The 143,061-nt window shown below is 45.2% G+C and overlaps 3 protein-coding genes, 1 long non-coding RNA gene and 1 pseudogene across 19 annotated transcripts in view; 2 read left to right on the top strand and 3 right to left on the bottom strand.

Annotated features, from left to right (window-relative positions):
* The window catches only part of LOC101391063 (choline/ethanolamine transporter FLVCR2-like), a 51,036-nt gene extending 7,887 nt beyond the window's left edge, over positions 1-43,149 (top strand). Inside the window, exons 2-10 of one of the 2 annotated variants that reach the window (XM_014784245.2) lie at positions 25,599-25,740; positions 28,146-28,280; positions 34,475-34,542; positions 35,791-35,894; positions 38,922-39,032; positions 40,203-40,308; positions 40,456-40,567; positions 41,166-41,221; positions 42,511-43,149. In XM_014784245.2, coding sequence (XP_014639731.2) covers positions 25,599-25,740; positions 28,146-28,280; positions 34,475-34,542; positions 35,791-35,894; positions 38,922-39,032; positions 40,203-40,308; positions 40,456-40,567; positions 41,166-41,221; positions 42,511-42,588 — 912 coding nt within the window. In that variant the 3' untranslated portion in view covers positions 42,589-43,149. Of the gene's footprint in view, positions 1-25,598; positions 25,741-28,145; positions 28,281-34,474; positions 34,543-35,790; positions 35,895-38,921; positions 39,033-40,202; positions 40,309-40,455; positions 40,568-41,165; positions 41,222-42,510 lie in introns of those variants that run through there. The other variant, XM_087448174.1, reaches the window with a different exon arrangement.
* Positions 43,150-45,870: 2,721 nt separating this feature from the next.
* On the bottom strand, positions 45,871-52,136 carry LOC101389007 (ergosterol biosynthetic protein 28 homolog). Its single transcript, XM_004426376.3, has 4 exons — positions 51,968-52,136; positions 49,220-49,310; positions 46,178-46,296; positions 45,871-46,048 (listed from the first exon to the last, which is right to left on the bottom strand). The coding sequence occupies exons 1-4, from the start codon at positions 52,098-52,100 to the stop codon at positions 45,969-45,971; spliced, it is 423 nt and encodes a 140-aa protein (XP_004426433.1). The 5' UTR covers positions 52,101-52,136; the 3' UTR covers positions 45,871-45,968.
* A 3,904-nt stretch (positions 52,137-56,040) lies between these two features.
* On the bottom strand, positions 56,041-56,911 carry LOC101391313 (tRNA-splicing ligase complex subunit RTRAF pseudogene; annotated as a pseudogene).
* A 6,127-nt stretch (positions 56,912-63,038) lies between these two features.
* On the top strand, positions 63,039-142,144 carry LOC106801216 (uncharacterized). Of its 13 annotated transcripts, XR_015556136.1 has the most exons (7): positions 63,039-63,426; positions 64,734-64,902; positions 77,566-77,672; positions 79,716-79,825; positions 94,526-94,644; positions 94,774-96,375; positions 97,330-98,526. It is a non-coding gene; the product is annotated as an uncharacterized LOC106801216 (long non-coding RNA). The 13 variants fall into 13 exon arrangements; XR_015556139.1 differs by lacking the exons at positions 94,526-94,644; positions 97,330-98,526 and having other exon boundaries at positions 63,054-63,426; positions 94,774-95,777; XR_015556140.1 differs by lacking the exons at positions 94,526-94,644; positions 94,774-96,375; positions 97,330-98,526 and adding an exon at positions 80,162-86,779 and having other exon boundaries at positions 63,054-63,426.
* On the bottom strand, positions 98,503-140,527 carry LOC101389270 (choline/ethanolamine transporter FLVCR2-like). 3 transcript variants are annotated; one of them, XM_004426377.3, is made up of 10 exons: positions 139,515-140,527; positions 121,773-121,914; positions 119,227-119,361; positions 111,736-111,803; positions 110,376-110,479; positions 107,230-107,340; positions 105,527-105,632; positions 105,268-105,379; positions 104,402-104,457; positions 98,503-100,185 (listed from the first exon to the last, which is right to left on the bottom strand). In XM_004426377.3, the coding sequence occupies exons 1-10, from the start codon at positions 140,163-140,165 to the stop codon at positions 100,105-100,107; spliced, it is 1,566 nt and encodes a 521-aa protein (XP_004426434.2). In that variant the 5' UTR covers positions 140,166-140,527; the 3' UTR covers positions 98,503-100,104. The 3 variants fall into 3 exon arrangements, with proteins under 3 accessions (XP_004426434.2, XP_087304280.1, XP_087304281.1); XM_087448154.1 differs by lacking the exon at positions 98,503-100,185 and having other exon boundaries at positions 104,096-104,457; XM_087448155.1 differs by lacking the exons at positions 98,503-100,185; positions 105,527-105,632.
* Positions 142,145-143,061: the final 917 nt, after the last annotated feature.

Genomic DNA, 143,061 nt, shown 5'->3' with positions numbered 1-143,061 from the left:
CCCCTCCCTCCAGCCCCTAGTAACCTCTATTCTACTTTCTGTCTTTATGAATTTGCCTATTCTATAAACCTCATATACATGGAGTCATATAATATTTGTCTTTCTGTGTCTGGCTTATGAAATCTGTTTTTTAAATGTTGATAACTAATTCAAAAGTTTTATTATTGTTATTATTAGATTCTATGTTTTGAAACTGTGGGTCAGATAAAACTGCCCGTTTGAGACTTCTGGGGAGGGTAACCCAAAACCAAATTGCAGTTCTGCTTTCTCCTTCCTCGGGAGGCCCTCACCAAAGATGCAGGCAGGTGGAAATGAGCTCAGAGGCCAGCAACTCTGGGGAGGAGACTAGACCAGTGCTCCCCCACCATGGTGATCATTTGCCTCTCCCATGGGGCTAGGTAAAGAGACAGATGCCTGGGCCCCCACGTGGACTTCCTTAACTGGACTCTCTCGGGAAGGGGCCCAGGCCCCTGTATTTCACCTGGGCTCCCAGGGGAGGCTAGTGGTCAGCGCTTTTTGAAGCCGTGTGGAGAAGGGACCAGCACCCCATGGGAAGGCATCCTCCTGCTTGGAGCCACGTTCTTGTCGGAGCTGATTTATTATGTGTTTGCTGTATGCTGGGTCCTCTGTCCAGGTGGAAGCAGTTGGGAGCTCAGCCACTCGCTCTTCAGATTGAGGGGAGAAGCACGACTGGGGGTGGGGTTCATAATTCTGATTCACTTAAGGTTCTGAAAATATACTCAACGCCCTGGGGTGGGGGGTGGGTAGGGGAGAGGGGATGCTCCTCATCCTTTGTTGCTGTGACGTTCAACTCTGTGCACTGGAGGAGGCTTGGGTTGGCCTGGCCTGACTTCTGTCTTGGCTTTGTTGCCTTGCCAGACATTGTTGCAGGTGCCCGCCAAGTCCATGGCATCCAGTCAGAGTCTCCAGTTTGGTAGTCCCTACTCCCTCCCCATTCCTATGCAGCCTATCCCTTGTTCCCTCCCAGCCTCATCTCTCTGCCCTGACCAGTCTGGCTCCTTAATTATCTCCTTGAAGAGATACTGCTTGGGGAATAATTCTTAGGCCGTGGAGAGTGACATCAGCAAGATGGTGGACTAGGAAGCTCCAGACCCTCACTCCCCACAGAAACATTAAATAAACTAGAAACTGGCTACAGTAACTTCTTTATAGGAGCTATGGAAATCAGTCAGAGATCTAGAGCAGCCAAGCAGATGCCCAATCAGGAAAAATCCACATTCAAAATGGTAGGGAATTTTATGGCCTTCTTACTCAGCCTTGCCTTCCGCCTTCCCCGTGCTGGGCCTCCCAATGTCCTGTTCCCTTCAGCAAACTGGGGAGAGTAGAGCAGACCCAATTTGCATCATTTTAACCCAGTTGTATTTCTATACACTAACAGTGAATAATCCAAAGAGGAAATTAAGAAAACATTTCCATTTATGATAGTGTCGAAAAAGAAAATACTTAGGAATAAATTTAACCAAGGAGGTAAAGACTAGTACAGTGAAAACTACAAAATGTTGCTGAAAGAAATTAAAGAAGTCGTAAATGGATGGAAAAACATCCTGCGTTCATGGATTGGAAGACTTATATTGTTAAGATGTCAACACTACATAAAGCAGTGTGCAGATTCAGTGTAATCCCTATCAAAATCCCAATGATGTTTTTTGCAGAAACAGAAAATTGCATCCTAGAATTCGTATGGAAGTTCAAGGGACACTAAATAGCCAAAACAATCCTGGAAAAAAACAACAAAGTTGGAGGTCTCATACCTCTTGATTTCAAATCTACTAACAAGGCTGCAGTAATCCTGATGCTATAGTATTGGCATAAAGACAAACATGTAGACCAATGGAATGGAGAGTCCAGAAATAAACCCTCACCTATATGGTCAAAATGTTTTTCAACAAGAGTGCCAAGACCATTCAATAGGAAAAGGACAACTTAAAAAAAAAAAAAAGACTTTATTTTTTAAAGCAGGTTTAGGTTCACAGCCAAGTTAAATGGAAGGTACAAAGATTTTCCATATATTGCCTGCTCCAATGCAAGCCTCCCCCATTATCAACAGCCACCACCAGAGTGATGCATTTGTTACAATCAATGAACCTACATTGACACATCATTATCACCAGTCTTTTCAACAAATGGTGCTGGGACAACTATAACTCTTAGAAGAAAACAGGGAAGAAGCTTGATGACATTGGATTTGGCAATGATGGCAATGCTTTCTTGAATATGATACTAAAAGCATGGGCAAAAAAAGAAAAAGATAAATTAGATTACATCAAATTTTAAAACTTTTGTGCATCAGAGAACACTATCAATAGAGTGAAAATACAATCCACGGAATGGGAGAAAATATTTGTAAATCATATATCTGATGAGGGGTTAATATCCAGAATATATAAAGAGTTCCTAGAGCTCAACAACAAAAAAACAAACAACCCAATTTAAAAATGAGCAAAAGGGGCCAGGCCGGTGGCGCAAGTGGTTAAGTGCGCGCGCTCTGCTGCGGCAGCCTGGGGTTCGCCAGTTCGGATCTTGGTCACGGACGGACCCACTGCTTCGCAAGCCATGCTGTGACAGCATCCCATATAAAGTAGAGGAAGATGGGCGTGGATGTTAGCCCAGGGCCAGTCTTCCTCAGCAAAACGAGGAAGATTGGCGACAGACATTAGCTCAGGGCTAATCTTCCTCACACACACACACACACACACAAAGATGCCATTTGCAAATCCTAGGGGCCACCCATACTTCTGACTCACTGACTATAAATTGGGGGTTTCCACAACCCCTGCTCAGGTTCTATAATTTCTAGAATGGCTCACAGAATCCAGGTAAGCATTTTACTCAGGTTTCCTGGTTTGTTATAAAGGATACAACTCGGGAACAGCCAGGTGGAAGAGATGCTGGGCCAAGTTGTAGGGGAGGGGCACAGAGCTTCCATGTCCTCGCTGGGGGCGCCATCCTCCCCGCCTTTGATGTGATGTGTTCACCAACCCGGAAGCTCACTGAATTTGTTTGTTCAAGAGTTTTTACAGAGCTCAGTTTCCAGCTCCCCTCTCCTCCTCAGAGGTGGGGGCAAGGTGGGATTGGAAGTTCCCCAACTCTGATCACTAGGTCTTCTGGTGACCAGCTCCATCCTGGGGCCATCTAAGGCGCTAGTCACCCTAGGTCACCTGATTAGCGTAAACTGGAAAGGAGCCCCTTTTGAATAACAAAAGACACTACTATCACTCAGGAAATTCTAAAGGTATTTAGAGCTCTGGCCAGGAAGTGGGACAAAGACCAAATATATTTTTATTATACCACAGGTGCCTAGAGTAGTCAAATTCGTGGAGACAGAAAGTCGAATGGTGGCTGCCAGGGGCTGGGGGAGGAGGGAATGAGGAGTTGTTGTTCAAGGGGTACTGAGTTTCAGTTGAGGAAGATGAAAAAAGTTCTGGAGATGGATGGAGGTGATGGTTGCACAATAATGTCAGTGTCCTTAGTGCCACTGAACTGTACTGTTAACAATGGTAATGGTTAATGGTTAAAATGGGAAATGTTAGGCTCCGTATATTTTACCACTACCACCAAATAAAGGATACATCACTTTTGAGGAGTTCTCTTCTGGCTGGGTACCTGCTCACCTCCTGCCCTGCTGTCATCAGCCTGTGCTGGAGGAACGCATTCCCTGCCTTCTCCGTGCTTGCTGAGTTTACTGGAATACTGGCCTTTGTTTTCTGGTGGTTTGTGTTTCCCTTTCTTCCTTTTCTCTTGTTCTCTTCCCCTCCTCCTCCACCTCCTCTTATGACTAAATGGGAAACTTGTCTGAAGACTGGAACCTTGACTAATACATCTCTCCAGGGCTCAGGGCTCTGGGCAGTAACAGGTGCTTAGAAATGAATGGACGAGTTAATAAACAAGTTTCCATTTCCTGAAAGGAGTTAAGGCGACCAGTCAGTTACCTGAGAGCTCAGGTGGTTGGAGGAAGGGATTATCAGGCCTTGATTCTTCCCGATGTGACTCAGTCTTGTTCACTCAATGGAAAGAGCTGAAGTCCTTGCTGTGTGCCTTGGACTGTGCCAGACCCAGGGTGGTTCTCTTTCGCTCTGCTGGGTACCCTTGGACAAGTCCTGTAACTTCCCTAAGTCTCGGCTTCTTCTTTTGTGAGATGGAGATAGTATTGGCTACTGCAGAAGGTGGAGGCGAGGATTAAATGAGACAGTAAGCGGAGGGCGCTAGCCAGCGGAGTTTATCAGATAAGAAGTGCAAAATGAAGAACAGATGCTGTCAGTACTATCATCAATAAAGGTGGTTGGCTTCTGTCTTCAGGGGGCTCCTGATCTAGAAGGTGAGGCCAACACTTCAACGCTCATGATACCCCACGTGACAGGCTTAAGGGTCTATGTGCACAGGGCATTAAGGGGTCACAGCATGTGGGAGGACATTACCCCAGTGTGAGTGCAGTGGGGAGCAGGCAGGACAGCTTCCCTGAGGAGGTGATGGTAATAGCCAATTCTTGATGAGTGAGGCGACCAGGAGTTGGGTGAAGAGAAGAGGGTGGGCCATTCCAGCTAGTTCCCAGGCAGTATCCTGATGGGACCTTGTCCCTCTTGAGAGCTCCTCACACTGAAAACAGTGCCGGTGCTGGGAGATGGTGTTAATGTCCCAGTGTGTGGTGATGAGACCTGATGTCTGTGATGAAAACTTTGGTGTCTCTGTGAGATACTGGGCCAGCATCCACCCCCGCACATCAGACTATAGTCTCACAAACCTAAGACTCTGCTGAAGGAAACGGGGCGCCCCGCTTATCAGGTGGACACAGCTGTTTTCCACCGTCTGGTTCTTGATGTTTTTCTAGCAATGCTGTTAACAGGATGTCCTTCCCTTGACTTCGGCTCCCTCCGGCCCTCAGCATCAAACATCCCCGAGTGGATTGCAGGATGAGGGTTGGAGCCCCATCAGGGATGGTAAAGAACCACAGGGTTATGGTGAAAGCTGGTGTTGCCTCTTCTTTCATTCTTCTCTGTCTCCTGACTTCTCTCCAAGACCATTCCCAAACTTAACTGGTGGAGCATCTCCCTTGTCTTGTTTCTGCAGGACTAAGGGCCTTTTTCTTTGCTGGGTCCTTCAGAGGTGGCAGGGCACCCTGCAGACTCGGGCGGCCCACCCAGACTCTCCTGCTTTCTGACCTCATTACAGCATCTTTCCATTTTTATGCTGTGCAAAAACACTAGCTCAGCCTCTCACCCCCCACAGCTCAAGATGAGGCCTTGCCCCAGCATGGGAGCAGGTAGCAGCGGCACCTGTGGTGTTTGCAGAAGGCGGGGGTGGGAGGCAGGGCTGGCTTCCACTTGCTTACCCGCTTCTTGGGATTAGACAGTGTGTCTCGGAACCTCATGGTGGAGCAGGGTTTGCTTTGGCTCCCATCCGATTCCTTTCTAGTGAGGAGGTGAACACAAGCCCCTTTCAGTTCCAGGAGACCACTTTTGGGGGACAGCTCCAGAAAGGAGGGACATAGAAACTGGAGCAAAGTTGGGGGTTATTTTTTCTCCTTTTTGCTGTTCTCCTCTCCCCTGGAAATTCCTGATCTCTGCCCAGAATTACTGTGTTAGCATGTTTGGGTCTCCTTTGGTGGCTCTGGAGGCAGCTATCTGTGCACAAAGCTATTGCTGTGTCCATCTCCTCTGAGAACTGTAGGAAGTGAGCAGCCCTGAGTCATCATGTTAAAGCAGGACCCATTCCAATGGGCTGTTGTTTGGGGTGGTGGCTGCCAGGTGAGCAATCCACGCCTCCTCAGACCTTCGTCCTGGGCTTCCTGTTTGGTGCTGGACATGTTGGTGGGGCCCTCAGTGAGCTCACTCAGAGGAGCATTTCTTGTCTGCCGAGGAGCTGGATAGGAGCTCGCACGACTCATCCATCATCCCTGCCTAGGATGCCTAGGGAAGCCAGCAGCTGAGAATTATCTCTTGATTTCTTTCCTTGGGGCAGTGGAGATCAGTTGTTTTTGTTTTTCTTTTGGTGAGGAAGATTGGCCCTGAGCTAACATCTATTGCCGATCTTCCTCTTTTTGCTGAGAAAGGTTGGCTCTGAGTTGACATCTGTGCCCATCTTCCTCCATTTTGTATGTGGGATGCCACCATAGCATGGCTTGATGAGTGGTGTGTCAATCCACGCCCGGGATTTGAACCTGTGACTCCCGGGCTGCCAAAGCAGAGCGTGCGAACTTAACCACTACACCACTGGGCTGGCCCTGAGATCAATTGTTTTTAGTTGGGGTCCATGAACTCCAGAACAACTTGGAGTGTTTGTTAAAAATGCAGATTCAGGGCCGGCCCTGTGGCTTAGCTGTTAAGTGCGCGTGCTGCGCTACTGGAGGCCCGGGTTCGGATCCCGGGCATGCACCGACACACCGCTTCTCCGGCCACGCTGAGGCGGCGTCCCACATACAGCAACTAGAAGGATGTGCAGCTGTGACATACAACTATCTACTGGGGCTTTGGGGGAGAAAAGAAATAAATAAAATCTTTAAAAAAAAAAAAAAAAAATGCAGATTCAGGGACACCAAGGCAGACCCAAGGAATTAGCCTCCCTGGGGTAGGGCACTGGATCTGTGTTTTTGATTGTGTGCCAGGGATTCTGATTCCCACTGAAGTGTGAGAACTCCTGGTTGGGAGCCATGGAACCGCAATTCCGCTCTGCTGGTGGCTGTTTGGGGCCTCCAGCAGGACACCTGCCCTCTTTGGGCATCAGCTTCATTATCTGTAACAAGGAAGCCTGCCTAACAGGGTTGCCCCCAAAGTGAAATGAGGGAGTGTGTGTGTGAAAGTTCCTGGATCCAGATAACCCCCCGTAAATATACTGAATCCATATCTATCTTCTTCCTCCCCACCAAACTCAGGTTCTGCAGCAGTGTTTCTGGTATCTCTAGATTGCAGCTCCTTTCTTTCTTCTTAGCTGCCCTCCCTAGAATTTTTGCAGACAGATGCTCCTCCCTGATGTGTCACTCGTTGGGAACTTAAGCAGACCCACCTGTCAGCTGTCTTTGCTGATAAGTTAGGTTGAGACCAGCGTCATGACTCTTCTAGACAGAAGTCAGCCCCTGCAAGGCCTTGCTCATAGTACACAGGCAGGAAGAGGACATGCCTGACACACAGTAGGGATTGAGACCATTTGGATGGAAAGATGTATGACAGGTGTTCTGGTTTTACACTTTATATTTGGGGTGTTATCTTCTCATTTCAGAAGGAAGATTCCAGAGCATTTTCTGTGATTGCTGTTTAATAACATGTCAGCCATGGCCTCAGTAGGATGGGGGTGTGGTGGGGGAAGAATGTGCCTACAATGGCTCCTCTCTTCAATGTAGGAAAGTGGCGGTGGTGGTACAGCACAGAACAGATTTAATCCCCGCCACCAGGAGACAGGGCCCGGGTGTGACAAGTTGTCACCTAAAGGCCTGGAGGTCCTGGCCTTACCACATTTTCTCCCAGGCCCCTTACAGTTAGCAAGTGGCCGTGCTCAATGGTAACAAATGGGGACTGGTGGGGTCAGACAGTCCTTGTGAAGATGTTGCATTTTCTCTCTCTAGAGTTCTTCTGTTTCTCCTTAGGGAAGAGGGTACCCTATTATCTGCCCCAGCAATGGCTAGCCCTGTATTCTCATGCTACTCCACAGAAATCCATGACCTTTCCTAGGGTGTCCCCGCCCTGGGCTAGATCTCTGTCCCTTGCAGATAACCCACACAGGCCCTGGGCCATCCAGTGTTTGCCTCTCTTTGAATTATTTGTCCTGGATTGCATCCTCCAGCCAGCCTCCCTGTGTCTCCTCCATTGACAGCAGGTAATGTGAGTAACCCCAGAGGTCTGAGTTTCAACTCTGAAAATGGGAATGAGAGGGCTGTCACCAAGAGAGCCCAACCAGATTTAGAAGAAAACTTGGGAGGATTAGAAACATTTATTGTCACATGAAGAACTTTTAGGAATGACATTGTGTGACATTGCAGACAAAGGAGACAGTTCCGCTTTGGGCTGTTGTACACCATCTGTCAAAAGGCAGGGAGTGGTGCAGTTGAGCACAGTAACAGCACACAGGACGGTAAAGTCCATCTGTTGGCTGCTGCGTGCCGGCGTCTGGGACAGAATTGGTGGGAAATTCCAAAGCATTCCAGTGGAGCTTTACACTTGCCTACTTCAAATGTGAAAACCTTGGAGAAAGGGAGCTCTGCATTCTGCCACCTTGGCCGGCCTGCTGGTTCAAGAGATTCCCCCTCGCTTTTTCTCTTTCCCATCTGAGTCATTGGGGAAGTTCTATGAGCCTGTGGTCACTGGCCGACAACACTGTCAGACAGAGGGACCTTTGAGTGGTGAAGCCGGCAGTGACGCGGGCTCTTCGTGAAAAGGGAGGCAGAGGAGGCTTCACGTCTGCTCTCATGTAGACCTAGACTGACCCTTTGCAGATGTCACCACAGGGACAATTTCAAGAGGAACTGCAGATGTCACCACAGGGACAATTTCAAGAGGAACACCAACCCTTAAAAGGAGGAGTGTGTGTACCCCAGGGGTACAGCCTCCTGAGTTGGTGACTGAAAGCCGGCAGAAGTATGAGGCTCAGCTGAAAAAATAAAGTCTTTTGTCAGCATCCTTTTTTTTTTAATCAAAAAAATTTCCCTGTAGAACTCAGACCCCTCCCCTAAACTTAGCATCTTCTCTATTTACAGCCTAGGGTTCCCTTGCTCTTCAGCTACCTTGCATCCCCAAAGATGAGGAGGAAACCCAGCACCAAGGCTGTAGGTCAAGATCAAGGTATATTAGAGAGTTTATAAACCTGGTGATCTGAGCTCTTTGTCTTACACCTGTTGTCTCCTCCCCCTCCTTTTAGTATGGTGCTTAGTATCAGTAGGTGTTCAATCAATATTGAGTGCAGATTTGAGAGTGGGAAGCTGATCAGCCTATATTCCAATGGCCTCCATGTCTGATCTTGGGGATCCTCAAATTTGAGGTCTTCTCTGTGTCATTCCACCTTGCACCTGCTTCCTTTTGGTGGTAAACTCTTGGAAGACAGCAAACTGCTACTGTACCCAACTTGTTTGCTATAGAAGAGACTGGAAATACTAGAATTAGGTTTGAGCTGCACAATTCTCAAAGTCCTTTCTTAATTCAGGAGATACTTACCGAGCGCCGTCTCTGTTCTTGGCATTGTGCTGGGTGCGGTGTGGGGAGGGGTCACACAGGAAATGTTAGTCAGTGTCCCTGTCCTCAAGGTGCTAACTATCTAGTTGGGGAGACAACGCTCTACATGGAAAAACCTGAAACTCAGCATTACATAAGAACAAGAAATCCTGTAGGGTGTAACCACGTGGTAAACAAAACAGACTGTGGCTGGAGACACTTCTCACATTGCTCCATCCAAGAGCTAGACAGACGGGGAGGTGCTTGAATTACAGAGTCGAGCGTATGAGGCTGGAGGAAGTGTCAGGTCTTTGAGGGCGGTCACTTCTGTGGCTTTCACCCTGTTCATCAAGGGATTTGGAGTCAGGTAGACATGGGTTTGAATCTCAGTTCTGCCTTTAGAAGCTGGGTGACCTTGGGCAAAGTACTGATGTTTTCTCATCTGTAAAAACCAAACCAGAGATAATAATACCGACTTAGGGGGTTGTTGTGAGGGATTAAGTGAAATAACATGAGAAAAATCATTTTGCACGCTGCCTAACGTATAGTAGGTGTTCATTATGTGTTAGTTTCCTTCTTTCCAGTTTGGATAGTAGCCGTGACCTGAGCGTTCAGCCTGATGGTTAAGAGTGCAGACTCTAGTACCGATGGCCTGAGCTTGAAGTCCAGCCTTATCACTCGCTATTGTAGGACCTTGGGTAAGCTACTTAAAAGCCACTTTCCTCAAATTATAATGGGGATTAAAAGAGTGCGTATATATTTATGTATAGCGCTTAGGCTGGTGCCAGCCACATGGTGAACACAACGTATCAGCTGTTATTACTACTCTTCTCTCCCCTAGGAATCATGATTGCAGGCTACCCTAATTTTGGTAGCTGCTGCTTCCTACAATTCCCTAACCTCTTTTCCCCTAAAGGTTGAGGAAATCCAAGAGTGTCGAGGTAGTATAAGCCACAGCATACTCACAGATTTGAGGACAAACCCTGTGAGTGGGGAGGGAGCTCTAAGGAAGTCTAGAGTTGACCAGCAGTGACCATGCTTCGCAAGTTCTTAGAGACCTAAGCTTAGCATTTTAAATCCATAAACCACTTTCATGAGTGATTTTCCCCCAAATCAATTGGATTGTTTTTTGTTCCTGAAGGTCTGCTACCTCCTTAATCCTGAGTTGGCCTTTTCAAAAGAAGCCAAGGGCTTGGATTTGGGGATTTCAAAAATATAGTTAAATGAGCAGGTTTTGCATGCACGTTATTGCTTACCATGGCATTTTCCTGGGAACTGCCTGGCGTTCCTAGGTGGGGAGGGCTCGATCTCATGGTTAAACTGTTCAGCCTCAGTGTATCAGTGCCCTAGCAGCCACCTTGTTGTCCTTGCTGCTTTCTGGAGCGTCCACAGACTCAGTCCCAGGCGCCCCCTCGGAGCCTTCTCCACTAGTCCAAAGGTGGCTTTCCTGCAGAGTGCCTTCACTCTAACCTAGTCCATTACGTTTGGGACCATGGGGCCCCTGTTTGTGTATTATTCTGCCCAGGTTAGTCATTCACTTGCAGGTGTAAACAACGTCTAAGTGAGTCACCAAGGAGAGAGGGAGGTATTTATAGGACCAGAATTGTGTATTGGAGTGTGCAGACGTGCTTCACTAGCACCATCATCGTGGTGTTGAAATGCCCACTCCAGTGCACATGGGGGTCGGGCAATGAGTGTTGAAGACACTTCCGAGTGTTGCACATAATTCCTCATGTGGGCCTGGTCCTGGGAGACGAAGCTTTAGAGGTGTCCTCCCTGCTGGTGGCCATACTGTCCACGCCTGAGATGCCAGTGTCAAGCTACACAGCCCCAGGAATGTGTGGGCATGCTTTTGTGTAGAATGGAAATTAGGCATAGTGCATTACTAGCGTATTTTAGTGCTCATAAATTCTGTATGGACTTAAATGATGCTCAATAGAGTAATATTTTCTTAGATTTGTCTATGTAGCTTAAGTTTTCCTCAATTGTGGTGCTCTGTGAACCGTAGCTTCCAATTTTTCTTTAGATTGTAAGACCATTGCCAGTGTACACAGAGATGTGTAGATACACACATGTACCTAGTCATCCATCATATAAGAGCACCCTTTTGGGGGGTGGCCTCATGCTGGGTGCTTTAAGATTGCTCATAAGGGTTGATAGGCTTTAAGTGTTAAGTATTTAAGTGGGCTTTAAAGGACCCTCCATCATGTTTGTTAAATAGCAGACTTTCTCTGGGAACCTTGTCTAGGTTTAAATTTCCAACCACGACTTTCCCCAGGTCTGGGCTCACAGCTAATCTGGAAGGGAAGTGAGGTTTTCCTGACATGCCAGTTGACTGCAGCCCGTTCATTCGACAGTCTATTGAGTAGGCCCTCTTCTGTTTACCAGGCACCAGACTAGTGTCAGAAAAATGGCTGAAAACCAAAGGATTAGAGGAGTTTGGGGCAAGAAGATGACGCCTAGCTACAATAACCAAGGAAGACTCAGTGAAGGAACTGACGTTGAGATGGGCTCAGCAAGAGTAAAGGGGGAGGGCCGGCCCGGTGGCTTAGCAGTTAACTGTGCACGCTCTGCTACTGGCGGCCCGGGTTCGGAACCCCTGGCGCGCACCGACGCACTGCTTCTCCGGCCATGCTGAGGCCGCATCCCACATACAGCAACTAGAAGGAGGTGCAACTATGACATACAACTATCTACTGGGGCTTTGGGAAAGAAAAAAAGGAGGAGGATTGGCAATAGATGTTAGCTCAGAGCCGGTCCTCCTCAGCAAAAAGAGGAGGATTAGCACGGATGTTAGCTCATGGCTGATCTTCCTCACACACACAAAAATAATAAAGGGGAAGACCTTTCCAGGCAAGGAAACTGCTTGGATCAAGGTGGAGACTAGACGATGAAAAGGTTGGCATCGTGAATCGTCCGGTCTGGCTGGAGTACCAGTGACATGGACGGAAGTAGGTGGAGGTGCACTGGAAAGGTAGTTTGAAAGTAGGTGAAGAAAGCCGGGAACAGCAGGCTGAGGGGTTTGGACTTCCGTCCTCCCTCTGAGAGGGCTGACTCCTCGAAGGTCCTTGAGCGGGGACTTTGTGGGCAGTGCAGCTCTGAGGAACGTGCACCTGAATACGTTGTGCGGGCTGGTGGAGAGAGATCATGGTGCCTGAAGGCGAGGGGGCGGATTCAAAGTGGGCTTCTAAGGAGGGCTTGGGAGGGTCTGGGACAGAGTGGACGTGAGAGGGCAGAGTCAAGGGTGACTGAGAGAACTGAGGAAGAGCAGAGGGAAGGAGAAGCAGCTGGGGAAGGAGGAGGAGGAGAACCGGGGGCAGGTGGTTGCATGACTGCCATACATAAACCAAGCCTGTCTGGTGAGTCCCAGTAGCCCCTCCTCTCCTGCCGGTTGCCATCGCTGTGTGCGAGTGTGCAGGGTGCAGAGCCAGGCTTGCAGGTGGGGAGTGAGAGCCTCGGAGCTGTAGAGCATTCTGCTGAATGGTCCATTCCCATGAGCTCATTTAGTCCTCAGAACAACCCTGTGAGCTAGATACTGTAACGAGGTGACATTATCTTTTTTTGGTGGAGTTGGAAACAGGCACAAAGAGATAAATTAACTTGCCAAGGTCAGACAGCTAGTAACTGGTAGAGCTGAGATTTGAACTCAGGTCTCTCTGACCCCAGAGCCTGAGCCCTTAACCCCTGTATTCGGGTGATGATGTCTCTAAGGAACGTTGAATTGGAAAGCAGGAAAGGTGAGAGGTTCATTTTAAAGTGAACAACATGCATGTGAGCTCCTCAAGGAGCAAGGTGAGCCTCCAGTGAGGTCACAAGGAGACCAAGTTTGGACTCAGCCTTCAAGCCCAGGGACTCTGCTGTAGAGAAAGCTGCCACCCAATAAGTGGACACTTTTGACCCTCAGTGCCAGGGAGCCAGCTCCTGGGGGCCCTGAAATCCTAGAGAACTGTGGTTCTGTGGGTCTCAGAGCCGATATAACTGTTGTGTGTTGGGTTGTGTGATGGGTTAGGGGTGGGCGTTTTATCCCCGAGGCAGCCCAATGGTTACCTGGTTTTATTCTTGCTCTGCCAAATGCATGAGCCAGAATGATGAGCAATGCATTACACAAAGCATGGCTTCTCCCTGTCACCCACAGGCCTCAGGCTGCACAGGTGTGTTTTTAATTGTGACACTTGCTCTGGCAGTGCCCGTGACCGCTAGATTGCATCAGTGTTTAGGTATCACCCTGGAGTTTGTGGGAAGACCAGAAATAAAATGGAAAATGAAATTGAGTGTCCCAGGCTGCCTCCATCCTTTCATTCACCACGTTTTTGTTGAACACCTTCCTTTGGGGTGAAGTGAACTGTAGTGACTGGGCGCATAGGTGTTGGATGCAGAACTGCTGTGTGTTCAGACTCCCTCTCTGCCACCTGTAGTTTGTCACCTTGGGGAGGTCACTTCACCTTTCAGTTTCATCATCTGTGAAATTGGGGCATGACTGGACTCTCTTTTTGGGGTTGCTGTGAGCATTGAGATACTCTGTGAAAAGCGCCATACATTTTACTGATTCATGTTATTCTGTGATAGGCTCCAGAGGTAAATATGGGCCCTGCCCTCATGGAGCTTATAGTCTGGATGGGAGACAGATGTTAATTGAATAATCATACAGACATAAAACTGCCTGTGTGAGGGTCCTGACCTCAGATGAGGGACCGGAGAAAGCTTCCCTGAGGAAGTGGGACTTGAGCTTAGGCCTGAAGGATGTCTGTGTTTACGGGGTGACACAGAGCAGGGAGGGCTTTCGAGTCTGGGCAGAGGAGCTGGTGCAGAGTCCCTGTGGTCTTCTGGCACTTTGGACATTTGAAAGATAGAAGGGAGGCCAGTGTGGCAGGGTCTCAGGGAGCAAATAGTTAACCAGGGGCAGGTGACCCCATGTGCAGAACTTTGTGGGTGTGTCTAGGATTTTTACCCCTAATTTGAAAGCAAAGGGAGGTCACTACAGAGATTTCAGCACATAGGACATACTCCAATCACATTTTCCCGATATCCCTGGCTGCAGAGTGGAAAATGGCAGGGAGTAGAGCCCCATGGAAGCCGTTAGGGGGCCAGTGTCTCCCCCACTCCCTGGATGCGTGGTAAGGATTGCCTGCAGATGAAAATGCAGGTACTCAGGACCCACCCCAGACCTGAGGGATCACTGTGGGGTTGGGGCTGGGGCTGGTGACCTTTGTCATCAGGCGCGGTTGGGAAATACTGCTATGGACTATGTAAAAATGAAGAGAGCCTAACTCTACTTTAAAAGCAATTTTTAAAAAGTAAGTTTCTGAAGGCCAGCCCTGGTGGTCTAGTGGTTAAGATTTGGTGCTCTCACTGCTGTGATCCAGGTTCGTTTCCTGGTCAAGGAACCAGACCATCAGTCAGTCAGTTGTCATACTGTGGCGGCTGCATGTCTCTGTGATGCTGAAAGCTATGTCACCAGTATTTCAAATACCAGCAGGGTCATCCATGGTGGGCAGGTTTCAGTGCATCTTCCAGACTAAGACAGACTAGAAAGAAGGACCCCCCAGTCACCCACTTCTGAAAAAATTGGCCATGAAAACCCTATGAATAGCAGCGGAGCATTGTCTGATACAGCTCCTGGAAGGTGAGAGGATGGCATAAAAAGACGGGGCAGGCTTCCACTGTGCTGTCCTCGGGGCCGCTAGGAATCAAAATTGACTCGATGGCACTAACAACAACAACAAATTCCTGACAAGCTAAGACTGACTTGGTTTGACTGTGTATTGTGTATTTTGCCTATACTTTGACTTTGTTGACGATGATAAAACTAGAACATATGCTGGGACATAAGCCAAGTCAAAACCAGTTAGCGGTGATTTTTAATCATTTACGTTCATGGCCTGTGTCTCTGTTTTTTGTGAGCACAGGAAAGGTGCCACCGCCACCCTCCCAGAACTGCATTCTCCCATCTATTGGAATTAAACTTTTTTTTTACATAAACATGTAGGTTGTGAAACTTTTATCATGTTGACACATATATAAATGTAAATAACTATTTGTAATTATTGTTCTTGTTTTTTTAAAAATTATTTATTGAAGTCATAATGGTTTATAACATTGTGTAATTTCAGGTGTACATTATTATTTGTCAGTTTCTGTATAGACTGCATTGTGCTCACCACCAATAGTCTAAATTTTTATCCGTCACTGTATATATGTGCCCCTTTACCCCTTTTGCCCACCCACGTACCCCCTTCCCCTCTGGTAACCTCTAATCTGTTCTCTCTATCCATGTATTTGTTTATATTCCTCATATGAGTGAAATTGTGGGGTGTTTTCTTTCTCGGTCTGGCTTATTTCGCTTGACATAATACCCTCAGGGTCCATCTATGTTGTTGCAAATGGAACGATTTTGTCTTTTTTTATGGCTGAGTGCTGTATATATTTCCCACATCTTCTTCATCCGCTCATCAGTTGATGGGCACTTGGGTTGCTTCCATGTCTTGGCTGTTGTGAAACACTACAGTGAACATAGGGGTGCATAAATCTGTTTGGATTGTTGATTTCAAGTTCTTTGGATAAATACCCAGTAGTGGGATAGCTGGATCATAGGGTATCTGTATTTTTAATATTTTGAGAAATCTCCATACTGTTTTCCACAGTGGCTGCACCAGTTTGCATTCCCACTAGCAGTGTATGAGTGTTCCCTTTTCTCCACATCCTCACGAACATTTGGTATTTTTTGTCTTGGTAATTATAGCCATTCTGATAGGTGTAAGGTGATATCTCATTGTAATTTTGATTTGCATTTCCCTAATAGTTAGTGATGTTGAACATCTATTCATGTGCCTGTTGGCCATCTGTATATCTTCTTTGGAAAAATGTCTGTTCCTATCCTATGCCCATTTTTTGATCAGGTTGTTTGTTTTTTGTTGTTGAGTTGTATGAGTTCTTCATATACTTTGGAAATTAACCACTTGTCGGATATATGATTTGCCAATATTTTCTTGCAGTTGGTGGGTTGTCTTTTCATTTTGTTCATGGTTTCCTTTGCCTTGCAGAAGCTTTTTAGTCTGATGTAATCCCATTTGTTTATTTTTTCTTTTGTTTCCCTTGCCTGTGTAGACATTGTATTCGAAAAGATGTTGCTAAGACTGATGTCAAAGAGTGTACTGCGTATATTTTCTTCTAGGAGTTTTATGGTTTCAGCTCTTACATTCAAGTCTTTAGTCCATTTTGAGTTAATTTTTGTTTATGGCAAAAGATAATGGTCTACTTTCATTCTTTTGCATGTGGCTGTCTGGTTTTCCAAACACCGTATATTGAAGAGACTTTCCTTTCTCCATTGTATGTTCTTGGCTCCTTTGTCAAAGATTAGCTGTCCGTAGATGTGTGGTTGTATTTCTGGGCTTTGGATTCTGTTCCATTGATCTGTATGTCTGTTTTTGTGCTAGTACCATGCTGTTTTGATTACTGTAGTTTTGTAGTATATTTTGAAGTCAGGATTGTGATGCCTCCAGCTTTGTTCTTGTTTCTCAGGGTTGCTTTAGCTATTTGCAGTCTTTTGTTGATCCATATATTTTTAGAATTCTTTGTTCTATTTCTGTGCAAGGTGTCGTGGGATTCTGATTGGGATTGCATTGAATCTGTAGATGGCTATAGGTTGTATGGACATTTTAACTACATTTATTCTTCCAATCCACGTGTGTTGAATATCTTTCCATTTCTTTATGTCATCATCGATTTCTTTCTATAATGTCTTATTGTTTTCAGTGCATAGGTCTTTCACCTCCTTGGTTAAATTTGTTCCTGGATATTTTATTCTTTTTGTGGCAATCATAAGTGGGATTGTATTCTTGAGTTCTGTTTCTGCTAGTTTGTTATTAGTGTATAGAAATGCAACAGATTTTTTAAGTTGATTTTATACATTGCAACTTTGCTGTAGTTGTTGATTATTTCTAATAGCTTTCTGGTGAATTCTTTAGGGTTTTCTGTGTATAAAATCATGTCATCTGCAAACAGTGAGAGTTTCACTTCTTCCTTTCCAATTTTGATATCTTTTATTTTTTTTTTCTTTCCTAATTGCTCTGGCCAAATCCTCTAGTATTATGTTGATTAGGAGTGGTGAGAGTGGGCACCCTTGTCTCGTTCCTGTTTTCAGAGGGATGGCTTTCAGTTTTCAGCATTAAGTATGATGTTGGCTGTGGGTTTGTCATATATGACCTTTATTATCTTGAGGTAATTTCCTTCTATACCCATTTATTGAGAGTTTTTATCATAAATGGATATTGGATCTTATCAAATACTTTCTCTGCATCTATTGAGATGATCATGTAGTTTTGTTCCTCATTTTGTTCATGTGGTGTATCACATTGATTGATTGGCAGGTGTTGAACCATCCCTGCATCTCTAGTATAAATCCCACTTGATCATGGTGCATGATCCTTTTCATGTATTATTGTATTCGGTTTGCCAATATTTTGTTGAGGATTTTTGCCTCTGTTCATCAGCAATGTTGGCTTGTGATTTTCCTTCTTTTGCTGTCCTTGCCTGGTTTTGGTATCAGGGTAATGTTGGCCTCATAGAATGAGTTAGGAAGTGTCCTATCTTCTTCTTCTTCTTCTTCTTCTTCTTTTTTTGTGAGGAAGATTAGCCCTAAGCTAACATCTTTGCCAATCCTCCTCGTTTTGCTGAGGAAGACTGGCCCTGGGCTAACATCTATGGCCATCTTCCTCCACTTTTTTATATGGGATGCCACCACAGCATAGCCTGACAAGTGGTGCGTTGGTGTGCACCTGGATCCGAACCTGGGCCACCAGCAGTGGAGTGCGCGCACTTAACTGCTACGCCACGGGGCCGGCCCTGGAAGTGTCCCATCTTCTTCAATTTTTTTGGATAGTTTGAGAAGGATAGGTGTTAAATCTTCTTTGAATGTTTGGTAGAATTCTGCACAGAAGCCATCTGGTCTTGGACTTTCATTTTTGAGGAAGTTTTTGATTACTGTTTCAATGTCTTTACTTTTGATTGGTCTGTTCAGATTCTCTATTTCTTCTTGATTCAGTTTTGGGAGGTTGTATGAGTCTAAGAATTTATCCATTTCTTCTAGGTTATCCAATTTGTGGGCATATAGTTTTTCATATTATTCTCTTATAATCCTTTGTATTTCTGTGGTATCCATTGTAATTTCTCCTCTTTCATTTCTAATTTCATTTGTTTGAGTCTTCTCTCTTTTTTTCTTAGTGAGTCTGGGTAAGGGTGTGTCAATTTTGTTTGTTTTCTCAAAGAACCAGCTTTTAGTTTCATTGATCATTTCTATTGTTTTTTGGTCTGTATTTCATTTATTTCTGCTCTAATTTTTATTATTTCCTTCCTTCTGCTGACTTTGGCTTTGTTTGTTCTTCTTTTTCTAGTTCTATTATGTGTAGTTTAAGATGACTTATTTGAGATTTTTCTTGTTTGTTGAGGTGGGCCTGTATTGCTATGAATTTCTCTCTTAGAACCACTTTTGCTACTTCCCTTAAGGGTTGGTATGATTTATTTTCATTTTCATTTGTCTCCAGGTATTTTTTTATTTCTCCTTTGATTTCTTCATTGATCCAGTGGTTGTTCAGTAGCATGTTGTTTAGTCTCCACATATTTGTGACTTTCTCAGCTTTTTTCTTGTAGTTGATTTCAATCTTTATGGCATTGTGGACAGAAAAGATGCTTGATATGATTTCAATCATCTTAAATTTATTGAGGCTTACCTTGTTTCCCAACATATGGTCTATCTTTGAGAATGTTCCATGTGCACTTGAGAAGAATGTGTATTGTGCTGTTTTGGGATGGAATGTTCTATATATATCTATTAAGTCCTTCTAGTCTAGTATTTCAGTTAAGGCCACTGTTGCCTTTTTGACTTTCTGTCTGGATGATCTATCCATTGATGTAAGTGGGGTGTTGAGGTCCCCTACTATTATTGTCTTACTGTCAGTTTCTCCCTTCAGATCTGTTAATAGTTGCATTATATACTTTGGTGCTCCTGTGTTAAATGCATATATATTCATAAGTGTTATGTCCTCTTTGTGGAATGTCCCTTTTATCATTATATTCTGCCCTTCTTCATCGCTCATTGCTTTTTTATCTTGAAGTCTGCTTTTTCTGATGTAAGTATGACATCATCTGCTTTCTTTTTCTTGCCAGTTGCTTGGAGTATTGTCTTCCATCCCTTCACTGTGAGCTCTGAGCCTATGTTTTTCTTTAGAGCTGAGATGTGTTTCCTGGAGGCAGCATATTGTTGGGTCTTGTATTTTAATCCATCCAGCCACTCTTTGTCTTTTTATTGGAGAATTCAGTCCATTTACATTTAGCTTGATTGCTAATATAGGAGGGCTTAATACTGCCACTTTGTCTCTTGTTTTCCAGTTGTTCTATATTTCCCTTTTCCTCTTCCTATGTATTTCTGACTGCCATTTCAGTTTGGTGGTTTTCTGTGATGGTTTTCTCAGTTTTCTCTTTATTTATGTATTATGTCTCTGCTCTGATTTTTTGTTTAGTGGTTACCATGAGGTTTGTATAAAACATCTCACAGATGAGATAGTCCATTTTCTGATAGCCTCTTATCTCCATTAGCCTAAGCATGTTCCATCCTTTTCCTCTTCCCCTTCTAAGTTATTGTTGTCAGAAGTTATTCTGTTTTGTGTTGTTATTTTGTGATTAAAATGAAGTGTTTATACTTATTTTTGATACTTGCCTTCCCTTTGTCTGTTACGTTATAATTAAGTGTTTGCTAACCTGTTCTGATAGAGAGCTGCAATTTTTCTGATTTTTGTCTATTTATCTGCTTGCTCAAGTCTTTGCAAACCTTTGCCTTTTTGTTTCAGGTATGGGGACATCATTGATCATTTCTTATTAGGGAGGTCTAGTGGCAATGAACTCCCTCAGCTTTTGTTTATCTGGGAAAGCTTTCATTTCTCCATCATATCTGAATCATAGCTTCACTGGATGTAGTATTCTTGGCTGAAAGTTTTTATCTTTCAGTATTTTGAATATATCATTTCAATCTCTCCTAGCCTGTAAGGTTTCTGCTGAGAAATCCACTGAAAGCCTAATCGGGGTTCCTTTGTAGGTTATTCTCTTCTGCCTTACTGCCCCTAATATTTTGTCTTTGTCATTGACTTTTTTTTGTGTGTGTGTGTGAGGAAGATCAGCCCTGAGCTAACATCCATGCCAATCCTTCTCTTTTTGCTGAGGAAGACCAGCCCTGAGCTAACAGCTATTGCCAATCTTCCTCCTTTTTTTCCCTTTTTCTCCCCAAATCCCCAGTAGATAGTTGCATGTCATAGTTGCACATCCTTCTACTTGCTGTATGTGGGACGCCGCCTCAGCGTGGCCGGACAAACAGTGCGTCTGTGTGCGCCCAGGATCCGAACCCGGACTGCCAGTAGCAGAGCATGCACACTTAACTGCTAAGCCATGGGGCCGGCCCCTGTTATTGACTTTTGCCAGTTTTACTGTTATATGCTTTGGAGAAGGTCTTTTTGCATTGATGTAATTAAGAGTTCTATTGGCTTCATATACTCGTAAGTCCACTTCTTTCCCCAGGTTTGGGAAGCTCTCAGATATTATTTCTTTGAACAAGCTCTCTGCTCCTTTCTCCCTCTCCTCTCCCTCTGGAATACCTATAATCCTTATGTTGCATTTCCTAATTGAGTTGGATATTTCTTGAAGAATTTCTTCATTTTTTTTAAGTCTTAGTTTTCTCTCCTCCTCCACCTGAAGCATTTCTATATTTCTGTGCTCTAAATTACTAATTCTGTACTCCATAATATCAACTCTGTTTTTTAAGATTTCTAGATTGTTTTTATCTCATTTTTTGTGTTCTTCATCTCCAGAATTTCTGTTTGCTTTTTTTTTTAGAGTTTCAGTCTCATTGGTGAAGAATTCCTTGTGCTCATTAATTTTATTCCTGAGTTCATTGAACTGTATTCCTGAGTTTTCTTGTAACTCACTGAGTTTCTTTATGACTATTATTTTGAATTCTGTGTCATTTAGATTATAAATTACTGTGAGTTCAGGATGGGTTTTGGAGACTTGTCATTTTCCTTCTTGTTCTGGGATGTTAATGTACTTCTTCATGGTGTTTGATGAAATGATCCTTTACCAGTGCATAGTGATAGTATCAGCTCACAGATTCTACCTACTACCTCTATGGGAAGGGGCAGGAGCTGTGTTTTCTGAACACTCTGCACATCTGCTAGAAGTTGTGCCAGAAGGGTTCATCTGTGTTTGCCCACTGGCCACAGCCACTTGGCAGGTCACACATGTGTGCACAGGCACTCTGGTAAGGAACTGCTGCCTTGGCCAGGGATCGGCAGAGCTGGCGCACTAGGTCGGAGGGGAGGGGGTGTTCTTTCATGCACGCGGGCCCACTCTGTGCTCACAGGTGGCATGCCTGGGCTGCTGCTCTTGGTGGGGGTGCCCACACAGTGGCTGAGTGGTGCCACTTCGTGTGGAGCGTTCCCACGGGCTGAACTGCAACTCTGAAAGTGAAAGCATTCATGCACATGCCTGCCTGCTCCCCTGCCTCTCTTACCCTTCTGCACCAGCTGCTGCATGAGGACACGTGACCTGGATCATTTCCATTGGGGAGGGGGACTGGATCCGCTTACCTTCTTCCACTGCTTCCCAGGGATCTAGTACCCCCACTTTCATATGTATGGCTGTGTGGATCTCTCAGACGTCCTATTGTTCTTTGTAGGGAATCCTTTGTTGGTCAATGAATGCCTGTTTGGTTGTATCTTAGGGGGAAGAGACTAAGGTAACAGCTCACTCCGCCATAATGCTGACATTACCCTCTTGGAATTAATCTTGTACTGACTTGTGCTGCAGATCTCTGATTTTTACCAAAGTGATGTCCTATTGAGTGCTTGACAGAACTCAAATGGGTGAAAATATAGGCTTATGTGTTGACTAGTATCACACCAATATTTCATGGGAAGCAGGAGTTGAGCTCAGGTTCTGGAGTCAGACAGAACTGGTTTAGGGGCTCAGCTCTTCTGCTAGCTGCCTCTGTAACCTTGGGCAGGGTGCTGATCATCAGTTTTTCTCAGTTTTGTCTTTGTTGTAAAGTTTCTTGGGTTAAATGAAGAAGATAAATTATATTAGATACTCGGTGCATAGTAGATGCTCAGGAAATGGTTGCCCATCCTACCCTCACCCAACTCTCGCCTGTACACATTTTTTTCCTTATCACTTCACAGTGGTTTCTACAGTGTGGTTTGTAGACATAACATGTACCCTAATGGGCAGACCTGTGTGATATTGCCAGCTTTGTGTAGACAAGATTTTCCACCAATGTACGTCCATCCATCTGTCCAGCCGGCCAACATGACTAAGTACCTACTAAGGGGCAGACTTAGGAAACAGGAGCTGGAATACAGCTGTACACTCTCACTGAACACAGCTCTCAAGAAGCAGGAAAAAATATGTCTTGGAAAAAGAAAGAGGCAGCAGTTTCCAGTCTAATCTCTGTGTTTTGTTTTCCACACTGGACATGAAAGTACCTCCAGGGCGAATTTCCTCCTGGAGAAAGGTCACTGTGAGACAGTGTCGCTCTCTGACCAGGGTTAGCACAAGTCCCTGTGGCTGGCTGCTCCATCCTGCTGGCTGGAGAAGGCTTCAGTGCTCGAGTTGAGGTGGAATGGCACTCACTCAGCATTAGTGTGTAGGCGGAGAATGGAGTATGGCATCTGAGGGGTAGGGCATGTAGTGTACAACCGGCTGGGAGGACTTATTCTCACGGCAGAAGACTCCTGGGGATTAGGTTATCCTATGTCAGGGTCCTTTGGGAATGAAAGAATGACAGAGCCTTGGGTGATGTCCCATATCTTCCGTCATTCTTGCCAAAGGGACCCTGGGGATTCTATTCAACTTCTAGATCTCCAACTCTGAAGTGCTTAGGCTAAGGCCAGCTAAGACCTACAGTGGGCCCATGTTCCCAGCTATGAAAGTTATGTTTGCCCCTCTGTCTATGGCTGGTTTTTACCCTCAGGGTCTTGGATATCAGCATTTAAGAAGCCGGACTTGACTCTGACAAATCACTGTCACTGAGGAAAGGATAAAGCTCTGAGGACATGAAGTATCTTCTCTTCTGGAGAAGCATGCTCACTTGGGCCTTTCTCAAGGCTCTTGGTCCTGGAGGAACCAGGCCAGGCCCAGTGGAGGAGGCACTGGCCTGAGAAGCCAGGTTATCTGTTTTCTCACCTCAACTGTGCTAGAACTCCATGTGACCTGAACAAGTCACTTCATCTCTAGATCTTAACCTCATGTAGCCTCTGTTTGTCCCTCAAATAATCGGGTTGTAGTAGAGGATGACAAAGGAACTCTGAAACTATAACATTCTATATTTGCAACCCACAAGTATCCCCGTTTGTGTTATCGTTTGTATCTTTGTTTTAAATGCTCCCTGCCCCCACTAGATTATAAAGCTCCTTGAAGGCAGGAACCCTGCCATATACATCTTGGTACCTCCTAAAACATCTAGCAGAATACTTTTCATGTAGTAGATGCTTTAAAGATCTGTTAGCTTTATTGATTATATACTGGCGTACATTGGAAGAACCCTGTACTGAGCCTGTCGATGATGACTTTTGTGTTGTGAATATTTCAGAGCTGAGAACCACCAGTGACCATGCTGAGTGTGTATAATTGACAGGCTGGAAAACCAATCAACACAGTCAGCAGATTGGCAGCTGATGCATGGTATTATACGTGTCTGCTTTTTTCCCCATAAGCATCTTTGCTGTAGACGTCTTTGCCACAAACATTTTCACTGCGTAACTAATTGGCCATAAGACAGTTTTGCTGTAAAAATGCAAATCACAAAAAATAAAAGAGGAACATTAAAAAGGGCAGTAATGAAACATGAAAAATGAATGACATAATTAGAAATACTTTTTTTGAAATACAAAATATTTGAATACATTTAAAATGTGTGTAGATTCACGGCAATACTGTGCAAATAATTGATTTTATTTTGTGGGATGTATCTAAGCACTCGTCTTCAAAGTCTTTCATTCATAGTATTACTTTTTTTTTTGTTTTGCTTGTTGATTCATCTCTTTGTTTAGCATCCATCACACTTCTTTTTCACTAAAATTTCTTCCTTCGTTGAGAGGTGTCAGTTTCCAAATGCTAGGATGCATATTTGTATCTGAGCTTTGAATTGCGTTGTGAAAAGCCTTCTACGCTGTTGTTTGTTCTTGGCGTGTTGTCACATGTTCATTGATAGATGTTCCAAAGTTCTATGGGAAATGTGGAGCTAAGGTTTATATAAGATAAAAATGGGAGAACTGTGTCAATGGAGAGATGAAACCAAAGTGTCAAGCGGTTGAAACCAAACTGTCAACCAGTTATGTTATCTTTTATACCAAAATCGCCTTACGACCAATTAGACATGTGGCAAAAATGTTTGCAGCGAAAATGCTCGCGGCAAAGATGCTTATGGAAGAAGAACCTAGAACCCGCATTACACTGTGCCATGAAAGCAGATTTTTTCTCCACCTGCAGGTCCTTTGAAATACAATAAAGGAAAAGTGGGACCTTAAGACAAAAGATTTACTCATCTTCCTTCACTCTTAGGATTTGAGGCTTGCCTGAGTTCTCAGGCTATTTCCCAATTTCTGCCTTGGTATTACATGTGGCAGAAGGGCTTCCGGGTTGTATCACAACTAGTCACTACTGAAGCAAGGCATTTCTGACCTAGGAAACATGCAAGTCAGGTTATCTGTTAGGTCACTGGAGTTTGAACTTCCATGCAGACATGAGATGTTTTAATTTGTTGGTGTCTGTGCATGTGTGTGTGTGTGTGTGTGTTTATAGCCAGTTTGCATGTGCCCATGTCCTGCACAAATTTATACAATTGTGTGTGACTTCATACTACAGATGCTTTGTAAATTATGAAGTTATTTACGCAATGAACTTAAGCTGTCATGTTTGTAAATGTGGTAACAACTTCAGGCTTCTATCTCTTACTGAATGCAAGTTCTTAGGGTTGTAGGGTGTAGATCTTTTCCGTCAGCTGGTCTCTCAGCTCCAGGGTAATGCATTCAGTGAAATCAAGAATTTAAGTGGCATGAAAAAGGAAAAAATCAACATTGTTTTACTTTACCATAGACATGGGAGTATAGGAACCATTGTTCATTAGTTTGCAGCTACAGAAGAGTCAGTCTGCATTGAGAACCTCAACTATAATATTTTTCAATAGGTATTGATAATGAGGGTGGTTGGGGTGTGTGAGTTGAGTTGTCAATCAAAAGAGAGATCTCTCTGGTGTTTTGAGGTGGGGTTTAAGGTGGGGGGGCCCTGTTTGGGTCTTAAAAAGGACTGGAAGTTGGGGATTATGTTTCTTATTAGGAGTCTCTTTAAATTTGTGCTGTGATCTCTTGGCCATTGTTAACTGTGATTGATTGTCTCTGTCTTCTATAGCTTGGAATTGGGCTTGGATTCTTGGTCCCTGCTGTTTTGGTACCCAACATTGATGACCAGGAGAAGCTTGCCTACCACATCAGCATCATGTTCTACATAATAGGAGGTGTAGCCACTCTGCTTTTCATCCTTGTCATCATTGGTAAGGTCACTAGTAGACTGATGGGAGGCTGGGAGGCAAGGAGGTTCTGCTGACTTGGGTGGGGACCTTGTGGACACAGCCCTAGAATACCATGGACACTTATAGAAACTGGAGGCCAGGCTTCTGATGGTCTTCAAGTGTTTTAGCCTGAGCAGTTGCCACCAAAACAGGTCAGTAAAGGTTTAATTGTAATTAACCAGTTCCCCAATACGACCTCACCAGAATTCATGTGCAGACTGCTGATTCCTTGATGAAAGCCCAGTGAGCACTTATGGTATCATAGGCACCGCTGAGCATGCCTGATCTCACCTAATCCTTGACAACTCTATGAGTGAAGGTACCGTTTTCACTCCCATTTAACAAAGAGGAAAAGGAGACTTAAGGCAAGTTACTAAATTATTCAAGGTTAGAGAGCTAGTAAGTGGCAGAGATTGGATTCAAGCCTAAGCTTGTCTAACTCCATAGTCTAAATTTCTGGAACAAAACAAAGCAGAATTGAACCACAAACAGTAATACTCTCATAGATTCACCTGAGAATACCTGGGGCCACATTTTTTAAATGCTATTTAAATTATAAGAGTAATATATGCTCATTATGGAAAAATCTAGAAAATACAAAAAAGAATAAAGAAAAGAATGATCATTAATTTAGCCTTGTACCAGTTAATCCCAACCACCAATGTCAGATAACTACTATTAATTTTATGTGCATGTACATTTAATCATTGAGGTATCTGGTTGATTTTATATCTTCCTTTATCATCTGAGTGATATGACGGGCTGTGATAAATCCAGAAACAGTGTATTAGAGGTTTTCATTGTCAATTAGTCACCCATCTTTAAAAGTTAACCAGCTTTCCTCCTAATGTCTGAAAGTTCCACCTCGTGTGGTAAATGTTTCCTTCCTTCCTGCCGGCCTCACCTCCAGAGTCAGTTTTATAATCTGTACCTCACCACTGTCTCACTGTGTCCTTTCCTCCCCGGAATCCAAGCAGCGGAAGGGCTGCCTGATGGCTTCAGAAGCTGGCAGGATATCTTGGAAGGGGACTTGGTGTTCCTGGAAGGCTGAGAAGCTGTGGAGCTGGGGATGAGAGCAGGAAAGAACGATCCAGCCCGAGACCCTCTTAATCAGCTAGACTTAACATTTAAAATTATAATGTTTCCAGCTTGAAATTCTTATATTTGTAGCAGATGAGGGCTTGATTCTTTGCAGTTGAAATCCTAGAGATACGACGTTCCTACATTTTGGCATTTTATTATCAAGCACAGATAGTAGCTCATTGAGTAAAGAACTGAGAAATCTTATCTGGATTCTGGTTTGTGGTTGCCAAGTCCTTGAGCAAACACCTGCTGTTGCAGAGATAAATAACCTCTTGCATTGCTCTTTCCCCCTGAAGGGGAGGTGGACAGGTAAGATAGTGGACAAGAGGTTCCCAGTGGTGGGAAGTCATCCAGGACTACTTCCGGAGAAGGAGGAAGCCGGGCTCTGAAGTCAGGGCTGGAGGGTTTTCTGGGTGGGGGCCCCTTTGATATTTAAGAGAGTAAACCTCATTTCCAGAGCTTCCTCTAACTGGAGATAGCCTATTGACCTTTCAGGAGTGTTCTCATGGCATGTGGGGGAGGCCACGTGGTGCTTGCTTGGACCCAGTTGGATGACCAGTTTAGTCAAACAACTGGTTAAAGTGATCTGCCCCCCAGAGAACTGAATAGCAATCTGTGCAGTCAAATTGACTGTACCAGTTGTATTGAAAAAAGAATGTACAATGAATGGTTTTCCATTGTCTGTCCCCAGTCCTTCATATCAGAGTGGCTACTCCTGCAGGATCCTCTTGTCTCTTCGTGAGGCAGATGTCTGCTTCAGACTTTGAGAAACTAGGAATGAACTTGAAGTTTTTCCAATAGAAGAAGATCCTTTCACTTATTCAGGGAATGTTTCTTGGCTGCTGTGTGCCAGGCTCTGTGCTAATCGTGGGCAACACAGTCCCTTCCCCCTCGGGAGGAGCTCTGGGGCTGAGCCATTAACTGGGCTCACTAATACCAAAGCCTCAGCCCTCACTTCCTTTCTATCCATACGTTACTATTGCCTGTTTTCAGTGCTCTGTGGTATGTTACCTTCTGGGTATTATGGGACTCCTTGATCCTTGAACGTTGCCTGGGAGGCCCAGTGATTGCAGCCATCCAGAAGCTATTAAGAAAAAGTAATCAAAGGAACACTCACTCATCCACAGACAATGAGAAGCAGCTTCAAGAGAGGAGGCTGTAAAGGAGTTAATTGAAGAATTAATACTTCCTTTTGGAGCCTTAGCTCCTCCTCAGATGAGGGAGCCAGCTCTTGTCCGTGTGTCCCCTCTGCAGGGGTGGGACCACAGGGATTGTCAGTCACTTCTCTGTTTCTTTCCTTTCAGTATTCAAGGAGAAGCCTAAACATCCCCCCAGCAGGGCCCAATCCCTGAGCTATGCCATGGCATCCCCTGATGCTTCATCCTCCATCATCCGGCTCTTCAAAAACCTCAACTTTATGCTGCTTGTCATCACCTATGGTAAGGTGCGGTGTGCCCAGGAGAGTGCTTTAACGAGGAATGTGAGACAAGAGGCCTGATGTGTCTGTGGGTCTTACTCTTTCCAAATCCAAATTGTGTATGTAAAGTCATTGTTTAGGGTCGACCAGAAGAGCCAGCGGTGCCTCAGGGCCTTTACATGTTCTGTAAAGTTGACCTCGAAAACCATTCCTTCCCATGTCATGTTGTCTGAAAATGCCCACTGATCCTTCAAGTCTCATCTCAGTGTCACTGCTGTAAAGCAGTATTAAGTGACCTTCCACTTTTATTGTCTTGTTTCTGGTACGTCTTAATACTTACCATGTTTTTTTAATTAATTAATTTTTTTTTGGTGAGGAAGATTAGCCCTGAGCTAACATCCATTGCCAATCCTTCTCTTTTTGCTGAGGAAGATTGGCCCTTAGCTAACACCCATGGCCATCTTCCTCTACTTTATATGTGAGACGCCTGCCACAGCATGGCTTGATAGGCGGTGCATACGTCTGCACCCAGGATCCAAACCTGTGAACCCCAGGCCACCAAAGCAGAGCTTGCAAACTTAACCACTATGCCACAGGGGCGGCCCCAACACTTATCATTTTTAAAAAACTGTTTCCAGATCTGTCTTCCAACTAGAATGAACTCCCCAAGAGTGGGGATTTATGTCTTTTCCTCTTTATAGTTCCTCAGCAGTGGCCAGCCTGGTGTGGATTCTCCAACAGGTATTGAATGAGTGAAGAAATGAATGAATGAATGAATGCATACATGAATCTTGCCACACGAAGCACTCCTCAACCAATCCTCCTTCATCTGATAACATTGATTCCGTTTTTACCTGAATACAAAATCACATTCCTCTTTCGTTTCATTTTCTTGGCTTTTGGTAAGATAAATTTGAATACCTAACAAACAGCAGCAACAACAACAAATCCTGGGGAGGGAAGAGAATCTCATTTCCAGAGTTGACGTGGTAGTCCACTTCAGAATCTCTCTTTTTTCTCCCACTGTCTTTGCTCTAAATTAAAACAACAACAACAACTACAACCCTCTATAAATTAAGCTAGAGGCTTTGAAGCCCCCAGAGATCCCCCAGCATCCCCACCTTTCCTGTAGTTTCAGATTGGGCTTTGAAGAGGGAAACGGTTCATACTTTTTATATTGTACATTTGATGTTCATATTTTCCTCTGAATTATATGCACTTAAGAGCATGTAGCTGGGAATCAAGCAGATGATAGCATTTCACGGGCACCTTTGCTGGCCGTGGTGGACATCTTGGGGTAAGAGCCTTGACTGCTGGACTGGTGAGTTTAGAGTTGGCACATAAGGAATGGGAGGTCTGAGTTTTGGTGTCAGCTCTGCCAATCCCTGAGTGTACCACCTTCACTCGTCCTGTGCCCATCCTTTGTCTCTCTAATTACCCGCCTCAGAAAATAGTAGTAACATTTGCTTCTCATTGGAGTGCTCTGAAGGGAAATGAATGCTTTTAAAGCAGTTTCGAATAAAGACACGGCATGCATCCACCTTGCTGTTGCATTGGTAAACTTGCTGATTTCCTACATTCTCTCGTTGGTCTGAACTAGATTTCACCGAGTAAGGAGTCGCTCTCGTGCAGCTGGTGGGACATCCAGTATTGTATTTGTAGTGGTTTCTCCAAGCTGCAGAGTCAGCTGCCCAGACGTGAGGTGCAGTGATACAGTGAAGGCTTTGGAGGAATTCCAGCTTCTGCCTGTGGCTGGCTGTTCCCTATAGGGTTTTGGCTGCACCCTTAGAGGTAGATTTGAGAGATAAAATAAAGGCCATCTGGCTAAATTTGAATTTCAGATAAACAACAAATTCTTTTTAGTATAAACACGTCCCATGCAATATTGGACATATTTATGCTAAAAAATTATTCATTTATCTGAAATTCAAATTTATCTGGATGTGCTGTTTGTTTTTGTTTTTTCCTAAATCTGGCAGCCCAACATAGAGAGGAGGAGGTGCAGAGGTTGGGTTTATGCTTGATGTTGCTGAAATATCACAGGAATAAGAAACTGCCTCCTCCTCTAGTAAAATACCCTCCCTCCTCCAAGTTTGGCAATGCAGGAAGATGCAGGGCGGGAGCCAGATTCTCCTCAGGTCTACCAGAGTCTGTGTAGGGCAGGGCTGGTGATGTGTATGAGCAGTGGGGTGGGGTGAAGGAAAGAACCTTTCTTTGGCTACCTTCTCCTTGTGTCTCTAGGACTTGCTTTCACATGGCCTCCTCGTATGTCTTTTCATCAATGGTGTACCAACTGCCGTGTAAAAAGAATTGTTGAAAAGGCTCCTCTTCTAGAGAATGTCCTCAAAGGGAATACTTTTCCATGTTATCCCCCAGCCTTGCCTCCAGCTATGCTTCTGAATAATCTGCCAGTGTGGGCATCTGAAGTCTGAGCCTCAAGTGTGTCCTGAGGATACCTTCCCTGGGGCTCTCAAGGGCTTTACCACTGCCCCACCCACATGGGCCTGGGAAGGGACTTTGCGCCCTGTCTAAGATCCTGTCTTCAGAGTGGGTATAAAATCCTCCGGATTCCCTGGAACTTTGCTGAGGTCAGGCTGGCCTCAGGGTTTACTACAGGTTCAGGAAGGACTGAAGGGAAATGAACACAGAGTAGCCAGAACCCAGGGATAGGATCTGGGATCAGTGTTTCCCGAGCTCCCTGAGGACAGAATGCCCTGGGGTGCTTGGTTGAATGTGTGCATAGGTTTCCCTGCCTCTCTTCTGCAAATTCAAATTCAGAAAGTCTGGGTTAGGGCCTGGGAATCTGCTTTTAACAAGCATTCCAGGCGATTCTGGTGGGTGGCAGGGTTGAGAACTTCTAAAGTAGGTGTGTTATGGGTCATTCTCATGGTCTTGAAGCCCCTTCCCATCCCAGCTACCTCCGTGTTAACCCCAGCTCCTGGAGGCCTGGTTCCAGATTCCCAAGGCCATTTATTCCCAAACTCCAGGAAGTTTAAGAAATGCCCAGGGTTTTTTGTTGTTGTTGTTTTTAAAATGCAGATTCCCAGCCCCCTTCCAGGAGAATCAGATTTAGTAGGTCCATGGTGGAGCCAGGAATCTGCATTTTTAAACTCTAAGGACTTCTAATGCCAGTGGTCTCTGGACCACAGTTTGAAAAAACTGGTCCTGACGAGGGAGAGAAACTCAGAGTGATGACACATCCTTTCTGCCTTCCTAAAGCCGGTCTCCTCAGTGACCAGCACATCTCCCAAGTGACTGATACCAGGATGACCAGGCCTTTCAGGGAGATCACATTTTCTGACAGGAGTACGGCCCTGACCCGGCAGGCTTACCTTGCTGGGGACAGTCATACCCAAGTATAATACAGTAACCTGTCTTCCTGTGAGAGGGACTCACACACCGGGCAGAGCACGCATTCATCCCTGTTCTCGAGTGCGGACACCGACCCCTTGATTTGGGCAGTGGAGTGGTTTGTGCTGTTGAACCATGTCTGGTGGCCTGGGATGGCTATTGGTAAATCACACTAATCTAGCTGAGCCAGTGGGTCTCAAACTTGAGCAAGAGCAGAATTACCTGGAGGGCTTGTCTCAGCGGGGATTGCCAGCCCCACTGCCAGAGTTTCTGCAGCAGAAGGTCTGGGGCGGGGTTAAGAATGTCTGCATCTCTCACAAGCTCCCGGGTGTGCTGAGGTGGGGCTGATTTCCCTAAACCCTCCAGCCCCTGTGAAGCTGCTCCCTCAGTAGTGCAGGTCAGCCAGCTCAGGACTGCTTCCCTCTGCCTTTTTCAGCCTCAGGAAAGTGCTGGTGTAGGGGGTGGGGTTGCTCCAGTTCTCCCTCCCTTCCTGAGGATTCTGCCCTCCTTGTTCATCCCAGCCGGGCCCCCAGCTGAGAGCAGTCATGCCCCGAAGCTGAGCTTGACTTGGAGCCTCCTCTTGCCCCTTGTAGTGTGAGGCCCAGAGGCTGAGGGAGGTGTGAGGAGCAGGAAGAGGGCTGATTCCATCCTTCTCCCTGCCCCCGCTCCTCCGCATCTCCTTGTGGGACCTGTTGACTCAGGCATGGAATTTCCAAGTGGCTGGGTGTGTGGTATGAAGGTTAGTCAGGTATGTTTGTTGTGTCAGAAGTTGCTGAGAGCCTCCGAGTCCTCATGAGCATCAGCTTGTAGCGACATTTGGTGACATTTCTGGGTTTGCCAACCCACTGTGGCCCTGTGCCAGTCAGGAGGTGGCTTTGAGCCCAACCTTGTTGCATCCCTGAGGCGACCTGCCAGAAGAGGCTGAGACGCGAAATTGTCATCCCCTGAGCTGGGGAAATCCGGAGAATCAGTTTTGTGAGGATGTAAAGTAGAGTCATTAAGATCGAGGACTCTGGAGCCATGCGGTCTGGGGTTCAAATCCAGCCCTGCCTCTTACTACCTGTGGGATTGTGGGAATGGCAAACAAAACTTCCTCTCCCATTTTTCTGAGAATCTGGCCTTCACTGAACTTTGTATCTCGTTCCTCTGGAAACCTGATAAGGGGGTAAGTCAACTGCATTTAGGCAACGTTGCTTATGATAAAAATGACCTCTTGGGATAAGATGACTGCAGCTGGACTGGGAGGCCTTTTCCTATCTGGTAGGAACCCATTCTTGGTGCTTCTCTGAGTACGGTGTCTCTTTCCAGTGGCCTGTCCTTTATGGGGACCCTGGAAGCTATGGCTATGGGGTCGTTACAAGCAATAGTAGCTCCTGTGAGGTGTTAAACCAGGGTTGCCATGTCTCCCTTTCCCTCCACCTGAGCCATCACGTTGAGGGCCAAAGAGAACAGCTTCTGGATGGCTCCATGGACTGGGGTTCTATGGACTGGTTCCATTGAAGAGCAACTCCTGGGGCTGCCCTGCCCGCGAGCTGTCTCATACCCTTCTAATGTGAAGGGTGCCAGTGGTAGTTGTGAGCCTCAAAATGAGTTAAAGTTAAAAAGACCCCTGCTGGGCATTACTTAGTGGCCTGTGTATTTGTTTTTAGACCCTGTGTGCATTTTTCTCATCTACAAAGTGGGGACGATAATATTACCTACCGTCTAGGGTGGTTGTGAGGATTTAAGGTGCTTAGAACAGTGTCTAGTACATAAGTCTGTGCAGCTGATGCCATCGTCGTCATCATCATCATCATCATCGTCATCATCATCATCATCATCATCGTTACTGTTATTATGAAGGGAGGGCAGGAGGCACTGTCTCCTTTGGGTCAGTTCCAGTCTAATCTTAGTTACTAGCTCACTGTATGGCTTTAGACAAATGGCCTCATTCTCTAAGGACACAGATTCTTACAGTATATTCTAGGTGCTCCATTTGTTACTGAGCCCTAAGGGACCGGTGACCCTCTGGTGAGTCCTTTTGCCCCGATCTGCTCGCGCCGGTAGGAGTCCAGGTTAGGAATAGCAGAGCGGAAACATTCTTCATTGATCAGTGAATGGAGGAGGCAGAGTTCGTGCTCTCAAACATCTTCTTGAAGGGAACGTGAGCTGGGTTCTTAATGGGATATGAAGGGAGAGGGGTCTCTGCATTATCGCTCAGGGCTGGGGCATTTGGGGCATGCCTAGATCTTCCCTTCTTGCACACAGCCCCTGCTACACACGTTTCCTTTTGCGCACGGCACCCCATCGCCATCTTGGACATTTCTGATTTGGACCAGTTCTGCAGTTTCGCCACCTGGCGTTGTTCTGCCTTGGTTGTTATAAGCAAGCACAACTTAAAAACAAAGCAGTGGACTTGGAAAGTTTTAGGGACTTCTCTGGGTGACACATTTATTTGTTGAATGAGTCGATGAATTAGGTGAGTCAACTAAATGCTCTTTAGGGTCCTTTCTGGTTTCAAATGGTGTCCAGTGGTTCTACTGACCCAATAGGTCTAGCCAACACTTAAGAGGAATGTGGATGGTTCTGACCTAGGAGTAATACTTTCTAGAGCCTGTGTTTCCAGGGCAGAGTTAAAGGGATCAGAGGGCAATGGTATGTGGCCAAGAAAAGGTTCAAATGGTTACTTTTGGTTGTTTTGGAGTATTTCTTCGAGAAACACTGCAGAATAGCCTCCTATGCCCTGGATTTTTCTTCTCTGAGGACACCACTCCCTATGGCAACGAGGATGAGGATTTCTAACCTCCCTAACTACGAGGGGAGAACTTAGCTCTGGCCCCAGTGGAAGGCTGACCCTAATGCTGTGTTTCTCCCTCCCTCCTTCAGGTCTGAATGCTGGTGCTTTTTATGCCTTGTCCACTCTGCTGAATCGCATGGTGATCTTGCACTACCCGGTAAGGGACTTCCCCAAGCATGAGAGAGATTGAGATTTCTGAGTCTCGGCGGGAGCTAGGGTGGCAGTTACTCCTTGGTTTCCCCTAGGTCTTGGCAGTGTAGTATGGTGGTATGCTTATGGGATTTGGAGGGAGATGGCCCTGGGTCTCAACCCCAGCTCTGGTGGTACTGACCTGTGTGAGAAGCTAGTTAGCTTCTCTGAGCTCTCATTCTCTTTTCTGCAAAAGGAGCATCATTACCTACTGAAAGATTATTTGTAGGATTAGAAAGTAAATAATATCGTGTGTGTATATGTACATTCATATCTATTATATGTATGTAAAGCGCAGGGCCTGGTGCCTGGCAACACAGTAGGTAAGCATATATACGTATAGAATCACATGTGAAATATTTAATTTGCAAAATATGCGCAAGGTGTAATTTTGAATCTTAGTTGCTCCACTGAAGCATTTTTTAAATGTTTCCAGAATCAGTGAGGGCTGGATACTGGGAGTGGGATTCTGAGTGTCCTGGAGTCAGGAATCCCATGTCCAGTCCTCTTTTGAAAGGACGAGGGTCCTTTGAGAGGTTGTGGGTCACTGTGGCTGAGTGTTCCAGTTCTGGAGTTTTGACAGGTCTGAGTTCACATCCTAGCTCTGCACTTAATAAATGCGTCATGACCTTGGGTAGGTAGGTTAATTTCACTGTTCCTCAGTTTCTTCATCTGTAAAATGGGGAATATTGATTCCTAACCTTATGGTGGGGAATTATGAGAATTAAATGAGATGATGATGTAAAGTTCTTGGCATAGTATCTGGCTCATAATAATCACTGAAAAATAGGTAACTATTATCTCCCTATTCCTTTGGCACTGATAGCTCAAAAAACCTAAGTATGGAATGTTTGGATATACTTATTTCAGTTTCCCTCTCTGTGAAATGAGAAAAATGAAAAATAAAGGGGTTATTGTAAGGACTGAATTTTTTAAAAAAATTTACCTAAAAGTGGTTCGAAGGACAGAATTTGGTTCCCCCCAGCATCCAGTGTCATGCTCACACTCCAGGGTTATATTATGTTGGGAGGAGCAACTGTTCTAGGATTCTCTCCACACTGGTAGCTTCCTACAGGCCATCTTCCCTGGTACTTTCTGAGAATTGTCTCTAATGGAGCCTGAATTACTTGCCTTTGCCCCTTTGCCTTGTGGTGACTGTGCCCTGCCTGGTGTCTCGTCCCCTTGCTGAGTGACCGTCAGGGCTGTGGTTTCCCAGGGGGAAGAAGTGAATGCTGGAGGAATTGGCTTGACCATCATCATTGCAGGAATGCTCGGGGCTGTGGTCCCAGTCCTCTGGCTCGATAGGACCAAAGCCTACAAGTAAGTGACTTCCTCCTGGACTGAGAATTGGGGACCAGTGTTTTGAAATGACACATTCATTAGCAATACGGCTCTAAAGGTTTGGGTGCGGCAGCTGGGGGTCTGAGTGGTCAACTAGGCAGTTGAAATTTATCTTCTCTGAGCCTCAGTTTCCCCATTTATAAAATGAGGTAAGCAATACCCGCCCCATGGGGATCTTCGGAGGACTAGAGATGGAGGACATGATGCCTAGTGCAGCACCTTCCCCAGTCTCACCCCCAAGTAGCAGTGGAAGGTTGGGATGAGGGAGAAATGAAAATGAAGGTGGAAAAATGTCAGCAGTTGGGAAGTTTGTGGAAGGTCCAAAGAGCGGACATGAAGAGGTGATTCCACTGCCCCGTTCCCATGACTCCCTCTTGGACCCCAGGGGTTAACCAAGGTACTCTGTGCTTCCTCTGGGCTGCAGTATTGTCTTGCAATTGCTTACACCTCATTGGTAAATATTGGGATGTGCTTTGGGCCTGAATGTCCAGTGAGTTTCTAAGAGCCGCTAAGATTTTGGCATATGCCAGGCTAATCCAGGATGCTTGTTCTAAACACAGATTCCTGGGCCCCACCCTCAGGATGCCAGTTCAGTAGGAGAATCTGCATTTGTAAAAGGCAACCCAGATGGCTCAATTCTGTAGTGAGCCTTTGAGAAAAGGCTCTGGGGAACAGAGGCCCAACTTCCTTCCCTTTTTATTGCATCTTTCCAGTGCTCTGCATGCAGTGCTACTCAATTAATGGTGGCCCACAGGGCAGCTGCCAGGGTTGTCCTGCGCTGGGGCATGGCGGTACTCTGGGCCACATTGTCAAGGCCTCCAAAGTTCCCAGGGTCTGGAGGCGACAGACAGTAGCAGAGCTGTTCTCTCCACACAAACCCGCTTCTGTGAGGCTCTGGTCAGACCAGGTCTCACTCTGGCCGCCCTAGTCCAAGGTCAGTTGAGGCCATCCCTGGGGTTGTGGCCGCCTGGCTGAGCACGACGAGGAGCCTGGCTCGGCTTAATTACTGCTGGTGGAGCTTGGCTGCCGTCTCGTCTCTGCCACCTGTCAATTGCTTGCTTCAGCCAGACACAAGAGCAGTGAGGACTGGCCACCCCCAAACCAGTGGACCGCAGTGTCCCTTTTTCCAGGGCTTGCCCTGTGGCAGGAGAAGGAAGGAATTGGACTGTCGGCTGGGCTGGGACGTGGGCAGCCAGATGATTCAGATGAACTAGAAAATAGAAGGAAAGGGCTGGGGAGGACACTTCAGAACCTGTCATCACCAGTTCCTGGTGTCACCTGATGTCTCAGTCCTGCAGTCAACAGGAGACGTTCTTCTGTCTGCACTGCTACCCAGGCAGAGAAAGGAGGAGAGGGCTCTGTGATCTGGTCATTTCGGTGGCAGTTCCCCCCCCAAAAGGGTCCCAGCCCTTTGGTTTGGAGGCTGGAAATTGGGTGGTCAGTTCCCTTGATCTCAGGCTGGGACTACAGACAGTTTTTCTAGATGGGTCAGTGGTTTGAGATGAAGCTATGGTGAAACAAATATGGCAAAATATGAGCTTGTGGGTCAGGGAGAGAGCCTGGTGTCCATGAAGCTGCATTCTGCGGCGGGGGGGGGGGGGCGGGGGGGACCTTGGAAGGGGAGCAGGATGGGGGAGGAGGAAGCTCATGTACCCTCAGCAGCTGCTCTGAGCACCAGGTGGGAGGGGCTTTCTTCAGAGGCTCTGACCTTAAGCTTTTCCAAGATGCAACCACACGGTATATTAGTATTCCTGTGTGCAGTGGTAGAAAGAGTGCTGGATTCAAATCCCAGCTTTGGGTTCAAATCCCAGCTCTGCATTTACTCAGCGGGTGACTTTGGACAAATAACTGGACTGAGACTCAGTTTCCTCATTCGTAAAATTAGGGGTAGCCATGCATTTCTTGCAGGGCTTTTGTGAGGGTTGGGGGAAATCAAATGCCTGTTAAGTGCTTGACAGAATGCCTGGCACCCAGTAAGTGCAGTATCAGTTGGACATAACCGTAGTCTACGTCTCCTGGCGCCCCCACCGTGTTTCTGGCCTCAGGAGAGGAGTGAAGCCTGTAAGCCTTCATCCTCTGAGTCCTGATGTTCGGGCAGGAGGGCGGAGGGCTGTGTGGAGCCCGGGCTCTGCAGTGAGTAGGGCAGGGAGAGGAATGCAGGTCCAGCTGCAGGAGTCGGGGTTGCAGCAGAGTCGTGCCTGGGCCGCACGGGAGGAGACGTGTGTGGAGGGGACTAGCAGGGTGAGCCCGAAACAGAAACCAGCACGTTGCTGATGGTCCTTCTGAGGGGACAGACAAAGGAAAGTGTCACAGGGAGAGGGCGGAGGGTTCTCACTCTGGCTTTGGAGTCAAGCACTTAGTTCAGGGCTGGAGAATGTTCTCTTAGTTCCACTGTCTGGAGCAGAGTGGCTCAGATTCTGCAGGAAAAGCTGGGCTGGACCTGTGCACGTGGCAACAGGAAGAACTTAGAGATGACAGAGAGAACTGAAAAGTCACACTGCCCAGCATTGTTGTGGGGCTTGGGGCAAAGCAGACAAGTAGAATTGGATGGCCTCTGGGGGAGTTCTGCATGCCACTGCCGCCTGACCAGAGCTGATGTTGTCCTGTTTGGTTTTTTGGTGCGGGATGAGGAAAGGAAAGGGCCGGACCTTATTGCTTGTGGGTAGGACATGACGACTCAAGGTGCAGCTCGATGTTTTTGAGAGGCTTCTGCAGGAGGAGAATGCACGTGCAGCAAGATGGCTTGTACTTCCTGGTCTTACCCTTTGTAGCAGTGACCACGATGTAATTCAGTAGTTATTTGTGTGATCATTGGTTCGTGTCCATCAACCTCATGGACAGAAAGTTCCGTGAGAGCAGATGTACTAGCACACAGCAGAGGGCTTGACACATAGCAAGTGCCCCACAGATACTTGTAGAACGATTGAATGAATGGATGGATGGATGGATGGATAATCCTGTTAAAGTCGGAAGTGCGTGACTCAACTTCTCTGCCTCTGCTTGTAGGGAGACAACACTGGTGGTCTATATCATGACCCTGGTGGGCATGGTGCTCTACACATTCACCTTGAACCTGGGACACCTGTGGGTAGTGTTCATCACTGCTGGCACAATGGGGTAAGTTTCACCTCTAACCTGTTTAACTGATAAACACCATCCCATGGCTTCTAGAGCTGCCGCCATCCTAGGAAGCCATATTGATCCCTCTGCTGCCTTCTCACTGAGCTCTGGAGATGCATGTGGACGTAGTGCCCAGAGCTCTTGTTTCCTTGCAGCACTTGAAAAGGCCACCTGGGGCTCCCTGGCCCATCCATGCTGTTGGGATGGAGGATGTCCTTCACACACCTCCTGGAGGCTTGGAAATGTTTTTTAGCTCTGCCTGGGACAACACAGGGTCACAGAAAGTACACAGGGCCGAGAGTCAGCAAGTCTGGGTCCTGGTCTCAGCTCTGCTGCTGACTGTCTGTTAGACCACAGGCCCATCACTTAACCGCTCTGAGCGTCAGTTTTCTTATCTGTAAATGAAGATGAGTGGCCTGCCTCGTCGAGTTGTTAGAAGGATTGAGAGAGATAGATGTGAAAGCAGCAAGAAGTGTGGTGCAGATGTAAGAAATGAGAATTGTAATTTTCTAGACCTGTTGTTTGAGAAAGCATAGGAAACAGTACCCTTCCCATGGGAATCTCTGCTCAGCCACACCTCCCAATTATTTTCCTGTAGGCACTACATGAGTGTGTGTGTGTGTGTGTGTGTGTGTGAGTGTGTGAGAGAAAGAGATTCAGAGACAGAGCCAGAGACAGACAGACAGACACTCAGTCCTTCTCAGCTGGCGACTCTCTGGAGGGAGGGAAATAAGGAGGACTCAGAGCTCTTCCTTTCAGGTCCCCGAGAGCCATGGAGATGCTGTTCAATATCCGGGAACTTCCCCCTCCCAGCACAGGGCCTGTGTACTCAGGACACAGAATTTCTTAGCTGAGGTCTGAACACTCCAGGAAACCGTACCCCCTCTGTAAATGCTCACTCTGTGTGTAATTGATGGCTGGACGGAGAGGAAGCAGGGGCCCCCGAGGGCCTCCTGAACAGAAAGCCTCCCTATGAACCTCTTCCTGGCCTGTAGGGGTCTGTCTTTCCTTGGTATGGCCACTGAGGCGATGCCCCGATCCATTCAAGGGCCTGGCATGTCTTGATGGGGAGAAACAAACAGGAAAGTTCTAAGGGAGGAGGTGGGCTCCCCATCCTTCTTGTTCTGGAAGTTCTCCATCACCTCGTTTCTGTGATCTGGCCTTTAGCTTCTTTATGACTGGCTATATCCCGCTGGGATTTGAGTTTGCTGTGGAGCTCACATACCCAGAACCAGAAGCCATGTCATCTGGCTTCCTCAACGTGTCTCCCCAGGTAAGGCTCTCATTTAGTGGCCCCAAAGCAGTGGCTCTTGCTTCCCTGCCCGGCCTGGCTGGCACAGGCATTGCATTGTGGCAGCTCAGTTCCCCCTTGGGCTAGTTGGCTGAGTGCTTATTTCCAGTCTTCTTTGTGCCTTTCCAGGTATTTGGGATCATCTTCACCATCTCCCAGGGCCAGATTATTGAGAACTATGGACCCATGCCCGGGAACATCTTTCTGTGTGTGTTCCTCATCCTTGGAGTAGTCCTCACTGGTGAGTTGGAGCCTCAGGACAAGATGGCGCTCAGGCTGCCCATGGGCTTAGGCGTTTGGCAATTTGGGACCCCAGGGTCTTGACTGATCATACAGATTAGGGGCACACATGCAGTGGGGCTGGGGGGATGGCTTATTATGAAAACCGTTCGGGAGGCAGTAGCATGTTTTGATGGAGTGAGCATGGGCTTTGGTGCCAAAAGACCCTCGTTTGAATCCCAGACTGTGACACTGACCTCCATAGCTGTTTGATCTTGGCCAAGTGAACCAAATTCTGGGAGCCTCACTTTCCTCGTCTGTAAAATGGGGACTGTTGTGAGGATTAGAGCGATGTGTCCAAACTCCGTGGCAAATATAAGTGATCTATAAATGAAGGCCAGTGTCATCATTGGCTTCTGCCTGTCAGGGACAGCAGCGATCGCCAGGCTTTATCAAGTTGGCTGATGGTACCCCCAGCTCCCTGGGATATCTGAAGTAGGTCTGGGATACCTGTGACCATAAGGAAAATGAGGCCTCCCTCTCTTAGATGAACTTGACCATTGGTCGGCTTCATAACTCTGTGTCTCTGTTGCTTTTCCTTCTTGATCCCTCGACCTCAGCATTCATTAAGGCAGATCTCCGGAGGCAGAAAGCAAATAAGGAAACCCCTGAGAATGTGAGTATGGGGGAGCTTGCTGGGCAGAGTTCTGGGTTCTGGGTGTTGCTGAGGATGTGGCAGCAGGGGTGGGGGTTGGGGGAGCTCCCGAAGTGGACTGGTTTCGTGGTGGCTGTGAAACCAATGCAACTCACAAACATGGCGCCCAGAGAGTTTCCTCAGTGGGTGTTTCAGCACTGCTTTTCTGCTGCTCTTTCCCGGGCTCTTCTCCCACTTCCTGCCCTTCTGGCCTCCCTGCTCTGGTCCCCAGAGCACATCACTGTTGTCACAGTCTGCTGAGTAGTGTCCACCCCAGATCCTGACACAAGTCCTGAGGCCCTGGCTCCACTGCTTTCAGCCTGGGGTCAGTGGCTAGAGAGCAAAGGTGGAAGCCAGGCTCAACCATTCTGTCCTGGTGGTGATGGCCCCAAGGCAGTGGCTCTCCTGGCATGTGACAACCCCTTAGGCAGTGGGATGGAGACGGAGGACTGGAGCCAATGGAGCCAGTAGGGCTTTAAAAGGACAGTTCAGGAAGTAGGAGCTGATAGTGGTAGAAGGGGACAGGACCAGGAGTATGATCTAGAACAGAAAAGTGTTTCCCATCTACTCCAACCAGGTGGGAACTATTTTAACCAAAATGTTAGGTATCAAATCTGAGCCTGGATGAAAGAAATTTCAAATCTCAGAAGGAGTAAAAGTGGAATATTTCTTAAAAAATAAACAAAACACCTAAAACCTATTACAGAGGTAATAGATGTTCTTTGTAGAAATACTGAAAAAGACAGAGAAGTGTACAAAATTTAAAAATCACCCTGTAATACCATCATCTAGAGGTGAGAAGCTGTTTTTTTAAATTTACATGTACATGTCTATATCCACATATAACATATATCCACATATATGAATACATATATATCTATATATGTATTTTTAAAAATATGTGTAAAAAATATATACGTATTTTTTAAAACAAAAATGATCTTCTATCTGCTTTTTTACTTATTGTGAACACTGTATCAGGTCATTAGTCTTGTACAACATACTTTTCATGGCTGTACCATGTTGTAATGACTGCACATGGATAAACCATTTATTTAACAGACTTGATTTGGGAACGGGAAGGTTCTTGTCTACAAAAGAAGTCCTTTCCCAGGGACTTGTGTGTGTGTCACAGTCACCTCTGATGCCTTCACCTGGACGCTGCCTTGAGAAACTCTGTCATCGGCCTAAGTACTTGTTTGCTCCAGAGGGAGGGAAGTCCCAGCCAACTTCCTATAACCTTACTGAAAATTAATCTTGATTCATTCCAGCCTGAGAAACCCATAGCTGCTTCTGAGATGAACGGGCAGACGGATGAGGCCCTTGAAATGGGAATGGAGTCAGCTTGAATTAAGTGTACCCCACCTTTGGTGGGGACAGGATTTGCATACCGACCACCTTCTAGCAACAATCTTCATCAGATGTTCTAAATTTAAAGGGATTCCCTTTAAACCATCTCAAGCTGACCTCCTCCTCTGCCTAGCCTGCTGTCTGGCTCTACTCATGGGCTTGGGTAGTGTCTCCTGAAAATAAGACATGATGGTATTTCCTCCTGTGCATTGAGCTACAGTCATGACCACTGTGCTGTTCCCCTGTGGCCACTGTCCTGGCCTCAGCACGTTGGGGCAGCCTGTGCTGGCCGCGGTGCTGGGGTGCCTGGGCCACTGCCTGAGGGGAGCCAGGGCTGTGTGTGTACAGACACTTCTGGTGGGGGGAGTGAGGTAGGGGTGGAAGAGAGGTGAAGAGAAAGTGTACCTGACTTTTTGATGTGGAGAAAGGTGTTTACTCTTCAGCCCCTTAAAGTGTGTTAACCAAATGTTTACTGAATCCATGGCTTTATTTTAAAAACAATTTGTATTTTCTATTTGTAATACCAGATGTTTTACGGCAATAAAAGATTCTTCAAGTGATCTGCCTTGTCATTTGGTGGGGCAGAGATGGCTTTTAGTAGTCCCCACGAGACTCGCACGTTTCTGAGGACTAAGGTGTGGGAAAGGGCTGGGGGTGGGGCAGGTCTGGGCTGGAGGTGCAGCTCCTTGGCCTCCATAGAAGTGATTTACCATCCTGGTCACCTGGGTTATTTTTTAAGGCCAAGGAGGGAAAGATTACTGTCAGCCTGCGTGGGGGACTGCACCTCAACGCCCAACACACGACCCTGACCGCTTCCCATGCTGTGTACACATGAAGACGGTTCACCAAGTGTGGCTGCTGATGGAGCCCACTGTCGTTTCTGGCTCTGCTTCACAGGGTGGCCGAGGTGTTTGTTCTACAATCACCCCAGGCTCGCACCAGCCTGCTCTGACTGGAGTCCGCAGTCTCGGCCCCTGCAGTTCAGTTGCCATTTTTCTCCTGAAGTGTCCTACTTACTGCCACTCTCCCTCCCAATTGCATTCACCTTATGGCTGTTACTTGGATGTGCTGCTGCTGTCAGTTTTCTGTAGGTTTCTTCCCTAGAGAGTTGCACTGTGCCTATGGCCTTCTGGCACCATATCTGTTAGTAATTCTTAGCTGGAGAGAGACAACAGTATGATTCTCCTCTATATCATCTGGGAAGGGAGCCAAGCCTGGGTTGTTAAAGAAATCTAATATTCATAGTGTCTGCTAAATACTCTATGTCCTCTTTTTAGATCCTTTGGGCTCTTGTCTTTATTTTTCTGGAATCACATTTCCATGATGCCTGCCTCAAGGATTCAAATCATCTTATGCTTCATTCATTCGTTCTTAGGTGGGCTCCATGGGGATCTCCACTCAAATGTTCACTCTCTCTAAGATCATTGTGTTTCTTACTGCCTCTTTTTCTTACTTACTCCTTACAATAGCTGGTGAGTAAGGGAAAGATAGTTCTTATCACTGAGCTAGTTTTCTAGATGTGCTATTGTGGGGATGTGAGGGCTGGAATTGCTGCACCCACTTTTGGCGCCATAAAGGAAGCCAGCCTGAGGATGAAGCCAATGCAGGAGGGCAGAGCTGAAAGAACTGTGGAGAAATGGAGCTGAGTCCTGATCAAACCATTACTGAAGCCTATATCCTCTTAACTTTTCAATTTTGTGAGCGAATGTTATTTTTATTGTTTAAGCCACTTTAAGGCAGATTTTGTTCCTTTCACCTAAAGAGCCTTAACTGATAGAGAATTCCCAGTGCACTCAAGTATCAACTTCAAGCTTCCTATGATCCCTTACAAGTCTCCTGCCTCTTTCTGACCTATCTCCTACCTTCTGCTTCCTAACTTCACCATACCATAGTTAGACTGATCTTACTCCTTGAACAAGACTGTTCCTACCTTCCAGATGCTGCTCCCTCTGCCCTAAACGCCCGCCTCATATCTGAAGACATCTGCTGTCTGGGCATTCTGGTCTAATCTTAAAATTCACCTCCTCAGGGAGGCCTTTCCCGATGATCTAACTTATGCCCTCCTCCCCTTCTTGATCACAACTCCTTGTTTTCTAGAGTTCTTAGCACTGTCTGAAGTTGTTCTCTCACCTGTTGACTTGTTGATCAGGTTTCCCTGATGACAAGGTAAGGGCCATGGGAGCAGGGACATTGCCTGGGCTGTCTGTCTCTTTCCCATGTGTCTGGCAGGGAGTAAGTGTTCGATAAACACTTGCTAAAACCATAAATGGGCTCTCAAGTCTACACGCTGTGTGGGAGGCCCCAGCCAGTGGTAGCCTCTCAGGGTTGTGTCTGGAGGGCACCTGTCCTCTCCAGCGCATTGTCCTTAGATGTCAGTGTTCTCCTTTTCAGGGTCAGGCAGCTGTGTCTTCTGTGCTGCCTTGTTGTCTTTTCTGCCTCTGCTTTCTCAAGAATCTGTTTCTTCCTTAGGAAGAAAACAAGAAAGGGTCCTGACCATGCAGTTGTGAACTCAGAATCTTGAAGGTGAGGAAGGAGAGGAGGAAGAGTTGACTTCAAGAAAAATGAGCAAGTGACAAAGGGGGCTGGAGGCAGCCAGGTGTGCCTGGGTCCTGAGCTGTCCTCACTCTGGTGTCTTTGATCCGTGGAAAGCTGTGCTTCTCCTACACTTGAGCTCAGAGGAGGGCACGAGCGCTCTTGGCTTAGGGGAGGTCAAAGTACAAGGACTGATCAGAACAGAGAGTTTTTCTATTTATCACAAAATTTGTTACACAAACACAGCTGAACAGAAGGTCTAAAACAGCTCCGACTCTTCCAACCCTGATCCACGTGTAGATACAAGGATGTGAGCCACGCTCACTCACAGAGGAGCCCTTCTCAGAACTGTCTGTCCCTCGGATGGTTCAGAGTCTTGGGTGCAGCAGCAGAGAAGAGCCCAACGTGGGTGGACGACCTGTGAAAGCAGACCTTGGAGTCATCTGCTCTGTGTTAGGCAGCAGCTTTAAGTTTCACAGTTCACCTGTTCCCACCACACAAGTCACATCAAGGATTGAAAATAAAAGGAAAAAGGCAGAAGGCTGGAAAAGTGATCCTGGAAGAGGTGGAGGTGGGGGAAGGGCACACAGTGGGCTTCGGAGGTGCTGGCAATTTCTTGATCTGGATGGAGGTACAGCGTATTCACTTTAAAATGATTCTTTACATTGTGCATACATGTTATATGTTAAAAAATTTTTTAATGTAAAAAAACCTCCAAAGGTAAAATGCTAGACATGGGTAAGGGGGCTGATGACAGAGCAGAGAAGAAGAAATTAAAGAGCAGAGAGGATGAAGGCACAGGACAGCGAAGGTGGAAGACGAAGTCTTGGAGGTGGTGGGGGTGGCCTCAGTTTCTCTTCTTCTGTCTGGATACTGGTTCAACTTCCAGGTACTGGAGCCCAACTAGCATTCCCAGGATTGAGAAACCTTGAATACAGAGAACAGAGAACAGACGTGAACACAGCGCTTTCTTAAACCCTTGTGGGTCTGCTCTCCGGCCCCGGCTCTAGGGCTGGGCCAGTTCCTGTGGGGGGTCTAGGGTGGTTGGAGGCTTACTTGCCACCATCAGGGGTGCCAGGACGCCAATCGTGGGAGCCGCGGTCCCATATACAAACACCTCGGAGAGGAAGTGCCCCAGGGCGAGGAGGAAGGTCCAGAGCGTGAGGTGGTAGAGCCTGCAAGGGAGCAGACAGAAATGGGAACTGAAGGGCCTGCGTGCTCAGTGCAGAGGAAAAGGAGCCGTCAGACTGGATACACACAGAGAAAAACCCAGGCAGTGACTATGGCGGAAGGAAGAGAGACTTGGTCCTGAGAACGACCTGGCCGCTTGATCACATCAGTTTATTCTCTACTGGGGCAGAACTGAAGGTTTCAAAGACTAAACTGAAAGGAGAACGGTCCCGGCTTCCAGAATGATCTCCAAGTCTTAGCAAGGTGGTGAAGCCAGCTACAGCAAAGCTGAGTCTGGACAATGGCAGTCCCAGGCAGTGTAGACGATTTGGGATCAGTCACGCTTACATATTCTCCTTACTCAAACTGGCTTGCCTCTGTAGTCCAAGCCCACCCGGCAGATGTTTGGCCAGGGGCTGGTCAGTGCTCCTGTCATGGATGCCACAGAATGCAGGGCCTGAACGGGGGATGAGCAGCAAGGACCCCTCTGGGCCTTTCAGATGCTCTCGCAATGTGGGCTGGTTAATCTGTGTCTCAGCCTAGGACAATGGTGAGGTGGAGGACACATTGACAACCTCACAGGAAGAGAACTTGTTCCTCGGCTTTGATAAAGAGGTGGGGAAGAGACAGGTTACAGGGTGATCAACCGCCTGGACTGATGCTATCTTTTTTTGAATTATGAAATTTTACGAATTATGAAATACTTGAAACATACAAAAATTATAGATAAGAGAATATTATAATTAATCCCTATGCAACCTATACCTGCTCCACCAAATCTGAATGTTTTGATGTTTTTGATTCAGATACTTTTTTCTAAAAACTAAAATATTACAGATATCAGGTAAAGCATCCTATGTGTCTTTATCCCATCTTGATCCCATTCTTCTTCTATGCCCTAGAAGGAACCAGTATGTCAAATTTGATTTTTGTCCTTGCTGTGCATGTTTTTACACATTTAGTAAATATGTATGTATGAGAGTTGATTTTGAGTTTCCAGTTAGGGAGAGAATCGAATGAGTGTGCACAGCAGAAGTGCATGAACCAAAGGCTAAATAAAGCTAGAAACAGAAGTCAGCCTCTGCAGCTGTCCTGTGTTGGGAGAAAGGAAAATGAATGGGTAATAGGGGTAAAAATAAGTCTGAGCTGTCTTTGCTCACTGCAAAAGCACAGTAAACAGAAGATATACCCCGGGCCGGCCCCTTGGCTTAGCAGTTAAGTCCCTCCAGTGGGATTTGAGGCAGCGCTATTAGCCCTGCGATCTCTCCAACTTTATTTTTAAAATACTTTTCTCTTTTGAACTTGAAAACTGTGGTTTATTTGTTCTAGACTGACACGTATTTTAGGAAGCAGTGTGGTTTAGTGGAAACAGCCTGGAGCCTGAAAATGAAAACTAGAAAATGGGCTCTGGTCTCAGTTCTGTTGGTAACGAGCTTTGTAGCAACAAGTTCATTATAGACCTGCTCTGCATATCGGTCCTGCATGTATGAAGTGAGACTAGTGTATCTGACCTCCTCTCAGAGTGACAGGGAGTGAGTGAGGCTTGACTACTCATTTGAAAGACCTTTACCATGATGAAGAAGGGCTGATAGGGATCAGCGGTATATCTTTTTTTTTTTTTTTTTGTGAGAAAGATCAGCCGTGAGCTAACATCCATGCTAATCCTCCTCTTTTTGCTGAGGAAGACCGGCTCTGAGCTAACGTCTATTGCCATTGGAGTGGCAGACTGACTGGAGTCAGTCTTCCTCTGTTTAAATTAATTGGGTCTCTGGGGCCGGCCCCATGGCTTAGCGGTTAAGTGAGCATGCTCTGCTGCTGGCGGCCCGGGTTCGGATCCTGGGCGTGTACAGATGCACCGCTTCTCCAGCCATGCTGAGGCCGCATCCCACATACAGCAACTAGAAGGATGTGCAGCTATGACATACAACTATCTACTGGGGCTGTGGGGAAAAAAAAAAAGGAGGAGGATTGGCAATAGATGTTAGCTCAGAGCTGGTCTTCCTCAGCAAGAAAAAGGAGGATTAGCATGGATGTTAGCTCAGGGCTGATCGGCCTCACAAAAATAAATAAATAAATTGGGTCTCTAATACGTAGATCTGCAAAATCTGGAATGAAAATCACTACCTCCCAGGGCTGTTAGGAGGAGACTTAATCAAGGTCATGTGGATGAAAGCATCCGGCATAATCAGAGGGGTCAGTACCGTTACCTCCTCTCTTCTCCAGATGTTGAGAGTTTGGGTAAGACAAAAAAATGTTTCAGTGTGAAGTTGGCGTTGGTGGCCTCACTCAGTGACCTGAGCGAACATTCCACTTCACTGTGGTGATGACTGTTGCTGGGAAGAGAGCTCGAGCCCCCTCCAGTGGCCCCACCAGTTACAGCATTGCCTAGGAGGCTAGACTGCCTGCAGTTGCTCCACACTGGTCTCCTTGAGTACCTAGAGAGGCAGAATACAGGGGTCCCCAGTTCTCTGTCACCTTCACCGACTGAGTCTGCTTAAGCGTAAAACACGTTACTTCTGGGCTGGTTTTTTCAGGATCGTGATTTCTGGTCATTCCTGCTTATTGAGGAGGAATGTGAGAACAAGGTACATGTGGGTGGCTGCTCTAAAAAACAGCACGCCACTCTACTCCTTCAGTAGAAGAAAGGCTGATTCCTCAGTAACGAAGTAGAGGGATATGATGCAGGCCACTGGATCACCACACTACTACTTTGCTGTGTCAGTTCCGAAGAATTGTCAAACTTTAAAGAACCGTTAAGTCTACTATGTTTTTAGGCCTGGAAGGAATGGAACCTATTAACCTTTTATTAACCACATTCTAGGCTAATGTGTCATAATTAACAGGTCTCCAAGGGGAGGACCACAGTGAGTATGCTTAGCACCTGATTTCCAACAGAAAGATGCTAAAGCTCTTCCTTCCCTTACATACGTCTTGTTGTGGATGTCGATGGCACAGATGCAGCGAATCACTGATAAGAGCAGCGTCCAGATCCCAAAGGTCCGAGCTTGGAGGCCATTCACTATGTAGCAGATAAAAGTAAGACTGTTGAGGGGCCAGCCCTGTGGCGCAAGCGGTTAAGTGTGCGCTCCGCTGCGGCGGCCTGGGGTTCACAGGTTCGGATCCCGGGCGCGCACCGACACACTGCTTGGCAAGCCATGCTGTGGTGGTGTCCCATATAAAGTGGAGGAAGTTGGGCACCGATGTTAGCCCAGGGCCAGTCTTCCTCAGCAAAAAAAAAAAAGAGGATTGGCAGATGTTAGCACAGGGCTGATCGCCTCACAAAAAAAAAAAAAAGTAAGACTGTTGAGAAGGGGAGGAGTAAGGCTCCTTCCAGACTCCTCCCATGTCACTGGTGGGTCATGGGAGGCAGGGAGCTGAGCCTGAACTCCCTCTGGCTGGGCAGAGTGGAAAGAGGCGCTGGTGCCACGCACATGGAAACTAGAAGGAAGGGAAGGAATTCCAGAATGAGAACTGCTCAGCTCTTCTTCAGATGTCTACAGTTGGGTGGGGGAGTCCCAAGAATAGAAACCCAACAAAGAGCCACTTAGGCAATAACTCCTAGATGTAGTAGTTTAAGCTTCTGCACTGGAAGCCACTCGGGTGTTGAGAAAGCCCAGCAAGTCTGGATCAGGACAGATTTGGAGGAATGTTGCAGAGTGGTCTGTCAATACAAGATGCCTAGGAGATTAGTAGACTTCCAAAACTGATGAGGGGCGAACTCAGAAATATTGGGAGCTATCTAGATGCCCACATCTGGTCTTTAAGAGACCTAAGTCCCCGGGTCTTCTCCTGAATCCAGATCTATATTATTTGAATAGAGCCCAATCCAGACTGATTTCCTGTGCACGTGGTAGTGGAACAAAGCACCGTTTCTTGTTTTCTGAGGCCACCCTGCTCTTGGCGGCTTCGTTCTGACACTGCTGTATTAAATATCTTGTTCTGAAGGTATGGATCATATTCCACTGTTAACAGTGGTTCTTGAGCCTGGGCATTTATTAGAATCGACTGAAAAATTTTTATAAAATTACCAAGACCTGTGTACCAGACTAATTAAATCATACTCTGGAGGTGGGCCCTGGGCATAAGTATTTTCTATAACTCTCTCCCTGTGTGATTGTACTGTACAGCCGTTGATCTAAGCCATCCAGTGGTCAGGAATGTCAAAATAGTGAAAGCAAAGACACTTCCTGTGCTAGTCTATCAAGCAAAGGAAAGAAATTTCAAGGGACAAGACTGAAAATGGAAACGTCTATTAATGTTCACTTGGGCTTTAAGGATTTTCCAGCTTTTGGAAAACTAGACAGAGATACCAATTTCACAACCCTGAAGACCTTTAGATGGTAGTAAGGTGAGAAAAAATTCTACCTGCCAACCAAATATCTAGCAGTTAGCCCTGGAGAGCTACATTCTTTATAAACCAATTTGATAGCTTTTCTGATGAAAAGACTGAAGAAATTTCTCTACTTAGTGAGATATGAATGACTATTTCACCAACCCTAAGGAGATTAGGCATCAGGTGAAACTCTATGGGATGCTCCAGAGCACGGCTATGACCAGCAGAGAACCCTGACAGCCCCCAGATCACGAGGGAGGAGGCAGTCTCTACTCTGGGCTGGAGACAGACAGACAGACAGACACACACACACACACACACACAGTTGTTTTGCTCAGCTACATGCCCTTCAGCTAGTCACATGACCCCTGGGCTTTTCTGTCTGAGCTTGAGTTCAAAGGGCCAGAGCGGATAACCTAAAATCCCGTGAATCTATACAGGGTTCCTGCACCACCCGAGGGCAGCGTTTGAGGGTGAAAAAGTGGAATTGTCCTGCCCAGCTTTCCAGGTTCTTGACTCCTACTATATTTGAGCTTTGTTCAAAATGAGCCATAGCCTACTTCGTTTCATTTTATACACAGATGTTGCGGAAAATGAACTAGGTCAGCGCCTGAATCTGGGTTAGCTATAAATGTGACACGGACTCGTCAGCGCTGTGAGGTGGTGCTGCAGCTCAAGTGACCCCCCGGCAGCAACGCAAGGGAGTGCATGCTGAAACGTGAAGATGCCCTCAGCAGAGGCTCAGGAAGCTGGGAAAGGCCACCGTGGGCCTTCGGGAGCTTCACTCTGGGAGACCAACTTGGAGGGATCTGGGTGCCTTCTCAGGGCCCAGGTCACGGTTTGGGAAGACCTTGGATTAGGAACTCTCCATCTGCAACATGGAATATAACCACGTGGGCCGTGACCTGATTTCTGAAGAGGGCTGGATAACATGCAGAGCTTCCTCATGGCTTTCCAGTGGGGCCTCACAGAGTCACCAAGGACCTCTATTTCCTCACTTGTGTGTGTAATGCTTTCTGTACAGACTAACTGCCTAGGGCAGTGTGAAATGGATGAAAGGGTATTCAGAGAAGCCAGGGGGAAAGGGGCCAAGTGCTCTCCACAGTCTTTATTCCAGTGACTGCCAAAGGCTAGATTAGGCAGCATCAGAATCACATGGGAGGTTTTTAAAAAACAGCACCCAGAGCCCCACCCAGGGGGTGAAAGTTTCAGTAAATAGGTTCGGAGAGGGCGCCTGTGCTTTCTTTGTTTGTAAGTCTTCTAGGTTATTCTGATGTACAGCTGGGTCTGGGAACCACAATTTAGGCCACTCGCGCAAAGGATGCAGTTCTTCGATTTCTTACCGAGCTCTGGCTTGCCGGTGTAGAGCTTTTCATAGAGAAAGGTGTGGTCTCGGAAGCTCTGCAGCGTGTTCCCCATGGCTATGATGGAGACCATAACTAGCCAGCTTCGCAACACATTCAGGAAACGGCTCATGGCTCCCCTCACACCAGACAGGGCTTTTTGCCTTGGAAACAAAGGCAGAGGACATGAGACAACAGATGGTTAGTCTACTGCAACCATAAGCTCTCTCACCTCCGTAGTTAACCTGTGCCCCACTCATGAGGGCTGTACTGACCTTACTTGATCAATCACTTCATAAATTCCTCTCCAAGTCCCCTAGGATCTTCCACCCCCAGTGATCTTGACACACTTCCCTTACCTGACAAGGTTAGCACACTGAATATTTGAATATTTACCTTAAACCAAAGTGTGCTGAAGTTTACCCAGGGTGAAAAAGGCTAAATAATGCAGTGGGTGGAAATGACAGCAGCAGTGGAAAAAATGGAGAGAAGAAAGGGAACAGAAGCAAAGGAGTTGTACAAATATTACTACAAAATAACACATGGACTTCCGTGCAAGCCTTACAGAAACTGGTCTCAATATTTAGTCACACTAATAGTAGTGAACCAACAATATACTCTGTAACAAGTGGCACAGGACTTATTTTTGTCTAAGCAATTTCTCCAAAATACTAGCCTAAACCAGAACTTTTTCTCTTGGCTGGAGTCAGTCCTCTTCTATCTTTATTTGTAGCCTGGTTTGTCACGGCATTCCTTTGTAATGCAAGTGGTTCAAATCTGCTAACAGATACCTTCCTGGCTACTGACGACAGATCCTTCCAAGCACAGAGAAGCCTTATACATTTGAGTGGAACCTATGGTGTGAGGCCCATATTTACATCCTCGGCTCTTCTCTACTCTGGTTCTCAGGTACACCATGCTCCATAAACTAGAAGAACAATCTAAAAGTTAAAAATAAACTGCTGTGATTTGAGAGCTAGTAAGAAAATTATATGGAGAAGGAAACTGCAATGTTGGTGTTGGGTTACAAGAGAAATGATAATAGCTTACAGTTATTGGGCACTCATGTGTGCCATGCAGTGCAAGCACCTAACATATATCATCTCATTTAATCCTTAAACAAGGTAGGTAGGCACTATTAATATTTACATTTTACAGATGAGGGTTCGCACAGAGAAGTTAACTGATTTGTTTGAGGTTACACAGCTAATATATGGCAGAGCTGAGATACATGGTCTGTTGGGCTCTGTATTGCAATACTGCCTCACTGAGAATACTTTTTTTTTTTTTAATTTATTTTTCCCCCAAAGCCCCAGTAGATAGTCGCATGTCATAGATGCACATCCCTCTAGCTGCTGTACGTGGGACGCGGCCTCAGCATGGCCAGAGAAGCGGTGTGTCGGTGCGCACCCAGGATCCGAACCCGGGCCGCCAGCAGCGGAGCGCGTGCACCCAACCGCTAAGCCACAGGGCCGGCCCTCACTGAGAATACTTTGATGAAGTTTCCATTTTTGAGGAAGACAAGCAGACCATATCCACTTCTGTCTTCAAGTTGTGTAGAAGATACAACTATATTATGTACTTTTTGTTTAAAAAAAATACAAGCTTAGATCAAGCCTTGGTGAGCATTGATTTCAATCAGCTTGATTTCAATAAAACCGATGCAGATAAAGAATCTAATAATGGAATTACTTCTTCCCAACTTCATTATGTCCTTTTGGCCCACAGTTTATCTGTTTTGGGTTAACTTCTTGGGCCTGAAGTGGTGATAAACCATCAGGCCTCCTTTGTCACTGTGGCAGCAGAAGTCTCAGGAGGGTCCTACACTACCAGCTGAAACAGATATTAAAGTCAGCAATGGCTCTAGACAGTGAGAAGCATCAAAAAGCAAACAAAAATGAGCTCTAGAGGAGGATGGGTGCATAGATGACACCCTCAGGGATGGTAGATCACAAAAGTGGACTTTGTCTAAGTCCACAGAGAACAGGGCTCTACTGGCAGGTGCAGCGTGGGCCAGGATCCCTCCATCCTCCTTAATTTCTCACCCTCCCTCAATAGGAGACTCAGGCTCTTTCCTCCCAGGGTCAGAAAAGCTCCATGGATGGCCCCCTCTTTGACAGAACTTATGTCCATTTCACAGAAGGTCTTAGAAATCCCAGCACATAGCTGATGAAGGCAGAACTTGATCACTCTTCTGAACTGCTCTTCCAATCCCTCAACACCGTTTCCCTAAAGCTTGAGGGCCTCCTAGAATATCCGACATCTATTCTCAAATTTTGCCCTGGCCCAGCCCAGCAAAGGTATGGTGTTAAGACTAGAGTCAGGAGAGAGAGATTCCTCTCCTGATCCTACCATTTAGTAGCTGTGTGACCCTGGGCAAGTAAGTTACACGTTACACTCTAGGTTTCCTCACCTGCAAAATGGAGATGAAAAATAATTACATGAGAAAAGTGAAGGTTCCTTGCACCGTGCTATGCTCACAGTGGCAGCTCATTCGTTCATCCATTCACTCATTCCCCGAACCTACCAAGCCTTCATCTTCCTAGCTCTCCCTTCTCATGGTCTCTCAAACCCCTTTTCCCTCAAAAGGTTGCCTTCCAGGTATCTTCCTTCCATCCCACCTCCATTTTCCCATATTCTCCAGAACTTCTCAATCAGATGCCACACACACCCCTACATCCCTTTTCTCCCCCACATTGTCCTTACCTGGCGACCAGAACCCCCAACTCAGCAGTGTAACCAGGGGCCCTCTAGGACCAGTTCAACTGACCCCATCTTATCAACAGAGTAATTAAGAGTGGTTTTTCAGGAACTGAGACACCCTTGTCCAATTTGGGCCAGTTGGGACCACCAACCCATCAACTGGGCCTGTGCAAAGGTCAATCAGTGACCTTTTTGACCTCAAAGAGCTAAAAACTCTGCCCTCAGATCATGGTAACCGTGGCCATTTTGTGAACATGCGTCCTATGAAGAGCCGTGAAGTTTGACTACACTTGTGCAGATCATCAATTACCTGACTTCTCTTTACCTCCAATTCTCTATCTCCACACTTGAGACCGCCCTTCCTTTCATCCCATAAATTTTGCACCAAGCCCTGGATCAGGGAGACAGATCTGAGATCATGTGCCCCTGTCTTCTTGCAAATAGCAGATAGCAATGTGGCAATAAAGATGTTTTCTTTTCCCAAAAGCTGATTCTATAATAATTAGGTTTTTTTAATGCACATTGGGCCAGAGAACCCCAATTTTGTGCAGTAAAACATTTTGGTGACCACGAAGGGACAAGGTCCTGTGACTGCCCACCTGAGGCTCTGGAACCCCCAGCATGGTGTGGGGTCTTTTTGTCACCCTAAGTGGCCACCTAGACACTTCTGTTAGAGGCTCAGCTGATGGTATTCCCATTTCCTGCTGTGGCACTCCAGGCCTCAAGTCATTTATTTTCATTTGGGAGAAGAAACAGCTTCTTAATCAAGATGTCTCTGGGCTCTGGGTGAGTAACTTTAAGAAAGCACCTGTCCTTTACGTTACCTCTCTGGTTTGATTCCCTGAGAATATTAATTTGGCTTGTATTCTGGAGAATCCTGGTGGGCTGAGTCCCAAACCTTGGACCTGAACCAACCAAGGGAATTAGAGGCAGGATAAAAGCCTCACTCATGAAGTGGCTCCTGAGTAGCTCCTAGCAGTGGTTCCAAGCTACTCCTGGTTTTGAGCAGCTCCTGGCCCTGATTCTGAGTAGCTCCTGGCAGTCTGGTTCTGAGCTACTCTTGGCAAACTAGCTGGTATTCTGGTCTGTATTATGTGTAGAACTATATTGTGCATTAATCTTTGTCTAAATTGAGTTGGTTGTTTTGGGGACTGAGTTTCTCAGTGACTATAACAAACTCTATTTTTTAATATTTTTCCAGTTTCCCAAACTTTATTAAAGAAAAAGCAATGATGGTAAATCTCTAGAACATAGTCAATTTTCTGGGATTCTTCCCTCCGAAACGTGACATTTGATTTCCAAACACATGCCAGAGAGTACATGGTTCCCAACTGTACTAAGTAGATGAGAAGCTGAAATCCTAAAAATGTTCATCTTCCAACTTTCCCCAGTCTGTAGTCTGTCTTTGCATCAGCAGTAATTGCCTGAACAGCCACTATGGCTTCATTAATTTTTGTCTGTAGCTCTCTGAGCTCTTCTATATGCAGCAATCACAGAACCTGAGCAGCTTCGCTAAGAACTGCATCTCCTTTGTCAAAACCAAGAATGTTCTTGTCTAAAGCAACGGGCAAGCCCTTTTGGTTTGATTTGCTTTAGCAACTGCATCCTGTGTCATGCGCTCCTGGACCAAAATGCAAATAGCCTTGAGCATTTGAGCATACCATGATGATTACCAGGTAATCATCATGATGCTGGATCTGAAGAAGATTAGCCAAAGCCATTAGGCCAGCCTTAAAATCAGGATTATTTATATCCAGATTGATCAATGGCTCTGCACTTTTAGCTGCATTATCAGCATTTTTTGTATTATCAGGTACTAAGTCCTTGTACTTTTCAGCATGATCTCCAAATTCAAGTCTAACAGCTAAACCAGGAAGCCAGTCAATTGCTTCTTATAGATCTTGAATCTTGAAAGGACAGTTAACATCTCTGAGACATTTTTCAAAGAACTTGGGCCAGTCACGGCTGTGGATGTTTCTTAAATTACCCCGTCTTCAATTTTGTAGTGTCTGATTTTCTGGTCTTCAAGCTAAACAATAAAGTTTCTAAATTCTGTTTCATCCCTGCAGTTGAAGCCTGGGGGGTTGTGGTAGTCCAGGTCTGTCAGCTTGCGCCGGAACGTGGTGCTGCTCCGCTTGGGGCCTGGGCTCCGCCGGGCCAGGGAGGCGAGCGGGGCACTACAAACTCTCTTTAGAAATTACCTTGTTTGTTGTGGCCACCTTGGAAAGAGCCCCCTAACATGGGGATAACTATAAACAGCAGGCACGATAACCCGGGGTAATTTAAAATTATAGTGGCCATTTTGGGCTCTTTTTGAGCCTCCAAACTGAGGAACAAGGAAAATCTTTTTAAAGAGTCAAGTGCGACACCTTCCAGCAAAATTGTCCAAAACCTAAAGGTTCCAGAAGCTGTAAATATTTACGAAAACAAGCTAACAAACAAAAACAACTGCAGAATGTTAGCAAACTTGTTTTGTGTCCTAAGGGCTTGGCTTAATAATCATCAGGTTGGAGGTCCCAAAAATAGGGTCGGCCAAAATGTGGCTGCACCCCATTTTGCACTCAGAGATTGTCAGACAGAAATGTGGGTTGCACTCCTTTTTGTGGCTAAGGGTCCTACCAAACTGCCATCAGCCTCAGGGGAATTACATTGGCCATTAAAAGGAACGTTCCGATTAGATAAGATTATTTAAAAGTGCACTTAAAAGTAAAGACTTCAAAATTCCAAAGTAACTTTATTGAAAGTTTTGTTGCAAAAAGAAAAAAATAAGTTATAAAGGCTATCTAGGGCTGGCCCTGTGGCTTGGCAGTTAAGTGCGCGCGCTCTGCTGCTGGTGGCCCGGGTTCGGATCCCAGGCGCGCACCAAGGCACTGCTTCTCTGGCCATGCTGAGGCCGAGTCCCACATACAGCAACTAGAAGGATGTGCAGCTATGACATACAACTATCTACTGGGGCTTTGGGGGGGGGGATAAATAAATAAAATCTTTAAAAAAAAAAAAGGCTATCTAAAGGAAAAGTATATTAGGCCGTGGCTTTACAGACACCTGCGTAATCTACTCCCAGAGTGAATGAGACTCTGAGAGATTTTCTGGGAAACTGCTGTTCAATACAGCTAGGTATAGTTACTGCTTCTCCTGGCTGAAACCTGACAAGATATTTGAAAGGATTTAGCAATTTACAATCAGAAATTCAGCCAATCTGAAAATTGATATTTAGAGCCTGATAGGAATTTTCTTTCCAGGCTTCTTCCCTAAGTTAAAATAAAACTAAGAACTCAGAGGGAAAGAAGCAAATTAGGGATGATGTAGTTGGACAGGTAGATCAACCTGTAATGTCATTTAAGTTACAACCCAATTTCTGAGGAATTAAGAGCAACCGTCCTTAAAAAGTTCTTTGCAAAACTAGAAATGTGGCTCCAGACGCAGTTCAGATTCTACCCATTTCCTTTATCTCAAAAATCTTATAGCCTCTCCAGGAACTGTTATCTAGCCCATGACCAATTCCTAAGACTGAACAAAAAAGAAAGAAAAACAGCCATAAGAGCACTCTCACCCCAAATTTAGCATCCTGAGTATCTTCTCCAAAAATATTAGGAGAAAAAGCTTAAAACAAAGTTTGGATTCAATTATTTTTTCATAACTCGTGAACTTTATATTACTGTACCTGGTTCATGACAGAAGTTTTAAAACAATAGCTGTGGAGTCTTTGTGTATGTATGTCTATATGTATGTTATATATGTGTGATAGCTTACCCCCCGATGGTATAATTTCTAAAGAGCTCTATTCAATTGGGTTAAAGTAAGCACTTATATAAATGTAATAGAAACTAGCCCAAATATCTTTCAAGCTAACATGATATAAGTTTTGGTAAATAAAAGTTTATTTAAGTTTGTTTGATTGAAATGGACATGTCCTCAGAGTTGTCAGCACTGGATATGTTGTAGACATGCAGCCTTTATTCTACATTTATTGGTCAAATAAGCTCATGTTATCTCTATTATAAAACAGGTTAGCAAAAATAATAACTTAAAATGATAGCTAATTTTGTCTAATGTCTCATGAAGTTTTTATGGGTAATCTAAGCATAACTTGGAAGCAAATGACTTAGATACAAGTGATATAAAAGTTCATAGATAAACTTCTAGTAATAATTATATTTTATGGCATGTGTATTTAAAACAACTTCCAAAATCTCTTTGGTAACTTGAAACTTTGAAGTTTTGCTAGGTGAAATTAAATGATAAAAAAGTTCATTGAGGGCTAGCCCCATGGCCTCCTGGTTAAGTTTGGCATGGTTTGCTTGGGCAACCTGGGTTCAATTCCCAGGCATGGACCTACACCACTTGTTGGCAGCCATGCTGTGATGGCCACCCACATACAAAAAATAGAGGAAGACTGGCACAGATGTTAGCTCAGGGTGAATTGTCCTCAGCAAAAAAAAAAAAAATTCATTGAATATCTGGGTCATTTTCAAATAAGAAGAAATACTGAAACATTACTGCTAAACATGTCTATCTACTTTTGGCTTCTTATTACAGACAAATGAAAAGATGTTTGGATCTATTAATAAACATGTCTTGTATTTTATTGAAAGATTGTACTATAAAATAGTATGTTTCTAGAAATTATAAAAAGTATTTATAAATTTGCCAAGCTACAGAATGCTAATGTAAGAGACACTTTATAATTGCTTACTTCATAGTTTTCACTAAAAATTAAGGTCTGTAAGATTCAAAAATTCTAATTAACATGTGATTAAAACTACCAAAAATTGATAAGGAAAACATCTTGTTTTCTTTATATTCAAGGAAAGTAAGATGTATAATTTCAGTAAAGAAAGTATAAAGAATGGAAATATTTTTGTTTGTTAAGAAAGAGAAATTTGTCCTAAAATACTAGAAGGGAAAGAAAGCATGGGAAACATTCTGAATGTAAAAAGAAAATTATAGAAGGTTTTTGGAAGAGGAATCCTGAGGAAAGAATTGTGTGCATGGTCAAGTTGGCTAAGATGAAAATAAACTTAATTAAGTGAATAAGTGTTAATATCAAAAGTAAGCTGGTAAAAAATTAGAATTTGGTGTTCTCTCTCTTAAAAGGATAATTTTCTTGAACTGTCAGTCTGCTCTTTATACAGAGATTATAAAAGATTTTTCTTTACCTTTGAGTAATTCTGCCTAAAAGACAGAAATTCTATGTTTTGTCAAAATAATTTCCTATGTTCTAAAAGGCTGAAATCTCTCTATTAAGAGAACTTAGGGTTTTGGGTTTTTTTTTTCTGTTTAACTCTGTATATTTGCCTTTAACATCTTCTGTTGTCACTTGGGTTAAATGGATAACTAAGCCTTGTTTCACAGGGAGTATTGTTTGATATTTGACCAAGTGTTTTAAAGCCTTTTGATATTTTTGACAAACTTGACCAAAATTCAAACTTTGAGAATTTCCAATGGGGCCCTGGAACTTCTCAAGGAATTTGTTCTCTTTCTATAAAGAGGGAGATATTAAACTAATTAGGCTTATTTGGTATGTTAAATTACATGAGAAGCATTGCAAATAAATGACAAACCTTCTTAGGTTATATTGTGTGGATGAATGTTTATTAATATAAGTGTTTTTAAAAAAATTCTGACCCATCCTGGTTGTCAGCCATAATTCTAGTTATTATCTTAAAGTGTTGTATGTCACAGAAATAGCCAAGTTTCTCTGTCAATTTCCCTTTTTGAGTCTTCTGTCATTTGCAGATAGTTGTTGTTTTACTCCGATGTTTTTGCAGATGTACTTTATCTTCAGGGAGATTCGTGGAATGGACTCTGACACTTGCTCTAGAATGCAGGCTTCTGATAAACTTTCAGATTATAAAACTGTGCTGGATAAGAAATTACAGAACTCTATTAGAGACATTGATGGCCTCATATTTTTTTTATTTTTAATTTTTTTTTTGATTTTATTTATTTATTTTTCCCCCCCAAAGCCCCAGTAGATAGTTGTATGTCATAGCTGCACATTCTTCTAGTTGCTGTATGTGGGACGCGGCCTCAGCGTGGCCAGAGAAGCGGTGTGTCAGTGCGCGCCCGGGATCTGAACCCGGGCTGCCAGCAGCAGAGCGCACGCACTTAACCACTAAGCCACGGGGCCGGCCCTGATGGCCTCATAAAACTTCTAACAGAAGATTAAGATCAAGAATTGATTACATGGCACTGAATAAACTGATGAAGATGGTTATAATTTTTATGACTATTCATTTGAAATATTGCTGACCTTTAATGTTTTGTTTTTACAGATTTAAGGAAACCTTTTTCTCTTTTCTCTTAAGCTAACTATGACTTATAGCAATTTGGCAAAATTATATCTTTGTAAGCAAAATTGAAACATTTATTTTTTTCTCCCTACCTGAACCCTCCAGAATGGAAAGTCATGTTGAGTGAGTATTGTTATTTTCATGGCAATATAGTTATTTGCATAAGTTCAGTAAGAATCTGATCTCCTTATAGCAGGACACAATTGGAAATATTGGTTATATTACCAAGGCTTTGACTGGAATGTTATATTTGAGAGAAATATGCATAGACTCAGATATGACCTTTGTTCCTCAAAGGAACAAAGACTGACTTTATGGAATAAAGACACTTGGAAATATTGGCCTGGTACCTTGCTTAAAGAGTTCCCAGCAACCTGACCAGGTGAGTAAAGAAGGTCACTTGCCTGGCCAGTGCAAGGAACCTGAGGATATTTTGGGGGGCCTCAAGAGAAGAGATGAATTCATCCAAATCTATAGGTATTGCAGGTGGAGTCTGATGACAAGTCCTTTGCTTGGTTTTCCTAGCCTTGAGAGGTCTCTAAAGTTTCATCTGAGACTCCTTATAAAAAGTTCCAGCAAAGCAGATTTAAAAGAGCATATGTGATCAATTGCTATTCCTGCTGTACTTATGTAAATAATTGGGCCAAGTTTATTGAAACTGGACTTATTTTGCAAACCAATTAGTCTTAATTTGGCTATCTTTGGTAAAAATAAGGGTGATTTTAGAGGGAAAAATTGTTTCAACAGAAACTATAATACACATTCGTGGATATCAGGTTCTAGTTCTGTTGTCTTTGAGGTGTTATTTTCTATCTGTAAACTTGACTGAATCCTGAATTCTTCTAGTCTCCTGAAATATCTGGCTACAAATCTCCAAACTAACATTTTCCATCATTTTCATTTGGAATCATTGAGAACTGAAACTGCCCTTTTTCCTGAAGCCCCGGAAAATGAAGCTGGACAACTTGATAGAAACTTATGACAGATTCATGCCTGTTGCTGTGTAAGCCACTCAGAAAGACACATGAACACATGATAACATCATCAGAGACATTTCAAACTGCAAAAGATGCTTCAACGTTGACATCTAGAAATCTTCTTGACTGGCTGCCTCCCTGGGCTCAGAAACTGGTTTATAATTTGCTCCAACCATTAACATTGTTTTTCTTTTTGTTTCTCTAGAAGTGCATCTTATTAAATACCTGGTTACTCACTTACACAATGTAGGTCTAACGTTGGGAGGCCACCTACATCATAGTCTCAGAGACTGGTTCAATGAGATGGAGAACCTTCACCCCTTATCAGCAGGAAGAAGCTAGAGCAGTCTTCACCCTATATCCCTCAAGATTGAGGAATGAACAACAAAAACGGGGGATTTGTAACCACGGGCCCTCTAGGATAAGTTAAACTGACCCCATCTTATCAACAGAATAATTAAGTGTGGTTTTTCTGGAACTGAGACCCCTTGTCCAGTTCAGGCTGCTTGGACCACCAATTCATCAACTGGGCCTGCGCAAATGCTTGATAAGTGACCTTTTTGACGTCAAGGAGCTAAAAACTCCACCCTCAGATCATGGTAACACTGCCAGTTTGTGAACAGGTGTCCTATGAAGAGCCATGAAGCTTGACTAAGCTTGTGCAGATCATCAATTACCTCACTTCTCCTTACGGCCAGTCATCTATCTCCACACTTTAGATCACACTGCCTTTCCTCCCACAAATTTTGCCACAAGTCCTGGATCAGGGAGACAGATCTGAGAGCTTATGCCCCTGTTTCCTTGCAGCTCAATCTAGCAGTAAAGCTGTTTTCTTTTCCCAAAAGCTGATGCCCTAATAATTGGCCTTTTTTAAGGCACATCAGGGGAGAGAACTCCAATTTTGTGTGGTGGTAGCAGCAGCAGCAAATAAAGCTTCCCAAGGAGCACTCCAGCCAGAGTCCACTGAGCAATTTGTCCCCCGCCTCCGCCCTCACTCGGCTCCAGGATTGGGTCGTTTCCGTCTGTCCTCGCTGTGATTGGCCGTCCTGGGCCCGGTTGAGCAGGAGATGGGGCGTGAAGTGTTGCCGCTGCCCAGGCCTCATCTCCGGTACGCCGCTCACGCAGTGAACCTTCCTGTCTAGAGAGGCGGATGAACTCCAGTTTCGAAGACCACCTTTTAGGGGCGGAGAAAAAAAGAGCCGAGCAAAGAAGTCGAGTCTCTTCCGCTGAGAGGAGGGCTCTGCCGCCGCGCCGCGCCGCGCCGCCGTGACGACATCCTTCCGCTCCTGAAGCCGAGCGTCCTCAGCGGCGGGTGGCGGGCGCCTGCGCAGTGGCTCCGAGTGGGCGGTTGCTGGTTGGTGGTTGTAGTAACGGGGGAAGCAGCCGTCGGTGGCGGCCGTGAGCCCGCCTGGGGAAGGAGGACGGAGGTAAGGGAAGAGCGCGGTCCCCGCCTGCCCGCCCGAGCCATGGGAAGATGAGACGGGTAAGCGCCTGCGTCCGCGCGCCCTCCTGCCGAGCGCGGTGCGCTCCCGGGTCTGGGCGGCCCCGGCGGCTGCGCTTCCCTCTGAGTCCGGGAGCAGCTGGTGGCTTCCGGGCGCGCCGGGCTGAGTCGCGGCGGCGGAGTCGCCCGGTCCTTCCCCTGGGGAGCATCTGCGACCTGCCTGGGGTTGGGGTGAGCCGAGGTCGGGCTGAGGGGCTGATCCCGTGAGGGCGAGGACGCTCCTGGGGCGAGTGTCCTTAATCTTCTTCCGATCGTCCTGTCTGTCCCCGCTCTGCCGGCGGCCTGGGACGGGTCGGCACCCCTTCCTCGCTTGCAGATTTTGTTTTGCTTCAGCTTAAAGGACATCCCAGCATTTTGGGAGAGATCGAGAAATCCCGTTGGGAATCCTCGGAAGAACGCCTTTGAGGTGGTTAGATCTTCAGCCCATTCCGCTGAAGATCTGTAGGGATCGTTATCGGGATCGGCGTTTTTTTGTCCTGTTAACAATCTAATCTTATCGCATATGTGAATGGATAGAAAAGGTTTGGAAAGATTGACATCAGGTGGTTATCTCTGAGCAATGGGATTACGGTTATTTAAATATTTTCATTTTCTTTATCAGTCATTTCTATTCCTTCCTGTCACACACATAACGAATATGTACTTTTCTCCAATGGAAAATATATTTTAAGTTAGAAATGGGAATATTCTAATTTTAATGACTGAGATTCAGATGATAGTTTGTGATTTTTAGTAAGGGAGAAAAATTTTTGAGAGTGTTTGGAAGGACAGTTTATTCCCCAGCTATTTATTACCTTGATTCAGTAGAATATATTAATCTTTTGGTTCAGTGGTTGGATTTGTTTTAGTGGAAACATGAGGGCGTTTTACTTGTGTGCTTGTCATAGAGTCGAAAGTATTTTCAAGGATCTTAAATCTTGAGTTTTTATTTTTAACCCAGGTCCAGTTTTTCTAGCAAGGAATCTGTTTTAGGCAGTCATCCACTTACCTCAGGCTTCTCTGAAAGTTAAGTAAATCTATCCTTTTGGTGCGTGTTAGATATAGTATATAAAAGAAAAATGAGAAACTCAAACTTAATAACAGCTCTTCAAATACATAGAGGACAGACAGTACGTTTGGGAAAAAAATCTTGATTTTTCTGGCGTATGTGAGGGACTGTGATAGAAAGTAAGCTTCTAGAGGCTGGGCACCATTTAGGTAAATATTCATTTTTATTACTTGAAGATTATCAGCAATAATCAACAAATAGACAACTGTATTATGTTTCAGATCATTTGGCTTTCTTACAGGAATCAGTGCCACCCAAATTGATTGACCCAGTGAATCTGCAAGGAAAGGTCTCTGAGGCCCCCGTCTGCTGACTGTATGACAACCCCTAAAGGAAATGCCAGTCGTGATGGCCCGGGACCTGGAGGAAACAGCATCATCCTCAGAGGATGAGGAGGTGGTAAGCCAAGAGTAAGTAATAGCAAGCCTGCTTTTGACCCTTTGCCTCTAGGATGGAAAATAGTTCTCTTTTACTCATATACTCTTTTACCGAATATCCTTCCTTTACTATTGTCTGCCTCTGGTTTTAGCTTCTATCCATGATCTAATTCAAGATCTTATTCTGTCTCCATCAGCTATCTGAAATGACATAAGGCTCTGGGCTCATAAGTGAACTCGGGCTCATGAATGAACATCGGTTCTAGACGTTGCAGGTAGTAGCTCTTAGTAAAAACTCTTAATCAGAGCTCCTACCATAGAAGATTTTGAAATTTTTAGATATTGAAGAAAAATAGATCTCCAAACTCTTGTGACATTGGTTATGTTCATAAGCCTTTACAGTGATGGAATGATGATAATATAGAGGTTAGGTGACTTCCCAGAGTAACTGTGGGGCAGGACATTAGAATTCTGTAGCCTGTGCTGTGTCTATTGGACCACATTGCTTTCCTGAGTTCTTTTAGGTAAGAGTCATGTTTCTTGATTGCTGGATTCTCATAATAAAAATGAATGATAGTGATAAGTGCAGCTGCTATAGATGATGGTAAGGGCTTTAACTACTGTATCTCATTTAATCTGAAGATGTTATTATTCCCACTTTATTAAACTGAGACTCACAAATATCAGAGTACTTCCTAAGGGGCGCATAGAGAGTATGTGAAGGATTGAGATTCAGACCTAATTTTCCTGGATTTTGAAGCACTTTGCAGTTTTGCCTCCCTTAATGTTATTACTTGACACAGAGAACAAAGAGACTGGCTTAAAATTAATATTAGTTTTAAGATTCTCTGTGAGTCCCCTTGGATATGTGTGTGTTGTCTAACCTGAGAAATGGGCATAATATCTCCAGGCTATTTTGTAGGCGTATGGTGAGGATCAAATAGAAGAATGTGTATGAAATTACTTTGTAAATTATAAAGTGCCATACAAATGTAAGGCATGATTCTAACTGGCTTTAATATTGAATTTAAAGTGGAATTCTTATCATAAAGTGGAAGATTCCATTATTTAATATGACTTGAAAAAAATTATTGAAGCATTAATAAAGCTTTAAGGAGAGGCTTCTCATCACTGTTAGGCTGTAGAAAATAATAGAGATTGGACCATATATTTGGATCATTCTCATTCAGGATAATTAAATGGGTAATTCCCTTTGGCCACTTTGCTTTCTTGAGATTTTTGCTTTCTGTGTGCCACTTTACCCATTTTACGAAATTTTTAACTTCTGCTGCAAGCATCCATCTTTCTGATTTCAAGATAATGATTTACTCCATGAATCTCTCTGTTATTAGTGGGCCTAGAGGTTAAGCCTGACAAGTATTAGATTGCACTACATGAAATTGCTATTTTGATAGGTCAAAAACAGTCAAATATTGGGGCTGGCCCGATGGCGTAGCAGTTAAGTTCGCACACTCCACTTCGGTGGCCTGGGATTCTCAGGTTCGGATCCCAGGCGCGGACCAATGCACTGCTTGTCAAGCCATGCTGTGGTGGCGTCCCATATAAAGTAGAGGAAGATGGGCACAGGTGTTAGCCCAGGGCCAATCTTCTTCCTCAGCAAAAAGAGGAGGAGTGGCAATGGATGTTAGCACAGGGCTAATCTTCCTCACAAAAAAAAAAAAATTAAAAATAGAAATACCATACAACTCAGCTATTCCACTACTGGGTATTTATCCAAAGAACATGAAATCAAACATTCAAAGAGACTTACGCACCACTATATTCATTGCAGCATTATTCACAATAGCCAAGGCATGGAAGCAACCCAAGTGCCCATCCACTGATGAATGGATAAAGAAGATGTGGTATATATACACAACGGAATACTACTCAGCCATATAAAAAGACAAAAACGTCCCATTTGCAACAACATGGGTAGACCTTGAGGGTATTATGTTAAGTGAAATGAGCCAGACAGAGAAGGACAAACACCACCTGATTTCACTCATATATGGAACATAAACACATGGACAAAGAGAACAGATTAGTGATTACCAGAGGGGAAGGGGGTTGGCGGGTGTGCATAAGGACTAAAGGGGCAAAATATGTGGTGACTGAGAAATAATAATGTACACCTGAAATTTCACAATGTTATAAACTATCATGACCCCAATAAAATAATAAAAAAAAATCAACAGCAGGACTTTGAAAGGAAGAAGAGCAAAAGGTCCATGAATTTGGATTGGGGGGAGTAGTGGGGATTACACCTTTGTTTTCACTAACTTCTAGAAATTTAGCATTTCTCAATTATAAATATAGGCAACAAAGCACAGCAGTGTTAGCGTTATCTGTGCCATTGGCTCTACCTGAAATTACAGATTTTTTATATCATTTTACAGTTGTTGCCGATATCTCAAAATGTCATTTACATTTATCACTACTTCTGAGTTATGGTAGATATTAAACTTGCCACTAGATCACCTGTGATCACAGTCGTCCTCCTCTGCTGTGATGAGGCTGGACAATAATCTGGCAACTCTGCCTCAAGCCACCAAATGGTGACATCTCACATTGGTGGTCCAGACATCTATGATGCTTCCCAGTATTCCCCACTTATAAGTGTTAATCAAAGACCACCCTAGAGTGCGATGATTTTATGCAAACTAAGCAAAAACAGTCTTCCTGCTACTGTCTTTAGAAAATAAAATTTAACCTTCCACTGTTTTAAATGAATCATCTTGTTATTTAATATAGTAATAAGAAAGCATATATTACTATATCACAAGTTTGTTTTTCTAATTTTGATAACTGCGCTTCAATGTAATTGGTATTCTTTGTAATATGTATTTTATTTTAAGCCCTTAGAAATGTTATTCTGATAGGGATTCATGGCACTAAAAAGGCTAAGAACCCATGGATCTAAGGTAATCTAAAGCATAAAGTCTCCATCCATTCATTCATTCAGTCATTCATTCAGTCAGCAAGTATTTATTGAGAACCTACCATAATACTAGGTTGAACCATCTGAAATTGTCAATATTTGACTTTTTTCTTTTGTTTCCTTTGTCCAAGTAGACATGGTATTCAAAAAGATCCTTCTAAGACCGATGTCAAAGAGTGTACTGTCTATATTTTCTTCTAGGAGTTTTATGGTTTCAGGTCTTACATTCAAGTCTTTAAACCATTTTGAGTTAATTTTTGTGTATGGTGAAAGATAATGGTCTACTTTTAACCTTTTGCATGTGGCTGTCCAGTTTTCCCAACACCATTTATTGAAGAGACTTTCCTTTCTCCTATGTATGATCTTGGCTCCTTTGTCAAAGATCTGCTGTCTGTAGAGGTGTGGTTTTATTGCTGGTCTTTCAATTCTGTTCTATTGATCTGTGTGTCTGTTCTTGTACCAGTACCATGCTGTTTTGATTACTCTAGCTTTGTAATACATTTTGAAATTTGGGATTGTGATGCTTTCAGCTTTGTTCCTTTTTCTCAGGATTGCTTTAGCTACTTGGGGTCTTTTGTTGCCCCATATGAATTTTAGGATTCTTTGTTCTATTTCTGTGAAGAATGTCATTGGGATTCTGATTGGGATTGCATTGAATCTGTAGATTGCTTTAGGTAGTATGAACATTTTAACTATATTTATTCTTCCAATCCATGAGCATGGAATATCTTTCCATTTCTTTATGTCCTCATCAATTTCTTTCAATAGTGTCTTTTTTTTTTTTAATATTTTATTTATTTATTTATTTTTCCCCCCAAAGCCCCAGGAGATAGTTGTATGTCATAGCTGCACATCCTTCTAGTTGCTGTATGTGGGACGCAGCCTCAGCATGGCCAGAGAAGCAGTGCATCGGTGCGCGCCCGGGATCCAAACCCGGGCCGCCAGCAGTGGAGCATGTGCACTTAACCGCTAAGCCATGGGGCCGGCCCTCAATACTGTCTTATAGTTTTCATTTTGTAGCTCTTTCACCTCCTTGGTTAAATTTATTCCTAGATATTTTATTCTTTTTGTTGCAGGTGTAAATGGCCACAAAAGATGCTTGTATTCTTGCGTTCTCTTTCTGTTAGTTCGTTATTAGAGTATAGAAATGCAACTGATTTTGTAAGTTGATTTGGTACCCTGCAACTTTGCTGTAGTTGTTGATTATTTCTAATTGTTTTCCAGTGGATTCTTAAGGGTTTTCTGTATATAAAATCATATCGTCTGCAAATAGTGTGACTTGCACTTCTTCATTGCCTATTTGGACTCCTGTTACCTCTTTTTCTTGCCTAATTGCTTGCCTAATTGCTCTGGCCAAAACCTCCACTACTATGTTGAATAAGAGTGGTGAGAGTAGGCACCCTTGTCTTGTTCCTGTTCTCAGAAGGATGGCTTTCTGTTTTGAGCATTAAGTTATGATGTTGGCTGTGGGTTTGTCACATATGGCCTTTATTATGTTGAAGTACTTTCCTTCTATACCCATTTTATTGAGAGTTTTTATCGTAAATGGATGTTGGGTCTTGTCAAATGCTTTCTCTGTATCTTTATTCCTCATTTTGTTAATGTGGTGTATCACATTGATTGATTTGCAGATCTTGAACCATCCCTGTGTCCTTGGTATAAATCCCACTTGGTCATGGTGTATGATCTTTTTAGTGTATTGCTGTATTCGGGTTTTTAATGTATTGCTGTATTCAGTTTGCCAATGTTTTGTTGAGGATTTTTTCATCTGTGTTTATCAGTGATATTGGCCTGTAATTTTCCTTCTTTGTGTTGTCCTTGTCTGGCTTTGGTATCAGGGTGATGTTGGCCTTGTAGAATTTGTTAGGATGTATTCTGTCTTCCTCAATTTTGGGGGATAGTTTGAGAAGGATAGGTATTAAGTCTTCTTTCAATTTTTGGTAGAATTCTCCAGAGAAGTCATCTGGTCCTGGATTTTTATTTTTTGGGAGGTTTTTGATTACTATTTCAATCTCTTTATTTGAGATTGTTCTATTCAGATTCTCTATTTCTTCTTGGTTCAGTTTTGGGAGGTTATATGAGTCTAAGAACTTATCCATTTCTTCTATGTTGTCCAATTTGTTGGCATGTAGTTTTTCATATTATTCTTATAATCCTTTGTATTTCTGTGGTATTCATTGTAACTTCTCCTCTTTCATTTCTAATTTTATTTATTTGCACCTTCTCTCTTTTTTTCTTAGTGAGTCTGGCTAAGGGTTTGTCAATTTTGTTTATCTTCTCAAAGAACCAGCTCTTTGTTTCACTGATCCTTTCTACTGTTTTTTTGTTTCAATTTCATTTATTTCTGCTCTAATTTTTGTTATTTCCCTCCTTCTGCTGACTTTGATCTTTGTTTGTTCTTCTTTTTCTAGTTCTGTTAGGTGTAGTTTAAGATTGCTTATTTGAGATTTTTGTTGTTGGTTAAGGTGGGCCTGTATTGCTATGAATTTCCGTCTTAGGACTGCTTTTGCTGCATCCCATATGAGTTGGTATGGTGTATTTTCATTCTCATTTGTCTCCAGATATTTTTTGATTTCTGCTTTAATTTTTTCAATGATCCATTGATTGTTCAGTAGCATGTTGTTTAGTCTCCATATATTTGTCAGTTTCCCAACTTTTTTCTTGTGGTTTGATTTCTAGTTTCATAGCTTATGGTAGGGAACAATGCTTGATATGATTTCAATCTTCTTAAATTTATTGAGGCTTGCCTTTTTTCCCAGCATATTGTCTGTCCTTGAGAAAGTTCCATGTGCACTTGAGAAGAATGTGTATTCTGCTGTTTTTGGATGGAGTGTTTTGTATATATCTCTTAAGTCCTCCTGGTCTAGTTTTTCATTTAAATCCACTATTTCCTTGTTGACTTTCTGTCTGGATGTTCTATCCATTGATGTAAGTGGGGTGTTGAAGTCCCCTACTATTATTGTGTTGTTGTTAATATCTCCTTTTAGGTTTGTTAATCGTTGCTTTATGTACTTTGGAGCTCCTGTGTTGGTTGCATATATATTAATAAGTGTTATGTCTTCTTGGTGGAAAGTCCCTTTTATCATTATATACTGCCCCTCTTTGTTTCTTGTTGTCTTTTTTATCTTGAAGTCTGCTTTGTCTGACATAGGTATGGCAACATCTGCTTTCTTTTGCTTGCCATTTGCTTGGAGTATCATCTTCCATCCCTTCACTCTGAGCCTGTTTGTCTTTAGAGCTGTGTTTCCTGGAGGTAGCATTTTGTTGGGTCTTGTTTTTTGATCCATCCAGCCACTCTCTGTCTTTTGATTGTAGGATTCAATCCCTTTAGAGTGATTATTGATACATGAGGTCTTAATACTGCCATTTTTTCTCTTATTTTCCGGTTGTTCTGTATTTCCCTTATTTCTTGTCCCGTGGATTTCCAACTGCCAATTTAGTTTGGTGATTCTCTGGGATGGTTTTCTCAGTTTTCTCTTTATTTATCATTTTTGTCTATGTACTGATTTTTTGTTTAGTAGTTACCATGAGGTTTGTGTAAAAGATCTAGATGAGATAGTCCATTTTCTGATAGCCTCTTATCTCCTTAGTCTAAGCAGGTTCCATCCCTTCCTCATCTAAGTCGTTGTCACAACTTATTCCATTTTGTGTTTTGAATTTGTGATTAAAATTAAATGGTTATAGTTATTTTTGATGCCGTCCTTCCATTTATCCTTAATGTTATAATTGTTTGCTAACCTGTTCTGATAGAGAGCTGCCATTTTCTGATTTTGTTTGTCTATTTATTTCGTTGCTGAAGGCTTTTTAAACCATTTTTTTTGTCACGTACAAGGGCCTTCTTGGTCCTTCTTGTAGATGGGATCTTGTGGGGATGAACTCCCTCAGCTTTTGTTTATCTGGGAAAGTTTTTATTTCTCCATCGTATCTGAAGGATAGTTTCACTGGATAAAGTATTCTAGGCTGAAATTTTTTGTCTTTCAGTATTTTGAATATATCATTTCACTCTCTCCTAGCCTGTAAGGTTTCTGCTGAGAAATCTGCTGAAAGGCAGATAGGGGTTCCTTTGTAGGTGATTTTCTTCTGCCTTGCTGCCCTTAATATTTTTTCTTTGTCATTGACTTTTCCAGTTTTCCTAATATGTGCCTTGGAGAAGGTCTTCTTACATTGATGTAATTAGGAGTTCTATTAGCTTCATTTACATGTAATTCCATCTCCATCTGCAGGTTTGAGAAGGTCTCAGCTATTATTTTTTTGAACAAGCTCTCTGCTCCTCTCTCCCACCCTTCTCCCTCTGAAATACCTGTAATCCTTAAGTTGCATTTCCTAATTGTGTTGGATATTTCTCGGAGTATTTCTTCATTTATTTTTAGTCTTAGTTCTCTCTCCTCCTCCACCTGATGCATTTCTGTATTTCTGTCCTCTAAATTACTAATTTTGTCCTCCGTAATATCAGCTGTGTTTTTTAAGGATTCTAGATTTTTTTATGCCATTCATTGTGTTCTTCATCTCTAACATTTCTTTTTTTTTTTTTTAATAATTTTATTTATTTATTTTTTTTTGCCCAAAGCCCCAGTAGATAGTTTTATGTCATAGTTGCACATCCCTCTAGTTGCTGTATGTGGGACACGGCCTCACCATGGCCGGAGAAGCAGTGCGTCAGTGCGCGCCTGGGATCCGAACCCAGGCCACCAGCAGCGGAGCGCATGCACTTAACCGCCAAGCCACGGGACCAGCCCCTCTAACATTTCTAATTGTTGTTGTTTTTTTTTTATAATTTCAATCTCTTTTGTGAAGAATTCTCTCAGCTCATTAATTTTATTCCTGAGTTCATTGAACTGTCTTTCTGAGTTTTCCTGTAATTCATTGAGTTTCTTTATGATAACTATTTTGAATTCTCTGTCATTTCGTTTGTAAATTTCTATGACTTCAGGATTGGTTTCTGGATACTTGTCATTTTCCTTCTGGTCTGGAATGTTAATATATTTCTTCATGCTGTTTGATGGGGTGGACCTTTGCCATCACATAGTGGTAGTATCTGGTCGCAGATTCCACCTGCTACCACTGGAGGGGCAGGAGCTGCGTTTTCTGAGCCTGCTGTGACCCCTGGCAGTTGTCCCTTTCTGTTGGAAGTTGTGCTGATAGGGCTCTCTCTCTCTGGCCACTGCTGCCTCACACACACACGTGGAGGCACTCTGGCGGGGATCCCCTGCCCTGCCCAACTGAGCCAAGCTGGTGCGCCAGGTGGGATGGGGGACAGGGACGCCTTCTTTCCCACCCACGCTACCGCTCTGCACTCGGTGGCTGCCCACCTCAGCTGCTTTGCTTGGTGAGAGTGCCCCTGGGGTGGCTTAGCCACCTCGGTGTGGACTGTTCCTGTGGGTTGGGAAGCAACTCCAAGAGTGGAAAGAATGCCTGCGGAGAGCTGCCTTTTCCCCTTTCTCCCCTCAGAGTCATGTGCTGGCCACCATGTGAGGTCTTGCACCCTAGATCGCTACCCCTGGGCCGGGGGAGGAGATCCCCTTACCTCCTTGCACTGCCCTCCTGGTGGTCCAGCAGCCCTGCCTTCAGACATATGGCTGCGTGGATCTCTCAGATATCTGTTGTGTTATGTGGATGTCCTCTGTTGGTTAATGAATGTCCTTTTCGTTGTATCTTAGTGGGGAGAGCCTAGGAGAACAGCTCCCTCCACCATGATGCTGACTTCACTCCACTACTGTTGATTTTTGACTGTTAATCTCGTTCTGTCACCTCATGTCTTGTCTGTCAGTCACTTAACAGATCTTAAGTCAATCTTGTTCAGATTTAGGGCAGTAGGCTTACATTTAAAAAGGTTTGGAAATTAGAAGGTCTTAAATCATCTAAGGATGTTGATTTGATCTAAAGATCCATGGATATCTGTTAGATCTGCTCAGATCCATAGGCCATGTTAAAAGTGTTAATGCCTTGCAATCCTGGACTTCAGGGCTAGAAACTGTTCAGAAAGTCCTTGTTTTGCATGGCATTATTTCAGATAATAAATGTCAAGGGGCTCTTTTTCTATATTTTGTTTGGGCATCCCAAATACAAATTCATAAATAGATGTGGAAACTTTCATAAAAGGATTTTTTTTTTTTTTTTTAGATTTTATTTATTTTATTTTTTCCCCAAAGCCCCAGTGGATAGTTGTATGTCATAGCTGCACATCCTTCTAGTTGCTGTATGTGGGACTCGGCCTCAGGATGAACGGAGAAGCGGTGCCTCGATGCGCACCCGGGATCCGAACCCGGGCCACCAGCATCGCAGCGCGCGCACTTAACCACCAAGCCACAGGGCCGGCCCTCATAAAAGGATTTGATGTAAGGTTTCTTTAGTCACGGGAAAAATAGTAACCTTAATTCCTATCATAAACGCTGGGTTTATATCAGTTAAAAGGATCACCAGCATTTACATGGAAAAAATAAAAGATCATCAAAACAAATGATTATCGAATGAGTGCTACAGGATTTTACAGAAGGAAGGCATCACTGTGGCTGGAGGAGCTGGGGAACGTCCATGGATGTGGTGAGATGGGCTGGGCCTTGGAGAGTGGGATTAAATGGACAGAGAAGTGGGGAAGGCATTTCCAGCGGGGATGTTGGTATGAGTCAGGCATAGAAGCTTTAAGTTATACAGGCTGGATCCCAGGAGTGAATAATATATATTCCTCGTGAAATTGCTTCTTAAAAACCAAAACGTTCTTAGGCTTTCAATAAAGTGAACCATAAAACTGGTCTACTTCAGTAATTAATCATTCACATCCTTGGTCTTTTCGTGACTCTCATGAATTATATTTTCTTAATATATACCAGTTTCTAGTGTGAATGAAAATGTAAGGTCCCAATTTCCAGTTTCCTAATCATTTTGAGTCTTTCCCTTTAGCACCACCTGGTGGACACATGATTTTCATAACAATTTAGCATCTACCTTAAATGTGTTTTGGTTGACCTTAGTGAATAATTTGTCTCCTACCTCTTTTATCTTTTCATAGGTTGTAAGTGGAAAGATTTCTCTGTCAGAGATTTGGCTTTCCACAGATAGTATGGTTAGGATCTTGGCTCTTCTCAGCTGTGTATCTGTTTATAGTCATGCATCGCTTAATGATGGGGATACGTTCTGAGAAATGTGTCATTAGGTGATTTCATCATTGTGTGAACATCACAGAGCGTACTTACACAAACCTAGACGGCATAGCCTACTATACACCTAGGCTATATGGTACTAATCTTATGGGACCATCATCATATATGCACTCTGTTGTTGACTGAAACGTCGTTATGCGGTGCATGACTGTGTTGTGTTCCTGACTGTTGTCAGGAATTTCTAACTGGTAGCAGTAATCCATTGGTTGTGAGTGCTAAGACAGTGGTGCCAGTGTGTAGCTAGTGCTAGATTGACAAGGAACTTTGAATAGTTTCCAAAGTTTCTGTCTAAGACTTGGTAATTTAGGCTGCCTATTATTTCTCGGTCCTCTGACTTAGAAATATAGTAGAAAAATTAAAGTTGGAAAAGATCATAGGAATCATCTGGCCCCTTACCCTGATTTTATAGATGTTTAAGTTTTAAAAGCATGAAAACCACCAAAAAAATCCTTCTTGCTAAAAAATGCACCCTGTATGGGCCGGCCCCGTGGCTTAGTGGTTAAGTGCATGCGCTCGGCTACTGGCAGCCCAGGTTCGGGTCCCAGGCACGCACCGACGCACCGCTTCTCTGGCCATGCTGAGGCTGCGTCCCACATACAGCAACTAGAAGGATGTGCAACTATGACATACAACTATCTACTGGGGCTTTGGGGAAAAAAAAAAGGAGGAGGATTGGCAATAGATGTTAGCTCAGAGCCGGTCTTCCAAGAGTAGGATTAGCATGGATGTTAGCTCAGGGCTGATCTTCCTCACAAAAAAAAAAAAAAAATGCACCCTGTAAACACCATTTCTCACAAGTGGACACTATCATCCAAGTCAGAGAGTAAGAACAATTAGCATCCACATTCCATTTCTAGAAAACAGGAGATGAACTAGGTGTGGTGTTCTTTGTTTTCCTCACTAAAAGGCTTTTGGCAGCTCATGCCAGGTCTAAAGGCTGCCTTACTTCTAAGATTGGTAGCCTGGCAGCCTGTGCATTCAAATTGTGGATCTTTTTTTTTTTGATGGGGAAGATTTGCCCTGAGCTAACATCCGTTGCCAATCTTCCTCTTTTTTTGCTTGAGGAAGATTAGCTCTGAGCTAACGTCTGCGCCAATATTCCTCACTTTTTGTATGTGGGATGCCTCCACAGCATGTCTGATGAGTGGCGTAGGTCCGCACCTGGGATCCCAATTCGTGAACCTGGGCTGCCGAAGTGGAGCCCGCAGAACTATAACCACTCAACCATGGGGCCAGCCCCTCAAAATTTGGATCTTTAAAAACTTGGGCTGGGAGAGTCTGACTTAGCCCTGAGATTTGTGGTATGGACTTTGTTACGGGGTGTGGTCATGTGAGTTTTTGAGAGCAGCCTGAATCTTGGTTAAATGCATCTTATTCCCTTTAAGGAATTGATTCAGTCCCCAAAGAGTTGGGTTTAAGGTGATCCATATACAGAACATCACCGAAATGTGACTCGGGAGATGGAAGGGTAGAAAGAACAGACACTTATTTTCACATACCTGTTCCATTACTTAACCAGCTGTGTGACCTCGGGCAAATTACTTAACCTCTCTGAGACACCTTTTCTTCAGTTCATAGTGCGGCAAGATGATTAAGTGAGGTAACATGTAAAAGCTCTTAGTTTAATTCCTGGCACAGTGTAGGGACTCAGTTCATTTCTTTCCCTTTCTACCTCCCTGCATTAAGGAGGTTGAAAATTTTCCTAATCTGTGAGTAAATATACATGTGTCTAAGATTGATTAATCTGAGATTTCCTGAGGATAGAGTAAGAGAATAAAGTCAGGGGTCCTTTTCTGAAGGAAACTGTCTATTGTTCCATTTAGTATAGGCTTTCTTGAAAATACGTGGTTTTAATTGGGAAACTTGTATTAATTTAGGGTTCCTAGCTCAGAATCTTAGGATGGGCCATCAAATTGGCTTAAAAAAGAACTATAGGGTGTAAAAGGGGTATATAAATTATTGTGAATATATTAGTTAGCATTCTTTATGTGTGCTGGGGAGTAAAGTGTCCTAAATAACGAAAGGAATTTATTTACTCATATTTAGGAAAGTCTTGTTTCTGTAACTCCACATTTGCCGCTCAGGATCTCACTTCTCTCATTCTTTCATTCAGGCTCCACTGACTTCCCTCTTCTACCAAAGCTCCATGCTCTCCTCTCCAGGTCACGAAATGACAGTTGCACTTCCAGACCTCTCATGCCCTTACACCACCAAGGGGAAGAGAGGCCGTCTCCCTTGTAGCTGCTATAGAAGAGAAAGAAAGCATCGCTTTCTCAGAGGGTCTCACAACCTGTCTCCTGACACTCACTGGCTCCTATTGGTTTATGTGTTCATCCCTGAACCAGTCACTATAACTGGGGGGTGGAATACCTTGATTGGCTGAAACCAGTCAAGGCCTATCCCTGGAGCAGGGATGGAATTAATCTTAAACAAACCACATGCTTAAGAATGGGAGACTAATGGTTTCCCAAAGGACGTTTGGGGTTCTTATGCCAAAAGGAGGGGAAAGTTGCTAAGCAGCAAACCGCAGTGATCTGCTTCAGCTGGTAATTCAGATTTTGAGCTGTGAATTAATAAAGCCTTTTATTACAGTTGCAGGGATCATCCATGTATCATGTGGACTGGAGGCTGCAGGAGAATTCCAGTTTTGGTGTTCCATGCTGATGCTGTTCTGACAAAGGACAACAATATTCAAGTAATTGGAGGTGGGTATGACCTCCTCACAGAGGGCAGGGCTGGGTGTGGCCCTGAGAACCTTGTCTTGCAGAAATTGATATCACATATAGATAGAGAAAGGGCCTTGGCCATGCGAAAATCTACTAATTTGTTATGCTTGAAAGGATTATTTATGATTTCTTCAGTTGTTTTCTGCATATTAAATTGTTTTTCCTCTTTGAATTTTTTTCAGAATTATATGTACATGTGTTTATTTATTGTTATTTTTTTAATTGAGATAAAATACACATAAAATTTACCATTTTAACCATTTTAGAGTGTATGATTCACCGGCATTTAGTATATTCACAGTGCTGTGCAACCATCACCACTGTCGAGTTCGAGAACATTTTCGTCATCCCAAAAGTAAACCCTGTACCCAATAACCAGTCACTACCCTTTCTCCCTTGTCCCCAGTACCTGGCAATCACTAATCTACTTTCTGTCTATATGAATTGGCCTATTCCAGATGTTTCATATATAGACCCATACGATATGTAGCCTTTTGTGTCTGGCTTCTCCCACTTAGCGTAATGTTTTCAAGGTTTATCCATATTGTAGCATGTTTCAGTACTTCATTCCTTTTTATGGCTGAATAATATCCCATTGTATGGATTTACCACATTTTGTTTATCCATTCATCAGTTGATGGATGGTTGTTTCTACCTTTTGGCTATTGTAAATAGTGCTGCTAAGAACATTCATGAACAAGTTTTGGTTTGAACACCTGTTTTCAATTCCTTTGTGTATATACCTAGGAATGGAGTTGCTAGGTTGCATGGTAATTCTGTGTTTAACTTATTAAGGAACTGCCAAAGTTCCTTAACTGTCACTTAACTTCTTAAGTGACAGCAGCATTCCAACCAACAATGTATGAGAGTTCCAATTTCTCCACATCCTCACTAACATTTGTTATTTTCTGTTTTTAGATTATAACCACACTAGTGGGTGTGAAGTGGTCTCTTATGGTGGTTTTGATTTGCATTTCCTTAATGACTAATAACATTGAGCATCTTTTCATGTGCTTATTGGCCACTGTATCTTTTTTGGAGAAATGTCTATTCAAGGCTTTTCCTATTTTATAATTGAGTTGCTTGTATTTTTGTTGTTGAGTTATGAGTTCTTTATACATTCTGGATACAAGACCCTTATCAGATATATAATTTGTAAATATTTTTTTCTATTCTGTGGTTTGCCTTTTCACTTTCTTGATATTGCTCATTACTGAGCAAGTTTTTCACTCTGATGACGTCCAGTTTATCTATTTTTTCTTTTGTTCCTTATGCTTTTGGTGTCATATCTAAGAAACCATTGCCTAACCCAAGGTCATGATCCCTATGCTTTCTTCTAAGAGTTTTATAGTTTAAGGTCTTATATTTAGAGCTAAATGGTCTTTGATCCATTTTGAGTTAATATTTTTATATAGTGTGAGATAAGGTTCCACCTTCATTCTTTTGCATGTGGATACCCAGTTGTCCCAGGACGATTAGTTGAAGAGACTGTTCTTTCCCTGTTGAGTAGTCTTGGCACTATTGTTGAAAATCAGTTGACCATGGATGCATGGGTTTATTTCTGGACTCTTAATATTCCATTGATCTGTAGTACATTTACCTTTTTTTTTTTTTTTTTGTGAGGAAGATCAGCCCTGAGCTAACATCCATGCCAATCCTCCTCTTTTTGCTGAGGAAGTCTGGCCCTGAGTTAACATCTATTGCCAATCCTCCTCCTTTTTTTCCCTTTTTCTCCCCAAAGCCCCCGTAGATAGTTCTATGTCATAGTTGCACATCCTTCTAGTTGCTGTATGTGGGATGCCGCCTCAGCATGGCTGGACAAGCCGTGCGTTGGTGCACGCCCAGGATCCGAACCTGGCCCGCCAGTAGCGGAGCGGGTGCACTTAACTGCTAAGCCACGGGGCCAGCCCCTGCAGTACATTTATCCTTATACCAGTGCCATATTGTTTTGATTACTGTACTTTTATACTAAGTTTTGAAATTGGGAACTGTGAGTCTTCTAACTTTGTTCTTCTTTTTCAGGATTTTTTTGCTATTCAGGGTCACATGGAATTCCATTGAATTTTAGGATCAGCTTTTCCATTTCTGCAAAAAAAGGCTGTTTGGATTTTGATAGGGAGTGCATTGAATCTGTAAGTCACTTTTTGAAGTATTGCCATCTTAATGTTAAGTCTTCAGTCCATGAATATAGGATGTCTTTCCATTTATTTAGGTCTTCTTTAAGTTCTTTAGAAGTGTTTTAGAGTTTTCAGTGTACATGACTTGGAGCTTCTTGGTTAACTTTATTTCTAAATATTTTATTCTTTTTGATGCTATTATAAATGGAATTGTTTTCTCAATTTCATTTTTGGGTTGTTCCTTGCCAGTGTGTAGAAATACAATTGATTTTTGTATATTGATTTTATATCCTGAAACCTTGCTGAACTCATTTATTTATGTATGTGTTTATTTTTTTAAATTATCATTAGTTTTTTTTCCCTGGAGAAGATTCGCCCTGAGCTAACATCTGCTGCCAATCTTCCTTTTTTTATGTGAGCCGCTGCCACAGCATGGTCACTGACAGACAAGTGGTGTAGGTCTGCATCTGGGAACTGAAGCCGGGCCACTGAAGTGGAACGTGCCGAACTTGAAAACTAGGCTATTGGGGCTGGCCCTGAACTCGTTTATTAATAAGCTGTAATAGTTTTTGTGTATGTCTATTCTTTACAATTGTCTATATAGAAGATCATGTCATTTGCAAATAGAGATTTGACTTATTCTTTTCTAACCTGGATGCCTTTTATATCTTTTTATTGCTTAATTGCTCTGGCTAGAACTTCCAGTACAATGTTGAATAGAAGTGGTGAAAGTAGGCATCTTTGCCTTATTCCTGATCTTAGGGGGAAAGCTTTCAGTCTTTTATCATCCAGTATGTTAGCTGTGGGTTTTTCATAAATGCCATTTATCATGCTGAGGAAGTTTTCTTCTCTTTCTTTGTTGAGTATTTTTATCATGCAAGGGTATTGGGCTTTGTCACATGCTTTTTCTACATCAATTCAGATGATTTTATGCTTTTTTCCCCTTCATTCTATTACCGTGGTATATTATATTGACTTTTTAATGTTGAACCATCCTTGCATTCCTCAGATAAATCCCACTTGGTCCTGATGTAGAATTCTTTTAATATGCTGCTGGATTTGATTTGCTAGTATTTTGTTGAGAATTTTTGCATCTATATTCATAAGGGATATTGGTCTGTAGTTTTCTTTTCTTGTGATGCCTTTATCTGGCTTTGGTATCAGGGTAATGCTGGCCTTCCTCCTCTTTGGAAGATTTTGAGAAGGATTAATAAGTGTTAATTCTTTAAATGTTTGATAGAATTCATCCAGTCCTAGCTTTTCTTTGTTGGGAGGTTTTTGATTGCTGATTTAACCTCTACTTGTTATAGGTCTGTTTGTATTTTCTATTTCTTATTGAGTCAGTTTTGGTGGTTTGTGTGTTTCTAGGATTTTGTTCGTTTTATTTAGTTTATCTAATTTGTCAGTATACAGTTGTTCATAGTATCATTTTATAATCCTTTTTATTTTTGTAAGGTCAGTAGTAATGTCCCCACTTTCATTTCTGATTTTAGTAATTTGAATCTTTTCTCTTTTCTTAGTCAGTCTAGCTAAACATTTGTCAATTTTGATGATCATTTTAAAGAGCCAGCTTTTTATTTTGCTTATTTTCTCTACTGTTTTTCTGTTCTCAGTTTCATTTATCTCCACTCCTCTTTGATTTTAAGCAGTGCTCTTGAATCCTGGGGCTAGCCTGTAATTATCTTCAAAGGTTACAGTACTACAGATCAGAACTATTGTGTGATAATAGTGGAAAGACTCTATTCTTGGGACATTGGTTCTGTACTGAGGTCATTGGTTCAAATCCCAGCTTTGGCATTTACTAGCTATGAGTCATGGGCAAATCACTTAAACTCTGTTAACCCATTTCATTATTATTATTTTTGGGTGTGTGTGAGGAAGATCAGCCGTGAGCTAACATCCATGCCAATCTTCCTCTTTTTGCTGAGGAAGACTGGCCCTGGGCTAACATCCATGCCCATCTTCCTCCACTTTATATGGGATACCACCACAGCATGGCTTGACAAGCAGTGAGTCAGTGTGTGCCCAGGATCCGAAGCCCGGGCCACCACAGCAGAGTGCGCACACTTAACCGCTATGCCACCGGGCTGGCCCCGACCCATTTAATTATTAGTAAAATGGAGATAATAGCTACCTTGAAGCATTGTGACAATTAAATGAGATCATTTAATGTTTGGCACATAGTAGGCAGTCAGAACTTGTACTGCTTACTTTACTTGTTGAACAGGATCTGCTCTACTTTTAAATGACTTTAATAAGCCAGGAGGTCAGAGGACAGTGAGCACCTGCTTCTGGGATTTGTATCCTCCCCCGTCCCTAAGGGTCCTTGAGTTCTAATCCCCTCAGCAAGTTGCTAGGTTACTACTTAAAGGGAAATGGTTCATTTGTATTCTCTGAAGCCCAAGTAACTGAAGAATTGCTAACATTTGCTGAGAAACTCCCTCTAAATATGCTTTGAGTCAAAACGTCAAAGGTGGGTAAAAACAACAAGTTTATAATCCTCCCAAAACACACTTCTTTTGGTTTGCTTGTCACATAAATAAATCCATGTATTCTATGGCAATAGGCAGACCCTTCTTTTTTGGAATACCTAACATTTATTGGAAATAAGTATCCATCAATGTAGTCATCCCATTATTCAAGCAATCACTATTTTCTAGAACCTGTAAGTCTTTGTGTTTTTTTTCCCTTACACATTCTTGTGATTAAAGAATAGGTCACTAAACATTTTTTCTTAATCTCTCTGCTTTTAAATTTTCTGTATCTTTCTAATTCCTTGAGATTTAATCATTTTCTTCAACTTCTTTTATGAAAAGAACAATTTGAATGATTTTTGTTAGTTGCTGCCTCTGATGTCTGAATTTTTAAACACTTGGTCTAGAGCCGGCCCTGATGGCCTAGTGGTTAAAGTTTGGTGCGCTCTACTTCTGTGGCCCAGCTTCAGTTCCCGGGTGTGGAACCACACCACTCATGTGTCAGTAGCCATGCTGTGGAGGTGGCTCACGTAGAAGAACTAGAAGGACCTACAACTAGAATATACAACTATGTACTGGGGCTTTGGGGAGAAAAAAAAAAGAGAGAGGAGGATTGGCAACAGATGTTAGCCCAGGGCGAATCTTTCCCAGCAAAAAAATCCTCCAAAAAACAGGCCAGCCCCGTGGCCAAGTGGTTCAAGTTCCGCACGCTCTGCTTTGGCGACCCAGGTTCATAGGTTTGGATCCTAGGCGCAGACCTACTGCACTCATCAGCCATGCTGTGGAGGTGTCCCACATATAAAAAATAGAGGAAGATTGGCACAGATCTTAGCTCAGGGCTAATCTTCCTTAAGCCAAACAAAAAAAGAGGAAGACTGGCAATGGGTGTTAGCTTAGGGCGAATATTCCTCACCAAAAAAAAAAAAAAAAGACAGTCTATTTTTTAATTTTTTTTTTCTCTCTTAAATAGCTGACATAGATCTGCTCAAATCATAATCCTGTGGTGAAATCCCCTTGAGAAGTTTATCTGGGGCATTAGTTATCTTCTGTTGATCTTATAGTGTTAGATGCCAACCTTGTTTCTTCTGTTATGTATTAAATGTTTCACTGAATTCACCATTAATATTTTTGGTACAATATGATTTCATATGCTTTATTTGTGAAATATTCCAGGAATATATATTTTTTTCTCACTATATGCATATACTTTAAATATGTAAACGGGATTGAATTTTAGAGGCAACAGAGATATTTTCAGATTAAAGTAATCTCCTAGGATGAAGTAGCGTTTTATAATTTGCCTGTGAATGTGTCAGTTTCATAAGTTTGCATTTGTAAAGACTACCACTGTCCAATAGAAATATGATGCTAGCTATATATATAAAATTTCCAGTAGTCTTATTAAAACAACTAAACAGAAATAGGTGAAGTTAGTTTTAATAATATATTTTATATAATCCAAAATATCATTTCCACATTTACTCAGTATAGAAAAATCATTGAGATATTTTACATCCAGTGTGTATCTTATAGTGCATCTCAGTATGGACTAAAATTTTCACTGCAAGTATTTGATCTGTATTTAGATTTCATAAATGTTATAGGTGAAAAAGTAAATTCATATTCTCAAGTTGTTCCAAATAAATTTTCCCATAACTGAATCGACTATCAGTTTTTAAATTTAAATTAGTTAAAGTTAAATAAAATTAAAAATTCAGTTCCTCTGTTACACTAGTCACATTTCAAGTGCTCGCTAGTTACATGTGGCTAGTGACTCCATATTGAACAGTGCAGGCATAGACCTAATCATCTGACAGTAAGACAAAGCTAACTGTTGTCATTGAAGGGGTTATTCTTGAATTCTAAAAGTCAAAAACATTAGTTTTCTCTTCATTCTAGTTTCCCATGCTATTACAGACCAAACCCCTCAGGGCACTTCACCATTCCCTAGGTGCTTCTGCGTTGAACAAGTGAGAGAAAGTTAGATTATTCAATAAATAGAGTTGAGACAACTGGCTAGCCATTTGGAAAAAAAAAATGCTAGATTCTTAATTTCTTATACAACACACACACAGATTAAATGTAAAAAAAAACAAAAAGACTAAAGAAATTTGAAAAAAAATGAGCATTAAAAAATTTATCTTGGAATGAAATCTTTCCCAGATAAAATACAAAACCCTGAAACCATAAAGGAAAAGATTCATATACATTACCTTTAGATATAAAAAGTGAAAATTTCTACACAGCTCAAAATACTATATGCAAAATCAAAGGCAAATGGCAGACTGGGAAGAATATCTGCAACACAGCTGACCCAGAAAAAGGCATATTATTTAATATGTGAGAGCTCATATGAATAAGAAAATGATTAACAACCCAAAAGAAAAATGAGCAATGTTTATGAACAGGCAATTTACAGAAGAAATAAATGGCAAATAAATATGGAAACGATGCTAGACTTCACTTAAGAAAATCTTAGTTAAACCAACAGCAGGATTCCCTTGCCAGATTGGCAGAGACAAAAAATGTTCCTAATACGTGGTGTTACCAAGGTGAGGGAGAAGCAGGTACGATCATACACTACTAGTAGGAGTATGTCAGTACAGCCCTGTTAGAGGACAATTTGACTATGTCCATCCAAATTATAAGTGCACATACCGTGTAACTTGGCAATTTTATATCTAGGAATCTATTTACAAACATACCCACAGATTATATAATTATGTACACGTAAAGATAATCATTGCTGCATTGTTTGTTAGCAAAGACTGGAAACATGAGAAATATCCGTCAGTAAGAGACTAATTAAGTAAACTGCAGTTTGTCATTCAGTGGAATATAATGAAGTTGTTAAAATAATGACTTACCTTGGAATGTGCTCATCTGAGAAGATTATCAAGCTTCTATACTCTTAAGTGAAAAAGGTATGAATATGGTACATAGTTTGCCCCCAATTGTGTTTTTAATAAAAAGAAACATATGTGTGCATATGTGTGTAAACTTAAAATTTCTCAAATAGGTTGCCCCCAAAATTGTTAATATTTATTTCTGAAAAGTAGGAATAAAGGTCTAAAGCAGGAGAGAGATACTTTGCATTTTTTACCTTTTTTATATAGTTTGGATGTTTTTATCACATGCTTTTATTTTAAAAATACAGATATTTAAATTTTCAACATGGATCATTACTACATAGGATTTCTTTTCTAATTTTGGTTTCAAACATTGAATAGTCTTCCACTGTGATGTTTTATGCCTTGAATATCCTACGTAAATATCTCAGTCCTTTGGGAGAACCAACTGTTGGTTGGGATTTGAGTAATCCTAAAGTCTTCGATACTAGACAAGCCATGATAAGGGATAGAAATTGGTTTCATTTGTGTGGCCATCCTGGTTGACTGTAGTGGCTCTCTGGTGCCTTACAGCAGGAAGGATTTTGTGTCAATGTCCCAGTGGGAAAGAGAGTTGAGATAATTGAGAAGCTTTCATGAAAAGGCTAAAAGTAGGGGAGATGGTGGGCAGACAGTAACATTAGCCCAGATGGGTGCTGTTGACAAGTCAGATCCAGCCTCGAGGGTGGACCCAGAAACCAGGTAGAGTAACAGGGCCAAATCTGAAAGCTGGAACTTTAGGGACTCCTGTGGATGGGAGTGGGACAGCTGCTTGCCTGGGGCTGACTCCTGAAGGAGTCCCACACTAGTTCAAAAAAAGAGACAGGTTTACAGGTCCCAGGGTGTATCTTTAATGCCGTATACAACAAACATCATGAGTATAAATTATGCATGAAATGAAGCTTTAAGAAATAAGGCTCTGAGAAATAAGACATTTACAATTGCAGGAAAACTGAGTAATGGAAGAGAGGAAGCTCAGTAAAGACGTTAACCTCCCGGGCCTCCCTAGACTGATACTGTTGTTCTTGGTCTTCTGGGGACGGCGGGAAGACAAGGCTGCTTATGGTCCTTTTTCACTGCTGGAGTTCTTTTTCTGTCTCTGGGAGACCATGCCATAAGGTTTATTGGCATAGAGAAGTCATAGGTCAGAAAAAACAAAAAAACACAGAAGGAATGTTCTGGCTAGTTCCACCCTAAAAAAGTTCAGCCTTAAATCACTGACTCATCTGTGGGAAAGAGACATTTCTCTTGGGTCTCTGTTGCTATGAACTTCTTTTTATGAAAAACATATTAATTGAACACATGACTGTGTACCGGGCACTGTGTTAAGTGCTCTACCTGCAGTGTCTCATTTCATCTGCACAAAAGCTTATTTTATAATTCCTGGATTAGGTTAAGTAACTTGTTCAAGGTCACACAGCTTATAACTAGGTCTGTCTGAATTTAGAACCCATCTTCCTAACCACTAGACTACACTGCCTCTTCCTTTGGACTCTCATGAAGATATATTCATCTTCCCTAAGCCATATCCTCCTTGAATCTCTTCCTGAATTTATTTTATTGTTCTTTAAGTAACATCCTCCAAAATTCACACTTTTCCTCTTCCATCATTAGGCCTGGTGAAGAAAGTAAAGATGTCCGTATGCAATCTATCAATATGTCCATTTGAGACCATTTGTAAAGAAAGCTGTGTAGCAATAAATATTAACATCTTACGTGAGAAGACCCTTTGGTGCAGCAATTCCACTTACAAGAGTTTGAAGAAAAAATGATGGACAAAGATGCTCAATTCATCATTATTTGTGAACAGTAAACACTTTATCAATACTATAAAATTGGACAGATGCCCAACAACGAAGTAAACATATTATGATATATTTATGCAATAGAATTTAATGCTGGCACTAAAAATGACTAGTGGATCTATATCATCAACACAGAGAGATTTCAATGACATAGCATTGAGTGAAAAAAGCAAGTTACAAAGAACGTGCAGAGCGTAATCCCGTTGATGTAAAATTTATGGGTTCGGGCATGTTTGCATGCATAAAGAGATGTCTGGAAGGCAAGTCTCCAAAATGCTAACAGTGGTTATTTCTGAGTGGTTGAGTTTTGAGTCACTTACTTTACTCCTAGTACTTTCCTGTAATTTCTTTTTATTATGATGAATGAGTACCGTTTTTTAAATCAGAATAAGAAAATAGAAAGAAAAATATTTTCTTTGGGAAGGAAAAACATGTCAAGGCAATCCACCACCCCCAACTGCTTGTCCCACTGACGATGGGTCAGCGTGGCTATGTTTGGGAGGCATATTTGAAAGGAGGCCAGCTCCACACTGGTCTTGACATTATAAAGAATTTCTGTCCAAACGGGATTGCAGGTCACAGGTCACAAATTGACAGCGCCCATTCAGCAGATGTCTTCATGAAGCTGCCTTCAGCAGCAGCCAGACTTCTTTCTCTTGAAAAGAATGGGAGTCTCACCAAAGAACCCCTACCCAAGCTGCTTGGGGGTTTTCTTCATCTCCTCTTTAGCAATCAGTCTGGACCCTGCTTCCCAGGGGCATAGATTGGTTCCACAGGACAAAATCCCCTTCAGATTGTGGGCTATCTGTAGAAGGTCCCATCATGGGTCCATGTGGTAACGAACGAGGGACTAACAATAATGATGGTCATATTCCCTTGTTTATAGAATCACAGAATTAAAAGGAAACTCAGAGATGCTCTAGGCCAACCTGCTGTTTTATGACGAGGACACTGATGTCTTCCTCAGGGACACCCTAGAAAATAAACCTCTTGTCCTTCCACCATTTGCTTTTGTTTTGTGTCACTTCGCTGCACAGGACTTTGCTATGCAGATGCTGCTGCTCGTTCATGTCCTTTCGCAAAGGGTAAGCCAAGAAGCAGGCCATTAACCGGAACACCTGCACAACCCAGACACTCTTCAGTGACAGAACCCAAGCATACAGCAAGAGACCAGAGAGAGAGAGTCCAAGATTGAGAGGGGCTGAAGTTTAAATGTTCCTTTATTTAAAAATGGTCTTAGGGGCCGGCCTGGTGGCACAGTGGTTAAGTGCGTGCCCTCCACCTTGGCAGCCCGGGGTTCACAGGGTTGGATCCCAGGTGCGCACCGACGCACTGCTTGTCAAGCCATGCTTTGGCGGCGTCCCATATACAGTGGAGGAAGATGGGCACAGATGTTAGCCCAGGGCCAGTCTTCCTCAGCAAAAAGAGGAGGACTGGCATTGGATGTTAGCCAGGGCTGATCTTCTTCACAAAATAAATAAACAATAAATAATAAATAAAAACGGTCTTCAAGTTGTAATCCCAAATTAAAAGAACAGTGACATATTGGAAAAATATTTGCATCACACTAAATAAATGCAGCTTTAATATTTATACTATGGAAAGAACATCCTCAAGAAAAAGAAATAAAAGGGATTCAAATTGGAAGAAGTGAAATTGTCACTATTTGCAGATGACATTATATTTAGAAAACCCTAAAGAATCCACCAAAAAACTTTTAGAAATAATGAATGAATATGGTAAAGTTGCAGGATACAAAATCAACATACAAAAATCAGTTGTGTTTCTATACACTAACAACGAAGTAGCAGAAAAAGAAATTAAGAATACAATCCCATTTACAATTGCAACAAAAAGAATAAAATACCTGGCAATGAATTTAACCAAAGAGGTGAAAGACCTATACACTGAAAACTATAAAAAATTGTTGAAAGAAATTGAAAAAGACACAAAGAAATGGAAAGATATTTCTGTGCTCTTGGATTGGAAGAATTAACATAGTTAAAATGTCCGTACTTCCTAAAGCAGTCTACAGATTCAGTGTAATCCCTATCAAAGTTCCAAGGACATTTTTCACAGAAATAGAAGAAAGATTCCTAAAATTTATATGGAACAACAAAAGACCCTGAATAGCCAAAGGAATCCTGAGAAAAAAGAACAAAGCTGGAGGTATCACACACGCCCTGATTTTACAATATACTACAAAGCTATAGTAACCAAAACAGCACAGTACTGGCACAAAAACAGACACACAGATCAATGGGACAGAATCGAGAGCCCAGAAATAAACCCACACGGCTAATTTTCGACAAGGGAGCCAAGAACATACAATGGAGAAAGGAAAGTCTCTTCAATAAATGGTGTTGGGAAAACTGGACAGCCACATGCAAAAGAATGAAAGTAGACCATTACCTTTCACCATACACAAAAAGTAACTCAAAATGGATTAAAGACTTGAATGTAAGACCTGAAACCGTAAAAATTCTAGAAGAAAACATAGGCAGTATGCTCTTCAGCATTGGTCTTAGCAGCATATTTTCAAGTACCATGTCTGACCAGGCAAGGGAAACAATAGAAAAAAATAAATAAATGGCGGCTGGCCTGGTGGCATAGTGATTAAGTTCTTGCGATCCACTTTGGCAGCCTGGAGTTCGCAGGTTCAGATCCCGGGCGTGGACCTACGCACTGCTTATCAAGCCTTGCTGTTGCAGGCCTCCCACATATAACAAGTAGAGGAAGATCAGCACGGATTATTAGGCCAGGGCCAATCTTCTTCAGCAAAAAGAGGAGGATTGGCAGCAGATGTTAGCTCACGGCTAGTCTTCCTCACCAAATAAATAAATAAATAAATAAATAAAATGGGACTACATCAAACTAAAAAGCTTCTGCACAGCAAAGGAAACCAGCAACAAAACGAAAAGGCAACCTAACAATTGGGAGAAGATATTTGCAAACCATATATCTGATAAGGGGTTAATATCCAAAATATATAAGGAACTCATACATCTCAACAACAGAAAAATTAACAACCTAATTAAAAAATGGGCAAAAGATCGAAACAGACATTTTTCCAAAGAAGATATACAGATGGCCAACAGGCACATAAAAGGTTTTCAACATCACTCATTATTAGGGAAATGCAAATCAAAACTACAATGAAATATCACCTCATGCCCGTCAGAATGGCTATAATTAACAAGACAGGAAACAACAAGTGTTGGAGAGGATGTGGAGAGAAGGGAACTCGCATACACTGCTGGTGGGAGTGCAAACTCGTGCAGCCACTATGGAAAACAGTGTGGAGATTCCTCAAAAAATTAAGAATAGAACTACCATACAGTCCAGCTATTCCACTGCTGGGTATTTATCCAAAGAACATGAAAACATGAATGTGTAAAGATATATGCACCCCTGTGTTCATTGTGGTGTTATTCTCAATAGCCAAGACTTGGAAGCAACCTGCGTGCCCATCAGGGGACAAATGGATAAAGAAGATGTGGATAAAGATATATACACAATGGAATACTACTCAGCCATAAAAAGAGATGAAATCTTGCCATTTGCGACAACATGGATGGACCTTGAAGATATTATGCTAAGAGAAATAAGTCAGAGGGAGAAAGTCAAATACTGTATAATCTCACTCATAAATAGAAGATAAAAACAACAAACAAACAAACATAGAGACAGAGATTGGATTGGTGGTACCAGAGGAGAAGGGGGGAGGGAGGAGGGCGAAAGGGGTGATCCGTACATGTGGGTAGTGATGGATGGTACTTAGTCTTTGGGTGGTGAACATGATGTAATCTACACAAAAATAGAAATATAATGTTATAAACCAATGTTACCTCAATAAAAATAAAAGTAAATGTAGAAAAAAATAAAGAGGATTGACAGGAAAACAAAAGAACATCCTTTTTAAGAAAAACATCAAGACGTCAGTAGGTGTGTGGGCAGAGGCTATGAACAGAAAGCTTACATAACATTTTTCCTACCAAAATGAAAATAACGAATTTTCTATGCTGATTGTGAAAACGATACACCTCGACACTCTGACAGTCCACCCACTAGATGCCAGTAGCACCCCCTCACCCCCCAGTTGTGACAATCAAAAATATTTCCAAACCTTGCCAAATGCCTCCTAGGGGGCAAAATTTCCCCTGGTTGAGAATGCTGTCCTAGGGAACAGACACACAGAAAGTTCTTCCTCCTTAGTAATTGGTAACTTGGGACATTAAAGTGAAATTAAGAAACCTTCAGAAAGCTAGTTGGCAAAATAAATTATTTAAAATTATAACACCTAAATGCCGATGAGGTTATAGTAAAATTGATAGATGCGTTCACTGCTGGTGATGTTGTATATCTTACATAACCGTTCTACAGCAATGTTTACCATGAACTGGAAGACTGACTATGCCCTTTACCCCAGTAATCTCACTCCTAGGAATTTATCCTGGGAAATAATTGAACAGAAACAAACCCCAACATGGATCAAGATGTCCACTGCAGAATTATTTATAATAGCAACATTTTGATAGCGACCAAAATGTCCAACATTAGAAACCCATTTTAAGTAAATGGTGGATCATCCATTTGATGATGTAGCCATTAAAAATAATAATTATGGTGATTATGTAAGTATGACAAAACTATGACAGAAAGGAAAATATGAACTGTATATATGATTGAGATTTTATAAAAATAAGTATTCATGTTTGTTGAACAAGATGGCAACATGTACAAATGAAAACAGTCGTGTTAGAGGACTGGGATCATAGATGTGTATAATTTTTTAAAATTCTCTTTAATGTAGTTATACTGTATGTATTTTTTATTTAAAAACATAAGAAAATGATCAAATAGTGAGCTGAGTGAACTCTGGAGGAAATCAGGGATGAGAACAGAGAGGATATTATCATTGAGCTAGAATTCGGGGGGTCAGGCTTTCATACGGGGTCTTATAATTTATCCTCCAGATGGGAACACTTTTGAGAGTAAAAAGGGGCACTAGTAGAAATTATATCAGGATAATAGGTATGAACTGGGACTGTCACCCTAGATTTAGGGGAACCAGAGAGGGTGACCTGGAGCTCTTATGAAAATTCAAGAGTAAAGTTCGGAGCCAAGCACGGGGGACTAGATTCCTGGGGCCAGAATGCAATTTCCTGCACCTGAGGAACTTGTAGCTAAAATATTTTCTGGGTACTCAGCTGGCACAAGAATATGCCTTATTGCTCAGGGGATGGGGTGCTGCAGAAAATTCTAAAAGCAAAGGCCATATTCCTAGTACTAGAGCCAATGTCAGCAGAAAGGATCCATTCTGCTGGACAAGTAGATGTTAGCCTCCTGTGTACCAGGTACGGTTTGTTCTAGGCACTGAGAATACAGCAGCGACAAGACCGACTGAGTCCCTGATTTCATGGACCTTACATTCAATTGGAAATCAGACTGGAAAATAAACAGACAAATAAATGAACACGCTAGTCACATGAAGTGAAGAGTGCTTTGAAGAAAATCAAATAGCGCAATATTGAAAGTGACTATGGGAAGGGGATAGGGACAGTGATCAAGGAGGGTCTTTCTGAGGTCCTGACCTTTGAGATCAAATATGAGTTAAAGAGAAGGGGACCAGGAAGGTCTGGGGAAAGGGTGCTCTCAGCAGAGCCTTGAGGGCAAACTGTGTGTGGCCAATCAAGGGTCAGAGAGATGCCTTGTGGGGTGGGGACTGGGAAAGAGCCAGGATCTCAGGAATAGAGCCTGTTGTGCTATAGGGAGCAGGAATCAGATGGGGGGGGGGGGCGGTGGTCAACAAAACTAATTCAGATCCTGCCTCGGGGGTACATCTGAATCTAAATTCTGATCTACAAAATGGGAAGCAATAACACCTTGCTGGGTTGTTGGAGAGTTAAATGAGGGAGGCAATGTAAAACAAAGCATTACTGCATTTTTTGCTTTGCACTGGGGAGAAGGTTATATTTATTCATTTGTTTAATGCAGAGAGCCTGGCATTTTCTTACAAATCCACCAGATGACGATATCAGATGTGTTATCATAATGAAAACATATGCCCTTCTTTCCAGTTGATAAAAACTTGAAAAACACGAACTGTTCCACTTGGCTTTTCCCCACAGCTGTTCAAGTCTTCTTTGCTTGGTAGGGATGGGGAAGGTCAGGTCCCAGCTAGGGAAATTAGGTGCAGAGGCTGACTTCTGTTTCCAACCTCTTTTTAGCCTGGGACTTTGGTCCATGTGCTTCTGCTGTGCACTCTCATTCTGTTCCCTCCCTAACTGGAAACTCAAAATCAACTCCCATACATACATATTTACTAAATGTGTAAAAACATGCACAGGAAGGATAAAAATGAAATTTAACATATTGGTTCCTTCTTTGGGGAGAGTGGGGAACAGGAGAATGGGATCAGGACGAGAGAAAAATACACAGGATGCTTTAACTGATATCTGTAATTTTTGTGTGTGTGTGTGTGTGTGAGAGGAAGATCAGCCCTGAGCTAACATCCATGCCAATCTTCCTCTTTTTTTTGCTGAGGAAGACTGGCCCTGGGCTAACACCTGTGCCCATCTTCCTCCACTTTTTTTATATGGGACACCGCCACAGCATGGCCTCACAAGTGGTGCGTTGGTGCGCGCTCAGGATCAAAACATGTGCCGCCAGCAGCGGAGCACGCACACTTAACCGCTACACCACGGGGCCGGCCCTGTAATATTTTATTTCTTAGAAAAAAGTATCTGAAGCAGAAATGTCAAAATGTTCAGATTTGATGGAGCAGGTGCTGGTCGCATAGCAAAATTATAGTATTTTATTATCGATAATTTTTTGTATGTTTGAAGTATTTCATAATTTTAAAAATTTCAGAGTTAAAAAAAAAAGATAGCAGCAGTCCAGGCGGTTAATCACCCTGTAACCTGTCTCTTCCCCACCTCTTTATCAAAGCCGAAGAACAAGTTCTCTTCCTGTGAGGTTGTCACTGTGTCCTCCACCTCACCATTGTCCTAGGCTGAGACACAGATTAACCAGCCCACATTGCGAGAGCATCTGAAAGGCCCAGAGAGGTCCTTGCTGCTCATCCCCCGTTCAGGCCCTGCATTCTGTGGTATCCATGACAGGAGCACTGACCAGCCCCTGGCCAAACATCTGCCGGGTGGGCTTCGACTACAGAGGCAAGCCAATTTGAGTAAGGAGAATATGTAAGCGTGACTGATCCCAAATCGTCTACACTGCCTGGGACTGCCATTGTCCAGACTCAGCTTTGCTGTAGCTGGCTTCACCACCTTGCTAAGACTTGGAGATCATTCTGGAAGCCGGGACCATTCTCCTCTCAGTGTAGCCTTTGAAACCTTCAGTTCTGCCCCAGTAGGGAATAAACTGATGTGATCAAGCAGCCAGGTCGTTCTCAGGACCAAGTCTCTTTTCCTTCCGCGATAGTCACTGCCTGGGTTTTTCTCTGGGTGTATCCAGTCTGACGGCTCCTTTTCCTCTGCACTGAGCACGCAGGCCCTTCAGTTCCCATTTCTGTCTGCTCCCTTGCAGGCTCTACCACCTCACGCTCTGGACCTTCCTCCTCGCCCTGGGGCACTTCCTCTCCGAGGTGTTTGTATATGGGACCGCGGCTCCCACGATTGGCGTCCTGGCACCCCTGATGGTGGCAAGTAAGCCTCCAACCACCCTAGACCCCCCACAGGAACTGGCCCAGCCCTAGAGCCGGGGCCGGAGAGCAGACCCACAAGGGTTTAAGAAAGCGCTGTGTTCACGTCTGTTCGCTGTTCTCTGTATTCAAGGTTTCTCAATCCTGGGAATGCTAGTTGGGCTCCGGTACCTGGAAGTTGAACCAGTATCCAGACAGAAGAAGAGAAACTGAGGCCACCCCCACCACCTCCAAGACTTCGTCTTCCACCTTCGCTGTCCTGTGCCTTCATCCTCTCTGCTCTTTAATTTCTTCTTCTCTGCTCTGTCATCAGCCCCTTTACCCATGTCTAGCCTTTTACATTTTGCTTTTTTTATTTTATTTTTTTGCGAGGAAGATCAGCCCTGAGCTAAAATCTGCCAATCCCCCTCTTTTTGCTGAGGAAGACTGGCCCTGAGCTAACATCCATGCCCATCTTCCTCCACTTTATATGGGACGCCGCCACAGCATGGTATGACAAGCAGTGCATTGGTGCGTGCCTGGGATCCAAACTCGCAAACCCTGGGCTGCCGCAGCAGAGTGCGTGCACTTAACTGCTTGCGCCACCGGGCCAGCCCCATACATTTTGGTTTTTGTTACATTTAATTATTTTTAAGATAAAACAGGCATACAAAGTAGTATACAACATGTATGTACAAGGTAAAGAATCATTTTAAAGTGAATACGCTGTACCTCCATCTAGATCAAGAAATTGCCAGCACCTCCGAAGCTCACTGTGTACCCTTCTCCCACCTCCACCTCTTCCAGGATCACTTTTCCAGCCTTCTGCCTTTTTCCTTTTATTTTCAATCCTTGATGGGAACACGTGAACTGTGAAACTTAAAGCTGCTGCCTCACCCAGAGCAGCTGACACCAAGGGCTGTTTTCAGAGGTCGTCCACCCATGTTGGCCTCCTCTCTGCTGCAGCATCCAAGACTCTGAATCATCCGAGGGACAGGCAGTTCTTCTGAGAAGGGCTCCTCTGTGAGTGAGCGTGGCTCACATCCTTGTATCTACACGTGGATCAGGGTTGGAAGAGTCGGAGCTGTTTTAGACCTTCTGTTCAGCTGTGTTTGTGTAACAAATTTTGTGATAAATAGAAAAACTCTTCTGTTCTGATCAGTCCTTGTACTTTGACCTCCCCTAAGCCAAGAGCGCTCATGCCCTCCTCTGAGCCCGAGCGAAGGAGAAGCACAGCTTTCCACGGATCAAAGACACCAGAGTGAGTAGGACAGCTCAGGACCCAGGCACACCTGGCTGCCTCCAGCCCCCTTTTTCACTTGCTCATTTCTCTTGAAGTCAACTCTTCCTCCTCTCCTTCCTCACCTTCAAGATTCTGAGTTCACAACTGCATAGTCAGGACCGTTTTTTGTTTTCTTCCTATGGAAGAAACAGATTCTTGAGAAAGCAGAGGCAGAAAACAGCACGAGGCAGCACAGAAGACACAGCTGCCTGACCCTGAAAAGGAGAACACTGACCTCCCAGGACAATGCGCTGAAGCGGACAGGTGCCCTCCAGACACAACCCGAGAGGCTCCCATTGGCTGGGCCTCCCACACAGTGTGTAGACTTGAGAGCCCATTCATTGTTTCAGCAAGTGTTTATCGAACACTTACTCCCTGCCAGACACATGGGAAAGAGACAGACAGCCCAGGCAATGTACCTGCTCCCATGGCCCTTACCTTGTCGTCAGGGAAACCTGATCAACAAGTCAACAGGTGAGAGAACAACTTCAGACAGTGATAAGGACTCTAGAAAACAAGGAGTTGTGATCAAAATGGGGAGGAGGGCATGCGTTAGATCATCAGGAAAGGCCTCCTGAGGAGGTGAGGTTTGAGATTAGACCAGAATGCCCAGACAGCAGATGTCTTCAGATATGAGGCAGGCGTTTAGGGCAGAGGGAGCAGCATCTGGAAGGTAGGACCAGTCTTGTTCAAGGAGTAAGATCAGTGTAACTATGGTATGGTGAAGTTAGGAAGTAGAAGGTAGGAGATAGGTCAGAAAGAGGCAGGAGACTTGTAAGGGATCATAGGAAGCTTAAAGTTGATACTTGAGTACACTGGGAATTCTCTATCAGTTAAGGCTCTTTAGGTGAAAGGAACAAAATCTACCTTAAACTAGCTTAAACAATAAAGATAACATTCGCTCACAAAACTGAGAAATTAAGAGGATATAGGCTTCAGGAATGGTTTGATCAGGACTCAGCTCCATTTCTCCACAGTCTTTTCAGCTTTGCCCTCCTGTGTTGGCTTCATCCTCACGCTGGCTTCCTTTATGGCGCCAAAAGTGGGTGCAGCAATTCCAGCCCTCACATTCCCACAATAGCACATCTAGAAAAATAGCCCAGTGATAAGAACTATCTTTCCCTTAGCAACTATTCAGGTAAGAAAAGGAGGCAGTAAGAAAAGCAATGATCTTACAGAGAGTGAACATTTGAGTGGAGATCCCCATGAAGCCCACCTAAGAAAGAATGAATGAAGTATAAGATGATTTGAATCCTTGAGGCATGCATCATAGAAGTATGATTCCAGAAAAATAAAGACCCCAAAGGATCTAAAAAGAGGACGTAGAGTATTTAGCAGACACTATGACTATTACATTTCTTTAACAGCCCAGGCTTGGCTCCCTTCCCAGATGATTTAGAGGAGAATGGTAATGTTGTCTCTCTCCAGCTAAGAATTGCTAACACATATGGTGCCAGAAGGCCACAGGCGCAGTGCAACTCTCTAGGGAAGAAACGTACAGAAAACTGACGGCAGCAGCACATCCAAGTGACAGCCATAAGGTAAACGCGATTGGGAGGGAGAGTGGCAGTAAGACAGTTTAGGAGAAAAATGGTAACAGAACTGCAGAGGCCGGGACCGCAGACTCCGGCCAGAGCAGGCTGCTGCGAGCTTGGGGTGATTGTAGAACAAACACCTCGGCCACCCTGTGAAGCAGAGCCAGAATCGACAGTGGGCTCTCTCAGCAGCCACACTCGGTGAACCGTCTTCATTTCAGGGTTGTTGCCACCAAAAGGGCTCTTCTACTCGCAACAAAGACAACCCAACAATCAAGAGACATGGTGGTAGGAGAGAAAGGGTTTTTTATTACAGCTTGCTAGCATGGGGGAAGATGGCTGACTAATGTCCTAAAGAACCATCTTAAAACTACAAAATTTTGAAGCAGTCATATAGAGCAAAAGGGCTGAAAAGGAGGGTCTCAGAATGTTGAACGTCTGGTATAGTAGTCTTTAAGATGCCACACCATCCCTTTCTCCTGTCACTGGTGATGAATACCAGCACGGGGCTCTTTCCCAGAGGTCGTTACATTCCTGGGAAAACTTAAAGAACAAAGTTATCACCTTATCGCAATAGAGAGGTCTATGTATAAGCCAGGGCTACAAAAATAGCAGAGCATGCATATTTCTCACAAGCAAGTGCTTATTTAGGCTACATGCAAACCAAAGCACTGCTGACAAGTAAAGGGGGGTGTCTGGTGGATCAGGGTCATTTACAGTTCCAACATGGCTCCCCTCTATAAGATGGCTTCCCTTATACTAGCTTATGTTAACCTTAAATTGGCTGTATTTATCTGAGCTGTTTAGGCGGCACTAACAGGGTCACGTGTTGGGCGTTGAGGTGCAGTCTCCCTTGTAGTCCAACAGTAACCTTGACAGCCCCGTCATTAAAAAATAACCTAGGTGACCAGGATGGTAACACCGCTTCTACGGAAGGGCATGGGAGCTGCACCTCCAGCCGTGACCCACCACCCCCGGCCCTTTCCCACACCTTAGTCCTCAGAAACGTGCGAGTCTCGTGGGGACTACTAAAAGCCATCTCTGCCCCACCAAATGACAAGGCAGACCACTTGAAGAATCTTTTATTGCCGTAAAACATCTGGTATTACAAATAGAAAATACAAATTGTTTTTAAAATAAAGCAATGGATTCAGTAAACATTTGGTTAACACACTTTAAGGGGCTGAAGAGTAAACACCTTTCTCCACATCAAAAAGTCAGGTACACTTTCTCTTCACCTCTCTTCCACCCCTACCTCACTCCCCCCACCAGAAGTGTCTGTACACACACAGCCCTGGCTCTCCTCAGGCAGTGGCCCAGGCACCCCAGCACCGCGGCCAGCACAGGCTGCCCCAACGTGCTGAGGCCAGGACAGTGGCCACAGGGGAACAGCACAGTGGTCATGACTGCAGCTCAATGCACAGGAGGAAATACCAACATGTCTTATTTTCAGGAGACACTACCCAAGCCCATGAGTAGAGCCAGACAGCAGGCTAGGCAGAGGAGGAGGTCAGCTTGAGATGGTTTAAAGGGAATCCCTTTAAATTTAGAACATCTGATAAAGATTGTTGCTAGAAGGTGGTGGGTGTGCAAATCCTGTCCCCACCAATGGTGGGGTACACTTAATTTAAGCCGACTCAATTCCCATTTCAAGGGCCTCCTTCCCTCTGCCCTTTCGTCTCATCGCTCAGAAGCAGCTTTGGGTTTCTCGGGCTGGAATGAATCAAGATTACTTTTCAGTAAGGTTACAGGAAGTTGGCTGGGACTTCCCTCCCTCCCTCCGGAGCAAACAAGTAATTAGGCCGATGACGGAGTTTCTCAAGGCAGTGTCCAGGTGAAGGCATCAGAGGTGACTGTGACACACACACAAGTCCCTGGACAAGGACTTCTTTTGTAGACAAGATCCTTCCCGTTCCCAAATCAAGTACCCGAGTTCCCAAATCCGGGCCCTCACAAACACACTCAGAAGGTGGCCCCAGCACCCTCACACACCTGGGCCGTTAGCTCTGCCAATTCGCTTTCTCCTTCCTGGCCACAACAAAGCTTTGCTCGAGTTTATTGATGTTTGGTTTGATCAGCTCTTAGGAAAGAGGGTTTGGTGACAGACCCCAAGGTTAGGCCAGGAGAATCTAGGCCCAGAGAGCCAATGGGCTTGTTCTGATGAAGCTGGTTCTGATGGTTCTCCCAGAGAACTTAGCAGTCAGTGTGATGACCCAAGAAGGACCCTCAGCCAGAGCAGCTGCCGCTCCTTAGAACTGGGCTTCTGAGGGTCATAAGACACTAGAAAAGTTAATGTCCTGATTAAGCTTCTTTCCGTGATAATTTCCCAGGCTTTCTCCGTAAGGGAGGAGGTGAAGAGGGAAGGCAGTCACCAGGCCAGGACTGACCCCACTGTCCTCCACCAGCCTCTCCCAACGCCAGCTCCCATGACCCGAAGGGGTCGGGGTCGGGATCGAGTCTGCATTTGGTGAAAGGTGCCCTTTTCCCTGACTACATAAGCTTTTGAGTGGGCTCCAGGAGGCACAGGCACTGCCATCCAACCCACAAATATTCCAGCCGGTTCCCTCCAAAAGCTGCTCCAGCGAAGACCTCTGTGCTGGCGGTGAGCTGTGCTGACGGAAGAGGTGGGGGGTGTTCGTGTTCCCTGAGTCGCCACCACCTTTCTCTCTCAGAAATGCTCCTCCAAGACGGTCGTGGGGGCTTTGCTGGTATGGCTCATCACCTCCTCCTCCTCCTCCTCTTGGAGTTTCTACAAGGCAAGACAAGCAGGCGGCCCTTTGGGTGAAGAGACACAGGACTCCACCCTGGCTGGAGCCGCTGCCTGTGAGTGACTGTATCCGTGGGAAACACAAGAGTCAGAGGCCACTCCGTGTCCCCAAGAGTGAACAAAGGGAACAAGAGAAAAGCAACCAGCCCCTGCCACAGGTGTGCTACACACACACACACACACACACACACACACACACACACACACACACACACACACACACACACACACACACACACACACACACACACACACACACACACACACACACACACACACACACCATCACAACATAAAGGAAAACACAGTCCAGCTTTCTGTGATGCCACAGCCACCACAAACCATCCCAGTCCGAGTGCCAGGTTCCACGCTCTCGTCCTCGCCGTGCCGAAGGCTAAAGGTCACCTGGACTGAGCATCAAGCAGCTGTCCCAACTGCCCGGTCTGCAACTCCCGCAGAATTTCCGACTACCCCCATTTGGAAGCAGCCCCCCAGGATGAGGAACATTATGATGATGTGCATGGAATGGATGCAACAGAGAATTTTTATAAAGGCAGGATGCCTAACAATATAAACTCAGTGGCTACAAATATGTCTATGCACTTTATGGATAGAAAAAAAGACTTTGGGTCAGTTTGGCTGTGGCTTTCCCAGGGAGGGGTGGCACAGGATTAGGAGAGTCTTCTGGGTCACACTTGTTAGGTGAGTTTAAATATGGAACTAAAGGAATTCCAGGAATTAAATATGGCCTGGAAATCATCCTCTAGGGCCCCCAGGTGCACACTGCCACCTTGCACATTTGTCTGCTGTTTTAAGGAACACTTTGCTGCTTAGCTCTAGTTAGCGAGAAGGCCTCGGGCCCAGGCACAGCCCTGCACAGTCCACACCACTCGGCTGGAGGAGGGTGTGCAGGGCCAAGCTGCAGTCCAGTCTCAATCCGACAGTGGTGCTTCTTCCCCAGGGAGTATCTCCGGGCCAGTCCCTGGCAGTGGCCACAGCTGTGGAAATCCAACCTTCGCATCCTCAGTCTTGCTAACCTTCTGGCACCAGGTCAGCCTCGGTCATGAGAAGCCTTCGCTCAGGCAACTAGCAGCCTACTTCAGTCAACCAGGCAGGCTCTATCTCTGCCACACACGCACACAGACACGCCTGCCTCCGCAGAGCCATCACCTTGAAATCGCAATCAGAAACCCAGGCTAGTGGGGAAGGAAGCACAGCCACTGCGTCTGTGGCTGAGAACTATCAGCTGGAAGAAAAATGGAAACCAAACCAAGATTTTCTTAGTCAGGCGTTACACCATCCCAGAAGTTCTGTCTCTTTTTACTAAAGCTATACACCTCACAGATTAGGAAGAGCAGCTCTGGATAGGTCTGCTGCGTGCCCTGCCTTCCCCTGGCTCTGATAATGAATTCGTGTGCTCTGTGCAGGTCTCGCTTACACTGACCGCCATGGGGTGTGTAATGATGGACGGGCTCCAGAGGAGGGATGCTCTGTGACAGCCCTGGCTTCCCTGGGTGTCAGCCCAGCATGACTCTGACTGCCCCATAACACTAAGCTGGCCCAGATACAAGTGAGGCCCAGAGACGCAGAGTGAGTTATCCATGGACACAGAGAGTTGAGCGCCAGCACCACACTCAAGTCTCGTATTCCTACTCAGTGCTATTTCCAATGCTCCGTACAGAAGGTGCCTGAGCCGACAGCTCCAACCTTGACTAACAAACCCGGTCCATGTGCACAAGGATCTGGCTGCAAGAAGCATGAAATACTGGAACAACCTAAACACTACACGAGAGGAAACGGAAATACGTTTATGTAGATATGAGGCTGTAAAATGCAACTGTGGAAAGGAAAGGCTGTCAAGCTATACTAAGTAAACAAGTAGGTAGAAAACCAAACGTGCACAAGCACACCCATAGAAAAGTGGGCTAAAATGTTCCTAGGTTGTCTCGGGGTGCAAGGACTGTAGGTGACCTTTACATTCTTCTTGTTTGACTATATCTGCCAACGTAAACACAGATTCTAAAGTAAACACAGCAAAATCCCATATCACTTGACACAATATGTCACATTCCAAATTGAAACCTTTTCACGAGAAATCTATCCCGTTTTATTACGGGCATTTTGTCCCAGGCCCACTATATAGTCACCAAAGTGTTGCAGATCATTATGTTTCCTTGTACATGGCACAGGGGAGCGCCCGTCCCCACAGTGGCAACACCATGACCTCACCCTGGCTAGAGAACAGCGTTTCTGCTCCAAGGTGTTCCCTGTCTCCCCACTAAATTTTTCCTGTCCTACGCCCCTCCCGCCACATGCTGCCCACCGCTGCCTGCCAACTCGAGAGCCCGATATCAGAAGACAAATGGTAAAGAACTAAAGATCATCACCTGTCTGCCAACATGTATCCTTAAAATGCTAAATATACCTCTTTCAGATAAAATTATTTTTTTAAATTTTTTTGCAGAGGAAGATTCACCCTGAGCTAACATCTGTCGCCAGTCTTCCTCTACTTTTTCTGTGGGTCGCGGCTACAGCATGGCTGAGGAGTGGTGTAGGTCCATGCCCGGCATCTGCACCTGTGAACCCAGGTTGCCAAAGCGGAGCATGCTGAACTTAACCAGTACACCACGCGGCCAGTCCCTCACATACCGTTTTTTGCCTTAGAAAACTGGCAAAGATTTTTCAAAATGGTAAATACTCAGTGTTGGCACTCATACACTGCTATAGCATATAAATTGGTAGTATCGATGGTACTTTTCTAGAGAACAGTTTAGCAATATAACAGGGCCTTAAAAATGTGCTTGACCGCTGATTCATTTCTCAAGGAAATACTGTGCTTAAGAACATGCACAGGGGCCAGCCTGGTGGCGCAAGTGGTTAAGTGCGCGTGCTCCGCTGCGTCGGCCCGGGGTTCACCGGTTCGGATCCCGGGCGCGCACCGACCCCCATGCTGTGGCAGCGTCCCATGTCAAGTGGAGGAAGATGGGCATGGATGTTAGCTCAGGGCCAGTCTTCCTCAGAAAAAAGAGGAGGATTGCCAGATGTTAGCTCAGGGCTGATCTTCCTCACAAAAAAAAGAACATGCACAAAAATTCAGCTTCCAGGACATTAATCACAATATTGTTTATAACAACAACTAGAAACAACCTTAATGTCCATGGACAGGAAAACTGTCAAATCATGGTTTATACATGTGCACTCATTAAACATGGTGCATTCATTAAAAGTATGTTGTAAAAGACTAATGACCTGATACAGTGTTCACAACAAGTAAAGAAACAGAAGATTCCATTTTTGTGTAAAAAAATATATATATATATCCATGGATATATATTATATGTGGCTATAGATGAGTATAAGTACATGGAAAAACACAGCATCTCATCTCTAGATGATGCTATTACAGGGTATTTTTAAATTTTGTACACTTTTCTGTCTTTTTCAGTTTTTCTACAAAGAACATGTATTACCTCTGTAATAGGTTTTAGGTGTTTGTTTATTTTTTAAGAAATATTCCACTTTTACTCCTTCTAAGATTTGATATTCCTTTCATATAGCTCAGATTTGATACTTAACATTTTGGTTAAAATAGTTCCCACCTGGTTGGAGCAGATGGGAAACACTTTTCTGTTCTAGATCATACTCCTGGTCCTGTCCCCTTCTACCACCATCAGGTCCTGCTTCCTGAACTGTCCTTTTAAAGCCCTACTGGCTCCATTGGCTCCAGTCCTCCGTCTCCATCCCACTGCCTAAGGGGTCGTCACATGCCAGGAGAGCCACTGCCTTGGGGCCATCACCACCAGGACAGAATGGTCGAGCCTGGCTTCCACCTTTGCTCTCCAGCCACTGACCCCAGGCTGAAAGCAGCAGAGCCAGGGCCTCAGGACTTGTGTCAGGATCTGGGGTGGACACTACTCAGCAGACTGTGACAACAGTGATGTGCTCTGGGGACCAGAGCAGGGAGGCCAGGAGAAGGGCAGGAAGTGGGAAAAGAGCCCGGGAAAGAGCAGCAGAAAAGCAGTGCTGAAACACCCACTGAGGAAACTCTCTGGGCGCCATGTTTGTGAGTTGCATTGGTTTCACAGCCACCACGAAACCAGTCCACTTCGGGAGCTCCCCCAACCCCCACCCCTGCTGCCACATCCTCAGCCAATGCCCAGAACCCAGAACTCTGCCCAGCAAGCTCCCCCATACTCACATTCTCAGGGGTTTCCTTATTCGCTTTCTGCCTCCGGAGATCTGCCTTAATGAATGCTGAGGTCGAGGGATCAAGAAGAAAAAGCAACAGAGACACAGAGTTATGAAGCCGACCAATGGTCAAGTTCATCCAAGAGAGGGAGGCCTCATTTTCCTTATGGTCACAGGTATCCCAGACCTACTTCAGATATCCCAGGGAGCTGGGGGTACCATCAGCCAACTTGATAAAAATTGGGGATCACTGCTGTCCCTGACAGGCAGAAGCCAATGATGACACTGGCCTTCATTTATAGATCACTTATATTTGCCACGGAGTTTGCACACACTGCTCTAATCCTCACAACGATCCCCATTTTACAGATGAGGAAAGTGAGGCTCCCAGAAGTTGGTTCACTTGGCCAAGATCAAACAGCTGTGGAGGTCAGAGTCACAGTCTGGGATTCAAACGAGGGTCTTTTGGCACCAAAGCCCATGCTCATCCCACCAAAACATGCTACTGCCTCCCGAACAGATTTCCAAATAAGCCGTTCCCGCTGCATGTGTGCCCCCAATCTGTATGCTCATTCAAGACCCTGGGGGCCGGCCCAGTGGCTTAGCGGTTAACTGCTCGCGCTCCGCTGCTGGCGGCCTGGGTTCGGATCCTGGGCGCTCACCGACGTACAGCTTCTCCGGCCATGCTGAGGCCGCGTCCCATATACAGCAACTAGAAGGATTTGCAACTATGACATACAACTATCTACTGGGGCTTTGGGGGAAAAAATAAATAAAATTATAAAAAAAAAAACAACGACCCTGGGGTCCCAAATTGCCAACAACCTAAGCCCATGGGCAGCCTGAGTGTCATCTTGTCCTGAGGCTCCAACTCACCAGTGAGGGCTACTCCAAGGGTGAGGAACACACACAGAAAGATGTTCCCAGGCATGGGTCCATAGTTCTCGATAATCTGGTCCTGGGAGGTGATGAAAATGATCCCAAGTACCTGGAAAGGCACAAATAAGAGTGGAAATAAGCGCTCAGCCAACTAGCCCAAGGGGGAACTGAGCTGCCACAATGCAATGCCTGTGCCAGCCAGGCCGGGCAGGGAAGCAAGAGCCACTGCTTTGGGGCCACTAAATGAGAGCCTTACCTGGGGAGACACGTTGAGGAAGCCAGATGACATGGCTTCTGGTTCTGGGTATGTGAGCTCCACAGCAAACTCAAATCCCAGCGGGATATAGCCAGTCATAAAGAAGCTAAAGCCAGATCACAGAAACGAGGTGATAGAGAACTTCCAGAACAAGAAGGATGGGGAGCCCACCTCCTCCCTTAGAACTTTCCTGTTTGTTTCTCCCCATCAAGACATGCCAGGCCCTTGAATGGATCAGGGCATCGCCTCAGTGGCCATACCAAGGAAAGACAGACCCCTACAGGCCAGGAAGAGGTTCATATGGAGGCTTTCTGTTCAGGAGGCCCTCGGGGGTCCCTGCTTCTTCTCTGTCCAGCCATCAATTACACACAGAGTGAGCATTTACAGAGCGGGTGCGGTTGCCTGGAGTGTTCAGACATCAGCTAAGAAATTCTGTGTCCTGGGCCAGCCCCGTGGCTTAGCGGTTAAGTGTGCACGCTCTGATACTGGCGGCCTGGGATTCGGGTCCCGGGCGCGCACTGACGCACTGCTTGTCCAGCCATGCTGAGGCCGTGTCCCACATACAGCAACTAGAAGGATGTGCAGCTATGACATACAACTATCTACTGGGGCTTTGGGGGAAAAATAAATAAAATTATTCAAAAAAAAAAAAAGAAAGAAAGAAATTCTGTGTCCTGGGTACACAGGCCCTGTGCTGGGAGGGAAAGTTCCCGGATATTGAACAGCATCTCCATGGCTCTCGGGGACCTGAAAGGAAGAGCTCTGAGTCCTCCTTATTTCCCTCCCTCCAGAGAGTCGCCAGCTGAGAAGGACTGAGTGTGTCTGTCTGTCTCTGTCTCTGAATCTCTCTCTCTCACACACACACACTCATGTAGTGCCTACAGGAAAATAATTGGGAGGTGTGGCTGAGCAGAGATTCCCATGGGAAGGGTACTGTTTCCTATGCTTTCTCAAACAACAGGTCTAGAAAATTACAATTCTCATTTTTTATATCTACACCACACTTCTTGCTGCTTTCACATCTGTTCTCTCTCTCAATCCTTCTAACAACTTGACGAGGCAGGCCACTCATCTTGATTTACAGATGAGGAAACTGACTCGCAGAGCCGTTAAGTGATGGGCCTGTGGTCTAATAGATAGCAACAGAGCTGAGACCAGGACCCAGACTTTCTGACTCTCGGCCCTGTGTACTTTCTGTGACCCCGTGTTGTCCCAGGCAGAGCTAAAAAACATTTCCTAGCCTCCCAGAGGTGTGTGAAGGAGATCCTACATCCCAACAGCATGGATGGGCCTGGGGGCCCCAGGTGGCCTTTTGAAGTGCTGCAAGGAAACAAGACCTCTGGGGGCCGGCCCTGTGGCTTAGTGGTTAAGTGCGTGCGCTCCGCTACTGGCAGCCTGGGTTCGGATCCCAGGGCGTGCACGGACGCACCGCTTCTCCGGCCATGCTGAGGCCACGTCCCACATACAGCAACTGGAAGGATGTGCAGCTATGACATACAACTATCTACTGGGGCTTTGGAGGGAAAAAATAAATAAATAAAATCTTAAAAAAAAAACAAGACCTCTGGGCACCATGTCCACATGCATCTCCAGAGCTCAGTGAGAAGGCAGCAGAGGGATCAATATAGCTTCCTAGGATGGCAGCAGCTCTAGAAGCCATGAGATGGTGCTCCCCAGTTAAACGGGTTAGAGGTGAAACTTACCCCATTGTGCCAGCGGTGATGAACACTACCCACAGGTGTCCCAGGTTCAAGGTGAATGTGTACAGCACCATGCCCACCAGGGTCATGATATAGACCACGAGGGTTGTCTCCCTACAAGCAGAGGCAGAAAAGTTGAGTCACACAATTCCGACTTTAACAGGATCATCCATCCATCCATCCATCCATTCATTCAATCATTCTACAAGTATCTGTGGGGCACCTGCTGTGTGTCAAGCCCTCTGCTGTGTGCTGGGACATCTGCTCTCACGGAACTTTCTGTCCATGAGGTTGATGGACACTGAACCAACGATCACACAAATAATTACTGAATTACATCGTGGTCACTGCTACAAAGGGTAAGACCAGGAAGTACGAAGCTGTCTTGCTGCACGTGCATTCTCCTCCTGCACAAGCCTCTCAAAAACATCGAGCTGCAGCTTGACTTGTCATGTCCTACCCACAAGCAATAAGGTCCAGCCCTTTCCTTTCCTCATCCCGCACCAAAAAACCAAACAGGACAACATCAGCTCTGGTCAGGCGGCAGTGGCGTGCAGAACTCCCCCAGAGGCCATCCAATTCTGCTTGTCTGCTTTGCCCCAAGCCCCACGACAATGCTGGGCAGTGTGCCTTTTCGGTTCTCTCTGTGGTCTCTAAGTTCTTCCTGTCGCCACGTGCACAGGTCCAGCACAGCTTTTCCTGCAGAATTTGAGCCACTCTGCTCCAGACAGCAGAACTAAGAGAACATTCTCCAGCCCTGAACTAAGTGCTTGACTCCAAAGCCAGAGTGAGAACCCTCTGCCCTCTCCCTGTGACACTTCCCTTTGTCTGTCCCCTCAGAAGGACCATCAGCAACGTGCTGGTTTCTGTTTCGGGCTCACCCTGCTAGTCCCCTCCACACACGTCTCCTCCCGTGCGGCCCAGGCAGGACTCTGCTGCAACCCCGACTCCTGCAGCTGGACCTGCATTCCTCTCCCTGCCCTACTCACTGCAGGGCCCGGGCTCCACACAGCCCTCCGCCCTCCTGCCCGAACATCAGGACTCAGAGGATGAAAGCTTACAGGCTTCAGTCCTCTCCCCGAAGTCAGAAACACGGTGGGGGCGCCAGGAGACGTAGACTATGGTTATGTCCAACTGATACTGCACTTACTGGGTGCCAGGCATTCTGTCAAGCACTTAACAGACATTTATGATTTCCCTCAACCCTCACAAAAGCCCTGCAAGAAATGCATGGCTACCCCTAATTTTACGAATGAGGAAACTGAGGCTCAGACCAGTTATTTGTCCAAAGTCACCCACTGAGTAAATGCAGAGCTGGGATTTGAACCCAGAGCTGGGATTTGAATCCAGCACTTTTTCTACCACTGCACACAGGAATACTAATATACCGTGTGGTTGCATCTTTGGAAAAGCTTAAGGTCAGAGCCTCTGAAGAAAGCCCCTCCCACCTGGTGCTCAGAGCAGCTGCTGAGGGTACATGAGCTTCCCCATCTCCCATCCTGCTCCCCATCCAAATCCCCCCCCCCCCCCCGCAGAATGCAGCTTCATGGACACCAGGCTCTCTCGCTGACCCACAAGCTCATCTTTGCCATATTTATTTAAGCACAGCTTCATCTCAAACCACTGACCCATCTAGAAAAACCGTCAGTAGTCCTAGCCTGAGATCAAGCAACCTGACCACCCAATTTCCAGCCTCCAAACCAAAGGGAACAAATCTGGGAGCCTTAGGGAGGGGGGAACTACTGCCGAAATGTCCAGATCACAGAGCCCTCTCCTCCTTTCTCTGCCTGCGTAGCAGTGCCGACAGAAGAATGTCTCCTGTTGACTGCAGGACTGAGACATCAAGTGACACCAGGAACTGGTGACGACAGGTTCTGAAGTGTCCTCCCCAGCCCTTTCCTTCTATTTTCTAGTTCATCTGAATCATCTGGCTGCCCACGTCCCAGCCCAGCCGACAGTCAAATCCCTCCCTTCTCCTGCCACAGGGCAAGCCCTGGAAAAAGGGACACTGCTGTCCACTGGTTTGGGAGTGGCCAGTCTTCACTGCTCTTGTGTCTGGCTGAAGCAAGCAACTGACAGGTGGCAGAGACGAGATGGCAGCCAAGCTCCACCAGCAGTAATTAAGCCGAGCCAGGCTCCTCGTCGTGCTCAGCCAGGCGGCCACAGCCCCAGGGATTGCCTCAACTGGCCCTGGACTAGGGCGGCCAGAGTGAGACCTGGTCTGACCAGAGCCTCACAGAAGCGGGTTTGTGTGGAGAGAACAGCTCTGCTACTGTCTGTCGCCTCCAGACCCTGGGAACTTTGGAGGCCTTGACAGTGTGGCCCAGAGTACCGCCATGCCCCAGCGCTGGACAACCCTCACAGCTACGCTGTGGGCCAGCATTAATTGAGCACCCAATGCATGCAGAGCACTGGAAAGACACAACAAGAAGGGAAGGAAGTTGGGCCTCTGTTCTCCAGAGCCTTTTCTCCAAGGATCACTACAGAATTGAGCCATCTGGGTTGCTTTTTACAAATGCAGATTCTCCTACTGAATTGGCATCCTGAGGGTGGGGCCCAGGAATCTGTGTTTAGAACAAGCATCCTGGATTAGCCTGGCATACGCTAAAATCTTAGTGCCTCTTAGAAACTCACTGGACATTCAGGCCCAAAGCACATCCCAATATTTACCAATTACACCAATGAGGTGTAAGCAATTGCAAGACAATACTGCAGCCCAGAGGAAGCACAGAGCACCTTGTTAACCCACAGGGTCCAAGAGGGAGTCATGGGAACAGGGCAGTGGAATCACCTCCTCACCTCTGGTCCTTGGACCTTCCACAAACTTGCCAACTGCTGACATTTTTCCACGTTCATTTTCATTTCTCCCTCATGCGCACCTTCCCCAGATGCTTGGGGGGTGGGACTGGAGAAGATATTGTACTTCATGTCCTCCATCTCCAGTCTTCCCAAGATCCCAATGGGGTGGGTACTCTTTCCCTCATTTTATAAATGGAGAAACTGAGGCTAGGAGAAGATAAATTTCAACTGCCTAGGTGACCACTCAGGCCCCCAGCTGCCGCACGCAAATCTTTGGAGCCGTATTGCTAATGAATGTGTCATTTCAAAACACTGGTCCCCAGTTCTCAGTCCAGCAGGAAGTTACTTACTTGTAGGTCTTGATCCTATCCAGCCAGATGCCTGTGATCACAGCCCCGAGCATTCCCGCAATGATGATGGTCAGGCCGATTCTTCCAGCATTCACTTCTTCCCCCTGGGAAACCACAGCCCTGACGGTCACTCAGCGAGGGGACGAGACACCGGGCAGGGCACAGTCACCACAAGGCAAAGGGGCAAAGGCAAGTAATTCAGGCTCCATTAGAGCCAATTCTCAGAAAGTACCAGGGAAGATGGCCTGTAGGAAGCTACCAGTTGGCAGAGAATCCTAGAACAGTGCTCCTCCCAACGTAATATAACCCTGGAGTGTGAGCATGACACTGGATGCCGGGGAGAACAGAATTCTGTCCTTGGAACCACTTTTAGGTAGATTTTTTAAGAAATTTAATCCTTACAGCAACCCTTTTATTTATCATTATTCCCATTTCACAGAGGGGGAAACTGAAATACGTGTATCCAAACCTTCCATACTTAGGATTCTTTGAGCTATCAGTGCCAAAGGAATACGCAGATAATAGTTACATATTTTTGAGCGCTCATTATGAGCCAGACACCATGGCGAGGACTTTACGTCATCATCTTATTTAATTCTCATAATTCCCCACCATAAAGTTGGGAATCAACATTCCCCAATTTACAGATAAAGAAACTGAGGCACAGTGAGATTAACCTATCCGCCCAAGGTCATGAGGCATTTATTAAGTGCAGAGCTAGGATGTGAACTGAGACCTGTCAAACTCCAGAACTGGAACACTCAGCCACAGTGACCCACCACCTCCCAAGGGCCCCTCGTCCTTTCAAAAGAGGGCTAGACATGGGATTCCTGACTCCAGGACACTCAGAATCCCACTCCCAGTATCCAGCCCTCACTGACTCTGGAAACATTTAAAAATGCTTTCAGTTGAGCAACTAAGATTCAAAATTAAACCTTGCACATGTTTTACAAATTAAATATTCCATATGTGATTCTATATGTATATATGCTTACCTACTGTGTTGCCAGGCACCAGGCTCTGTGCTTTACATACATATAATGGATATAAATGTACATATACACACACGATATTATTTACTTTCTAATCCTACAAGTAATCTTTCATTATGATTATGTTCCTTTTGCAGAAAAGAGAATGAGAGCTCAAAGAGGCTAACTCGCTTGTCACACAGGTTAGTACCACCAGAGCTGGGGCTGAAACCCAGGGCCATCTCCCTTCAAATCCCATAAGCATGCCACCGTACCATGCTACCCAGAGCTAGGGAGAACCAAGAAGTAACTGCTGCCCCAGCTCCCACCAAGACAGACTCAGAAATCGCATTCTCTCTGGGTCCAGCATGCTTAGGGAACTCCCTTACCGGGTAGTGCAAGATCACCATGCGATTCAGCAGAGTGGACAAGGCATAAAAAGCACCAGCATTCAGACCTGAAGGAGGGAGGGAGAAACACAGCATTAGGGTCAGCCTTCCGATGGGGCCAGAGCTAAGTTCTCCCCTCGTAGTTAGGGAGGTTAGAAATCCTCATCCTCGTTGCTACGGTGAGTGGTGTCCTCAGAGAAGAAAAATTGAGGGCCTATGATGCCACTCTGCAGTGTTTCTCAAAGAAATACTCCAAAACAACCCAAAGTAACCATTCGAACCTTTTCTTGGCCACACACCATTGCCCTCTGATCCCTTTAACTCTGCCCTGGAAACACAGGCTCTAGAAAGTATTACTCGTGGGTCAGAAACTGTCTATATTCCTCTTAAGTGTTGGCTAGACCTACGGGGTCAGTAGAACCACTGGACACCTTCTACTTCCTCCGGATGACCTTTCCCCACTCTAGACTGCTCCAGACCTCTGAGCTCTAACACCACACCCTCCACAGGTGGTTTCTCACCTCTTTCCCCATCCCTCTTTCAACTTTCTTCTCCGATTCAATGTCACACAAAATTTTTTTTTTTTTTAAAGATTTTATTTATTTTATTTTTTCCCCCCAAAGCCCCAGTGGATAGTTGTATGTCGTAGCTGCACATCCTTCTAGTTGCTGTATGTGGCACTCGGCCTCAGGATGAACGGAGAAGCGGTGCCTTGATGCGCACCCGGGATCCGAACCCGGGCCACCAGCATCGCAGCGCGCGCGCACTTAACCACCAAGCCACAGGGCCGGCCCACACAAAATTTTATATTTGAAACCAGAAAGGACCCTAAAGAGCATTTAGTTGACTCTCCTAATTCATCGACTCATTGAACAAATAAATGGGGCACCTAGAATATACTGTAAGAATCTGTGTCCTTAGAGAATGAGGCCATTTGTCCAAAGCCATACAGTGAGCTAGTAACTAAGATCAGACTGGAACTGACCCAAAGGAGACAGTGCCTCCTGCCCTCCCTTCATAATAACAGTAACGATGGTGATGATGATGATGGTGGTGGTGGTGGTGGTGGCAGCTGCACAGACTTATGCACTAGACACTGTTCTAAGCGCCTTACAATCCTTATAACAACCCTAGATGGCAGGTAATATTAACGTCCCCATTTTGTAGATGAGAAAAATGCACACAGGGTTTAAAAACAAATACACAGGCCATTATGTAATGGCCACCAGGGGTCTTTTTAACTTTAACTACTTTGAGGTTCACAAGACTACCACCGCACACTTGACATTAGATCCACTTAGAAAGGTATAAGACAGCTCGCGGGCAGGGCAGCCCCAGGAGTTGCTCTTCAATGGAAGCAGTCCATAGAACCCCAGTCCATGGAGCCATCCAGAAGCTGTTCTCTTTGGCCCTCAAGGTGATGGCTCAGGTGGAGGGAAAGGGAGACATGGCAACCCTGGTTTAACACCTCACAGGAGCTACTATTGCTTGTAACGACCCCATAGCCATAGCTTCCAGGGTCCCCATAAAGGACAGGCCAATGGAAAGAGTCACCGTACTCAGAGAAGCACCAAGAATGGCTTCCTACCAGATAGGAAAAGGCCTCCCAGTCCAGCTGCAGTCATCTTATCCCAAGAGGTCGTTTTTATCATAAGCAACGTTGCCTAAATGCAGTTGACTTACCCCCTTATCAGGTTTCCAGAGGAACGAGATACAAAGTTCAGTGAAGGCCAGATTCTCAGAAAAATGGGAGAGGAAGTTTTGTTTGCCATTCCCACAATCCCACAGGTAGTAAGAGGCAGGGCTGGATTTGAACCCCAGACCCTATGGCTCCAGAGTCCTCGATCTTAATGACTCTACTTTACATCCTCACAAAACTGATTCTCTGGATTTCCCCAGCTCAGGGGATGACAATTTCGCGTCTCAGCCTCTTCTGGCAGGTCGCCTCAGGGATGCAACAAGGTTGGGCTCAAAGCCGCCTCCTGACTGGCACAGGGCCACAGTGGGTTGGCAAACCCAGAAGTGTCACCAAATGTCGCTACAAGCTGATGGTCATGAGGACTCGGAGGCTCTCAGCAACTTCTGACACAACAAACGTACCTGACTAACCTTCATACCACACACCCAGCCACTTGGAAATTCCATTCCTGAGTCAAGAGGTCCCACAAGGAGATGTGTTCCTGAAAAGGGGGGTGGGGAGGAGCGGGGGCAGGGAGAAGGATGGAATCAGCCCTCTTCCTGCTCCTCACACCTCCCTCAGCCTCTGGGCCTCACACTACAAGGGGCAAGAGGAGGCTCCAAGTCAAGCTCAGCTTCGGGGGGATGAGTGCTCTCAGCTGGGGGCCCGGCTGGGATGAACAAGGAGGGCAGAATCCACAGGAAGGGAGGGAGAACTGGAGCAACCCCACCCCCAACACCAGCACTTTCGTGACGCTGAAAAAGGCAGAGGGAAGCAGTCCTCAGCTGGCTGACCTGCACTACTGAGGGAGCAGCTTCTCGGGGCTGGAGGGTTTAGGGAAATCAGCCCCACATCAGCACACCAGGAGCTTGTTAGAGATGCAGACATTCTTAACCCCGCCCCAGACCTTCTGCTGCAGAAACTCTGGCAGTGGGGCTGGCAATCCCCGCTGAGACAAGCCCTCCAGGTAATTCTGCTCTTGCTCAAGTTTGAGACCCACTGGCTCAGCTAGATTAGTGTAATTTACCAATAGTCATCCCAGGCCACCAGACATGGTTCAACAGCACAAACCACTCCACTGCACAAATCAAGGGGTCGGTGTCCCCACTGGAGGGCAGGGATGAATGCGTGCTCTGCCCGGTGTGTGAGTCCCTCTCACAGGAAGACAGGTTACTGTTATACTCGGGTATGACTGTCCCCAGCAAGGTAAGCCTGCCGGGTCAGGGCCGTACTCCTGTGAGAAGATGACCCCTCGCCGAAAGGCCAGGTTATCCTAGTTTCAATCACCCAGTCACTGAGGAGATGGACTTTAGGAAGGCAGAAAGGACGTGCCATCACTCTGAGTTTCTCTCCTTCGTCAGGACAGGTTTTTTCAAACTGTGGTCCAGAGACCACTGGCATTAGAAGTCCTTAGAGTTTAAAAATGCAGATTCCTAGGCTCCACCATGGACCTACTAAGTCCGATTCTCCAGGAACAGGGCTAGAAATCTGCATTTTAAAAACAATAACAACAAAAAACCCTGGGCATTTCTTAAACTCACTGGAATACAGAACCAGGCTCCCAGGAGCTGGGGTTAACATGGAGGCCACTGGGATGGGAAGGGGCTTCAAGACCATGAGAATGACCCATAACACACCTACTTTAGAAGTTCTCAACCCTGCTGCCCACCAGAATCACCTGGAATGCTTGTTAAAAGCAGATTCCTAGGCCCCAACCCAGACTTTCTGAATTTGAATTTGCAGAAGAGAGGCAGGGAAACCTATGCACACATTCAACCAAGCACCCCAGGGCATTCTGTCCTCAGGGAGCTCGGGAAACACTGATCCCAGATCCTATCCCTGGGTTCTGGCTACTCTGTTCATTTCCCTTCTGTCCTTCCTGAACTTGTAGTAAACCCTTGTTTCAAAGGGCCAGCCTGACCTCAGCAAAGCTCCAGGGAATCCGGAGGATTTTTATACCCATTCTGAAGCCAGGATCTTAGAAGGGGCGCAAAGCCCCCTCCCTAGGCCCATGTGGGTGGGGCAGTGGTAAAGTGCCTGAGTGCCCCCAGGAAAGTTATCCCCAGGACACACTTGAGGCTCTGACTTCAGATGCCAACACTGGCAGATTATTCAGAAGCATAGCTAGAGGCAAGGCTGGGGGATAACATGGAAAAGTATTCCCTTTGAGGACATTCTCTAGAAGAGGAGAGAAGAGGAGCCTTTTCAATGATTCTTTTTAACTCGGCCGTTGTTACACCATTGATGAAAAGACATACGAGGAGGCCATGTGAAAGCAAGTCCTAGAGACACAAGGAGAAGGTAGCCAAAGAAAGGTTCTTTCCTTCACCCCACCCCACTGCTCATACACATCACCAGCCCTGCCCTACACAGACTCTGGTAGACCTGAGGAGAATCTGGCTCCCGCCCTGCATCTTCCTGCATTGCCAAACTTGAAGGAGGGAGGGTATTTTACTAGAGGAGGAGGCAGTTTCTTATTCCTGTGATATTTCAGCAACATCATGCACAAACCCAACCTCTGCACCTCCTCCTCTCTATGTTGGGCTGCCAGATTTAGGAAAAAACAAAAACAAACAGCACATCCAGATAAATTTGAATTTCAGATAAACAAATGTTTAGTATAAATATGCCCAATGTTGCATGGGACATATTTATACTAAAAAGAATTTGTTGTTTATCTGAAATTCAAATTTAGCCAGATGGCCCTTATTTTCTCTCTCAGATCTACCCTCAGAACCCTATAGGGAACAGCCAGCCACAGGCAGACCCTGGAATTCCTCCAAAGCCTTCACTGTATCACTGCACCTCGGTTCGGGCAGCTGACTCTGCAGCTTGGAGAAACCACTACAAATACAGTCTGGATGTCCCAGCAGCTGCACGAGAGTGACTCCTTACTCGGTGACATCTAGTTCAGACCAACGAGAGAATGTAGGAAATCAGCACGTTTACCAATGCAACAACAAGGTGGATGCATGCCGTGTCTTTATTCGAAACTGCTTTAAAAGCGTTCATTTCCCTTCAGAGCACTCCAATGAGAAGCAAATGTTACTACTATTTTCTGAGGCGGGTAATTAGAGAGACAAAGGATGGGCACAGGACGAGTGAAGGTGGTACACTCAGGGATTGGCAGAGCTGACACCAAAACTCAGACCTCCCATTCCTTATGTGCCAACTCTAAACTCACCAGTCCAGCAGTCAAGGCTCTTACCCCAAGATGTCCACCACGGCCAGCAAAGGTGCCCGTGAAATGCTATCATCTGCTTGATTCCCAGCTACATGCTCTTAAGTGCATATAATTCAGAGGAAAATATGAACATCAAAGGTACAATATAAAAAGTATGAACCATTTCCCTCTTCAAAGCCCAACCTGCAACTACAGGGAGGGTGGGGATGCTGGGGGATCTTGGGGGGGCTTCAAAGCCTCTAGCTCAATTTATAGAGGGTTTTTTGTTGTTGTTGTTTTTAGTTTGGAGCAAAGACAGTGGGAGAAGAAAGTAGAGATCCTGAGATGGACTGAGCAGCAAACACTGCCTTTACATGGCCTGTAAACCTTAGGGAGACACAGTAAGGCTGAGACCCCATCATCCCCAAATCCCAAAGATGGCTGGTCAGTGTAGGTGGGTCCTGCTTCCAAAACCCTACAACTCTAGACCTGCACCTTAGAAGAAAGCAAACCTCCGGCAACTGGTCTGGAGGTCTGATTCTGAGGAAGGACATACTCCCCTAGGTAGACCCAAGAGCACTCAGGCAAGTGCACTAATAAAAGAGCCCTGGCTGTCTCCAAGAGGCCCCTGTCTGCGTGGAAAGGCAAAATGGCGCAGTGGTTAGGAAAATGGGATTTGGCATCAGACAGACAGAAGTTTATATCCAAGCTCTACTGCTTGCTAGCTGTCCAACTACGGGCAAGGAACTAAATCAGAGCCTGTTTCTTCTGGTATAAAATGAAATAGAGTTAAGGACCTAAGTCATGGGTTTGTTTTGAAGATTAAGAGAGATAATGCCTGTAAAGCATTTAACATGGTGGCTGACACATAATAATGGCTCAATAACATTGTTTTCAAATCTGTGATAAAGCCTAAGAACCATTTCCTTGTTGGCAAAGAGCCCTGTCACCAAGTCCAATTGTCTACCATGGGAATAAGGCTTGTGGTTTTCTGAAATGTGTACGACATCCAGATTAGTTTAACTCTCTCTCACTGGGATAATCCTAGGCCTTTGAGAAAAATCTTAATAAATTCTATCTATACACAACAGAGTCAAATGCTTCCAGAGACTCAGAAGTGAATTGCTTTTCTAGTTTGGGGCTATCTCAACTTAAATGATGATTTACTTCCATCCCTCTCTCTCTCTCCTCTCCTTCTGGGACTCCCATTATGCATACATTGTATGCTTGATGCTGTCCCACAGGTCTCTGAGATTCTGCTCATTTTTCTTCATTCTTTTTCTTTCTGTTCCTCACACAGGATAATTTCATTTGACCTATCTTCAAGTTCACTGATTCTTTCTTCTACCAGCTCAAATCTGATGATGAGATTTCTAGTGAATTTTTCATTTCAGTTATTGTATTTTCAATTCCAGAATTTCTATTTGGTTCTTTTTTATTTCCATCTTTATTGATAGTCTCCATTTCATGAGACATCATTTTCTACTTTTCTTTCATTCTTCAGACATGGTTTCCTTTAGTTCTTTGAACACATTTACAATAGTTGATTTACAGTCTTTGTCTATTATGTCCACTGTCTGGGCTTCCTCAGGGACAGTTTCTATTAAGTGTGTATGGGCCATGCTTTCCTGTTTCTTTGCATGTCTCATAACTTTGTGTTGAAAACTGGACATTTTAAATACCACGTCAACTCTGGAAATGAGATTCTCCTCCCTCCCCAGGATTTGTTGTTGTTGCTGCTGTTTGTTTAGGATTCAAATTTATCTTACCAAAAGCCAAGAAAATGAAAGGAAAGAGGAATGTGGTTTTGCATTCAGGTAAAAACGGAGTCAGTGTTACCAGATGAAGGAGGATTGGTGAGGAGTGGTTCGTGTGGCAAGACTTATGTATGCATTCATTCATTCATTCATTCATTCCTTCACTCATTCAATACCTGTTGGAGTATCCACACCAGGCTGGCCAGTGCTGAGGAACTATAAAGAGGAAAAGACATGAATCCCCACTCTTGGGGAGTTCATTCTAGTTGGAAGACAGATCTGGAAACAGTTTTTTAAAAATGATGAGTGTTGAGGCCGGCCCCATGGCATAGTGGTTAAGTTCGCAAGCTCTGCTTTGGCGGCCTGGGGTGTGCAGGCTTGGATCCCGGGCACAGACCTATGCAACGCGTATCAAGCCATGCTGTGGCAGGCATCTCACATATAAAGTAGAGGAAGATGGGCATAGGTGTTAGCTTAGGGCCAATCTCTCTCAGCAGAAATAGGAGGATTGGCAATGGATGTTAACTCAGGGCCAATCTTCCTCACCAAAAAAAAACTAATCAAAAAAAACATGATAAATGTTAAGACGTACCAGAAACAGGACAATAAAAGATGAAAAGTCACCTAATACTGCCTTACAGCAGTGACACTGAGATGAGACTTGAAGGATCAGAGGGCATTTTCAGACAACCTGACATGGGAAGGAATGATTTTCTAGGTCAACTTTACAGAACATGCAAAGGCCCTGAGGCACAGCTGGCTCTTCTGGTTGACCCTAAACAATGACTTTACATACACAATTTGGATTTGGAAAGAGTAAGACCCACAGACACATCAGGCCTCTTGTCTCACAGTCCTCGTTCAAGCACTCTCCTGGGCACACTGCACCTTACCATAAGTGAAGACAAGCAGCATAAAGTTGAAGTTTTTGAAGAGCCGGACGATGGAGGATGAAGCATCAGGGGACGCCATGGCATAGCGCAGGGATTGGGCCCTGCTGGGGGGATGTTTAGGCTTCTCCTTGAATACTGAAAGGAAAGAAACAGAGAAGTGACTGACAATCCCTGTGGTCCCACCCCTGCAGAGGGGACACACGGACAAGAGCTGGCTCCCTCATCTGAGGAGGAGCTAAGGCTCCAAAAGGAAGTATTAATTCTTCAATTAACTCCTTTACAGCCTCCTCTCTTGAAGCTGCTTCTCATTGTCTGTGGATGAGTGAGTGTTCCTTTGATTACTTTTTCTTAATGGCTTCTGGATGGCTGCAATCACTGGGCCTCCCAGGCAACGTTCAAGGATCAAGGAGTCCCATAATACCCAGAAAATAACACACCACAGAGCACTGAAAACATGCAATAGTAACGTATGGATAGAAAGGAAGTGGGGGCTGAGGCTTTGGTATTAGTGAGCCCAGTTAATGGCTCAGCCCCAGAGCTCCTCCCGAGGGGGAAGGGACTGTGTTGCCCATGATTAGCACAGAGCCTGGCACACAGCAGCCAAGAAACATTCCCTGAATAAGTGAAAGGATCTTCTTCTATTGGAAAAACCTCAAGTTCATTCCTAGTTTCTCAAAGTCTGAAGCAGACATCTGCCTCACGAAGAGACAAGAGGATCCTGCAGGAGTAGCCACTCTGATATGAAGGACTGGGGACAGACAATGGAAAACCATTCATTGTATATTCTTTTTTCAATACAACCAGTACAGTCAATTTGACTGCACAGATTGCTATTCAGTTCTCTGGGGGGCAGATCACTTTAGCCAGGTGTTTGTCTAAACTGGTCCTCTAACTGGGTCCAAGCAAGCACCACGTGGCCTCCCCACACGCCATGAGAACACTCCTGAAAGGTCAATAGGCTATCTCCAGTTAGAAGAAGCTCTGGAAATGAGGTTTACTCTCTTGAAGATCAAAGGGGCCCCCACCCAGAAAACCCTCCAGCCCTGACTTCAGAGCCCGGCTTCTTCCTTCTCCGGAAATAGTCCTGGATGACTTCCCGCCACTGGGAACCTCTTGTCCATTATCTTCCCTGTCCACCTCCCCTTCAGGGGGAAAGAGCAATGCAAGAGGTTATTTATCTCTGCAACAGCAGGTGTTTGCTCAAGGACTTGGCAACCACAAACCAGAATCCAGATAAGATTTCTCAGTTCTTTACTCAATGAGCTACTATCTGTGCTTGCAAATAACATGCCAAAATGTAGGAACGTCCTATCTCCAGGATTTCAACAGCAAAGAACCAAGCCCTCATCTGCTACAAACATAAGAATTTGGAGGTGGGAACATTACAACTTGAAACTTCAAGTCTGCTGATTAAGAGGGTCCCTGGCCGGACTGTTCTTTCTTGCTCTCATCCACGGCTCCACAGCTTCTCAGCCTTCCAGGAACACCAAGTCCTCTGTCCAAGATATCCTGCCAGCTTCTGAAGCCATCAGGCGGCCCTGCCTCAGCTTGGATGCCGGGGAGGAAGGACACAGTCAGAGCAGTTGAATGAGGTACAGATTATAAAACTGACTCTGGAGGTGAGGCCAGCAGGAAGGAAGGAAACCTTTACCACGCAAGGTGGAACTTTCAGATGTTAGGAGGAAGCTGGTTAACCTTTAAAGACGGGTGACTAACTGAAAATGAAAACCTCTACTATGCTGTTTCCGAATTTATCACAGCCATGTCATATCACTCAGATGATAAAGGAAGATATAAAATCAACCAGATACCTCAATGATTAAATGTACATGCACATAAAATTAATAGTAGTTATCTGAGGTTGGTGGTTGGGATTAACTGGTACAAGGCTAAATTAATGATCATTCTTTTCTTTATTCTTTTTTGTATTTTCTAGCTTTTTTCCATAATGAGCATATATTACTCTTATAATTTAAATAAATAGCATTTAAAAAACGTGGCCCCAGGTATTCTCAGGTGAATCTATGACAGCATTAGTGTTTGTGGTTCAATTCTGCTTTGTTTTGTTCCAGAAATTTAGAGTATGGAGTTAGACAAGCTTAGGCTTGAATCCAATCTCTGCCACTTACTAGCTCTCTAATCTTGAATAATTTAGTAACTTGCCTTAAGTCTCCTTTTCCTCTTTGTTAAATGGGAGTGAAAACGGTACCTTCACTCATAGAGTTGTCAAGGATTAGGTGAGATCAGGCATGCTCAGTGGTGCCTATGATACTATAAGTGCTCACTGGGCTTTCATCAAGGAATCAGCAGTCTGCACATGAATTCTGGTGAGGTCGTATTGGGGAACTGGTTAATTACAATTAAACCTTTACTGACCTGTTTTGGTGGCAACTGCTCAGGCTAAAACATTTGAAGACCATCAGAAGCCTGGCCTCCAGTTTCTATAAGTGTCCATGGTATTCTAGGGCCGTGTCCACAAGGTCCCCACCCAAGTCAGCAGAACCTCCTTGCCTCCCAGCCTCCCATCAGTCTACTAATGACCTTACCAATGATGACAAGGATGAAAAGCAGAGTGGCTACACCTCCTATTATGTAGAACATGATGCTCATGTGGTAGGCAAGCTTCTCCTGGTCGTCAGTGTTGGGTACCAAAACAGGAGGGACCAAGAATCCAAGCCCAATTCCAAGCTATAGAAGACAGAGACAATCAATCACAGTACCAATGGCCAAGAGATCACAGCACAAATTTAAAGAGACTCCTAATAAGAAACATAATCCCCAACTTCCAGTCCTTTTTAAGACCCAAACAGGGCCCCCCCACCTTAAACCCCACCTCAAAACACCAGAGAGATCTCTCTTTTGATTGACAACTCAGCTCACACACCCCAACCACCCTCATTATCAATACCTATGGAAAAATATTATAGTTGAGGTTCTCAATGCAGACTGACTCTTCTGTAGCTGCAAACTAATGAACAATGGTTCCTATACTCCCATGTCTATGGTAAAGTAAAACATGTTGATTGTTTGTTATGCCACTTAAATTCTTGATTTCACTGAATCTGTTACCCTGGAGCTGAGAGACCAGCTGAGGGAAAAGATCTACACCCTACAACCCTAAGAACTTGCATTCAGTAAGAGATAGAAGCCTGAAGTTGTTACCACATTTACAAACATGACAGCTTAAGTTCATTGTGTAAATAATTTCGTAATTTACAAAGCATCTGTAGTATGAAGTCACACACAATTGTATAAATTTGTGCAGGACATGGGCACATGCAAACTGGCTATAAACACGCACACACACATGCACGGACACCAACAAATTAAAACATCTCATGTCTTCATGGAAGTTCAAACTCCAGTGACCTAACAGATAACCTGACTTGCATGTTTCCAAGGTCAGAAATGCCTTGCTTCAGTAGTGACTAGTTGTGATACAACCCGGAAGCCCTTCTGCCACACGTAATACCAAGACAGAAATTGGAAAATAGCCTGAGAACTCAGGCAAGTCTCAAATCCTAAGAGTGAAGGAAGATGAGTAAATCTTTTGTCTTAAGGTCCAACTTTTCCTTTATTGTATTTGAAAAGACCTGCAGGTGGAGAAGAAATCTGCTTTCATGGCACAGTGTAATGCGGGTTCTAGATACTTCTTCCATAAGCATCTTTGCCGCGAGCATTTTCGCTGCAAACATTTTTGCCACATGTCTAATTGGTCGTAAGGCGATTTTGCTATGGAAGGTAACATAACTGGTTGACAGTTTGGTTTCAACCGCTTGACACTTTGGTTTCATTTCTCCATTGACACAGTTCTCCCATTTTTATCTTATATAAACCTTAGCTCCACATTTCCCATAGAACTTTGGAACATCTATCAATGAACATGTGACAACACGCCAAGAACAAACAACAGTGTAGAAGGCTTTTCACAACGCAATTCAAAGCTCAGTTACCAATATGCATCCTAGCATTTGGAAACTGACACCTCTCAACGAAGGAAGAAATTTTAGTGAAAAAGAAGTGTGATGGATGCTGAACAAGGAGATGAATCAACAAGCAAAACAAAAAAAAATGTAATACTATGAATGAAAGACTTTGAAGACGAGTGCTTAGATACATCCCACAAAATAAAATCAATTATTTGCACAGTATTGCCGTGAATCTACACACATTTTAAATGTATTCAAATATTTTGTATTTCAAAAAAAGTCTTTCTAATTATGTCATTCATTTTTCATGTTTCATTACTGCCCTTTTTAATGTCCCTCTTTTATTTTTTGTGATTTGCATTATTACAGCAAAACTGTCTTACGGCCAATTAGTTATGCAGTGAAAATGTCTGTGGCAAAGACGTCTACAGCAAAGATGCTTATGGGGAAAAAAGCAGACACATATAATACCATGCATCAGCTGCCAATCTGCTGACCGTGTTGATTGGTTTTCCAGCCTGTCAATTATCCACACTCAGCATGGTCACTGGTGGTTCTCAGCTCTGGAATATTCACAACACAAAAGTCATCATCGACAGGCTCAGTATAGAGTTCTTCCAATGTACACCAGTATATAATCAATAAATCTAACAGATCTTTAAAGCATCTACTACATGAAAAGTATTCTGCTAGATATTTTAGGAGGTACCAAGATGTATATGGCAGGGTTCCTGCCTTCAAGGAGCTTTATAATCTAGTGGGGGCAGGGAGCATTTAAAACAAAGATACAAACAATAACACAAATGGGGATACTTGTGGGTTGCAAATATAGAATGTTATAGTTTCAGAGTTCCTTTGTCATCCTCTACTACAACCCGATTATTTGAGGGACAAACAGAGGCTACATGAGGTTAAGATCTAGAGGTGAAGTGACTTGTTCAGGTCACATGGAGTTCTAGCACAGTTGAGGTGAGAAAACAGATCTCCTGGCTTCTCAGGCCAGTGCCTCCTCCACTGGGCCTGGCCTGGTTCCTCCAGGACCAAGAGCCTTGAGAAAGGCCCAAGTGAGCATGCTTCTCCAGAAGAGAAGATACTTCATGTCCTCAGAGCTTTATCCGATCCTCAGTCACACTGATTTGTCAGAGTCAAGTCCGGCTTCTTAAAGGCTGATCTCCAAGACCTTGAGGGCAAAAACCAGCCGTAGACAGAGAGGCAAACCTCTATAGCTGGGAAGATGGGCCCACTAGGTCATAGCTGGCCTTAGCCTAAGCACTTCAGAGTTGGAGATCTAGAAGTTGAATAGAATCCCCAGGGTCCCTTTGGCAAGAATGAGGGAAGATATGGGACATCACCCAAGGCTCTGTCATTCTTTCATTCCCAAAGGACCCTGATGTAGGATAACCTAATCCCCAGGAATCTTCTGCCTCAAGAAAAAGTCCTCCCAGCCGGTTGTACACTACATGCCCAACCCCTCAGTGGCCGGACTCCATTCTCCACCTACACACTAATGCTGAGTGAGTGCCATTCCACCTCAACTCCAGCACTGAAGCCTTCTCCAGCCAGCAGGATGGAGCAGCCAGCCACAGGGGCCCACGGTAACCCTAGTCAGAGAGTGACACTGTCTCACAGTGACCTTTCTCCAGGAGGAAATTGGCCTTGGAGGTACTTGCATGCCCAGTGTGGAAAACAAAACACAGAGATTAGACTGTAAACTGCTGCCTCTTATTTTTTCAAGACATATTTTTTCCTGCTTCTTGAGAGCTGTGTTCAGTGAGAGTGTACAGCTATATTCCAGCTCCTGGTTCCTAAGTCTGTCCCTTAGTAGGTACTCAGTCCTGTTGGCCAGCTGGACCAATGGACAGGTGAACACTGGCAGAAAATCTTGTCTACACAAAGCTGGCAATATCACACAGTCCTGCCCATCAGGGTCTGTGTTCTTTCTACAAACCACATTGTAGAAACCACTGTGAAGTGGTAAGGAAAAAAATGTGTACAAGGGAGAGTTGGGTGAGGGTAGGATGGCCGAGCATTTCCTGAGCATCTACTATGCACCAAGTATCTAATATAATTTATCTTTTTGATTTAACCCAAGAAGCTTACAACAAAGACAAAACTGAGAAAAACTGACAGTCAGCACCCTGCCCAAGGTCACACAGGCAGCTAGCAGAAGAGCTGAACCCCTAAACCAGTTCTGTCTGACTCCAGAACCCGAGCTCACCTCCTGCTTCCCATGAAATGTTGACGTGATACTAGTCCACACGGAAGCCCGTGTATTCACCCACCTGAGTTCTGTCAAGCACTCAATAGGACACCACTTGGGTAAAACTCAGAGACCTGCAGCCCAAGTCAGTACAAGGTTACTTCCAATAGATGGGAGAACGCTGCTCTGGGAGGGTGGTGCGGGCACCTTTCCTGTGCTCACACAAAACAGAGACCCAGGCCATGAATGTAAACAATTAAAAATCACCGCTAACTGGTTGTGACTTGGCTTACGTCCCAGCATATGTTCTAGTTTTATCCTCCTCAACAAAATACAAAGTCACAGGGAAAATACACAATACACAGTGAAACCAAGTCAGGGTCTTAGCTCGTCAGGAATTTGTTGTTGTTAGTGCTGTCAAGTCAATTCTGACTCCTAGCGACCCTGTGGACAGCAGAGCAGAACCCTGCCCCGTCTTCTTGCACCATCCTCTCACCTTCCGGTGGTCTATCAGACAATGCTCTGCTGCTGCTACTCATAGGGTTTTCACGGCCAATATTTTGTGTGTGTATGTGAGGAAGATCAGCCCTGAGCTAACATCCGATGCCAATCCTCTTCTTTTTGCTGAGGAAGATTAGCCCTGGGCTAACATCCATGCCCATCTTCCTCTACATTATATGGGACGCTGCCACAGCACGGCTTGCCAAGCGGTGCATCAGTGCGTGCCCAGGATCCGAACCGGCAAACCCCGGGCCATGGCAGTGGAGCGCACGCACTTAACCGCTTGCACCACCGCTCACGGCCAATTTTTTCAGAAGTGGGTGGCCAGATCCTTCTTCCTAGTCTGTCTTAGTCTGGAAGCTCCACTGAAACCTGTCCACTATGGGTAACCCTGCTGGTATTTGAAATACTGATGACATAGCTTTCAGCATCCCAGCAACGTGCAGCCGCCACAGTACGACAACCTGCATGTGGGTGGTGTGGTTCCCTGACGAGGAAACGAACCCAGATCACGGTGGGGAAAGCGCCGAATCTTAAGCACTAGACCACCAGGGCTGGCCTTCAGGAACTTACTTTTTAAAAATTGCTTTTAAAGTAGAGTTAGCCTCTCTTCATTTTTACATAGCCCGTAGCAGTATTTCCCAACCTTGCTTGATGACAAAGGTCACCAGCCCAACCCCACTGTGATCCCTCAGGTCTGGGGCGGGTCCTGAGTACCTGCATTTTCATCTGCAGGCAATCCTTACCACACATCCAGGGAGTGGGGGAGATACTGGCCCCCTAACGGCTTCCATGGGGCTCTGCTCCCTGCCATTCTCCACTCTGCAGCCAGGGATATCTGGAAAATGTGATCGGAGTATGTCCTATGTGCTTAAATCTCTGCAGTGACCTCCCTTTGCTTTCAAATTAGGGGTAAAAATCCTAGACACACCCACAAAGTTCTGCACATGGGGTCACCTGCCCCTGGTCAACTATTTGCTCCCTGAAACCCTGCCACACTGGCCTCCTTTCTATCTTTCAAATGTCCAAAGTGTCCTCGTGCCAGAAGACCACAGGGACTCTGCACCAGCTCCTCTGCCCAGACTCGAATGCCCTCCCTGCTCCATGTCACCCCATAAATGCAGACAACCTTCAGGCCTGAGCTCAAGGCCCACTTCCTCAGGGAAGCTTTCTCCAGTCCCTCATCTGAGGTCAGGACCCTCACATAGATAGTTTTGTACTTGTATGATTATTCAATTAACATCCCACTCAGACTATAAGCTCCATGAGGGCAGGGCTCATTTTACCTCTGGAGCCTAGCACAGAATAACACGAATCAGTAAAATGTATGGCGCTTTTCACAGAGTATCTCAATCCTCACAGCAACCCCAGAAAGAGAGTCCAGTCATGTCCCGATTTCACAGATGGTAAAACTGAAAGGTGAAGCGACCTCCCCAAGGTGACAAACTACAGGTGGCAGAGCGGGAGTCTGAACACACAGCGGTTCTGCATCCAACGCCTATGAGCCCAGTCACTACAGTTCACTTCACCCCAAAGGAAGGCGTTGAACAAAAACGTGGTGAATGAAAGGATGGAGGCAGCCTGGGACACTCAATTTTCATTTTCTATGTTATTTCTGCTCTTTCCACAAACTCCAGGGTGATATCTAAACACTGATGCCATCTAGGGGTCACGGGCACTGCCAGAGCAAATGTCACAATTAAAAACACACCTGTGCAGCCTGAGGGCTGGGGGTGACAGGGAGAAGCCATGCTTTGTGTAATGCATCACTTATCATTCTGGCTCATGCATTTGGCAGAGCAAGAATAAAACCAGGAAACCATCGGGCTGCCTCTGGGATAAGACGCCCACCCCTAACACATCACACAACACGTGTTATATCGGCTCTGAGACCCACAGAACCACTGTTCTCTAGGATTTCAGGGCCCCCAGGAGCTGGCTCCCTGACACTGAGAGTTAAATATTGTCCCCTTATTGGGTGGCAGCTTTCTCTACAGCAGAGCCCCTGGGCTTGAAGGCTGAGTCCAAACTTGGTCTCCTTGTGACCTCACTGGGGGCTCACCTTGCTCCTGAGGAGCTCACACGCATGTTCTTCACTTTAAAATGAACCCCTCAGCTTTCCTTCTTTCCAATTCAATGTTCCTTAGAGACATCATCACCCGAATACAGGGGTTAAGGGCTCAGGCTCTGGGGTCAGAGAGACCTGAGTTCAAATCTCAGCTCTACCAGTTACTAGCTGTCTGAACTTGGCAAGTTAATTTATCTCTTTGTGCCTGTTTCCAACTCCACCAAAAGAAGATAATGTCACCATGTTACAGTATCTAGCTCACGGGGTTGTTCTGAGGACTAAATGAGCTCATGGGAATGGACCATTCAGCAGAATGCTCTACACCTCCGAGGCTCTCACTCCCCATCTGCAAGCCTGGCTCTGCACCCTGCACACTCGCACACAGCGATGGCGACCGGCAGGAGAGGAGGGGCTACTGGGACTCACCAGACAGGCTTGGTTTATGTATGGCAGTCATGCAACCACCCGCACCCGGTTCTCCTCCTCCTCCTTCCCCAGCTGCTTCTCCTTCCCTCTGCTCTTCCTCAGTTCTCTCAGTCACCCTTGACTCTGCCCTCTCACGTCCACTCTGTCCCAGACCCTCCCAAGCCCTCCTTAGAAGCCCACTTTGAATCCGCCCCCTCGCCTTCAGGCGACCATGATCTCTCTCCACCAGCCCGCACAACGTATTCAGGTGCACGTTCCTCAGAGCTGCACTGCCCACAAAGTCCCCGCTCAAGGACCTTGGAGGAGTCAGTCCTCTCAGAGGGAGGACGGAAGTCCAAACCCCTCAGCCTGCTGTTCCCGGCTTTCTTCACCTACTTTCAAACTACCTTTCCAGTGCACCTCCACCTACTTCCGTCCATGTCGCTGGTACTCCAGCCAGACCGGACGATTCACGATGCCAACCTTTTCATCGTCTAGTCTCCACCTTGATCCAAGCAGTTTCCTTGCCTGGAAAGGTCTCCCACTATAATCTTGCTGAGCCCATCTCAACGTGAGTTCCTTCACTGAGTCTTCCTTGGTTATTGTAGCTAGGCGTCATCTCCTCGCCACAAACTCCTCTAGTCCTTTGGTTTTCAGCCATTTTTCTGACACTAGTCTGGTGCCTGGTAAACAGAACAGGGCCTACTCAATAAATGGCTGAAGAATGAATCGCTGCAGTCAACTGGCACGTCAAGAAAATGTCACTTCCCTTCCAGATTAGCTGTAAGCCCAGACCCGGGAAAGACGTGGTCGGAAATTTAAATCTAGACCAGGTTCCCAGGGAAAGTTTGCTATTTAAAAAACATGATGGAGGGTCCTTTAAACCCCACTTAAAAACTTAACACTTTAAGCCCATCAACGCTTATGAGCAATCTTAAAGCACCCAGCATGAGGCCACCCCCCACAAGGGTGTTTTTATATGATGGATGACTAGGTACATGAGTGAATATACACATCTCTGTGTACACTAGCAATAGTCTTACAGTCTAAATATTAATGGGAAGCTAAGTTTCACAGAGCACCCAGCTGAGGAAAACTTAAGCTACACAGATAAATGTAAGAAAATGTTACTATATTGAGGGCCTTTTAAGTCCATACAGAATTTATGAGCACTAAAATACGCTAGTAATGTGGTATGCCTAATTTCCATTCCACACAAAAGCATGCCCAGACACTCCTGGGGCTGTGTGGCTTGACACTGGTGCCTCAGGTGTGAACAGTATGGCCACCAGCAGGGAGGACACCACTAAAGCTTCATCTCCCAGGACGATGTCCATGTGAGGAATTATGTGCAAACACTCGGAAGTGTCTTCAACACTCATTGCCCGACCCCGGTGTGCACTGGTGTGGACATGTCAACACCACCAAGATGGTGCTAGTGAGGCACGTCTGCACACTCCAATACACAATTCTGGTCCTATAAATACCTCCCTCTCTCCTTGGTGAGGCACTTAGACGTTGTTTACACCTGCAAGTGAATGACTAATCTCGGCAGAATAATGCACAAACAGGGGCCCCACGGTCCAAAACGTAAGGGACTAGGTTAGAATGAAGGCACTCTGCAGGAAAGCCACCTTTGGACCAGTGGAGAAGGCTCCAAGGGGGGCCCTGGGACTCAGTCTATGGATGCTCCAGAAAGCAGCAAGGACATCGAGGTGGCGGCTAGGGCACTGTCACAATGAGGCTGAACAGTTTAACCAAGAGGTCAAGCCCTCAGCCATCTAGGAAAGCCAGGCAGCTCCCAGGAAAATGCCATGGTAAGCAATAACGTGCATGCAAAACCTGCTCATATGACTGTATTTTGAAATCCCCAAATCCAAGCCCTTGGCTTCTTTTGAAAAGGCCAACTCAGGATTAAGGAGGTAGCAGACCTTCAGGAACAAAAAACAATCCTGTTGATTTGGGGATCACTCATGAAAGAGGTTTATGGATTTAAAAGGCTAAGCTTAGGTCTCTAAGAACTTAGGAAGCATGGTCACTGCTGGTCAACTCTAGACTTCCTTAGAGCTCCCTCCCCACTCACAGGGTTTGTTCTCAAATCCGTGAGTATGCTGTGGCTTATACTAGCTCCACACTCTTGGATTTCCTCAACCTTTGGGGGAAAAGAGGTTAGGGAATGTAGGAAGCAGCAGCTACCGAAATTAGGGTAGCCTGCAATCATGATTCCTAGGGGAGAGAAGAGTAGTAATAACAGCTGATTCGTTGTGTTCACCATGCCGCAGGCACCAGCCTAAGCACTATACATAAATATACACGCACACTTTTAATCGCCATTATAATTTGAGGAAAGTGGCATTTAAGTAGCTTGCCCAAGGTCCTACAATAGCGAGTGTTAAGGCTGGACTTCAAGCTCGGGCCATCTGTACTAGAGTCTGCACTCTTAACCATCAGGCTGAACGCTCAGGTCACGGCTACTATCCAAACTAGAAAGAAGGACACTAACACATAATGAACACCTACTATATGTTAGGCAGCGTGCAAAATGATTTTTCTCATGTTATTTCACTTAATCCCTCACAACAACCCCCTAAGTCGGCATCACGATCTCTGGTTTGGGTTTCACAGATGAGAAAACATCAGTACTTTGCCCAAGGTCACCCAGCTTCCAAAGGCAGAACTGAGATTCAAACCCATGGCTACCTGACTCCAAATCCTTTGACGAACAGGGTGAAAGCCACAGAAGCGACCGCCCTCAAAGACCTGACGCTTCCTCCAGCCTCATACGCTCGACTCTGTAATTCAAGCACCTCCCGGTCCGTCTGGCTCTTGGAGGGAGCAATGTGAGAGGTGTCTCCAGCCACAGTCTGTTTTGTTTACCACGTGGTTACACCCTACGGGATTTCTTGTTCTTATGTAATGCTGAGTTTCAGGTTTTTTCCATGTAGAGCGTTGTCTCCCCAACTAGACTGTTAGCACCTTGAGGATGGGGACATTGACTAACACTTCCTGTGTGACCCCTCCCCACACCGCACCCAGCACAATGCCAAGAACAGAGATGGCGCTCGGGAAGTATCTCCTGAATTAAGAAAGGACTTTGAGAATTGTGCAGCTCAAACCTAACTCTAGTATTTCCAGTCTCTTCTATAGCAAACAAGTTGGGTACAGTAGCAGTTTGCTGTCTTCCAAGAGTTTACCACCAAAAGGAAGCAGGTGCAAGGTGGAATGACACAGAGAAGACTTCAAATTTGAGGATCCCCAAGATCAGACATGGAGGCCATTGGAATGTAGGCTGATCAGCTTCCCACTCTCAAATCTGCACTCAATATTGATTGAACACCTACTGATACTAAGCACCATACTAAAAGGAGGGGGAGGAGACAACAGGTGTAAGACAAAGAGCTCACATCACCAGGCTTATAAACTCTCCAATATACTTTGATCTTGACCTACAGCCTTGGTGCTGGGTTTCCTCCTCATCTTTGTGGATGCAAGGTAGCTGAAGAGCAGGGGAACCCTAGGCTGTAAATAGAGAAGATGCTAAATTTAGGGGAGGGGTCTGAGTTCTACAGGGAAATTTTTTTGACTAAAAAAAAAAAAAGGATGCTGACAAAAGACTTTATTTTTTCAGCTGAGCCTCATACTTCTGCCGGCTTTCAGTCATCAACTCAGGAGGCTCCTGGTACACACACTCCTCCTTTTAAGGGTTGGTGTTCCTCTTGAAGTTTCCCCGTGGTGACATCTGCAAAGGGTCAGTCTAGGTCTACATGAGAGCAGACGTGAAGCCTCCTCTGCCTCCCCGTTCACCGAGAGCCCGCGTCACTGCCGGCTACACCACTCAAAGGTCCCTCTGTCTGACAGTGCTGACGGCCCAAGACCACAGGCTCATAGAACTTCCCCAATGACTCAGCTGGGAAAGAGAAAAAGCGAGGGGGAATCTCTTGAACCACCAGGCCAGCCAAGGTGGCAGAATGCAGAGCTCCCTTTCTCCAAGGTTTTCACATTTGAAGTAGGCAAGTGTAAAGCTCCACTTGAATGCTTTGGAATTTCCCACCAATTCTGTCCCAGACGCCGGCACGCAGCAGCCAACAGATGGACTTTACCGTCCTGTGTGCTGTTGCTCTGCTCAACTGCACCACTCCCTGCCTTTTGACAGATGGTGTACAACAGCCCAAAGCGGAATTGTCTCCTTTGTCTGCAGTGTCACACGCTGTCATTCCTAAAAGTTCTTCACGTGACAATAAATGTTTCTAATCCTCCCAAGTTTTCTTTTCAGTCTGATTGGGCTCTCTTGGTGACACCCCTCCCATTCCCATTTTCACAGTTGAAACTCAGACCCAGAGGTTACTCATGGGCAGGTCCTGGAAGAGTTATTGCTTAAAGGGCTGCAATGAGACAGACGGAGTTCCTCGGACTTCAGGGTGTGCCTCCAGAAACAGACAGCGTGGGCCTCCTGTAGCTTTTTCCTAAGAAGCCAACTTCACAAGTTAACTAACCCCACCTCGTGATCCCAGAGAGAAATCTGGAAAGAAAAGAAATCTAAACCTTGCACCGGAAAACTATGAGTTACCCATATCCAACACCACCCCAAGAAAGCAGCAGCATCAGATCTGGCCCTGCAATTTAGGGAGTTACTCAGGGACCTACATACACAAGAATATCTCCCAATATCCTGCTCTGAAGTCAGCTCCCCTCCTCCTTGGCCTGACATTTCCACCATTAGTCACTCCATAAGTGACTGCCTTACAGTCTGATCTCTTCCCTGAAATGTGAACTCAGGGACCTTTTCTTTCCCATTCACTGCTGCATCCTCAGAGCTCAGAATGTTGCTTGGACAGCGGAGATACTCAATAATTATCTGTTCAATAAATAAATGAAGGCAGTGTGCATTGTCTCAAAAAAACCATAGCTCCCAAGAACTGACTATAAAGGTCAGAGCACTGAGCCCTTTAAATGGAGGGTGTGGCCACTAATCCAACGTTGTCCTTCATGGGACAGACAGCCAAGGGAATGCGAGCCCTCATTCACTGGCTCTCGTCTGTCACATTACCTGCTGTCAACGGGGGAGACACAGGGAGGCTGGCTGGAGGATGCAATCCAGGACAAGTAGAATTCAACGCGAGACAAAGACTGGATGGCCCAGGGCCTGTGTGGGTTATCTGCAAGGGACAGAGATCTAGCCCAGGGCGGGGACACCCTAGGAAAGGTCATGGATTTCTGTGGAGTAGCATGAGAATACAGGGCTAGCCATTGCTGGGGCAGATAATGGGGTACCCTCTTCCCTAAGGAGAGTCAGAAGAACTCTAGAGAGAGAAAATGCAACATCTTCACAAGGACTGTCTGACCCCACCAGTCCCCATTCGTTACCATTGAGCACGGCCACTTGCTAACTGTAAGGGGCCTGGGAGAAGATGTGGTAATGCCAGGACCTCCAGGCCCTTAGGTGACAACTTGTCACGCCCGGGCCCTGTCTCCTGGTGGCGGGGATTAAATCTGTTCTGTGCTGTACCACCACCGCCACTTTCCTACATTGAAGAGAGGAGCCATTGTAGGCACATTCTTCCCCCACTACACCCCCATCCTACTGAGGCCATGGCTGACATGTTATTAAACAGCAATCACAGAAAATGCTCTGGAACCTTCCTTCTGAAATGAGAGGATAACACCCCAAAGATAAAGTGTAAAACCAGAACATCAGTCATGCATCTTTCCATCCAAATGGTCTCAATCCCTACTGTGTGTCGGGCATGGTCTCTTCCAGCCTGTGTACTATGAGCAAGGTCTTGTGAGGGCTGATTTCTGTTTAGAAGGGGGGTGACGCTGGTTCCAACCTAACTTATCAGCAAACGCAGCAGATAGGTGGGTCTGCTTAAGTTCCCAATGGCTGACACATCAGGGAGGAGCATCTGTCTGCAAAAATTCCAGGGAGGGCAGCTAAGATGAAAGAAAGGAGCTGCAATCGAGAGATACCAGAAACACTGCTGCAGAACCTGAGTTTGGTGGGGAGGGGAAAGATAGATGTGGTTTCAGTATATTTACGGAGGGCTTATCTGGATTCAGGAACTTTCACACACACACTCCCTCATTTCACTTTGGGGGCGACCCTGTTAGGCAGGCTTCCTTGTTACAGATAATGAAGCTGATGCCCAAAGAGGGCAGGCGTCCTGCTGGAGGCCCCAGACAGCCACCAGCAGAGCGGAATTGTGGTTCCAAGGCTCCCAACCAGGAGTTCTCACACTTCAGTGGGCATCAGAATCCCAGGCACACAATCAAAAACACAGATTCCTGAGCCCTACCCCAGGGAGGCTAATTCCTAGGGTCTGCCCTGGTGTCCAGGAATCTGCATTTTTAACAAACAATCCAGGTGGTTCTAGTGCTGGAGTTCATGGACCACACTTAAAAACAATTAATCTCCACTGCCCCAAGGAAAGAAATCAAGAGAGAATGTCACATGTATATGACCTGGCTGGCTCCCATGACCATTTGAGAGTGGGGCTATCTCATTTCGGTCCCCACTAGCTCTGTTCTGCTCTCCAGGCCCTGTCTGTTCCTCTCTTCTAATGCATAAGGGGGGGCCAGAAAGTGGGTGGCCGTGTGGGCTGGCCCTTTGTGCGCCTTGCGTAACACTAACAACCAAAGGAAGAGAACAAGAGTTTGCCTTCACCTCCCTAAACTTCTCTCTGACCTTGAAAGGCCTCTGACGTTAGAAAATCCAGAAGGAAAGCCCGGACTTGAACAGACCCAAGTGACCATGATTCTGGAACAAGACTAGGCTGACCACCACCTATGACCCTGACTCCTGAGTCAGCCTCTGGGCGATGCCATATGATCAGCGGGTCCAGCAAACACAAACTCCTCGAGGCTGGCCTCGGCTGCCTAGAGCCCATCTTTACCTGCTAGACTCTGATTTCCAACTGATGGAAATGTAATACAGCTCAGGACACGCTACCCCAGAATACGGGACCTTGGCATCTTGAGTATTTTAAGCTGAAGGAGTTTGAGAAAATGGCAGAAGCAGATCACTCTGACCTCCTCTCCCTCCGCACCCTTCTTCCCTGAAACAGCCCTTAAAACCCTCCTGTGAGAGGTGCCCTCCCTGTACTCGAAGGAAGGGAGCATCCTCATCTCTGGAAGGGAGCATCCTCATCTCTGGAAGGGAGCATCCTCATCTCTGGAGACAAAGGGACTCCCCCAAGGAGAATCCTAACAAACTGGCCTTGTACAGTTTCCCCCAGTTACAACAACCTCATACTCCTTCACCATTCATATTCCTCCACGACTGTCCACTCCTCATCAAACCCAGCACAAAAGCACATGGGTCGACCTGTTGCTTCATTTCCTTATGAAGAAATAGTAAGGCTCCCATGTCACATCACATATTAAATAAATCTGGATGATTTTCTCCTGTCAATCTGACTTTGTCAGTCTAATTTTTAGACCCAGTCAGGGACCCTAAAAGGGTCCATGAAAACTTTTTCCTTCTCTACAGATAGCATCATTGCTCTAGACCTGCTAGAACCTGATGCTATGAACACATCCCATCATTGCTGGGAAATGTCGCTAGTCTATAAGTGTAAGATACATGTTGAAAAGAATGTAAAATAGCTTCTTAGTAATTTTATTATATTGATTACACATTGAAATAATATTTTGGATATTTTGGGTTAAAGAAAATGTAGTACTAAAAGTAATTTCACCTGTTTTTACTTTTTTTAATTTATATTATACCTTTTTTTAATGTGGCTACTACAAAATTTAGTTATGTGTATGGCCTGCATTAGTTGCTTGCATTATGTTTTTACTGGACAGCACTATTTTCGACAGCCCAGCCAGCCATGGCTTCTACAGAACTTGTTCTGTAAAGTTACTGTATTTTCTTTACCTCGAAAAGCAGACTGATTCTGTCCTACTCTGTTTCTCAGAGGTGCTGGGCTATGAGCCGCCCAAGCGTCCTTGAGGAAGTGTCGGTGCTGTAGGCTCTTCACTGGGACCGGAGCAGACTTGAAGATCTCTTCCAGCTCCCACAGCTCTCGTCCTGATCACCAAGCGATCACCAGACTCCCACACAAAGCTTGCTTCCAGCCCTTGCGCAATAACAGTGTGTCCACATCACTCAAAACTCCACACAGATCATTTTCCCTTGAAACAATGGAGCAAGTGCTGCTAAAAACTGCCAAGCTGTTACCCACTGTGCAACTGGTCCAAGTGTACCACGGGAAGGGAAAGGGAAGAGCTGGGGCTGCAGTCTAAGACTAGCCTTCCCTCCCTCACCCCAGCTCAGGCCTCACTGGTTCTCCTTCCCAGAGACTGGAGCCCACCTTCCTGTGCGCTCGGCCTAGGCTCAGAGAGGCAGAAGGGGCCCTTGAGCAGTTTACAGCACAGCGGGTGGGGAGGCAATGCTGATGCTGGCAACTCCAAAACAGAAGACAGGTGCCAGGCCCTCAAATTCTGGAGAAAACTGCTGGACGCTTTATCACCACCAACAACCCTCAAGACGCAAGGGGCAAAATTCCAACCTCAGAATCCTGCCTTTTTTTTAAAAAAAATATATGATTTACCCACGTGAAAACTCAATACTGGCTATTGACATGGGTGTTGGAGGTGGAGTTGGGTTTAGATCTCCCTTCTACCACTCAGCAGCTGTAGGACCCTGGATAAGGTAGCTCCATTTATCTGGGGCTCAGTTTCCCCATCTCTAACAATGGGGACAATTCCACCTACCTCACAGAGCTGAAACATTCAACAATGGATGAAAAGGTGCCTTGCACATAATAAGTGTTTGATAGATATGAGCTTCCTTCCCCTTCAATTTTCCCATAGCAATTAGGCAAAGCAGATACTAAAAACCTTGTGGAAACTGAAAGTAAATCCTCTATACTCTGATCTGTTTTTCATGTGTTTTTTGTTTTTTCTGAATTTTGGTGCCTGGTAGAATTTAAAACCCAGGTACAGGAACTCTGCGAAGGCAGGGATTATCTTTGCAGCCCTAGCATAGCGTCTGGCACAAGGTAGGTGCCAGGAAAATGCTTGTGGAATGAATGAGGGAATGTGGGATTTACTGCGAGCAGGGGCTGGCGCAGGTGTGGAGCACATAAGCACTAGGAGAGAGGTCAGAGTTGGCAGGGTACAGGGGTTTTGCTGATCAGTGTGACGTTTGCAGGCCACGAAGAATTATTCTGCAGAATGACATCTGAAATCTTGGTGGAGCCTTTTTTCTAAGCAGCAAAGCTCAAGGTGCTCTGTTAATATTTGTCCTCCACTCAGCCATGCTTTACTCAGAAAGGAAGGTTAGAACACACGCCGAGAAGCAAACCTGGTCATCTCTACGTGAGGAAGCATAAACAATTCCGTTTTTCGTAATGATTTTTTTTTTTAACTTACCACAGTTGGTTATGCCTGAAAGATCAAACTTAAATAGATGGCTCGTGATACAAATATATGCCATCAGAGTGTTTTCAAATGTAAAATTCTTAGCATTTTCTGACTTTGGTGGGGGTTGGGGGTGGAGAATGAATAACTATTCTTTTAAAATTTTAAAGATGTATCTGGTGTTAAGTTCCCTCACAGGTGTGTGAGGAGGGCTCAGAAAACCTATTAGTTTACACTTTATGGTTAACAAAAAGTGTTGCATTCTCTGATCTCGCCAGACCACTGAGGACTTCTCCCGGTTAGCTCTCCTGCCCTCCCCACACAGTGGGTTTGGGATTGCAGTGACCTTGTCTGAATCTTGTTCTGCTGCTCACAGGAGCTTTAACCCTCTGGAAGCCTGCAAGTCCCACCCTTCACCTCCCAGGTTTACCCTCCTATAAAGGAAAAATCCAAAAATGTCAAACCCATCAGCAGGGCTGCAAAGGGGATGTTAAAATCCACAGTCACATCACCTTAGAGGGTAGGGAGTTGGTAAATGTCACCCTCGATACCTACTTTTCAATTGCCCTGAACAAAAGATCCATCTTGTTTCATCCCCAGACCTCAACTCAATTCAATCTTCAGAACATTCAAACCTGCAGTGCAAGAAAACTGAGGAAAGGACTTTATGGCGCCTGTTTGTGTGCTAGAGAAGCCGTCTCTGTGCTTTCACTGATTGCTTCCATGATCACCCCAGTGGCAGGACTTACTGGCATAGGGAAATCTAGCTCAGCTTACCTCCCTGGTGCTGTGGATGAACAGAACAGAAATATGCCTTGAGAGAAGATTTGGAAATTTCTGATCCAAATGAGAAATTTCTAGATGAAAGGTTAAATTTTCTAAATGCAACGAACAGGTAAGAGAAAATAGGCCTATAAGAACTAAGGGTCACTGGTCATTCCTTAAACGCGTAGCCACGACTGCACGTCCTTGGGAAGAAGTGAGACTGGAGGCAGCGGTCCAGATAAAGGAGTCCCCAACTATTCGCTTCAAAGAATTGGAAAAGGCAATTAGATTCATAATACACCCAACTTTCTGGATCATAACCACATCGAGATGCCAAGAATTTGAGATTCTCCTTCTATAAAGAAGGAAAGACAAAGGATTAAGATACGAGATTTCCAGGAGTTTCCAAGATTTCTAGGCCTTGGAAATTCAGAGCAAGATTTCTACTCCATCATGCTGGACTTGGGTCTAAACGCCAGGGAAGGAGTTTGGCAAGAAGCATTGTTCCCACTGTCCTGGCTTCAGCTGTGTATGAACGAAGGTAAGAACAGTGCCAACCACGGCCAGGACACTGCTCTGCGATTCTGTGTAGTACAGGAGATACTGCACTCTAGGAAAGCTGGTTGGTCAGGCTAAAAACACCTCCCAATTTCTGATGACACCACAATAGTCTGACACCCAAGGGCTGCTTCCTGGGGAAGAACAGCTTTCCTAAAGTCACAGGTCTAAGCTGGTGGACTGACAAGCTCAGTAATGAGACCACGAAAACAGCATACGTTCCAGAAGCATGCTTTCTGCTGGGGGAGGAGAAAATGTGAAAGAAGAGGTACCCTCCTTTTGTTTCCCGGCACCTCTCATACACAGTCACCCAGTCACCATCACTCACACCGTCAGTCACACCCAGCCACAGTCACCCAGAGTCACAAACACTGTTGAAAGTCTGACTCAAGTCAGAAAATTGCAGGGTCCCCCACAGTTAGGTACAATCTACCCCACTCAGTCTCACAGTGACATGACGCTCATTCCTCTGAACATCCACAACTCCTCTACTCACCTGATTGCCAAAGACAGCTATGCAGCAGGCTGTTGAAACCTCATTAGCCCCAAACCAGACGGAAGCGATGCGCGAGGGCATGCCCAGGATGAAGACCTGGGCTACAGAACAGATGACCTGGCCCAGCACGGTCACTGGGAAGAGATGTGGCTTCAGGCTGCCCAACTTCACCCAGGCCCCCAGGCAGTTGAGAGCAGAGCCGAGGAGGGCGATGGTGCGCAGGCCGAATTTCTCCAGCAGCCAGGCCACAGGCAGGACGAGAGGGATGTAGGTTAGCATGTAGCACATGGACAGCCAGTCGATGGCGAAGGCGCTAACCCCGTAGAAGTTCATGAAGATGTTATTGATGGAGCCGTACTGGATCCACTGGAAAGCGTTGCACATGGAGTTGCAGCTAAACACCAGGATCACCGCCCACCGGCGCCAGCTCACCTTGATCACGCTAAGGTCCTCGCGGCCTGAGCTACTGGGGCGGGCCAAGCCACCGGGGTGGGCCGAACTGCTGGGGTCCGCAGAGACGCTGGGGTGCATCGAGACGCTGGGTTGGACCGAGACACTGGGGTCCGCAGAGACGCTGGGGTCCGCCCGGACTGCGGACTCCTGCGCAGGGGTGCCATCGCACTCCTGTTGGTTGGGATCTTCATTCACCATGACCACAGGTGCTGGGGACTCCGGCGGTCTTAAGGGACAGTGGCCTCAGCTGGTCCCCTAGAGCTTACGAGGCATTGGCCCCGGACAGCCCCAGAATAAACGGAGACCCGAGCCTGCGTAAAAGCCGCGCGTGGGGCTCCCTGCGCTCACCCCCGAGATCCTACACCCACTTTTCCTTGGCGTCCTCTGTCGCCGACCGCTGTCCCCCAAGCCACCGCAGACTCCTCAGCCCGGTCCCGGCCGCCGGCGCCTTGAGTCCTCCCAGGGCGTTCTCGCCTCGTTCAGCCTCTCCGCCCTGGAAAAACTTCGCTCCTTGCGCAGCCACTTGACCCGATTCCGTTAGCTCCCGGGCCGGCTAGGGGCCTCGCCCCCTCGGGCGCACGTGACCGCCCCGCCCCCGTCCAGCCCGGCGTCCCCACCCCCCTACCCCCCTCCACTCCCTCCCGCCTTCTTGAGCCGGGCTGGCCCGACAGCATCGTTGTTCCGCCACAACTTGCGGGCGCATTCCTGTTACACGCCCCGGGCGCCATGGAAACCGCCGGTTAACCCCCACCCCCTGCACTGCCCCTCAAATCATTTGCCCCCTCCCAGGGGACCCCACAAGAAAAGCCCCTCCGTCCTTCCGAGGTAATCCTCCAAGCAGAGCCTCCCCGGTGCCGGTCCGCATCCCCTGCGCGCGGGCACCGATGCCCGGAGCCGCCCAAGTGCTCTGGGGAATCCGAGAGGGATTCTCCACTTTTTCCCACTTGGCTAGGCTCCCTGATTCTTGCTGAACTTTCGGTATAAAGAGAGATTTGTAGGTTTCCCGGTCTGGTTGCGCTCCTGGGGTAAAGGGGAGTTGCGCAAAACTCGCTTTGCTCTTTGCTTTCCCTGCGGACGTGGTCTGTCTCGGGGAACTCAAGCTTGAACCTGGTAGGTAGGCTGTTCTTTCCTGATGGGTGCCCCACGGGAGAGGGGAGTTCGGAGACGTTTAAGAACTAGCGGTGGGTTTGTGGGGAAATGCCCAGCACAGTGCTGCCTCTGGGCGTGGTCTTTGCAGCCGCGTACCCTAGGCTGCCCCCTGCTGGTCCCAGCCCATGCCAGAGGGAAAGCCCTCAACTCAGCTCTTCCAGAAAGTCAGGCCTGCAGGACAGAAGTGCCTGTTCGCACTGATCCATTCAGCCCTGGGGAGGGAAAAGAGCCCAGATTCTCCCTGGGTTCAGACACCGGCTTAGCTCATCGTAGGTGAGTAGTGAAAATTAAGGTATTCCACCTCTGTGTGCCTCAGTTTCTTCATCTGTCAAATAAGGATGATGAAATAATAGTACCCACCTCATAGTGTTGTTTTGAGGCTTGAACGGTTAAGATATGAAAGCACTTTGAAAATTCCTGGCAGGTAGTAAGCATTCCATGAGTGTTGACTGTCCTAACAATTGAAAAGCTAACGGTTGTTATATTGTGCTAAACATGTTCACTGCATTATCTCATTTAAGCATCACAAGAATTCTGTGATGAAGTTACCAATGCTTGCGTGTATTTTACAGAAAAGAAAACAGCTCATAGAAGTGCAGTAACTGGGCCGGCCCTGTGGCTTGGTGGTTAAGTGCGCGCGCTGCAATGCTGGTGGCCCGGGTTCGGATCCCGGGTGCGCATCGAGGCACCACTTCTCCGTCCATCCTGAGGCCGAGTCCCACATACAGCAACTAGAAGGATGTGCAGCTATGACATACAACTATCTACTGGGGCTTTGGGGGGAAAAAATAAAAATAAATAAAATCTTTAACAACAACAAAAAAAAAGTGAAGTAACTTCTTAAGGTCCCATCTGGCCTGACCAGCAAGTCTGTATTCATTGAAGCTACAGCCCAGCTACTCGAGCATAGTCTGGGGACAGCAGTGTGGGCATCCTCTGGCGGCTTGTTACAAGGGTAGAAGCCCAGACCCACCCCAGACCGACTGAATTAGAGGCTGCCTTTTAGAAGATCTCCAGGTGATTTGTTTGTTTGCACATTAAAGTTTGAGAGCCACTGGGTGCCACTGCTTTCCTTTGGTTTTCTGTTTTCATCTTCAGACCAAAAGTGAAGAATTTAAAACTCTGTGGGAGTGGCTCCAACTTGGGCTGCACATTACAATCACATGGTGAACTCCTAACATTCTCAGTGCCTCGGCCACACCCCAAATCACGGTCTCTGAGAGTGGACCTGGCATCTGCGTGTTTAAAGCTCCCCAGGAGACCTCACCATGCAGCCAAGTCTGAGCACCCCTGGTGGAGTTAGAACCACAGGTTCCCAGGAGAGGCAACACTGCTTGGAGGCACCCACTTTTTGGTAGAAATTATGGGGTCTTGGATTAGAATGGGATCTTTGAAGAGGGAACTCATAGCAGTCTAAGAATTTCTACACTAATTTAACATCCCCTCCAAATTCCAATGGTGATTCCCATCATTCTCCAGGGAGCACAGAACCTACCTTCTCTTGGAAGGCCTTCTGAGACCTCTCACTGTTGATCTCCCTAGGTCATCAGGGTCCTCTCCAAAAATTCTTCAGAATATGTTCTTAACTTCATTTTACAGATGTGGAAACTGAGGCCCAGAGAGTCAGAGTGTGTTATCAGAGTCCCACAGCTAATTAGAATGAGAACAAAACAGTAAGACAGGTTTCTTTTTTGTGTGTGTGAGGAAGATCAGCCCTGAGCTAACATCCATGCCTATCTTCCTGTTTTTGCTGAGGAAGTCTAGCCCTGGGCTAACATCTGTGCCCATCTTCCTCCACTTTATATGGGACGCCACCACAGCATGGCCTGACAAGCGGTGTGTCTGTGCGCGCCCGGGATCTGAACCCGGGCCACCAGCAGCGGAGCTCACACACTTAACAGCTATGCCACGGGGCCGGCCCTAAGACAGGTTTCTCAGTTCCCTT

Source organism: Ceratotherium simum, chromosome 24 (genome assembly GCF_057802395.1).
Source record: "Ceratotherium simum simum isolate JZ-2026a chromosome 24, ASM5780239v1, whole genome shotgun sequence".
NCBI lineage: Eukaryota > Metazoa > Chordata > Mammalia > Perissodactyla > Rhinocerotidae > Ceratotherium > Ceratotherium simum.
The sequence above is the reverse complement of the archived record's forward strand: the minus strand, read 5'-3'. Positions and strand labels throughout refer to the sequence as shown.

Bases quoted from the DNA above. Each gene is read 5' to 3' on its own strand.
- LOC101389007 (XM_004426376.3), bottom strand. From the start codon at position 52,100: ATGAGCCGTTTCCTGAATGTGTTGCGAAGCTGGCTAGTTATGGTCTCC. The intron at 46,297-49,219 runs GTATGTAAGGGA...GCTCCCTTGCAG, and splicing joins ATCGACATCCACAACAAGAC to GCTCTACCACCTCACGCTCT. The intron at 46,049-46,177 runs GTAAGCCTCCAA...TCTGTATTCAAG, and splicing joins GGCACCCCTGATGGTGGCAA to GTTTCTCAATCCTGGGAATG.
- LOC101389270 (XM_087448154.1), bottom strand. From the start codon at position 140,165: ATGGTGAATGAAGATCCCAACCAACAGGAGTGCGATGGCACCCCTGCG. The intron at 111,804-119,226 runs GTAAGGTGCAGT...TCCCTCCTTCAG, and splicing joins GCTGCTTGTCTTCACTTATG to GTCTGAATGCTGGTGCTTTT. The intron at 110,480-111,735 runs GTAAGGGAGTTC...GTGGTTTCCCAG, and splicing joins TGGTGATCTTGCACTACCCG to GGGGAAGAAGTGAATGCTGG.